The 140,745-nt window shown below is 42.9% G+C and overlaps 5 protein-coding genes and 1 pseudogene across 8 annotated transcripts; 2 read left to right on the forward strand and 4 right to left on the reverse strand.

Annotated features, from left to right (window-relative positions):
* The first annotated feature begins 956 nt into the window (after nucleotides 1-956).
* Nucleotides 957-29,389, forward strand: LOC109569947 (olfactory receptor 9Q2-like). Of its 4 annotated transcripts, none has more exons than XM_070804313.1 (3): nucleotides 10,168-10,245; nucleotides 25,785-25,947; nucleotides 27,474-29,389. In XM_070804313.1, exon 3 carries the CDS (start codon nucleotides 27,857-27,859, stop codon nucleotides 28,799-28,801), a length of 945 nt encoding a protein of 314 aa, XP_070660414.1. In that variant the 5' UTR covers nucleotides 10,168-10,245; nucleotides 25,785-25,947; nucleotides 27,474-27,856; the 3' UTR covers nucleotides 28,802-29,389. The 4 variants fall into 4 exon arrangements, with proteins under 4 accessions (XP_070660415.1, XP_070660414.1, XP_019831313.2 ...); XM_019975754.2 differs by having other exon boundaries at nucleotides 27,713-29,389; XM_070804314.1 differs by lacking the exon at nucleotides 10,168-10,245 and adding an exon at nucleotides 957-1,046 and having other exon boundaries at nucleotides 25,785-29,389.
* LOC139187400 (olfactory receptor 9Q1-like) lies at nucleotides 10,240-24,262 on the forward strand (annotated as a pseudogene).
* A 10,331-nt stretch (nucleotides 29,390-39,720) lies between the features above and the next one.
* Nucleotides 39,721-41,115, reverse strand: LOC109569151 (olfactory receptor 1S1-like). The gene has a single exon (XM_070804311.1). The coding sequence runs from the start codon at nucleotides 40,940-40,942 to the stop codon at nucleotides 39,995-39,997; it is 948 nt and encodes a 315-aa protein (XP_070660412.1). The 5' UTR covers nucleotides 40,943-41,115; the 3' UTR covers nucleotides 39,721-39,994.
* Nucleotides 41,116-53,170: 12,055 nt separating this feature from the next.
* Nucleotides 53,171-77,558, reverse strand: LOC109569152 (olfactory receptor 10Q1-like). Its single transcript, XM_019974455.2, has 2 exons — nucleotides 77,081-77,558; nucleotides 53,171-53,792 (listed from the first exon to the last, which is right to left on the reverse strand). The coding sequence occupies exons 1-2, from the start codon at nucleotides 77,431-77,433 to the stop codon at nucleotides 53,171-53,173; spliced, it is 975 nt and encodes a 324-aa protein (XP_019830014.2). The 5' UTR covers nucleotides 77,434-77,558.
* A 23,209-nt stretch (nucleotides 77,559-100,767) lies between these two features.
* OR10W1 (olfactory receptor family 10 subfamily W member 1) lies at nucleotides 100,768-101,712 on the reverse strand. Its single transcript, XM_019974847.2, has one exon. It carries the CDS (start codon nucleotides 101,710-101,712, stop codon nucleotides 100,768-100,770), a length of 945 nt encoding a protein of 314 aa, XP_019830406.2.
* A 25,100-nt stretch (nucleotides 101,713-126,812) lies between these two features.
* On the reverse strand, nucleotides 126,813-127,781 carry LOC109569153 (olfactory receptor 5B12-like). Its single transcript, XM_019974456.2, has one exon. The coding sequence runs from the start codon at nucleotides 127,779-127,781 to the stop codon at nucleotides 126,813-126,815; it is 969 nt and encodes a 322-aa protein (XP_019830015.2).
* Between the last annotated feature and the right edge of the window lie 12,964 nt (nucleotides 127,782-140,745).

Consider the following 140,745-nt stretch of genomic DNA (forward strand, 5'->3'; position numbering starts at 1 on the left):
ATCTTGGTAGACATTTTTCTTTCCTTTGACTTTTGGTATTGTTTAGAGTAAATGCAAAATCTGATGGCAGTCTACTTCTTGGTCACATATAGATCACTTGTATTTTTCTTTTATTATCTTCCGTTAATGTGTGATGTATTCATTCTACCCCTGTGTTTAGAAGCTTGTCTAGTTTTCAGTGTTGTTAGCAAGATCTTGGCGAGATGTTTGGATCTGAAAGCTTAAGATACTTTTTCAAGCCCAAAGAAATGTCCTTCTGTTGTTTAGAAGATTTTATCATTCTCTTGTTTATTCGTCTTGAGCTTTTATTAAAACGGGTATTTATTTCTTGTGTCTCTTAACTTTGGTTCATGATTCTCGTCCCTGCTGCTGGCATTTCTAATAATTTTATAATTTACAGTCTCAACACCAGTGTGAAACAAAAATAACTTCTTAATATTTCATTACAATTGAACTCAATATTTTTTCCACTGAAGGCAAAAAAAAAAAAAAAAAAGAATTCTTTCCAATCTAAGGTAACTAAGTCACTTTCAGTTGTAAACATGGCCCATTCAGGATTTAAACAACTCACGTCAGTTCAAAATTCTCTCTCCTTTTTATTCCCTTCTTCCCCCTGGGCAGGGGTCCAAGCTCCCAGGACGTTTCTGTATTGTCCTGGCATAGCAGGTAGGACATTTAGTGCGATGGATTATGAAGTCTAGGACACTCAGTACAGTGAGCTCCTCTGTTCTCACTCGCTCTGTGTGGAGGGAGCTGGTGCGTCCTGGTTCCTATTGTCACGTGCTTGTAACCGCTGCTGTCAGTAGCCAAGCCTTGGCTTCTCTGTTAAGAAGTGTATACTCTGGGTTCTATTTGTGTAGCTCTGAGGCGCCTTCAGCTCTCTAATATTTGTTTCATAATTGACCAGTAGCCTATCAGTGTTTTCTACTGGGGTGTCAGGATTCTGTGAGGTCACTCTTGACCCTCTGTCGTCACCATCCTCTGCTGCCATGTTGGATGCAGAAAATCCCTGGAAGTCTTGACGTGACCCTAGGAAGTGAGCACAGGTATCTTCTCTTTCAGATGCCTCTACAAAATGAGGCAGGGTCTTTTTAGCACCTATACTGACCTTCTCTGGGACTCATCTGGGGTTGGGGGGTACTGGGGTACTGGGGCACTGGGTCCTTCTTAAGATCCAGACAGCATCTATAATCTAATCTGGTAGATGCAGTTTATCCTCCCTTGCCTACTGATCGCGTCTTTGTTTTTTGCTGGTCTCAGCCTATTGATAGTAATGCTATCCCTAGCAATGCCTAGGGGCCTAGTGACCTTCTGACATCTCCTCTTTGCAAACTAATGTAACTAGACTAACTCATGTGGTTCTTATTATTATGGTAAGATACCCTCTAGCAATAACCATTAGGGAACTTTGAAGACAGAAAGAGTTTATTACTTACAAGCCCCCGAGTGTATAAGGCACGCCAGGGGGCATACAAGGAAGCCTCTGGTAGAGACACACGGAGAGCGCTTGGCCACAGGCCTGGGAATCTGCTTTGATTGAGGTTGAGGGTGGGGGTCTAGGGTTTCCCTGGATTGCTCTTTACTAGTGAATTAGAAACATAAGAGTGGGAATTTAAAGCAAGGGAAGAGAGAAAGAAAGAAAGAAAAAAGTACCCCAATGGCCACATAAACCAGTGTCTCTAAAACAAAGGAACCTCATGGGGTAGGGAGCAAAGCAGAGACTCGAGATGGCCTTCCTGGATGCGAAGCAGAGGCATCTTTGAAGTGGGTGCCTCGGCAACCAAAGCTTAAAGTCAGACACTCGAATTACAAAAAGGAAAGGCAACTGTCAGGGCTCACATTGCAATCTCTTTTTCCTTTTAGGTAAGAAGATGACTCTTTATTCATAGTGCGAATTTTAGCCTCTCCATATAAACTCTTTGCTTCCTGTCTTCCAGAATTGCTGTTTATAGTAAAAGATCCATGTTGGGGAATTCCAAGGAAAACTCTTTGTTTTTAACACAGCCTTTCTTGCAATTAAAAGCTTAACGTCAACACTATTTTTCTTTAGGGCATTAGACAAATCTATTTAGACATTTAATTGGTTTCTTTAGTTCAGGATGTATCAGGCCCACTCCTGAAGGGAAAAATTTTGACAAATTATCACTGCTTTCTGAATCATGGGGATAAAACAGGGCTATAAGGAACACAAGGTATTGAATTGTGGTGCTGATCTGAAACATAGACTGCCAGCTATTTCTCCAGCAAAGGTGGATTTATTTGGGACTAGCAGAGAATTGCAATTCAGGGTCTCCAACCACGGTGAGTGTGTGCAAATTCCCACATGACAAGGAGGATATTTTTATAGAGGGGAAGAGGGAGTTGGGAAGGTTACAGTAAGCAGAGTCCATGACTTTTCATTGGCTGAATCCTTGCCAGGGAAGAAAGTGAAAGTCACTCAGTCATGTCCGACTCTTTGCAACCCCATGGACTATACAGTCCATGTAATTTTCCAGGCCAGAATACTGGAGAGGGTAGCCATTCCCTTCTCCAGGGGATCTTCCCAATTCAGGGATCGAACCCAAGTCTTCCACACTGCAAGTGCTTCTTTACCAGCTGAACCACCAGGGAAGCCCAAGAATATTGGAGTGGGTAGCCTATCTCTTCTCCAGCAGATCTTCCTGACCCAGGAATGGAACTGGGGTCTCTGGCACTGCAGGTGGATTCTTTACCAGCTGAGCTGCCAGGAACGCCCTGCCAGGGAAAAGAGGAGCTTTAATTCTTCCTGTTGGGCTCTGCTATTGTTGCAGGATGTGAGAGCTCCCCCTTCTTGTCTCCCAACTTTATTTAAGTTTCTGTTCATTATTATTATTATTATTTTTTGCCATTCCCCCTTTTGATCAAGGTCTTTCTCTGAAAAAATTACTCATCAAGAATCAGGTTTTCTAGTTTCATAGGCTTTTCCCTCCCAATTCCAGGAAAGATCTTTTCTGGGTGTAGTGTCTCATGTTGGGGGGAAAATGCACAGATGGGAAATCTATTCAAGTCAATAGGGAGGGGTTCAGTTCAGTTCAGTTCAGTCACTCAGTCGTGTCCAACTCTTTGCGACCCCATGGACTGCAGCACGCCAGGCTTCCCTGTCCATCACCACATCCTGGAGTTTGCTCAAACTCATGTCCAGCGAGTGGGTGATGCCATCCAACCATCTCATCCTCTGTGAGGGGTAGGAAGGAGAACTCTAGGGTACTTTTTACCTTTTAAGTTTATATGTTATCAAGATTATAGACATGAGAGATCATCTGAAATGTTATTTCATCCTCAAAAGTTTGGGAAGGAACTTCCTGCAGGCCTGGTCTGGATATCATGGGAAAGCTGTCTCATCAGATGTCTGCTTCAATTCCAGAAAATCTTTACTTTTAGATCACCAGATGATATGTGGGTCCAGTCAGTGTCTGGTACTTTCTGGAGGGATGTCACATGAATCTATGAATCTATTCCTTGGCATTTGGCGACACAAGAATTGGTTAGCACCATCTAATGCTACTGATCTTTCCAATCAGGTTGAAGAGAATTCTCCTGCAGTCGTCTTTTCCGGTAGACAAAATCTCTAGGTTGCAAGGTGTGATGCTTAAAGGTCCTTTTCTCCCAAGGTCACCCTGTAAAAAATTGCTCTACCAAAACATGGCAGTCTTCAATAGAAGCAACTAGGGCTTTGCAGTGTTAGAGTGTCTCTCCTTCTATTAGTTTTGGGTCAAAAGAATTAGGAGCCCAGTACATTGGGCATCCTGTGACTGTCTCCAAGGTGGGAGTTAATGGGTTACTAAAGAGGGAGCCCAGTACATTGGGCATCCTGTGACTATCCCAAAGGTGGGAGTTTATGGGTTACTAAAGAGGTTATATTAGATTTCTAAAGATATATGGAGATATATATATATTTCTAAAGAGAGATAAGATTTACAAGGACTAACCCAATGCTTTTGGCCAGGAATTTTGAGGACCTCTACGAACTTTGCCGACTGAGTCTTAATCACGCCGTTGGGGTGTTCAGCTAAACCAGAGAATTGAGAGTGGTGACATGAAATGTTGTAAAACTGGCCAAACAGCACGGACTGGCTTGGGCACCTGGCACTGCAGTGGGTTCCTTGATCACTATCAAGTTCAAGGGGAGTTCACCAGGTAGAGATGGTCTTTTCCAAAAGAACTTTAGCCATCAAGGAAGTATAATAGCTTGTCTGCAATAGAAGGCTTCTGTCCAGTGTGAAAACATACAGGCCACGTCTAAAACATATTTATTATTCAGAGGAAGTTGTGTGAAGTCCACTTGCCAGACCCTAAATGGTCTGTTAGGCAGGTGAAACTCCAGGAGCAGTGTGATCAGGCTCCTGGGCTGTACTTTGGACAGGTGGGGCAAGTAAGGTAGGCACTTGGGGCTTATTAACACTTCCCACCAGTATCGACTCATGAAGACTATGTTTGTCCGTTGACCATTTGTTTAATGTATGTGCAGTGTTGAGGACTGGGGACTTTATAGAGTGTCCTGTAGGACTTTGATGCCATTTGATCTAAGCAACAGCTGTCTCTTTTCATCAAACCAACAATTGTTCAATTTCCAATTTTGCTTTTACCTTTTTGAGGCCAATTATTGAGCCAGTTTTTCTAAATTATGATTTAGGAGACTATCCGTTTGCTCCGTGATGGAGGTTTGGCTACTGTAGGTCTCTTTAAGGGAAATAGCAGAAGGCGCAGAAATAGCCGCAAGGTGATTTCCCCTCATTTCCAGAAAGTTGAGTTTAGAATGCCCCAGATCTTAATAGAAGTAGTAAGTAAAGTAATACTTTTACTTAATGCAGATCAAAGTATTACATTCAGTAATCCTTGAACATAGGGGCCGATTTTAATTTCATTTCCTCTGGAAGTAAGGAAGCCATATTGCTTCTAAAACATTCCAGAACCATGAGCTACTCTAAAAATATATTTCCTGTCACTATAAATATTGGCTGTTTGTCCTTGGCTAACGCACAGGTCTGCGTAAGAGCACATAGTTTAGTCTGTTGGACCCAAGTAGCCACAGATAAAGACGCTGCTCAACAACATCGAAAAGAGTTCTAATAGCATCTCCAGCACAGTACTTGCTACTGTCACCTTTTCAGTAAGAACCGTTAGTGAACCAGGAGAAGTCAGAGTCCTGATTACCCAGTGGAATATCCTGTAGTTCACCATCAGGCGTCAGGAGGTGGTCTGTCAGCACTGAGCAATCATAGCTAGTCTGTGCTGGAGAGGAGAAGAGCAGCCAGGTTAAGGGCATTAAAATGTCAAAGAATTATGTGAGGTGCAGTTAACGGAAGGACTTCATAGGCAGTGAGACGGTTGGCTGGAAAATGTAGACGTGATGAAAATTCAGGAGAGATCCTTCTGCATGAGGAGCAAAAACGATACAGGAGAGCCCACAATAGTTTTCTCAGTGGCCTTACCTGGAAGGGCCGTGGCCTCAGTGGCCCTCAGGCAAGGCTCACACCCTTGCGCCCCTGGGCCCAGCTGCTGACAGTTCTGCACTATGGGTCAATGGTGTCTCTGTTTTTCTGGATGAGCACCCCAAGGGCCCTTCCTCCCTTTTCATATTAAAAAAAAGGGGGGAAAGGGAATCTGATCATTGGGATGCTCAAGGGCAGGTGGGTTCATCACACTTTGCTTTAAGGCCTTGAAGGTGATATCATTCAGTTCTTCCCACAACATTGAGTCAAGGTTGTTTTTATTGAATAAAACACCTGGAGGAGAGGTTTGGCCTTGAAAGAGAAGTTGGAATCCAGTTTTGGCAATAACGGATCAGCTGAGAAAGCCTCGTTAGTGCTTAGTTTTGGGTTTTGGGAAACTTGTGGTCCATGAAGTCTATTCGGCTCTAGGTGTAGTTCTTGTTCTGGTATCAGATGCCCTAAACATGGAAGTTGGATTGGGCAAACTGCAATTTTTCATTTCTCCCCGCCCCCGCCCAGTTTACTTAATGTTTTTTAAAATTTTTTGATTAAAAAATATTGAGGGATAACTTACATACTGTACATTCATTCACTGTAAATGTACACTTTGATAATTTCTAGTAAATTTGCAGAATTGTATAACCATCAGCACACACCAGTTTGAGAACATTTCCATCCTTCCAAAATGTTTCTTCATGTCCATTTGCAGCCAGTCTCTACTCCCATTGTTAACCTCAGACAACCATGAATCTGCATTCTGTCACCACAAAATTACCTTTTCCAGATATTTTGTCTTTTAAAATTTCAATTGCCACCACATCTATTTATCCAGTCACAGCTGTTGGACACAACAGGAACAGACTGTGAATAACCCAAGTGTCCAACAACTGTGACTGGATAAATAAAATGTGGTTGCAATTAAAATTTTAAAAGATAAAATATCTGGAAAACGCAATTTTTCTTCGGTGACCTTCTGTCCCTTTAAAATAAGGGGCATGCTGTCTTCCTGTGAGGAGGCTATCATGGTCTGTGTGCAGCTTGGGAAAGAATTTCCAAACATGAGGCAGAATGAGAAAAGCATGAAGTTTATCAGAGTGGGGAAAGCTGTCAGAAATGTGAGCAGGCTCAAGGGAGAGCCACCCCTTTCACAGGCTGCATTGATGAGCTCAGTGGTATCCGACCCTTTTGTGACCCCGTGGACAGTAGTCCATCAGGTTCCTCTGTCTGTGGGATTTTCTAGGCGAGAGTACTGGAGTGGGTTCCCGTTTCCTTCTCCAAGGAATCTTCCTGACCCAGGAATCAAATCCATGTCTCCTGTGTCTCTGGCACTGCAGGTGGGTTCTTTACTGGCTAAGCGGATGGGGAAGCCCAGGCCAGCAGCTGATTTTTACAGCCTGCAGATGGAGAAAATTCCTACTGGAAGGGTGGCATAGGTGATGGTTAGGTGCTATAGGGTGGATAATAGGGTGGGTGGTTACCTAATATCGGAGAAGGCAACGGCACCCCACTCCGTACTCGTGCCTGGAAAATCCCAGGGACAGAGGAGCCTGGTGGGCTGCAGTCCATGGGGTCGCTGGGAGTCGGACACGACTGAGAGACTTCACTTTCACTTTTCACTTTCATGCATTGGAGAAGGAAATGGCAACCCACTCCAGTGTTCTTGCCTGGAGAATCCCAGGGACGGGGGAGCCTGGTGGGCTGCCGTCTATGGGGTCGCACAGAGTCGGACACGACTGAAGCGACTTAGCAGCAGCATTTACCTAATATGCGGTCAGGGAATGGTCAGATTTAGATCCAGAGGCTCATGGCAACAGTGGCTATGGGGCTCAGTCCAGTTCTAGATATTTTTTTCCTGTGACCTTGGTATAGAGCTCCACACCTGTGACTTTAGTATAGGGCTCCACAGAGGCCTGACAAGGAGAGCAGAAAAGCAATTCATCCACATACTGCAACAAAGTAGAACCTCTAGGGAACTTTATATTATCCAGATCAGCCTTCAGGATTAGAACAAATAAGAAGGACTCTCAGTACAACCCTGAGGCATGACTGTCCAGGTGAACTGTTTCTCTCCTTAACTGAATGGAAAAAGATATTTTCTAGCTTCATGAACTGGAATACTAAAGAAGGCATTGCAGAAATCAATTATAGTAAAAAATTATTTTCAGTGGGAATGAATGTTAATAATGTATGTAGATAAGAAAAGCAGGGTGTCCAGGGATAATAGTGTTGTTTGTTGCTTGAAGGTCCTGGACAAGACTCCAGACTCAGTCCTCAGGCTTTCTCACCTAAAATGGGAATGTTACAAACTAGTACAAGGGCTGAGAGAGGCCTTGGCACTTGGAATCTTCTGTTACGGGATTTACGCCTTGAAAGGCCTCTTGTCGCTGTTGTTCAGCTGCTGAGACACGTCCAACTCTTTGTGACCCCTTGGGCTGCAGCACACCAGCTCCTCTGTCCTCCGCTATCTCCTGGACTTTGCTCAAATTCATGTCCATTGAGTTGGTGATGCTAACTATCTCATCCTCTTTAACTGATTAAGTCTGGAGATATTGAGGGGTCTATTTGAATTCTGATGGGAGATGTCCTGTGAATTTTGCCAACAGCAGTTGGAAATTTTGCCCATAAGAAAAGTGGTCACTGACTTAACAGGAATAAATGCTCAGTGTTTAGAGCAAAGGAAGTGCTAATATTGTCAGAAACAGAAAAAATGAGATGTCAAAGTATCATTTAATTCATCTGGTTGGTTACTTTGATGATAACTGTCAAATTCTAGATTTATTTCCTCACTTCGGGAGAAAGAAATCCTGGCATGATACTTCTCTAAAACGTCTTGGGCTAATAAGTGGATAGAAGTAGTGGAACTAAGGGGAGAATGGTAGGTATCTCTCCAAGGGCTTAAACAAAAAAGGGAAAAATTCAGAGACAGGAACCTCCTGAGGTTCATTAGAGATCCCCACTGTCTGAGGCAGGGACTGCTTTACAATAGCAGGCTGGAGCACCAAGAGTGTGGTCCTGGCGTCATTTAGGATTGGAAGAGGTTCGTCCCCAACCTGGAGAAGTGTTATCCAAGGCAAACGTGAAGAATTTTGGAATTTTGTCATTGAGAACTGGGAGAACATTGGAAAGGCTGGCTGCTTAGGGGGCTGAAGGTGCCTAAACACTTAAATTTGTGACATCCCCCCACCCCCGTCCTGATTTGGCAATAGCAGAAACTAGTTTTGGTTTCATTTAGGAGCCTTCATACACTGGAGTCGAAGATTAAGAATGTTAACAGTGTTCTCTTGAGATGACTCATCTGGAGTGCAAGCGGGCTCCTCTGCCAGACTAAGTAAGTATGGAGTGGACCAGTTTCTTGGTCCATCCTGGTCCTTTTTACTGGAAGAGAAAGATCTTGGTTCAGCCCATTTATAAACACCGAGTTAAAAGCTGCTCGGGTGGAATTAACATCTGAAGGGAGATCAGAATTTTTAAGTCAACTGTAATAACCATGAATAAATTCATCAGAGCTTTTGTGCGTGCAAGCCTGAATTTTGTTCCAATTAACAGCATTTGGAAAATCCCAGAAACTGCTTGGTGAAGTCCCCTAGCAATTGCCTACACCTGTTCATATAATAGAGCTTCTCTGGTGGCTCAGATGATAAAGAATCTGCCTGCAGTGCGGGAGACCCAGGTTTGATCCCTGGGTATAAAAAGTTAGTACTGGTCTCCCGGCTGTAATTCTAGAAACTTTTCAGGACTTTCCCTATTAGCAGGTTTCATCCAGTGTTGAGCCTGGCCTTCCCGACAAGCCTATGAACTAGCTGATATGAGTCAGAGAAAGGAGGTTGATGAGTTTGAATGGCAGTATTAAATTCCAGGAGAGAGGAGGCTTCCTTCTTCCTGCTGGCCTCTGCTCTCAGCACTGGGCATAAGAGCGCCCCCTGCTGGTCTCCCAGCTCTAACTGAGGTTTCTGTTCGTTTTTACAGTGGGAATGGCCGGTGGTGGTGAAAATTCAGTGCTTAAAATCCCAAAGTATTTCTCGACTGAAATTAGGGCCTCATCTTTGGAAATACTAGTTATATTGTCAGACGTGTTTGTGATTATTTTGTGGCCAATGTTGGCCCCTGCTTTATGCCCCCATCAGGACTCCCAAGAGGTCTGGCAGAAGTTGGTGACAGCACATTTGAGAGGGCTTGACAGGTACAATTCTGTCTAAGCACTTCACCTTCTTTCTCTCCCTCCATGGCCCTTATAAAGTGATTTTATTTTCGGTGACTTCCCATTGTTATTGGCAGAGTCCTGAGAGATGGCTTCCCCTTGCAGCTGCTGCTGCGTATATAATTTCTCTCTGTATAATCTGTTACCTATATGAATCGCTCTCTGTATGATTCTGACCAGACTAACTGTGACGCTGTTTACTGACCTGTTCATCAGCAAGCCCGCCAACACGTCTGCACATCAGGTCGCCGGGCAAAGACCTGCTCTGCCTTTGCCTCCCGTGTAACTAAATAGGGTTGGTTTTTGTGACTTGAGCTTTAATCTGTGTATACAATGATATCTGGAAGGGGAAAGGGCTGTGACCATGTTCTACACAACCACGAGCCCCAGGCTGCATTTTCTGATTCTACAGCCTGAGGAACAAGGAAGTGAAGGAGGCCCCGAGGAAAGCTCTTCATAAAGCCAAGTTGTACTAATTATCTCCACAGCTCTGCAAAATGCTCATCAAAACCCGCCTCTGTTGTACTAACCATCTGGGCTCCGGTTGTCACTTGCCAGCGGTTGCCCCACATGAGACATGGAATCAGCCCCCCAGAGGTAGGGTGTCTTCCGGTAAGGAGTTCCCCACGAAGCCTGCCTCCAGGGAAAGCAATGCAAGACAGAGGCAGAATACCAACAAAGAAATTCCCTATTTTAATGGGGGAGAAATACCAATAAAGACTTGAAATTAAATTGAGTAATGGCAACAACAGGGAAGCTTGACATCAGCAGTAACATTAATATTGAGCTAGAGAAGAGTAAAATGGAATAGGGGGATGATGAGATGACAATTGCACAATGGATTTATGAGAACTACTAACCAAAGATGGCTTTATCATCTGTGAGGGTATTTCCTTATGTGATTAGGAACGTTGCATTTTGTCTGAGCCATTTGTAATTTTATTTTTAAGTGAGAAGTTCCACGTAAAGTGCTTGGCCTGGTGCCTGGTACTTCGTGGCCCCTCAGGGATGTTGGCTGTTTCTGTGGCATCAGTTATTATTTGTGGGTTCTACATTCTTTAAAAAAAAAGTGTTAGTGGTTCAGTCATGTCTGACTCTTTGCCACCCCATGGACTGTAGCCTACCAGGCTCCTCTGTCCATGGGATTCTCCAGACAAGAATACTGGAGTGAAATGTCATTTCCTCCTCCAGGGGATCTTCCCACCCCGGGGATGGAAGCCATGCCTCTTGCGTTGGCAGATGGATTCTTTACCACTGCAGCACCTGGGAAGCCCATGAGGATGAGACCAAGTGCTTATCCCCGCATGTCACTGATGTCACTGAATCTGTGCGCAGCTCAGTACACATTCTATTGTCAAATACTTTAGAGAATTGCTGCACAAAACACGCTTCATTTTGGAGACTTATAAAGCATATTATCACACCAAAGCGTCCGAGAAAGTATTTAGTAAAGACAGTTTATGTCATTTAACCCAGTTTCCAAGGCATCTTTGAGCATTAAGTCCTATTTTGGTGTGTTAAAAGTAAAAAAAAAAAAAATTAAATGCTAACTGGAGTTTGACCTAATTTTTTTCTATTTAGGAGAGACATTTCCCTTTGTTGAGGAAAACATCTGAAAGGGCATCTGGATTATGGAGTTTAAGAACCTAATGTATGGTCTAAGTGGAAGGTATTTGGGTATTAATGGTTTAGATTATCATGCATAACAATATACAAAGCATTTTGAGTCTTCTCTCAGTGGATTGGATTGGATGGGGATTTGGAAGATGGGGGAACTGGGAGAAGACAGATAAATAAAAGATGATCTCGGGAGAGAAAGTATGGGTCAGATGGTAGCAGGCAGGTTTCAGGTGGGGGTGGGGAGCAGCCGGTGACAAATTTCTTGTGATGGGCACGACTGGGGAATTTGTAGCACAATGACAACAATTATGCAATTCTAATTTTCTCCTTTTTCTGTGTAGTACTATGAACCTAGTTTCTTGCAATAAATTTTATTAAAAACCCGTCACTCAAACAAACACACCATGTTGATTTTGTTTAAGAGAGTGAAGGATGAAGAAAACAGGCCATGCTGTACCCTGGCGTGATGTGATACGGAGGAGGGTGAGAAGTAATGGAAAGTGGGTGAGAGTGTAACACTTGAGCGGAAGCAAGAGAACAGAGCCTCACGGATACAACTGTGAGCCCTTGCTCGTCCTTGGGAATTCTGGGGGGAGCTCTGGACCTTACACGAAGGGTGAGGGGCGTGGCAGAGATTTTAGGCCAATCAATTGTTGGCACAAATACCGTGTGCTTCTCTACATTTTCTAGATTGTGTAAGCATAACACCGAAGCCACGTGACCGGATTCTGGTCACTGGGATGTGCGTGGGAGGGAGGCAGACCAGACCCGGTCCTCTGTGACACCCTCGGTCATCTTTCCCTGACTTCTCTGCACTAGCGGTACTGACGTCTACCTGTTCTAAATAGCTTAGCTGCAAGGCCGATGAGAATGACTCAACCCACACTGGTCTTTTCAAGGGTAAATATAAATTCATTGTGTTAAGTCACTGTGATTTTAAGGTAATTTATTAATACAGCATGACCCAGAGGACTCACCTCTTCACCCAGTGAGCTCTGGCATGGATGTGTCTTGTGTGTGGTCGTAAAAACATTGTTTTGGGCAGAAGGGACTGTGGCTTAGGCAGAATCCGTTAGCAGCTGGTGAGCCCAGGGCAGACTCACTTTCTGGTCCACTCCCTGGGTAGCTTTAAGACCGTGGGCTTCTCTTTGCCACGTTTCCTCATCAGTGCCAATGGGCAGTTTGTTCTCTCTCTCAGTCCCACAGGGATCTTGTGATGATGAAGGGAACGCGTTGAAACGGTTAAAGCTACTCTGCAAGCATTAGATCTGATTGACTTTCCTACGTTTTCTTTTCCTAAGGGGAGGGCAGAGAGGAAAGATAATGGAACATCCTTAGCGGAGTGAATGGCCCTTGTTAAGCCTGTGCCCTGAATCCGGTGGCCTCGCCCTCCCTTTTCAAGCAGACATCCTAGCACCAGCGCTATGTTGAACTCTATTTGAGACTGAGAAAGAGGAGAGTTAGTAATACCGGCTCTCTTTATTTAAAATCTTGATATTTTATTCATTATAGATTTTTGCAATGGGATTTATTGTTTAGCTCTATCTTATGACTGTTTATCCTGTTTACTAAAGCTTTGGGTGCCCCTTAACTTTGGCATCCGAGCTGAGTGCCTCACTCCTCACCCTAGTCCCGGACTCGCCTAATACCATCCTGTGCCACTGCCACAGTGCCTCACTGGTCCCGGGTGAGGTCCCTGGGCTTTCTGGACCCTGTGAAGTTGTCCCCCTTCCTGAAGAGTCTTGCCCGTCATTCTCCTGCCAACACTTGCATCCTAACCGCCTGCCGACGTCCACCTCCACGGGAAGCCATCCCTGATCTACCCCAACTGCAGGCACCCTTGCCTTACCGACTCCCCTCGGCACCTTCGTTACACCTCTCTAGGAGCTTAGTGCTTGTTTCCCATAGGATGCATAGTTATGTAACCTACTAGGTTGCCTAGTCCTTGTAGACAGCCGTTGTGTTTTCTGTTTTAGAAGGATTTGTTTCATTAAGTATCTCCTGCTCTTCATTTAGAATGCTTAGCACAGTGATGAATCACGATAGAGGTGGTATCATTTTCTCTTGGTTCTCATAATTGTCCAAGAGGACAATTATTCTGTAATTATTCCCGTCTTCCTTAGTTCCTTTTCTGAACTAAGACATCTTGAAATTCAGTGACTAAATCAAGAAACCTCTGAATTTGGAGCTAAAGAAATACTGCAGTGTTAAAGACGCAGAGAGTTGGCAAAGTCCATGCCAACAAAAAGGATGTGCCAATTTCTCCTCTGGGCAATATGCCAGGCTTTTGTTTTCCCTGTGATTTCATTTGTTTTTAAAGGAAACAAAGGGAGCAAGGGTGGGGGGAAGACAGTGAAAGCCCTGACTTCCAGACAGGGCCAAGTTAGAAGACGTGATGTATCTTGGTGAGGTCGCTGTGTTGAGTCCCCATGGTGTCCTTCCGAATAATGTGATCAAAGCCTCGTGTTTACAAAACACCCTATTCCTTCTAGGATGTGGCCACACCGATGAGGGCACAGTTTCTGACATTGTTTTGACTAGAGAAGGTAAAGCCAGAGACACCTCACTTCTCCAGGGACCGCGTAGAACTGGGATTCAGGCTTTTCAGACTCAACTGAGTTGGTGTGTTGCAGGGCTTTGGGAGCTGGGACTGGGACCAGGAGCCTTGCTGTGAATCCATGTGAGAAATAACTGAACTGCCTTTCCTTAGAGACCACACCAGCTGTTGACTGGGGACTTCAGACTTCCAGAGACTATCAGTGTCTTAATCAAAAGAGATTTAATTGCACTGGAGTTGGGAGTCCAAACAAAGAGGCTTTTCTCCAGTCTCTGCTCTCCTAGCCTGGAACTGAACAAAAACTGGAATGAGGCATATATAATGAACCAGGTTTAGGAAATCACGGAAACAGAAAGATTAAGGGGAGAGAGAGAAGTAAGTGCTTGACAGACCAGAACTGGCAAGGAACTTGAGGGTGATACATGCAGGGACCAATCTTCAGGCAGCTATGACATTACTGTCCCCAAGTTCATTCACTAATATGTGTGTGTGTGTGTGTAGAGTGTAGGAGGAGGGGGAAGGACACTGAGGCCTGGAGAGATAAGGTAATTTGCTCAGGGTCATCACTAAGCAGGTTTGGGAGGATAAGATCTACCCAGACCCCCTGCTCCCCAGCACAGTGGTCTCTCCCCAGACCCTTAAGATTCTCAAGCAGTGGAAGAGAAATGACTTTTTAGAGACAAAGGAAAAAATTAGTGAAAAAGAGAGACGAGGACTGCAGGGTAAAGATGAAGTGGAATTCAGGTGAGGAAACTGTTCTGGTCCCCTTGGCTCATGCTCAGTTCAGACCACCAGATCCAATTCCTTGGATTCATCATTCTCTCCAATACGTCAGTGCAACGCTGGCCTAGCTGCCAAAGTTTAATGCTTTAAAGATGATCAAATACCTTCTCTACTCCCCTGCACTGCACCTCTGCCAAAGGAATTTCTGTCCATTAGCACAAGAGTCTCCATCAGCCTCAGATACGGAGAGACTGCAGAGCTGGTTTTCATGCTTGTCTGCGTAAAGGCAGACATTTCCCCAGTCCTCCTGGGCTGTTGGAATCGACTCGTGATGCATGTAAAATCCTGCCTTAAGATAAATAGGGCTTCTGTGTGCAGTTTTGTTCCTAATGGCAGTTCCATTTTAGCTGTGCAATCTTGGAGGCAAGATGGAGTTACTTAAACTCTGTCTCAGTTGCCTCATCTGTGGAGTGGGGATAATAAAAGTTCCTGCCTCATAAAGTGAATGTGGGGATTAAGTGACTTAATATATAAATCACTTAGAATAGCGTCTATATATATGCACTCTGTTATTAAAGAAAATATCTGTCCTTTTAAAATCTATTTTTGTGCTCTACAGCAGCTCCCCGCCAGCGATCTGTTTTACACATGGTAGTGTACACATTCACTATATTCAAGCAGAGACATTACTTTGCCAACAAAGGTCCGTCTAGTCAAGGCTATGGTTTTTCCAGTGGTCATATATGGATGTGAGAGTTGGACTGTGAAGAAAGCTGAGCGCCGAAGAATTGATGCTTTTGAACTGTGGTGTTGGAGAAGACTCTTGAGAGTCCCTTGGACTGCAAGGAGATCCAACCAGTCCATTCTGAAGGAGATCAGCCCTGGGATTTCTTTGGAAGGAATGATGCTAAAGCTGAAACTCCAGTACTTTGGCCACCTCATGCGAAGAGTTGACTCACTGGAAAAGACTCTGATGCTGGGAGGGATTGGGAGCAGGAGGAGAAGGGGACGACAGAGGATGAGACGGCTGGATGGCATCACTGACTTGATGAACGTGAGTCTGAGTGAACTCCGGGAGTTGGTGATGGACAGGGAGGCCTGGAGTGCTGCAATTCATGGGGTCGCAAAGAGTCGGACACGACTGAGCGACTGAACTGAACTGAAGTGTATACATGCCAATGCCACTCTCCCCATTCATGCCACTTTCTCCTCTCAGATGACCCAGAGGAGATGGAGGGGGTAGGAGGCTCACAAGGGAGAGGATTTATGTATACATATAGCTGATTCATGTTATTGTACAGCAGAAACTAATACATTGTAAAGCAATCATATTCCAGTTAAAAAATAGTGAAAAAAATATATTTTTGGTCAGCTAAGAGAATCTAGTTAAGACAACAGCTTTCTGTTAAGTAACCACACTTAGCTTGTTGAGATTGGTAGGCTAAGTCCAAGGATGGCTTGTGATCTCTACGAATATTCATCAATTTTATTGGGTTCTTAAGAGTTTAGCTTTTATTTTTAAATGTTTTCATAAAAATAAATACAATCACTTGAAGGTCTGCACAATGCCTTTCTCTCTGCAGTGTGCTTTATATCTCTTGATAACTTTGTCTGTTGCACAAAAGCATGTTGAGGTTTACTGTGTGCTGAGCTCCAGGGCACATATGCTGACCAGGGAAGACAGTCTCAAGGAGACTTCCTGTGGGAAGTAGGCTCTGAGCTGGGGTCTGAAGGTGGAGTGAGGCTTGGGCAGGACACTGAGGAAGGGAAAGTTAAGATGTTTCAGCAGTAGTAATGGCCTGCGGAAAGCACAGAGGTGAGGCGGACACGACTGAGCGATTTCACTTTTACTTTTCACTTTCATGCCCTGGAGAAGGAAATGGCAACCCACTCTGGTGTTCTTGCCTGGAGAATCCCAGGGACGGGGGAGCCTGGTGGGCTGCCATCTCTGGGGTCGCACAGAGTTGGACACGACTGAAGTGACTTAGCAGTAGCAGTAGCAGTGAGTGAAGGTGGGGGATTAGAGGAGACGCAAATAATTCAGGTGGCTGGAGAAAAGGGTGAGGGTGGGCTGTGGCTGTGGGTTCAAAGAGTGAGAAGCGAGAAAGAGGCACAAGGGATTAAGTAGGGGAGACCTCATGGAGGGCTTCCCCTGACACACCCAGGAGTCTAAGAACATCCTGTCCGTGATGGGGTGCCATGCCTGGAGTTTTTAAATTCATTATTGGCTGCATTGAGTCTTTGTTGCTGCGCACGGGTGAGCTGGGCAGACTCTCTAGGTGTGGTGATAGGGCCTCTCACTGCGGTGGCTCCTCTTGTTAGAGTTCAGGCTCAGTAGTTGTGGTGCATGGGCTGTGTTGCTCTGTGGCAGGTGGAATCTTCCCAGACCAGGGATCGAACTCATGTCTCCTGCGTTGGCAAGTGGATTCTTAACCACTGAACCACCAGAGAAGTGCTATGTCTGGATTTTTTAACAGGGGAATGAAGAGGGATTCTATTAAAGTCTTAGAAGTATCACTCTGGCTACACTGAGGAAGAATTGGCAAGAAGCCGGCCTGAGGACAGGGGAGGCTGTTAGTTACAAGGCTCTTGTTTTGATCCAGGCAAGAAATGAAGAGGGTGTGAAATCAGGGAGGAGCTATGGTCATAGAGGAAAACAAAGGAAGGAGTCCTGAGATAGATATTTCGGTGGGAGGCAGGAGCCCAGGTATCAACCCCTGTTGGAGAGATAGGGAAATCCTGGTTGAGTGGTTATCTGATGTGCAGGGGTTTACACAGCTAGTAGGGAATAAAGCACTGCTTTTCTGAAAATGTTCACCAGTACTGGTTTTCTTGACATACCAAGATGACTCCATGTCACAGAACTGCCTCGGATGTAAGAGTTCAGACCAGTTCTCTCTGAAGCCCCCGCGTAGCACCTGGATTTTGTCCACAAGACATGCTCGACATGGTAAACCAGAAAGAGATTGAAATCCCATGTACGGCTGCATAACTTGCTACTCATCCTCACCTTCTCAGGTACCCCTGGCTTCATGGCAGAGAAGACCTCACTTTTGTGACGGAACTCCTCCTCGCCGCCCTCACCGACTGCCTGCACGGGCCCTGCCCCTCTTCCTCCTGTGCCTGTTTGTCTGTCTGGTCACCCTGTCGGGGACTGTGGGCCTGACCATCCCGACCCGCCTGGCTCCCCGGCTCCAGTCTTCCGAGTCACCTCTCGCTCCCGGACGTCTGCTGCTCGTCGGTCACTGCGCTGCAGACGATGGCCGCTCCCCAGCGCGCCGCGCCGCCCAGCTCTTCCTCTTGAGCTTCCTGGGCTCCGCGGACCGCTGCCGCCCGGCCCTCACGGCCTGCGAGCGCCGCGTGGCCGTGCGCCGCCCCCGCTCGCCGTCGCCGCCGTGACGCGGGAGGCCCGCGTGGGTTTCGTGAGGGGAGCCCACGCGGCGGGCGCCCTCAGCGCCTGGGTGAGGACCGCGTCGGCCTTCGCGCTCTGCTTTTGTGGACCCAACGAGATCGCCTTCGTTTTCTGTGAGCGCCCACCTCTCTTAGAGATGACCCGTGGGGACAGCTCTACCCAGGAAGGGGTAATGACTGTGTTTGCCGTGTTCGTCATCCCTGCCTGCATGGCGGCGATCCTGGTTCCTGCCTGCTTCCCATCATGGCCGTGAGGATTCCCTCTGCAGGAGGCCGCGCCAAGACCTTCTCCACGTGCACCTCCCACCTCACTGTGCTGTCGCTCTTCTTTGGGACCCTCATCTTCATGTATCTGGGAGATCACTCTGGCCGGATCACAGCGGTGATCCCCATGTTGAACCCTCTTCCCTACAGCCTGAGGAACAAGGAAGTGCTGGAGGCTCTAAGGAAAATTCTCAACAGAGCCAGGGTGTCCTAACCATCCAAATTGGAAATTCCTGAGCATCGTTTTCTTTGCAGTGCCAACATTCTGGGAACTCGTTATTTATAGCATGCTCGATATTTAGATGAGTGTGTCATGGTGTAAGGCATAAAAAAGAACCAGAACTTGTAGTTCCAGGGAAAGAAAAGAAGGAAAGGAAGCGGCAGCTTAGGAAGAGATTGGAGTAAGAGCTCTAACTCCCACGACCGTGACAAAAAAATATCTGAAATTAAATCCTGTGTAATCTGTTCATTTATCCATCCATCAGTCCATCCATCCATCCATCAGTCCATCCATTAATCCACCTTATTCTTTTGATGCATTTCAAAGTGAGTGAGAGACATCAGTATTAATGCTCTTCTATCCTATATAGGCAAGAATGATGTCATCAATTAGGATTCAATATTTAGATTATGTTTATTTAAAAATGTTTTAAAATTGAACTATAGTTGGTTTAAAATATTGTGTTAGCATCAGTTGTACAGCATAGTGATTCAGTATTTTTGTAGATTTTACTCCAATACAGTTTATTACAAGATATGGCTATAATTCCCTGTACTCTACAGTACAGCCTCACTGCTTCTGTTTTACACCTAGTAGTTTGAATCTGCTCACCCCATACTCCTGATTTGTCCCTCCCGCTCCGCCCTCCCCTTTGGTAGCCATAGTTGGTTCTGTTTTACCTATACATTCATTTGTATTACTGTGTAGATTCCACATATAAGTGGTATCACATAGTATTCGTCTTTCTCTGTCTGACTTACTAAGCATAATAGTTCCATTTATGTTGCTGCAAATGCATTATTTCTTTTTTCATGGCTGAGTAAAATTCATACATATCCATAGAGAGCACATCCTTTTTTTTTGGATGTGCTGTGCAGCTGGTGGGCTCCTAGTTCCCCAAGCAGGGATTGAACCCAGGCGCCCTGCAGTGGAAGCACAGAGTCCTAACCACTGTCCAGGACCTTCCCATAGAACGTGTTCTCAATTCAGTCGTCTGTTGACGGGCACTTGTGTTGCTTCCCTGTCTTGGCTATTATAAACGGTGCTGCTGTGAACACTGGGGTGCCTGTGTCTTTCTGGATTAGAATTTTCAGTTTTTCTGGATATATACCCAGGAATGGAATTCCTGGATCATATGGTAGTTCCATTTTTAGTTTTAAGGAGACTATATAATAGTGTTCTCCGTAATGGCTACACCAAGTTACATTCCAATCAGTAGTGTACGTCCTACCCAGTGTTTGTTATTTGTAGACTTTTTTAGGATAGCCATTCTAACAGATGTGAGGTGATAGCCCATTGTTGAAATAAACTCAAAATGGTTTAAAGACTAAATATAAGAATGGAACCATAAAACTCCAAGAAGAGAACATAGGCAGAACACTGACATAAAGCATAGCAGTATTTTCTTGGCTCAGTCTCCTAAAGCAAAAGAAATAAAAGCAAAAATAAACAAAGGGGACCAACTAAACTTAACAAGGTTGGCACAGCAAAGTATACCATTGACAGAAATGAAAAGATAACCTAAGGAATGGGGAAAATAACTGCAATAACATGATGGATAAGGGATTAATATCCAAAATATACAAACAGCTCAAATAACTCCATATCAGAAAAACAAACAACCCAATGAAAAAGGGCAGAACTGAATAGGCATTTTTTCAAAGAAGATATACAAATGAGTATGCGAAAAGATGCACAATTTCGCTAATTATTCAAGAAATGCAGATTATGTTCTTTGTTTTGTTTTTGTATCTTGGCTTTTTTTGTTTTTGGCTGCATTGTGCAGCATGCTGGATCTTAGTTCCCCAATCAGGGATCAAACCCACACACCCTGTAGAGGAAGCATGGAATCTCAACCACTGGACCACCAAGGAAGTCCCAGATTATGTTTATTCTTAATAATTAAATTCAGGTAGTGACCTGATAGTCCAGTTCATAGAGCTGACCCTGCTCTTAGTACTCTTCAGACTCCTGTCGTCGTCTCCCAGATGCTCACCTCAGTCTGTGCTCCCAATAACATGTTGGTCAATTACTGTCACCACTGGAACTATGACTTGTTCTTTCTTCTTCTCCCCCTGTTACAGCTCCCATTCCTCACATCACTTGCCTGAGAATCCACTTGGTGATTTCTTCCATTTCCACTGCCCGTAATGGTATCTTCAGAATCTGTATCATAGATGTTGACGCTCTATGTTCTCAAAGCTTTTGACCTCGGGGAGGCAGAGCATTGCTGTGTCCCATGACACACAAGGAAATCCTTGTCTGCACTGGCCCCTGAGCTCTGCAAAAGCTCCACCTGTATACAACACTTTGCAGAGTCTGTTGGGTCTTGCTCTTCACTTGTCTGACTATAGGTACCTTAGTCAATTCCAATGCACTAGGAAGGAACAGGCCTCACTTACTTATTAGTCTACATTTTTCCTTTGATCCCCATTCTTGGAATTCAAACTCCTTTTTATCCTGTTCTTGGCTTCCAGACCCTGATAAGTTGGCTGTTCTGAGATATTAGTTTGACATCTTAGTCTGCCGGCTTTCTGAATAAAGTCGTATTTCTTGCCTCAACACCTCATCTGTAGACTTACTGGCATATCATGAGGTGAACTGAGAGAGTCTGGACTTGGCAATAGGACTCCTCCCATCACCCTTCTCAGTTGTCTCCTGACAAATGATTTCCTCCAAGGAGACTTCATATTACAAGCCAGGTCCTTCGAGAACCATCAAAGAAGGGACTTGGTATTATGGTCTCTCTAGTGACTTGAGGAGACGATCCCACCATCCTTTGCCCCAGACCTGAAAGAGAAGTCCTGGGGACCACACTGTTTAGTAGAAGAGATTGGAGAAGAAAAGCCACCGCTCTTCTGGGGACAGTACAAGATAGCAGGTACTACCTACATTGGTTGCAGGAGAGCTGAGCAATATGGCATGATTTTCAAGGTGCCAAGATGTGGTTGGATTCACTCTTAAATCCCCTGTCTTAGCTTCTGATTCCTTTGCTTGAAATTAGCCTGCTTAGCTGTGAGAAATGGACTGTTTCTTGCCACCTCAGTAAACAAATGATGTCACAGTCTCCCAGTGATTGCAGCCTTCCAGTGTGAGCCCGTGAGCCCTGAGGAAAGGAAGCCCTGAGGAAGGAAAAGAATACCTTCCACTAGCAGCTGTCAGACTGCTGTCACTCCCTATGGTGAGCCCCGAGGAAGCTCAGCATGTGGAAATACAGGATACTGGCCCCAGATAGCTGAGGTGCACATCAAAGGAATGATTTCTTTGAGCCCAGACTCTTGCATCTTTCCATACATAGAGAAGTGCTAAAGTCCTTAGCTTGGGCTATCTGGTTTTCTTTAATTTATGATAATCTTTTGATGTTCTGGCTACCTACCCTTTGTTGCAAAACTTCTATGTAACCTGGTTCCCCACCTTGCCTCCTAGGAGCAGTTCTTTCAGGCTTATATGAGTTGCTGTCTCCTGGGCCTGAAGTCTTAAAATTCCCACTGAATAAAACATAACTCATCTTTCAGATTGTGAATATTTTTTTAAGTTGACAAACTTTTCTGGAGATTGTAGGATATGATAGAAGGAAAGCTGGATGGTGACTGCTGCTAATCAGCTGTGTGTTCTTCCATAAGAGAGTTCCCAGTCTATACTTCGATTTCTCCTTCTGCAAAATTGGGGAGAGGTTGGAATAAGAGCATTTTGAGTCCCTTTGTCATATGGCATTCTATATATCCAGGCTTTAATTCTGTTAAAGTGTAAATGATTTTTACACTTTAGAGAACCCACATTATGCATTGTCAGCCACTTTCTTCAGAAGAGGACCATCTCAGAGATGTCTCTGAGCATGAATTAGGATGGGAAGTGAGTGCCTGAGAACCAGGTAACTGAGAGATATGGAAATGGGTGCCAAGGCTAAGGAAGATGCAATAGCCTGAGACAAACTTTCTGTGCTTTACATTGGCATCTTATAGGGAAGAATAAAAATTCTGGAGTTCTAGAATATGTAAAGTGAGGGCAGAGATACCATGATAAGCTGTTACAGCAAGATGAGTTTTTCCACAGCAAACTTATGGGCGCTAGGCTATCTTCAGTCTTCCTGGTTGGCTTAGTGGTAAAAGATTCTGCCTACCAATGCGGGAGAGGTGAGACGGGGGTTCAATCCCTGGGTCAGGAAGATCCCCTAGAGGAGGACATGGCAACCCACTCCAATATTCATGCCTGGAAAATCTCATGGACACAGGAGCCTGGTGGGCTACAGACCACGGGGTCACAAAGAGGCAGACACGACTAAGCACACATACATGTAGGCTATCCTCAGCCTCGCTCTAGTGTGAGACCCACCCAAGTATGGATGGGGAAAATAGTAGAGACGGATCCCAGGGGAAGAGCTTGAAACACGGAGGAGTCAAAATTCACTCTTCTGGGCTAGATCTGTTTCTTTGGCCACTTTTGTTATCATAATCACATATAATGGCCTGGCTCAGAGAATCCCATCCCTCTGCCTGACCATTAAGCTAAAGTGCCTTTGTTCAGAACCCTGTCCACCTGGAGATGGTAGGAAGGAAGAAATTAACACATTCCCCTTCCTGAGGCTTGCCATTTTAGGAGATACATGCAAGATTAAATGACCTTTTTCACTTTGTTTTCTCACCTCTCCCTATCTCTGATCCATAAAAGAACCTGGCATCTGGACCCCCAAAAGATGGTTATTTTGAGACATTAGCCTGCCATCTTCACAATCAGCCAGTTTTCTGAATAAGGTTGGATTCTTTGCCTCAACACCTTATCCCTGCGATTCACTGGCCTCTTGTGCAGTGAGCACAGTGGGCTTGGACATGGTAACAAGCTGACGATATGCCCTGCTTTCACCAAAACCGCGGAGGCTCAGCCACTGGACACCTAATAACTGAAGGAAAAGTCTTTCTTAAAGGGCAATGGTTTCCTCTTCCATCGCTCTTGAGACATCCATCTAGAAGGATGCGGCTCTCCTTCTGTTCCCCTCCAAATTCCTTTCCCAGCAGGACTGATTGCTTGAGGGGCAGCCAGTCTGACTGAGACTTAAAGCAGCCAGATCCTGAGCTGAGTCATCAAGAGATGCCTTTTTTGGAATGATTACTGCTCTGCTGATGGCATTTGGTAAACTGCTGAGCTTTTCTAGAGCTGCCCTGCCTAAGGATATCCTTTCCCTAGGAACTCTAGTTCTGCAGGGTGTTAATCTGCTTTCAGTGAAAAAGGTCTGTGGTCAAATACTTTTGGGAAATGGTGGGTTAAAGAATGTTGACAAGGTTTCTTAGTAATTGGACCTTATAGATCCATTAACATGCTGATATGCCATAAGATTTTCCGCTAGGAGAATGAGGTATGCAGTGATTTCCAAACTTATGAGAATGGTAAGCCTATTTTCTTTCCTGGCATGTCTACTAAGACACCTGGATAAACATAAGCCTTTATAAAGTAGGAGAACCCTTTGGCAGTGGTTCTCAAACTTCGCTGCCCAATGTAATTAACTGGGGATTTAAAACATATGGATATCTGGCTCATACACTCAAATATTCTGGATTAATTGTGTAGGGATACAATTGGGGCCTCAGGTTTTAAAGAGTTCCCAGGTGATTGTGTTAGGCAGAGAAGTTGAGAATCATTACCCTAGATCCTCTTGTCTTATGCCATCTTCCAAACAGGCTTAGTCAGTAGAGCACTGACTTGGCTCACATCATTGTTTTGCCACCAAGTAGCTGCATAGCCCTCTCTGTAGCTATGTTTTTAAATTTATATGACAAAAAAAAAAAAAAACACACCAAAAAACAAAAAACAAAAAAACATAAAACCCACCCTGATGATCTTAGATCTCCTATAAGGAAGGGAAGTACTGATGGGGCTTCAGAAAAACCATGCTCTTCAAGAATATGCCTTTGCTATTTTACTTTATGGTACACAGCACGGGCTTCCCAGTTGGCTCAAGTGGTAAAAAATCTGCCCGTCAATGCAGGAGATTCAGGAGACATGGGTTTGATCCCTGGGGTGGGAAGATCCTTGGAGGAGGAAATGTCAACCCACTCCAGTATTCTTGCCTGGAAAATGGACAGAGGAGCCTGGTGGGTTATAGTCTTTAGGGTTGAAAAGAGTCTGACATGACTGATCATGCCCACGTACACACACAGAACACAGCGGATCTAGCAGGACTAGAGCTCCTGAGAATGCTTCCCAAGGCGCCATCTGTAGATCTAATTTTTGAAGATTAATTTATCAGAACCCCCTGCAGTGTCTGTTAGCAATGTAGATGCCTGCATTGTAGACACTGCATCAGAATTTATGGATGTGGAACAATAGTATTCATGTGTTAAATCAATTCCCTGCATAATTCTTATGCCCGCTGAGTTTGAGAAGCAGTGCCCTGAAGCAGAGGCAGGGCACCATTAAGAGTGTGCTTAGTTTGCCTGGGGGAAGTCTGCTCAGGACCCGCTCACATCTGCCTTTGCAATTATCATCTTGACCCTTCCACTCTGAAGATTCTTTCTGTCAAATGGTGAACTATCAGAGTCACCAATTACAGCACATCTTGGCCATGGGGGTGGGGGGGAAGCATGTGCTTACAAAACAGCCTCCTTTGGGGATCAGGTCCTCAGGTGGGTAAGAATCCGCCTGCAATGCAGGAGACCTGGGTTCAATCCCTGGGTCGGGAAGACCCCCTGGAGAAGGGAAAGGCAACCCACTCCAGTCTTCTGGCCTGGAGAATCCCATGGATGACAGGAACCTGGAGGGCTACCATCCATGGGGTCGCAAAGAGCCAGACATGACTGAGCGACTGAGCACAAGCACGTATTTGGCTAGGGTGTCACTGTGCAGAATGCCCCAGTTGAAGTTCTCAACTGAGATACAGAAAACCTTCAAAGAAATATATTTTTTTTGGTGCAAGGTAGAAATGAGACAAGGCATCAGCTCCATCAGACCCTGGTGGCAAGATGTAGGATGGGGCTTTGGGAGTTTGAAATTAAAGAGAAAACTTCAAATTATTAGTCATTTTGGTGGGAAGATAAATTGTCTTTCCCTGGAGACTTACCCCGGGGACCAATTATGGCATGATGCTAGGGCGGCAAGTACAAAAAGCACCGCCAGAAAGGTCTAGTGCGGGATCAGAAGCTCAGGGAGAGAGGACAATCCCCAGGCCCCGATATCCTGGGCCAAGTCTGAAAAAAATCCTGGTGACTCTAACATCAGGGATGCATTGTTTTGTCAAGGGTGAGAGGAATTCCATGAAGTTAGAATAAGACATAGTGGTTCTGGAAGCAACCCCCCATGAACCAAGTTGCTGGGACTATGGACTCACGCTGCATTTTTGTCTATTTAAAGAGGACAAAGACAAAATAATTGAAGTCTAGAGAAGAAAAGTGACTTGCCCTGGGTCATACATCTAATGTGAGTGAGCTAGAACCCAGGTCTCCTCTAGATCAGCCGGTCATTGACAGAGGAAACACTAAACAAAGAAAGAAGACGCTAGTGAAGTGGAAATCAGGTAAGGATGGTTCATGCCTCTGCTCGTGCTTCAAAATCTAATTTCCAGTCCTTGTTATTATGTCTAATGGGTCAGCTTAGTTTTGACTTGGCTGCTGGTACATCAGGTAAGCAAACATGACTGAAATCCTCCTTTACAGCCCTATTCTAGAACTCTATTAAGAGCCCTCAAATCCATTAATCCAGATTCCTCTGGCAGTGCTTGGGCAACATCAGGCTGCAGAAATAGTTCTTCTTTCAAATTTGGATGCTGTTTATTATTATCAAGGGCTTCCCTGGTGGCTCAGCTGGTAAAGAATCCGCCTGCAACGTGGGAGACCTGGGTTTGACCCCTGGGTTGGGAAGATACCCTGTAGAAGCGAAAGGCTACCCACTCCAGTATTCCGGCCTGGAGAATTCCGTGGACTGCATAGTCCATGGGGTTGCAAGGAGTCAGAGACGCCTGAGCGACTTTCACTCACTTGTTATCACTGCTGCTTTTATTAGGGACTGTGAGAACAACCAACGGTGCTTATGGAGCTTTGCGAGGTGCTAAAAGGAGCTTATGTCTGCTCTTTGGAGTCAAAGGTTAATGCAAGTACTTGCAAAAATCAAAGAAAACAAACAGAAAACCCTGGATAAGCCAGCGAACTCTAACTAGGATAACAGCTATTTGTTAAAGATGCATGTTGTCAGGCTGAAAATAGAAATATTCCTATAAGCACAGCTCACTGCTGATTGCTAATGGATTTTTTGTTGTTATTTATGCTTTTTTTTTGTTCATAGAATATAAATTGCCCTTCCTTAAAATGTTCATTTAAAATTTTAAATAGCCACCATATATATGTACAGCACTTCTGCATCTATTTTAATCTTTGCATTAGTATTATCTCATAAGCAGGGCGGATATAATGATCCCCTTTTGGCAGAAGAGGAAATTGAGGTTCAGAGAGGTTAAGTGCCTTGTGGAAGATCAAACAGATAATTGGGGACAGAGTTGCACATACAAAAGCTGACTTGTAGGGGTGGGGAAGGAGAGGAAGGGATGAATTGAGAGAGTAGCACTGAAACATGTACATTATCATATATAATAAAGTAGATAGCTAGTGGGAAGTCGCTGTGTAACACAGAGAGCTTAATCAGGTGCTCTGTGACAACCTAGAGGGGTGGATGGGGTGAGGGGTGGAAGGGAGGTTCTAGAGGGAGGGAACAAATGCTTACTTAAGGCTGATTCACCTTGCTGTATGGCAGAAACCAACACAAGGTTGTAAAGCAATTATCCTCCAATTAAAAATAAATAAAAGCTGACTTGTAGAGGGGATATTTGTATACATACAGCTGATTCATTTTGCTGTACAGCAGAAACTAACAACATTGTAAAGCGACTATACTCCAATCAAAATTAATTAAAAAAAAGAGCGGACGTAAGTTAGAGAATCACTTGGTCTTCATTCTTAGTATAAGGGAAGCAGCCATTACTTTTTAAAATTTAAGTTAAAAAATTGTTTTTTACAATGTTGTGTTGATTTCTCCTCCTTAAAAATCTAGGAACAGATCTACCATGTGACCCAGCAACCCCACTCCTGGGCATATTCCCTGAGAAAACAAAACAGAAATATGCTGCCAGTATTCATGGCAGCACTTTACAAGAGCTAGGCATGCGAACAACCTAGATGTCCATGGACCGATGAAAGGACAGAGAGTTGTGGTACATATTACAGTGGAAGCATTCATGACTTTTTATCCTATATGGTTGCGAGCTCTGTATTTGTTCATTTCCACATTAGGCTGCCAAGTTTGCTGATGTCCAGAGCTTTACCTATCAGACACTCAGCTTAAATCTCTTCCTTGAAAATGGCTTGAACGTCTCTTCAGGGATCCCCTTATGGGGCGCTGGGGTCTCCGCCTTCACAGGCAAACCGCTGAGTTGGATGCCTGGCAGGAATTCCACGGTAGTGACGGAATTCCTCTTGACGGTGTTCGCTGACCACCCCCACTGGGGGCTTCCGCTCTTCGCGGTCTTTCTGGGTTTCTACCTGCTCACTCTGCTGGGGAACTGTGGAATGATCCTCCTGATCCGCCAGGATCGCCGGCTGCACACCCCCATGTACTTCTTCCTCGGCCACCTCGCCCTCGTGGACATCTGCTACTCGTCCACCGTCGTCCCCCAGGTGCTGGGGGTCCTGCTGGAACGCGGCGTCGTCCTCTCCAGGGCGCGCTGCGCCACCCAGTTCTTCCTCTTCACCTTCTTCGCGTCCATGGACTGCTACCTCCTGGCGATCATGGCCTACGACCGCTGCGTGGCCGTGTGCCGCCCCCTGCTCTACGTCGCCATCGTGACCGAGAAGGCCCGCTGGGTTTTGGTCGTGGGGGCGTACGTGGCAGGCTTCTCCAGCGCCTTGATTCGAACAGTCACCGCCTTCACGCTCTCCTTTTGCGGGAACAACCAGATCGACTTTATTTTCTGTGACCTCCCCCCTCTGTTAAAGCTCTCCTGTGGGGACAGCTACACCCAGGAGGTGGTGATCATTGTGTTTGCCGTTTTGGTTATGCCCGCTTGTATCCTGATCATCTTGGTTTCCTACGCGTTCATCGTCCTGGCCATTGTGCAGATGCGCTCTTCCGGGGGCCGCGCCAAGACCTTCTCCACCTGCGCCTCCCACCTCGCTGCTGTGGCTCTCTTCTTTGGGACCCTCATCTTCATGTACCTGCGGGACAACTCGGGCCAGTCCTCGGAGGCGGACAGGGTGGTGTCGGTGCTCTACACGGTGGTGAGCCCGATGCTGAACCCTCTCATTTACAGCCTGAGGAACAAGGAGGTCAAGGAGGCGGTCCTGAAATCCCTGAGCCGACCGAAGGTTTCTGGAAGGTCCTAGATGGACCTTCATCAGATATGTCACTCCTTAGTTGCTCCACCTTTTCTGTCTTTCCTCAAGTGTCACCTATTTGGGAAGATTTTCCCAGATAACCGTATTAAAATTGCACCTAACATTCCATCTCCATTTTCTGATTTACTGTGTCATGTAATACTCGTCAGGGCTTTCCGGGTGGGTCAGTGGTAAAAAATGTCTGCCTGTGATGTTGTAAGAGGTGCAGGAGATGCTGGCTCAGTCCCGCGGTCAGGAAGATCCCCTGGAGGAGGGCAGGGTGTTGTCCCACTCCAGTATGTGTGCCTGGAGAGCCCCATGGACAGAGGGGCCTGGTGGGCTACAGTCCATAGCTCCAAAAGAGTCGAGAAGAATAGGACACGACTGAAGTGGCCAAGTACACACGCACAGAATACTTGTCAGGATCTGATGCTCTGTGTTATGCATATTTGATATTGTCTGGTCCTCACGACTAGAAAGGAAGCCACGTGAGAGGAAGCACTTCTATCTGTGAGATTCATTTCTGTATGCCCCCGGGGCTTAGCAAAGCACCTACCACGCAAAAGGCTCTCAATAAATATTTGTTGAACGTATGAATTAATCCCAGGTTCCAGTGTCGACCTTTAAGTTCCAACTTCTTCTGTTCTGAGTGTTTTTATCTGCCAAGTGGGTTTACCTAACGTAAAGGACCATAATTTTGAGGATTCAATGCACGAATGGGTAAGAACCATGCCGATCTTATTCCCTAGCATCCGTTGACTGTAATGCATTGCCCGGCACAGCTGATGAATGAAACGAATTAAACCCTATCTACCGACACAGCTATGTTTTGATCCAAAGGGATTTCCAAACCCCATCATTTATGTTTTCACTGTTTCCCCTCTTATTGTTTCTGTGGGTTTTGAATGATAATAATATGAATATTAGTGATGATAATGATGGATAGATAGCAACAATCAAGATTTACTAGGCTTTATCACCTTCCAGGAATTGTGATGTTTGCTCCAGGAATTATTTGATTTAATTCTTTCCACAACACTGTGAAGCATATTTTGTTATTATTCCTGCTTACTGGTGTGGGAGGCACCTGGGAACTTAGAGTTGAGTAATTGTGCCAAAGTCAGCAAGCAAAGGCTAGAGTGAGGTTCCCTCGCACCCCACCCAAAACCTGAGCTCTTCACAGTCTCCTACTATGATCTACTTCCCACCCTATATAATTACTCAGTCTGGAATTTATTGTTATTGCAATTTTCTTTTTCCTTTTACCTGGTGAAGAAAAGATAAAAGGCCAGTCAGTAGAGGTACAAGGCAGTCAGCAACGTTTATTTTATAGCCCTGATGTGTTGGTACTGTGTAATGTGGAAGTGTGTGTCAGTGTGGTGTGTGTGTGTGTGTGTGTGTGTATGCATGCAGTTGTGTATGAGAAAATGAAGTGCACAGATTAAACAGATGGTGACTTCTGAACTCTAGGACCTTTCATTTTAAGGACATACAACAAAAATTTTAGAAAAGAGTTGAGTGGATATGTTTAAGAAAAGATACTGGGAGAAAATTACAGCTGTGGCCAGGAGATTTGGATTCACACAGCAGCCTTTGCTGGTGTTTTTGTGCAAATCACTTCACTTGGGGTGAAGCAACTCCATGGAGGGCATCTTGGTCATTTTTCAAATATTAGCTGCCATGTGATGTTCCTGACCCATAAACTTCTGTCATAGGTGCTAAGAGGCATTTTGTATTGTAGAAAGAGCTCAGAATTTGGTACCAAAGTGTCTAGTCTGTCACTTCTTAGTCCTTATGGCTTCAGGTCCGTTAAGGCCTATCAGCCTGCTTTCTCAGCTGTGAAATAAGGCTTACTGAGCATTTACTGTAGGCAAGGTTTTATGTGATGGCACCCCACTCCAGTACTCTTGCCTGGACAATCCCGTGGATGGAGGAGCCTGGTGGGCTGCAGTCCATGGGGGCCCGAAGAGTCGGACACGACCGAGGGACTTCACTTTCACTTTCCACTTTCATGCATTGGAGAAGGAAATGGCACTCCACTCCAGTGTTCTTGCCTGGAGAATTCCAGGGATGGGGGAGCCTGGTGGGATGCTGTCTGTGGGGTTGCACAGAGTCGGACACAACTGAAGCGACTTAGCAGCAGCAGTAGCAGGTTTTATGTGCAGCTCATTTGTCCTCACAACTTGGTGCATGTAGAGGATGGGAAGGTGCTGGCTGGCATTCATAAGCATAAACATTAATTCATAAACAGCGTTTTCATGGTGATTGTCCCAGACCCCACAGTCCACATGTACTGATGGGTGGAGGGACCCACAGCTGATCAGTGGACATCTTCATTTCAGAACCGTCTGAAACTATATTTCCTGGGCCAGGATTAGCTTTGGATCCAGACACCTTCTGAGGTAAAGAGTTCACTAGTAATTTTTAAACTAGCCCTCAAACTGGCATACACTTAAATGCACACTTAAGCTAACAGTAGACTCTAGGCTAAAAGCTTTACATGAATCATTTATTTTAGCCCTCCCAACAAATTTAATGGAAAGTAATTATTACTGACTTCATGTCCAAAAGAAAGAAATTAAGACCCAAAGAGGTTGTGTAACTTGCCCAAGTATCAAGAAACTGACAGACCAGGGAAGGTGATCTCAGGTGTCCAAAGTATGTCCTCTTAAATGATACCCAGCCTTCTGTATTTTTCCCTCTTTTTCTTCCAGGCCCCAGTACTCAGTTGCAATTTGCTTCAGAGGTGTCTGAATTTCAGTTGCTTTCTTGGTCTCAATGTTTGGTAGGTCTGGGCTGGTGTGGATGCGTCTAATGGACTGACATAGATATGAAGTTCATGGAACTCATGTTTGCCCTCTTGTAGGGTGGTGATGTGAATTGGGGAATTTGCATCTCCCTCAGAAAGAGCAGGATTGGCTCAGATGAACTGTTGACTTCGGAAGGCCTTCTAGAGCACCTTTGGAATCAAAGCTTCCTCCAGTAAGTAGTTCATTAGCGTGGGATCTCTGAACTATCTTCCTGATGGCTCAGTCACTGAAGAATCTGCCTGCAATTCAGGAGACCTGGGTTCGACCCCTGGGTAGGGAAGATCCCCCAGAGAGGGGAATGATGACACACTTCAGTGTTCTTGCCTGGAGAATTGCATAGACAGAGGAGCCTGGGGGGTACAGCGGGTGGGGTCACAAAGAGTCAGATACGCCTGAACGACTAACACTTTCACTTTCATGAGGGCTCCAAACAGTCGCCAAACTTGTCTCCATGTCTTCTTTTCCAATCCTTAGTGATTGTCTAAGAATTCAAGATTCCTTTCCAAACACGGATCATTGCTGTTTCCTACCACTTAATAGCATTAAAAAATGTAATCTATTATTTTCTTGTATTTATCATCTATCTATCTCCATCATCATCTTCTATTCATTATCTATTTATCATCTATCTTTTATATCTGTCTCTCTATATCTATTTTCTATATCTATCTACCTATTCATCTATCATTTCATCAGATATGACTCAAAGGATGTACCTGAAATCCCTTCTGATTTACAAGATCTTTTTAAAGACAGCTTCACTGAGGCAGAATTGACAAGCAATAAATTGCATAGTAAGTGTACAATTTGGTAAGTTTTGACGTGTGAATACACCTGGGGAAGTGTCACCAGAATGAAGATAATGGACACATAATCACTCCTCAAAGTTTCTTTTGTCCATTCTACTCTCTTGAATGTGCCCCTTCCCACCACCCACCCCTTCATAAACCCAGGAAACCACTCATCTGCTTTTTTCAGTCTCCATTAGCTAGAATGTCTTAGCATTTACGTAAGTTTTATATAAGTGGAATGTCTGACTTTTCCCACTGGCACGCTTATTTTCAGGTGCATTAGTGTTGTGAGTGTCAGTAGTCCATCCCTTATGATCGCTCTTGCACTGCATGAATACGCCATGGTTAGTTTGTTCCTTCACCTATTCGTCAGCATTTTGCTTGTTCCTGGTTTTTAGCTTTTTTAAAAAAAAGCTGCTGTGAACATTCCTGAAAAGTCCTTTTATGGATGCACACTTTCGTTTCTCTCGGGTAACGATCTAGGGCAAGCATCGTCGGATCACATGGGAGACACATGACCAGCATTTCAAGAAACTGCCAAACTGTTTTCTCCAGTGGCTTCATCACTTCCCATTTCCACATCTTCCACATCCTCATCAGCACTTGCTGTGGCCATCCTTTTTAATGTTAGCCTTCCAGTGGGTTTATATGGTACTTCACTGTGATTTTAGTTTGCATTTCTCTGCATCTCAATTACATTGATGTTGAATTTTTAAATGTGGTCACTTGTCTTTAGGAAGTCTTTGGTGAAGAGTCTGTTCAAATCTTTTGCTATTTTAAGTGGGCTTTCTGTTTTCTTATAATTAATATGTGAGAGCTCTTTATACTTCTAGATACAAGTCCTTTATCAGATATATGATTTGCAAATGTCTTCTCCCATTTTCTACATTTTGCTTGTGTTATTCTTAACAGTGTCCTTCAGACAGTAAATGCTTTTCATTTTGATGAAGTCCCACTTATCAATTTTGTCATTTATAGATTGTGCTTTTGGTATCATATTTAAGAAATATTTGCCTGTCTCCATGGTCACAAGATTTCCTCCTTTGTCTTCTAGAATTTACAGTTTAGGTTTTACGCTTCTGTGTAGGACCCATTTTGAGTTGAGTTTTGTATATGAAACAAGGTTTACTTTGAAATGGACACTTCTACATATAGACGCTCAGATGTTCCAGCATCATTTGTTGAAAAGACTGTCTTTTCTCCACTGAATTCCCTCTGCGCCTTTGTCAAGAATCAGTTGTCCATGACTGTGGGCCTGTTTTTGGACTCTTCTGTCCCAGTGATGTATGTGTATGCTTTTACTCCAACACCACACTGTCCTGAATACTAGGGTCAGAAATGAGGCAGTGCTCGTCCTTCAACTTCATCCATTTTCATAATCATTTTAAGTATTTTAGGCCTTCTGAATTTCCATATAATTTTTGAAATCCAATTTTTCAATTTATGCAAAGATGTCTATTGCAATTTGAGATTTCATTAAATCTGATTGATCAGTGTGGGGACAATTGATATAATACCAGTACTGATTCTTCTGACCCATGAGACTGATGCATCTCCTTTTATTTTAGCCTTCCTTAATTTCTGTGTTTTGTACTTTACAGTGTATAGGGTTTTCAATTCATCTGTCAGATTTATCCTTAAGTATTCTATTATTTTTGATGCAGTTGTAATGGTATTGATTTTTAAATTTCAGTTTCAACTGTTCCATGCTTGTGGAAATACTATTGATTTTTTTATATTGCTCTGGCAACACTGCTAAACTTACTTATTAAATCTAGAAATTTTTTTTTGCAGATTCCAATGAATTTTCTACTTAGAAAATCATATAAATAATAGTTTTTCCCTTTCTAATTTAATGACTTTCTTTCTCTTGCCTGGCTGTGTTGGCTGGAGCCTTTGATATGATGTTTCTCTGTTTTTTTTATTCCAAATTTGGTACCATAAGTTCTCCTTTGCACTGTTTTCTGAGCGTGTGGCATATTATTTTATTTTATATATTTTTGTTATGTTTATTTCTTTAATTTCTCTAGTTTTATTGAGATCTAACTGACATATGGTATATGTTTAAAGTGTACACAATAATGATTTGATTATATATATATATATTATATATATATATATATATATCGAAATGATTACTACAATTAGTTTACATCCATCACCTCAGTTCAGTTCATTTCAGTCGCTCAGAGTCGTGTCTGACTCTGCGACCCCATGGACTGCAGCACGCCAGGCCTCCCTGTCCATCGCCAACTCCCAGAGTTTACCCAAACTTATGTGCATTGAGTCAGTGATGCCATCCAACCATCTCATCCTCTATCGTCCCCTTCTCCTCCCGCCTTCAATCTTTCCCAGCATCAGGGTCTTTTCCAATGGGGCAGCTCTTCCCATCAGGTGGCCAAAGTATTGGAGTTTCAGCTTCAACATCAGTCCTTCCAATGAACACTCAGGACTGATTTCATTTAGGGTGGACTGGTTGGATCTCCTTGTTGTCCAAGGGACTCTCAGGAGTCTTCTGCAACACCACAGTTCAAAAGCATCAATTCTTCAGTGCTCAGCTCTCTTTATAGCCCAACTCTCACATCCATACTGGAGAAGGCAATGGCACCCCACTCCAGTACTCTTGCCTGGAAAATCCCATGGACGGAGGAGCCTGGCAGGCTGCAGTCCACGGGGTCGCAAAGAGACGGACACGACTGAGCGACTTCACTTTCACTTTTAGTCTCTCACCTTGTATTATGCAGATTTCCACAAATGACTTTTACCAGCTTAAGGGAGTTCCCTTTGATTCCTAGTTTGTTGAGAGATTCCCCCCACCCCAAAATCAAGGATGAATAATGGATTTTGCCCACAATCAATTTCTGCATCCATTAGCATCATCACACAGTTTTATTTTTTGTTTATTAATATGGTGAGCTACGTTGATTGCTTTTGAAATGTTAAACAATTCTTGTGTTTCTAAGGGAAACTGTACTTGATCACAGTGAGAAATCCTTTGATTATCAAAGAAAGTAGAAGATGTTCCTGAATATTCTTGGCTCATTAAAAAGGTCACCAAGGGTATTGTCTAAAGTCATAGGCCAGTTTTAAAAGGGATTTGGAGTTCTGAGTCGTCTAAATTCCTCTATTAAAAAGAGACTACAGAGAGAAACATAAGCCATGGAAGGAAGACAGAGGCAAATGAGAAATCTGAGATGTTTCCATCTTCTGAGAAATATGTTCTGAAGGGGGCATTCCCAATCTGAATTCAACCCTGAGGATGTAGATGTGGTGGGGAGATGGCTAAGGATGAGAGCAGCATGGACTGAAGAGGGCAGATGAGGATGTGTGGTTTCAGGAGTGATGGTGGCCCCTGTGGTATTTGAAACAGTTGATCCCCCCTTTCTTTGGAAGAGCTCTCACTTCCTTCCTCCATCTTCCAGACTCTGTTCTGTCTCCTGCCTCCGGGGCTGCCGTCCTCAGCCTCCTTTGCTGGCTCCTTATTTCTGAATATCAGAGTCATCCAGGACTTAGCCATAGGTCTTCCTCTCCCTCTGAGGCCACTCCTTGGGTAATTTCATCCCATCTCATGGCTTTAAGTGCTTGAGGTATTTAAATAAAATGCAGATTCTTTGCTATGATCTTCATGATTCAACCAGGTTAGGTACGTAACTACCCCCAGGACTATATCTGTGTACCCTCCCTTTCCCTCTAGTCCAATGCACTTACTATTCCTTCAGGATGTCAGACATGTCCTTATATCAGGATCTTTATTTATTTATTAAAGGATCTGCTCTTCTTTTTTCTTGGAATATTATTCCCCAGATTGACTCACAGCTTACTCCTTAAGTTTATTCAGGTCTCAGCTCAAACACCTAAGACAAGCCTTCCTCCACCCCTGAACTTCCCTCCCTAAAACAGCTATTCCAACTTGTGACACAGTCTGTCACCTGACCCCACTTCACTTCTTATCAGAGGCTTGCTTGCTCCCTCATAGCATAGCCAGCATTTATTTATATGTTCATTTCTGTCTCATGCATTATAAACTGAGAACTGGGAAAGCAATGGTGCTGTCTTATTTTGACTCTCACTAAATACTAAAATTATTTGTTAAGTGAATAAATGTATGAACATTTACTGACACTTTATACAGTAGGTTTTACAAATTATTCTTACTCAATATATGGATTTTTTCCTACACATTTCTGAGGCATTTATGTTACCTACATTTAGATGGCAGAGGTTTTTATTAATTTATTCATAGAACCACAAGTCAGCTTTTCTCAAGTAAGACTAACACAAAAGAAAAATTGTGGCATAAAAGTCAGTTTATCTGTGCTTTGAACAAAATCTGTATACTTTCCAAATCTAATGACATGAATTATTGCTTAAATATTGTCTTTGTTTATCAAATCTTAAAAATCATTTAAATTTTTTGTCAGTTTCTCTCTTTAGTTTGTGAGTGTATTAAGGGTATAGGCTGTGAATTATTCATTCTTTTAGTCCCAGGGCCAGACTCAGAGCCTGGTGAAGAGAAGGTTTATAATAGATGTTTGTTGAAAATGACAAATAGAGGAATGATTCAGGGAAATACAAGAATTTAGGTACAGATTTATGCCTTTCTTCTGAAAACCTGTCAAGGTTTTCATAAAAGTTTGTGATTCCTTATTTCCTTAATCAACTGTCTTTTGTGTCCCAAACTCAATCTTCATTTAATCTCTCAGGCAAGCTTCCAACCTGCATTCAAGTTTATTTCTAGCCAACTCAGCTTCCCCATTACTCACTGCAGATGAGTGATATCTTAGAAGGGATATAGCCTCCTCTGGGCCTATAAGACAGAAGTAATAGAGGTCCAGGGCAGGCCCATGGGGATGAGGCCCAATTCAAACCAAATGATGGAGGTCTGACCATCATGGTACTTATTCCATCAAACATGGGCTCAGTGAAACCAGAATAAAGAGACAAAGTTATAGCTCTGCCTAGTTGATGTTTATGCAGCCGAGAAGATTCTGGTACCATGGTATCCATGATGACTTAATAGGCAAGACAGCTTATCTTCCTTAATATAAAAAAAGCACTTTTTGTTCCTAAAATGATGGCTACAGTAAAATGTTAAAGTGAAATAGTGTGTGTGTGTGTGTGTGTGTGTGTGTGTGTGTGGCGGGGCTGTGATGTGTGTGTACCCAGTCACGTCCAACTCTTTGTGGCCCCACACTGTCTTGCCAGGTTCTCTGTCCACGGGATTTTCCAGGCAAGAATAGTGGAGTAGGTCTCCATTTCCTACTCCAGGGGATCTTCCTGATCCTGAGATTGAACCCACGTCTCTTACGTCTCCTGAAAGGGCAGGCGAGTTCTTTACCACCAATGCCACCGGGGAAACCCCAAAACGATGTAGGGTGTGATATTAATCACTCTATCCCATGAAACGAAACCATCATTTTGGTTACATGCTGCTGTATAACAACCCTCAAAAGTAAGGGACTTAAAATAATAATAGTAATTTTCTTGTTATCCCTCAGAGTTCTCAGAGTTGACGACGCAGCCAGGCAGTTTTCCCTCAGGTACCTGCCGCCAGAGCTGAGGCTGGGATCAGCTGGAGTCTCACTCCGTCACGTGGCGGGTGCCTGGCAGGAGACTCAGAGGCTTGTTGGCTGGAACACCCGGGACACCGTGTGCATCTCTCTCTGACTCTCTGTGGTCTCTCCAGCAGGGCGACCTCAGAGTAGAGGGACTTCTTCCATGCTAATTCAGGCCCCGGAGTGCATTCTTGAGACAGTGCTACAGGAAAGTGTACAGGGTTTTCTAAGAGCCTCGGGGATCATGCAGCACCACTCTGGGATCCTCTGTTGGTCAAAGCCACCCCCACAGTCCTCCAGGTTCAGGGGAGGGGCCTCAGACTCCACCTCTTGATGAGGAAGTGGCAAGTCCTTCAAGAGCATGTGGGACGGAAATGTTGTTGCGTCCATTCTTGGAAAACATAACCTGCCACGGCCGCTGTTAATGTTTTGCTGACTCTCCTCCTTGGCTACAGGGTGTTTTTAAGATGGATGAATGAAGGACATATCCGTTAGGCAGTAGGCATCTAAATTCACAAAATCCTGGACCTGGAGTGCAACTTAGGCATTTTTGGAATACAAGGGAACTGAGGTTCCTTCACTGGAGTCTGGGTTAATAGATCCCTCTGGGTTCGGAGGGAAAGCCATCGAAGATGGTTTGCAGCCTCTTCTCAGCCTTGGAGAAGTCTGAGCTTTGACACGCCATCAAATCCCTCTTGCAACTAACTCAAGAATTGTAAAGGTGTGTATTGGATCCAAGACACACGAAAGCCCTGCTGAAATGGCTTTGAGGTGACAAGGGCACGTACATCTATTTAAATTGGTCAGGGGGGAATCTGTGATCCATGAGTAACCTTATTTGATGAGATGCAGCCGTGTGCTAGAAAATGGGTCCTAGTTGCACACCCCGAGGGTATTTATGTGATAAACAACTAAATAAAGTTTCCTTGACTTCCAGCTCTTTCTCACGATGGTGCATACCCACTGCCTTCTCTCTCATGATCGTCATTCCAAGTGTGGAGTGACTGAGATCTTTAGAAGGCAGGTCTGGGCACCACGAGATCTCTGCCTGGCTGTCACTGAGTGTGGTTTGGCTGTCCTGTGTCCTTCTTGATGTTTGCGTAAAGCTTAACTCTTTGTGCATCCTGTGAGTTTGATTGGCAACCTGAATCCAAGACCGCTGCAGGTGATCAAGCAGAGAAGGCATTGCCGCGTCTGACAACGTGAATTTTGGAAGATCCCTCCAGGCACCCTCAGTTGGAAGCAACTGCTATCAGTGGCCTCAGTTTGAAGATGAGAAACTGAGTTTGAGAAGGCGAGCTGACCTGCCTAAAGTCTCACAGCTGCTTGTGGACAGAGTCAAGACTAGAACTCAAGTCTTCTGTGCACACGCTCTCTGGTTTTGCATTGGCGTGCACTCCCCAAAACGTGTTTTGCACAGTGCTGGCCCCATGTATTGCTCTGTGATGAACCGTGTTCTGTATGACTGAGTTTAGTTTGGAGAAATGCTGCGTACCTAGCCCCCTGGAGATTTATACTATGCTAAAGGCTCTGAGAAAACATCTAGTTCAGAAATCTTGCTCCATTTAGCTCAAAGATGCCCCAAATTATTTGAACATGGGACTCTTCATTTTTACAACTATTAAACATCTGTATGAATAGCAAATTTGGTGAAACAAGCTATGAGGAAAGCTGGCACTGAGAAAGCTACACTGAATAAAGGGATTAATGACAACTGTCCTCAAAGATGCAACAACCAGATTGTAGGTACTCCATGTGCTTGTTATTAAAAAATCACAAATTGGTTTTAAAATTTATAAATAGTTTGTACCAAAGTTAGTAGTAATGCAGACTATAATCAAGATATGTAGAGCTCTTGTGAGTTACCACGGGGGTTAGGGGTCTTGTTTAGAAAAATCAGTGCTGTGTGGAAAAGTCCCAAGCCCTCAGAGTTTGGAATAGGAGACAGATTTCTGAAAGCTCATCAAAAGTTAAACCATCACATCTATGCCACAGATACTGAGCAGAATCAGCCATTCTGCAATGGGGACAAAGGAATTCAGATGCTCAGGGCATCACAGGGAGAGCCCTTCTCCCATGGAGGAGTCTCCTCAGGGCCCCTTTCATGTCCTTGTTCCTCAGGCTGTAGATGAAGGGGTTCATCATGGGGGTCACCACAGTGAACAGCACCGCCCCAATCTTGTCTCTGTTGTCAGGGTCAGAGGATGAAGGGAAGAAGTAGACCCCTGCGATGGTCCCGTAGAAGAGGAACACGACTGTCAGGTGAGAGCCACAGGTGGAGAAGGCTTTCCACCGCCCCTCTGTGGGTGAGAGTCTCAGGACAGCCCTGACGACGCAGACATAGGAGATGAGGGTGAGGGCGAAGGGCAGGGTGATGACCCACGAGCCCACGACAAAGAGCACGAGCTCATTGGCCGTCGTGTCTGAGCAGGACAGCCTGAGCAGCGGGGCCAGGTCACAGAAGAAGTGCGGGAGAGCATTGCCATCACAGAAGACCAGTCGAAGGAGCAGAAGGGTGTGTGTCAGGGCGACAGCATTACTGAGGACCCAGGGGATGGCGGTCAGCCAAAGGCAGAGCCTGGGTCCCATGATGGCCGTGTAGTTGAGAGGGTGGCAGATAGCCACAAAGCGGTCACAGGCCATGACCCCCAAGAGGAAGTTGTCAATGACAACAAAGACAATAGAAAAATACATCTGTGTGACGCAGCTCTCATAGGAGATGGATGGACTCTTGGTCTGAATATTCATCAGCATTTTGGGGACTGAGGTGGAAATGGAGGAAATATCAGCAAAGGCTAGGTTGGCGAGAAAGAGGTACATGGGGGTGTGAAGGTAAGAGTCCAAGCCGATGGCCAGAATGATGAGCCCGTTCCCCACCACAGTGGCCAGGTACATAGCCAGGAAAAGCGCAAAGAGGAGCTCCTGCTGCTCAGGTTGGGTGGAGAGTCCCAGGAGGAGGAATTCGGAGACGCTCGTTTGGTTTCCTAGATGCATATTTCTGCTGATCTGGAGAAAGGACCGCAAAGTCTTCACCCCCACAAGGAAACCCAATGTGGTACTATTCAACTGGGGTCATGGCAGGGAGGTGGGCACTCCCTCTAGGCTGAAGGGGAATGAAGGGTGGAAAAAGGTTACTTAATAAGGGAACTATTTCAGCAGTGCAGAGACTCAGGAAATGCCTTAGAAAGAAAAGACAGGAACATGATAGATACTTCTCGATGAATATGTTTTAAGCTCTAACATGGTTCTGAATGTGATTTTTACAGTTGGCTCCAAATTAGTGACAAGCCACAAAGAAAACCAGACTGGGTCTAATCTCCCTTCCCTGACCCCCGGGTAATATCTTGGGAGGTCTCTATGCCTTTCTGGTTGCTTCTAGTTTTTAAAAATAAGTTTTACCTTGGTACTAAAAGCCTACTTCACCAGGGATTCAAAAGCCCGGCCCAGTTATGAACAGAAACTTCAGTTTCACGTCCTTCGCAGCCTGCATCCTCCCTTCTGAGCTGAGTTTGCTCTGCAGTGTGGGGGTGTGTCGCAGGGAGCCACAAGGAGAAGGCTGGCGGTGGAAAGGGGGATGTCTTCTGTCTGCTGCCATGGAATACTAAGGGGCTGTGAGTTGTGGGTGGCAGGCCTGCTCCATCGTGAGAACACTTGGGATTCTTCAGAGGCCTTTTAGGGACTGGTCCATGAAGCATTTCCTTGACAAGGGTGATGAGTTTCCTCCCTGATCTCTCTATGACTGCTGTTTCATCAGAGAGCCCCTCCCTGATCCCTTATTCTATAACCTCCTCTACCACAAAAGGCTTCTTCCTGGTTGGAGTCCCAACAAGGAGGCTTGAGCTCAATGACCTCCTGAAGCCACCACTTGGCCTGTGGGCAACTCGCGCTGTGTCCCCTGTGAGGATGCAGGACGGTCCTGCCGTATCAGTAGTGAGCTGATGCCCTGTGCCTCCCATCTTCCGACAGAGAGGAAAACACAAGACTTTAGGCTCTTACGTGTCCCCTAAACTTTCTCCATTCACTGATACTGGGCTGGGCTTTTGAATCCCTGGTGAAGTAAGCTTTTAGTACCAAGGTAAAACTTATTTTTAAAAACTAGAAGCAACCAGAAAGGCATAGAGACCTCCCAAGATATTACCCGGGGGTCAGGGAAGGGAGATTAGACCCAGTCTGGTTTTCTTTGTGGCTTGTTGGGAATACTATTGTCTGGAGAGCCAAGCGGTGCTGGTCTGGTCTTTCCTGATTTCTCCTCATTTTTTGCTCTCCTCTACTTATTCCCAAAATTCTCATCCTTAAACAATGAGAGAGAGCCAAGTCCCCAGGTAGCTTTTCTTTCCATGAAGAGGCCAGGAAAGAAAGAAAGAAACCTCCACCCCAGGGTCCTGGAAGACCGAAAGGGATCAGAGACTGGAGCAGGGTCCCCGAGGTCTCTCCGACCCTGAGAAGCTTGACTTACAGATGAAAGACGGATGGGGGTGGAGGGAGAGAGAGAGACCGAGGCTTGGATGTAGGAGAGAGGCGCCAGGGCCAAACTAAAGTGAGATAAAGGACCAGCAGGCATGTCCCTCTAACCCCAGGGCCAGACACGGAGCAGCCTTCGAGGGTCCTGCGAGGGTTGAGCCCTGGACTGGTTTGGGATCGACTAGCATGAGCAAGTGTGTATTTTGAGTGACAGTCTCACCTTCCTGCCCTCCCTGTCCTGCCACCAGAAGTCCTGCAAAACTTGCCCAAGTCCCTGGGGCCCCTGCCTAACTAGCTGAGAGCCGCGGTGCTACAGTCTAAACGGGCTCACCTCTGAAAGACGCTAGGACCTCAGGAAGTCACTGGACTGAAGACCCCGCAGCGTAGCTTGTTGATGACAAGGCTGCAGGGGGAGACAGAGAGCAGGTCCCGTGTACTTCCCAGAAGCAGGCTCTTTCCCCAAGCACAGAGCTGATAAAGGCACGGGCAGGCTCACATGGGACAGTCAGTTCCTCCTAGGCCCCTGGGGACAGTGTCCCTGAAGGCTTTCCTCAGGACAGATGGGTGTTTTCACACCCCAGGCACCACGAGGTGCGCGGGGAACAGACGGGCTGCTCTGTTTTCTTGTTTGTCTTCCGGGCCTCTTCCCACCTGTGATTTCCTATTTGAAACTTAGGTGCTTAATGCTCTTTGTAGCAACTGAATTGTTTGCTGCGTGTCTTATGTCCCCAGTGAACTGGCAAGCATTTTGAGATCGCCTTCTCTGTTTCCTCTCTAGTGCCTAATCGAGGGGAAACAGTAAACACCCTGAGAACTGAGGGTAATTCCTGCACTAGGGATTATGACTCCAAAGAGACGCCGTCTCTCATGGAAGTGGGTAGACTACAGTCTCCGTCCCACTTGAGTGAAGGTCAGGGTTGGAAGGGAATCTGGGGACCGAGGGATTCAGCACTCGGGGCTCACAGTTGCAAACTAAATAAACTCTGGGTTTTTACGAGTGGAAGAAACAGATTGAGATGATACTGGCTGGTTCACAGATACACTGGGGAGGCTGCAAATACGGACCCTGAGGTAGACAGGAGAAAGGGATGGTATGTAACCAGAGACATAAGCAAAATTCATGGACTCCTACATCTCATGATTGCATCTGCTTCATAATATAATTCAGTGATTTCTCACCCTAAACAAGAACACTCACTCCCCCTTAACAGGAAATGACTTAACCTATAGGCTGATTGAGTTCATGAGTAACGTCCAAAATAACTGGGTGATGGAGAGGAAAGCAAAGGCAAGCTGTTTTATCTACCTATCATCCTCTGTCTGGTCACGACCAGAAAAGAAATGTGTGTGGAACCAGAATCCTTTTTTCTACAACTTGTCCATGAGGGATACTTTTGAGTTCCTTCTCCTACTACTGTTATGATCTGAAAGTTTGTGTCCTCTTAAAATTCACGTGTTGAAACATGACCCCAGGTGATGGCGTTAGGAGGTAGGCTCTTGGAAGCTGATTAGGTCATGGGGACAGAGCCCTCAGGAATGGGATTAGCATCCTTATAAATGAGGTCTGAAAAAGCTCCCGTGCCCCTTCCACTTCGTGACGAAGCAATGAGAAGATGGCAGTCCGTGAACCAGGAGGCAGGCTCTCAGACACTGAATTGCTACAGCCTTGCTCTTGGACTTCTAGCCTCCAGGACTGTAAGCAATAAATTTCTGCTGTTTATACGCCACCTGGTTGTATTTTGTTATAGTAGCCCGAAGGGACTATGATAACTACTATCTCAGCATGGGTCTTCTCATTTCTAGAGCTTGAAGGAAGAATCCAAGTCTTGAAATTTTATTGGGAAGATGAAATCCCACGATGTAAGGAAGAGGACAAGACAAGGAACAGAGGCTGGGCTAGATGCAGTATAATGCAGTGGAGTGAATTACTGCAAGGGTGAGTGTTCACGAGATGCAAGAGCTGGGGAAAACTACTCATCAGGTAAGTTTTATTATGTTAGACTCCTCTGCAAGGAGAAATCATAGCTGGGATCAGTCCAGGGAGAGAAGAAAGGGACACCTGTGTACCCCATTTCTTTTCTTCTCTTGCTTCCCATCCACCAAGGCTCACCCCGTGGGGACCTGACTCTCTTGAACTTGCATGCTGCATCATCTGGCCCCTCGGTGGCCACACAGAAGGTCGGGAACCACATTCCTCAGTACGACTGTTGATCTGAGTCCAGAGGCTGAGGGGAATTTGCGTGGTCACGTGTGGCCCAGCTTCAGTGTGGGGGAGAGCTTGGAAAGAGGCAGCAGCATTTGGAAGGAGAACTATGTCTTTAGAAAGAAGAGAGTAATATAAAGCTTGTGTCCAACACGATCCACCTCTTGTGCTACTCATATCTATTCGTGCCCCTCCTTATCTCTAGTTTCATTTTTTTTTTTTTGCAAAACAATGAAAATACTGAGAAGGGAAGTGCAAGTCCAGTCTGTCTAGAGGTCCTCATCCTTTGTTCATCACTTGCCAGCGATCCCTTTAAGGAGGCTTTAAGGGAATGACATGGTTGGATGAGATGGTTGGATGGCATCACCGACTCAATAGACATGAGTTTGGGTGAACTCTGGGAGTTGGTGATGGACAGGGAGGCGTGGTGTGCTGTGGTTCATGGGGTTGCAAAGAGTCAGACATGACTGAGCCACTGAACTGAACTGAATTGATAGATCTTTTATTCTCAATTCTCTCTGCTCCCATGTAATAAATACTGTGAAATAAGATTTTTGTCAGACTGGGCTGAGCTTTTTGTTGTTCACTCACCCAGTTGTGTCCGACTCTGCGACCCTGTGGACTGCAGCATGCCAGGCCTCCCTCTCCATCAGCAACTCCCGGAGTTCACTCAAACTCATGTCCATCAGGTGGGTGATGCCATCCAACCGTCTCATCCTCTGTCGTCCCCTTCTCCTCCTGCCTTCAATCTTCCCCAGCATCAGGTATTTCCCAATGCGTCAGCTTTGAGCTTTGGAGAGGCACAAACAGTTAAAAGGCGTGTTTTCCTTTTTCACCCCTGAAGTACTAACTTTTGACCACTTGGGGGCAGTATCACCCTGGTTGAGACCGCCCCCGCTTCAGGGTGGTGGACAGAGTCACCTCCGGGAAAACTAGGGAGAGAGTGTCAGCACAGTCCTCCAGTCTGTAGCTGATGCTGAGACTCTGATTGATATTCTTCCTTTCCCTCCGCCATCACTAAATCCTAAATGAAGGACGTGTGTGCTGGCATAAAATGGGGTTTCTCAAGTTGCTTCATAAGCATCACCCAAGCGTGTGGTCTATCCTCTGAAGACTGTGCTGCATCTCTGCTGAATAGCCTCCTTTTCCCAATGCCGCGACTGCCGTCCTTTTCCTTCTCAAGAGGACTGGATTGAAATCAAAAAAAGGAAACCAAGGCAATTCACAAATCGGATCCAGTGGACAGAGAGAAGCCCAAGCGATGATCACCATCGCATATAAAATACCTACTGGTTTCCACTGTTGTTGTTGTCTGCTCACTAAGTCGTGTCTGACTCTGCGACCCCATGGACTGCAGCACGCCAGGCTTCCTTGTCCTTCACTGTCCCCTGGAGTTCGCTCAGATTCATGTCCATTGAGTGATGTTATCCAACCATCTCATCCTCTGCCGCCCTCTTCTCCTTTTGCCTTCAATCTTTCCCAGAATCAGGGTCTTTTCCAATGAGCTGGCCCTTCACATTAGGTGACCAAATTATTGGAGCTTCAGAACCAGTCATTCCAATGGATATTCAAGGTTAATTTCCTTTATGATTGACTGGTTTGATCTCCTTGCAGTCCAAGTACTCTCGAGAGTCTTCTCCAACACCACAGTTCAAAAGCATCAGTTCTTCATTGCTCAGCGTCCTTTATGGTCCAACTCTCACATCTGTACATGACTACTGGAGAAACCATAGCTTTGACTATACGGACATTTTTGGCAAAGTGCTGTCTCTGCTTTTTAATATACTGTGTAGGTTTGTCATAGTTTTCCTTCCAAGGAGCAAGTATGTTTTAATTTCATGGCTGCAGTCACCATCTGGAATCTGGACTTTGGAGCCCAAGAAAATAAAATCTGTCATTGCTTCCACTTTTTCCCCTTTTATTTGCCATGAAGTGATGGGACTGGATGCTATGATTTTAGTTTTTTGAATGTTGAGTTTCAAGCCAACTTTTCCACACTCTTCTTTCACCCTCATCAAGAGGCTCTTTAGTTCCTCTTCACTTTCTGCCATTCAGTTCAGTTCAGTTCAGTCACTCAGTCGTGTCTGACTCTTTGCGATCCCATGAATCGCAGCACACCAGGCCTCCCTGTCCATCACCAACTCCCGGAGTTCACTCAGACTCACGTCCATCGAGTCAGTGATGCCATCCAGCCATCTCATCCTCTGCCGTCCCCTTCTCCTCCTGCCCCCAATCCCTCCCAGCATCAGAGTCTTTTCCAATGAGTCAACTCTTCGCATGAGGTGGCCAAAGTACTGGAGTTTCAGCTTTAGCATCATTCCTTCCAATGAACACCCAAGACTGATCTCCTTGCTATTTAGGTTGGTCATAACTTTCCTTCCAAAGAGTAAGCGTCTTTTAATTTCATGGCTGCAATCATCATCTGCAGTGATTTTGGAGCCCCCCAAAATAAAGTCTGACACTGTTTCCACTGTTTTTCCATCTATTTCCCATGAAGTGATGGGACCAGATGCCATGATCTTCGTTTTCTGAATGTTGAGCTTTAAGCCAACTTTTTTACTCTCCACTTTCACTTTCATCAAGAGGCTTTTTAGTTCCTCTTCACTTTCTGCCATAAAGCTGGTGTCATCTGCATATCTGATGTTGTTGATATTTCTCCTGGCAATCTTGATTCTAGCTTGTGCTTCTTCCAGCCCAGTGTTTCTCATGATATACTCTGCATAGAAGTTAAATAAACAGGGTGACAATATACAGCCTTGACGTACTCCTTTTCCTATTTGGAACCAGTCTGTTGTTCCATGTCCAGTTCTAACTGTTGCTTCCTGACCTGCATACAGGTTTCTCAAGAGGCAGGTCAGGTGGTTCTGCCATTAGAGAGGTTTATTTGTATATCTGAGTTTGTTGATATTTCTCCTGGAAATCTCGGTTCCAGCTTGTGCTTCATCCAGCCCAGAATTTTGCATGATGTACTCTGCATACAGGGCTTCCTTGGTGGCTCAGATGGTAAAGAATCTGCCTGCAATGCAGGAGACCCGGGTTTGATCCCTGGGTTGGGAAGATGCCCTGGAGAAGGAAATGACAACCCACTCCAGTATTCTTTCCTGGAGAATCCTCATGGACAGAGGAGCCTGGAGGGCTACAGTCCATGGGGTCACAAAGAGTTGGACATGACTGAGTGACTAAGCACACAGAACTCTGCATATAAGTTACATAAGCAGGGTGACAATATACAGCCTTGTCTTCTTTCCCAGTTTTGAACCAATTCATTGTTCCATGTAAGATTCTAACTGTTGCTTCTTGATCCACATACAGGTTTCTCAGAAGACAGGTAAGTTGGTCTGGTAGTCCCATCTCCTTAAGTATTTTCCACAGTTTGTTGTGATCCACAGTCAAAGGCTTTAGCACAGTCAATGAAGCAGAAGTAGATGTTTTTTCTGGAATTCCCTTGGTTTCTGTATGATCCAACGGATGTTGGCAATTTGATCTCTGGTTCCCCTGCCTTTTCTAAACCCGGCTTGAACATCTGGGATGTCTCAGTTCACATACTGCTGAAGCCTAACTTGAAGGATATTGAGCATAACCTTGCTAGCATGTGAAATGAGTGCAGTTGTGAGGCAGTTTGAACTTTCTTTTGCAGAATCTGTGATTTTATGTGGTTTTCAAAGTCACTGCTGAGAGAGAGATAATCGTTATGAAAATACCTCTTGTGTTGATTTTTGACGGTGTACTGTGGCTTATTTTGAATCCACCCAGTATCCCTGAAACAAACTGCCCGAGATGTACTGTTGTACGGTAATCTCTCGCGTTCAGTGATTTCCCCACCCAGCCATCTCCCCCCTCCATGCTTTAGTTGTAATTGGACAACACCCACGTGCTTGGGCAAACACTCTCTATGTGGTTTTCTTGGTCTTCAACATGTGGGAATGGGAAATTGAAATTTCTGGGAATTTGTACGAAAAGTATAAGGTCATAAGTCATGCTTAAAATATTTTCAGCATTCTTAGTACTCTTTACTCATTAGTTCAGGTATCTAAAATTTGCTAAATAATTACAAATTTTAGGAGTTTTAGTATATACTAAGTACTGTAGACTATAGGGGATGACCTGGTGGCTCAGTCAGTAAAGAATCCACCTGTAATGCACGAGACTGCCTGCTGTGCAGGAGACCTGGGTTGGATCCCCAGGTCAAGAAGATTCCTTGGAGAAGGAAATTGCAACCCACTCCAGTTTTCTTCCTGGAAAGTCCCATGGACAGAGAAGCCTGGCAGGCTACAGTACATGGGGTAGTAAGAGACACAACTTAGCCACCAAAGCACCACCGTTGTAGACTACAGAGAACAGCCAAACACTGGAAAATGCTCCAGGGACGTGACTGCACAGTACTTGGATAAATGAGCATTCAGGTCTCCCAATACGATTAAAAGTATTAGACAGAATCATGTTAAAAGTGCCAGTTTAAGGACTTATTTTTTCTATATTATTTCCTGGAACATGTCTCATAGGATTTGTGTAAAGTATCTTATGCATATAAACACTACTTCCTTTACTTGCAAGAATAACTCACTGTTAACAGCAAACAGACACATGGGAACAGCTACCATCAAGACTGACCGATCAGATCACGACGGTTTCTCCCAGTGCTTCTAGTTCTGCTCTCAGAACTCAATTTCCTGGTTGGTCCCCACTTTCTTCCTGACGTGAGTGGATCCCTCTGAACCAGTAACCTCTCTATATTGATGGTTATGCTTTGTTTACTTTTTTAAAATTAAATTATATTTTATTTCTTTTTAAAATTAATCTGTAATTTATCTGCAGCATTATATTTGTTTTAGGCATACAACATAGTGATTCAATTATTGTTGTAGATTGTATTCCATTTAAACTTTTGGTATTTTGGCTATTTTCCCTATGCTGTACAATATATCCTCGTATCTGATTTATTTTATACATAAAAGGTACATATTTTGTAGCTCTTACTCCTCTTTCCCTGTCTTGCCTTTCCTCTCTTCCCTCTCCCTGCTGCTAACCACTAGTCTCTTCTCTGTAGAATTTTTGTAGACTTTTTGATGATAGCCATTCTGACAGCTGTAAGGTGCTATCTCATTGAAGGTTTTCATTTGCATTTCCCTGATAATTAGTGATGTTGAGTGATTATTATGCTTTAATTCCTGCAGCAGAATTATAATAACTTTCTCAATTTTCCTGATTTCGCAATTACCTTTTTTCAGACTTTGGATTTAAAAATAAATACTTTCTTCTGGGGGAGGGGGCGTGTGGGGAGAAACACCAGGAAGGGATTTCCACATAGAAGCACCACTCCTGCTGCTGTAACTCACCCTTTTTCTCATCCACCAGTAAAACTGTACGAAAAGGGTTGGAGGAATTCATTGTATCAACACACTAGTGATATTTCTGTCATGTGTTCTGGCCACAATGTGCTTATCGATTCACAGTGGAATCACATGGTTACTTGATTATATTGCGTGATAAACTGCGTTTTAATAAAGTTCTAATGAGTCAGGCATAGTTAGAGAATGCCAGCAGAAGGGCAGTGTACCTCCTGGGCATACTTCTCTGTAAGTCATTTGATACCAAGAACAGACTCACAAACCCAAATGGCTGCACATGAAAAGGATGAGCAGGGCTTTGAAAGAAGTAGAAAATTTGAAAGTAGCAGTGAAGATGCAGGAGAGGAAAAGTGGAGGAAACCTAAAATAATTTTGCAAGTTCTGACTTCCACTTATGCTACCATGAGTCTACCTTGTTACCAGGGGCTGGGGGGTGGGGGCGGGGTATGTGGGGGAGGGGTAACCATCATTTTCTCAAAGAAACATCATTGATTGACAGGTCAGTCCCATGATATGACTCATGATGCACTGATATTCCACTCAGTGTTCTAATTTCCTCACACAAAGACTCTTATTTTAAGCGAATAATTTATTAATAAGAAGGAGGAGCTCATTACATTCAGCTAAAATATATTCAGGAAGGTAACTGGGGGAACTCCGTAATTCAATGGAAAGGACTGATCAGCACTTCAGAGCCTTCTTCCCAACAGGGTAACATTTCAACACTCTTCCTTTTGCGTGGTGCTCAGTCATGTCTGACTCTTTTACAACCCCATGGACAGTAGCCCACCAGGCTCCTCTGTCCATGGGATTTTCCAGGCAAGGATACTGGAGCGGGTTGCCATTTCTTCCTCCAGAGGATCTTCCTGATTCAGAGACCGAACCTGTGTCTCTTGTGTCCCCTGCATTAACATGTGGATTCTTTACCACTGAGCCACCAGGGAAGCCCCTTCCTTTGGAATTCCAAGTTAGTTTTCTCTATGATTTGTGACAATGAGTACAAATGAAAGGAGGCAAGAAAATGCAGTTGCAAACTTTTGTTCGCATTCTCAACAATGCCAAGTTCACTATATACATTTAATTGATTCATTATGTTCTGATGTGACTTGACCTGGGTTTGTTCTTAAGCAACCTGCCCACCAGAGAACTTTCTTTCTCTTCTTCAATGTTTAGTTGAAAGCAAAGGCATTTTTAATATTGTTAAATCTATAGCTGTTCCTGGAATAAGTAACACATGTTTAGTTCTCCCTATCATGTGAAATTATATAAAACATTTTAAAGCACTAAATCTAGTTTTGAAGAGAGGAAGTAACCAAAGCAAAAAGTGTTAATCTAGGGAAAACATTAAAAATTTAGGAAAAACACAAAAACATCATCACTGTGATGATGGAAAGTTTACTTGTCAAATAAATTTATATGAGCTTCAGATTCCTCTTATAAGTGACTATTTTCCCAATTATAAAAGTAACAGATTCTTATATTTAAAATCATGAAAAATGCCTAAATGGGTATAGAAGAAAAACATTATCCATAATTCTACAAATCACATATAACAACTGTTCACTTTTTGGTATATTTCTATTCATTATTATGCATATGTATTTTTACAAAATTGGGTTCCTATTGTAAATAAAGATTTGTACCTTGCTTTTTATCACTCACAAGTGCCTTTATTATGAAATATTAAATGTAATTCAAAGTACACTCTATTTTTGTATCCAATATTTGAAATTATATGTTAATAGCTTTTTAAAATAAATTAAGAAACAGCCTTGTATTTTCATTTTTGTTTGACTCAGTTATTTGAGGTTACACTTTTAGAATAAGAATTATTGAATCAAAGAAGAGAAAGTTTTCTAGGCCTTTGGTGTACTTAGTCACAGCATTCAGAAGGTGTAGCTGACTACAGAGTTAAAAATTCAATAACTAACCTTCTCTTTTAACTCTTGCATTAAATCAAATAATGTACACATGCTGTTTTTTCTGCTAACTACGCTGATAAGTTCTTTCCTGTTTTGCTAGTTGTTCTTATCTTGAGTCACAGGTGCTTAGGACCTGTGGTCGGCAGAAAAACTGTCGGAACATCTTGACCAAAGGCAGACAACCACAATGGCCACGAATCGTGGGAAAGTCAAGAACAGTGGCACCTGCTCAGCAAAGCCTTGGTCACATGGTCCCGCCACGCAGACCCTCATAATTCTCCTTAAATTGACCTACCCTCTTTCAGAGAGCAGAAGGGCAGTTTTCAACATGCTAGTCTGCTACCCTCCTCGTTTGCCAGCAAATTAATAAATTTCTCTTTCTTTGTCCTCACAACCTTGATCTCATTACTCTTTCTTTCTTTGTTATTTTTTAAATTATGAAAGTATTGATAGCATATTTACAGGAGACTTGGAAAATACAGAACAAAGTTACATTTAGTTCCACTATATATTACAATTATCTTTTTAAGAAGATAAATTAAGATTTTTAGTTGGAGTTTCAATATCAAACAATCAAAAATTAATAGAATGGGTACACAGAAAAGTAGAAGGGTATTGTTGATGTGTAGTTGCTCAGTTGTGTCTGACTCTTTGCGACCCCATGGACTGTAGCCTGCCAGGCCTCTCTGTCCAAGGAATTCTCCAGGGAAGTGTACTGGAGTGTGTTGCCATTTCAGTAGAAGGATATAGTAGATATGAAAAGCACTGTGAACCAATTCAACCTAATAAAGATTCATATGATGTTCACACACAGTAGGATACAAATTCTATTCAAGTTTCCATAGACCATAAACTAGGAGACACTGGAACATATCCAGGTTGTCTTCATTACTCTTACTCAGCACTGGGGGCAGGGGCTGAATTGTCAGTTACAAAAGGTTATACCAATTTATTTTTTTTATTAATTTTTAATTGGAGGGTGATGCTGCATGTGCAATCTCATTATCAGACCCACTCCCCGCCCTCCCCCTCCCCCCGCCACTGCCACTTCTGAAGAGCCAGGAGCAAGCATTGCAGCAGTGCAAGCAAGGGGCCCAGGTCCCAGCACATCTCATTATCAGGCGGGAAGAGGAAGTCTTTCCTCTTGGACTGCTATGATGAGTACAGGTTGTGGACCTGGGCCAAACAGGGCAAAAAGTCAAATCAACGGCAAAGGGTGGGAAAGCATGAAAGTGCTATCTTTGTCATGATGGCAAGTGACAGACACCCACCTCAGCCCCCTAAGCCTTCAAGTGTTGTCTGAGGCTGCTTTACTGACCAAGGCATTCTTCAGAGCGCCTCTGACATCCTTGTTGCGCAGAGTGTAAATCAGGGGGTTGAGTAAGGGGGTGACGAAGGTGTAGATCAGGGCGATTTGGCGGTCCTCGTCCTCCGAGGTGCTGGATCGGGGGCGCAGGTAGACCAGGCTGCAGCAGCCGTACTGCAGCAGGACCACGGCGAGGTGGGAGGAGCAGGTGGAGAAGGCCCGGCGGCGGCCCTCCGCAGAGCGGATGTGCACGATGGCCGAGCCGATGAGCACGTACGAGACGGAAATGAGGAGGAAGGGCACGGTCAGCACGAGGCTGCCCACGGCATAGAGCACGGCCTGGTGCACGCGGATGTCTGCGCAGGCCAGCCGCAGGACCGGGGGCACGTCGCACAGGAAGTGGTTGATTTCTGGGCGGTGCCCACAGAAGGGCAGGGTGAAGATTAGGACGGTGAGCTGCAGGGAGAGGAGGGAGGCCAGGCCTCCGGCACAGCCCACCATCCGGACGCAGAGCTTCTGGGTCACGATGAGCATGTAATGCAGCGGGTGGCGGATGGCCACATAGCGGTCATAGGCCATGACCGCCAAGAGGAAGCAGTCAGTGCTGCCCAAGGTGACGAAGAAGAACATTTGGGCCCCACAGCCAGCCAGTGGGATGGGCTTCTGGGCCCCCAAAATGTTGGAAAGCATCAAGGGTACCACCACGGTGGTGTAGCAGATTTCCAAGAAGGACAGATTGCACAGGAAGAAGTACATGGGGGTGTGGAGTGGGCTGTGTGTGCACACCACCCAGATGATGGCCGTGTTGCCGCAAAGGATCGTCAAGTAGAGGACGAGGAAGAGGGCGAAGAGGAGGACCTGGAGTTCTGGGACGGTGGTGAAGACCCGAAACACAAACTCCGTGGGGCCAGACTGGTTGAGGACAGGGCTCCTCGCACACATGTCTCCTGCGGAAGAAGACCAGAAGATGCTGAGACTGCCTTTCCTGAATTACTCAATTGTGTGAGTAGAATCAAGGACTTAAAATTTTGCTTTTGATTTGGAATTGCCTATTTAGTATCCAGTTTCCAATCTCAGTGTTTGGAAATGAATTCACAATAGAGGGCATGGTACATTCCCCCTGGGAAATCTTCAGGAATGGGATAGATTCTAATCTACAGAAGTTTCTGCTGACAGAGATGTCTTTTTTGTTTTTAAACTCTGCTATTTAAAATCCAATTGACAAGGGCTAATTCTTTGCTTGTATTTAGTTAAAGAGTTGCGTACAGTTGTACTTTGTTATCTGTGGGAGATTGATACCAAAGTCCAGGAAGGCTTAAGTTCCTTTCATAAAACAGGATAGTATTTGCCTATAACCTACACACATCCTCCCATATACTTTTTATCCTCTCTAGATTACTTATAATACCTAATACAATGCAAATGCTTTGTAAATAGTTGCTGCTACTGCTAAGTCACTTCAGTCATGTCTGACTCTGTGTGACCCCATAGACGGCAGCCCACCAGGCTCCCCCGTCCCTGGGATTCTCCAGGCAAGAACACTGGAGTGGGTTGCCGTTTCCTTCTCCAATGCATCCAAGTGAAAAGTGAAAGTGAAGTCGCTCAGTTGTGTCCGACCCTTAGTGACCCCATGGACTGCAGCCTACCAGGCTCCTCCATCCATGGGATTTGCCAGGCAAGAGTACTGGAGTGGGGTTCCATCGCCTTCTCCGAAATAGTTGCTGGTGCCCTGCAAATTCAAGTTTTGCTTTGGGGAATTTTCTGGAAATTAAAAAAGTTCTCTATTGCTGACTGATCAAACCCATGGGTGCAGATCCAACATCCATTGGATCACTGTAAAAGCAACAGAGTTCCACAAAAACATCTACTTCTGCTTCATTGAGTATGCCAAAGCCTTCAACTGTGTGGATAGCAACAAACTGTGGACAATTCTTAAAGAGATGGGAATACCAGACCACCTGACCTGCATCCTGAAAAATTTGTTTGCAGGTAAAGAAGCAACAGTTAGAACTGGACATGAAACAACAGACGGATTCCAAATCAGGAAAGAAGTATGTTGAGGCTGTATACTGTCACCCTGCTTATTTAACTTATATGCAGAGTACATCATGAGAAACGCTGGGCTGGATGAAGCACAAACTGGAAGCAAGATTGATGGGAGAAATATCAATAACCTCAGATATGCAGATGACACAATCTTTATGGCAGAAAGCAAAGGAACTAAAGAGCCTCTTGATGAAAGTGAAAGTGGAGAGTGAAAAAAGTTGGCTTAAAACTCAACATTCAGAAAACTAAGATCGTGGCATCTGGTCCCATCACTTCATGGCAAATAGATGGGGAAACAATGGAAACTGTGACAGACTTTATTATTTTGGGCTCCAAAATCACTGCAGATGGTGACTGCAGCCATGAAATTAAAAGACGCTTACTCCTCGGAAGGAAAGTTATGACCAACCTAGACAGCATATTAAAAAGCAGAGACATCACTTTGCCAACAAATATCTGTCTGGTCAAGTCTATGGTTTTTCCAGTAGTCATGTATGGATGTGAGAATTGGACTGTGAAGAAAGCTGAGCGCCGAAGAATTGATGCTTTTGAACTGTGGTGTTGGAGAAGAGTCTTGAGAGTCCCTTGGACTGCAAGGAGATCCAAACAGTCCATCCTAAAGGAGATAAGTCCTGAATATTTATTGAAAGGACTGATGCTGAAGCTGAAACTCCAATACTTTGTCCACCTGATGAGAAGAACTGACTCATTTGAAAAGACCCTGTTGCTGGGAAAAATTGAAAGTGGGAGGAGAAGGGAATGACAGAGGATGAGAGGGTTGGATGGCATCACTGACTTGACGGACATCGAGTAGGCCCTGAGAGTGAGTTGGTGATGAACAGGGAAGCCTGGTGTGCTGCAGTCCATGGGATCACAAAGAGCCAGACATGACTGAGTGACTGAACTGAATTAAACTGATGGGTACAGAACATGTGGATAGGGAGGACTGACTCTATTAATAATTGTAGATATTTCCAAAATTAGGTAAATCGATGTATTGTTTACATTTTTGGTAAACATTCTTCTTGAAATATAGCATACACAGAAAGAATGTCACACATTCTAAATGTACTGTTTGATCTGTTTTTTACACAGTTAATGTACCAGCATAAACTCTATCAAGATTAAGAAATAGAAAAATTCTAGTAACCTGCAAACATTCTTTATGTCTTCTCTCAGTCTTTATGCTTCACAAAGATAACCACTCTTTTGGCCTTATCACTGAAGATTAGTTAAACTGTGTTTCAATCTATATATGTAATAGTAAAGTGTGTGTTTTATCGTACCTGGCTTCAACATTATGTCTGCAAAGTTCGTCTTGCTGTTTTGTATAGCGGGTCTTTGTTCTTCCCACTGTGTTATAGTATCCCATTTTTTTATGGCTACACTATAATTTATTCATGAGTTTTTCCCTTTTCATCCAGTTTTGACTCCATATGAAACTAGGCAAACATCTTTTATTACAACCCTTTCTGATATATACTCTGTGTATTTCCTCTCATTTGAATATTTTTAAAAATTTTTCAACCATGAACCTAAACTTTTAAGACTTGGACAAATTCAGATGAAAGGAACATGTAAAGGGAATCAGGTAATAATGAAGCAGAGCTGCCTGAGGTAAGAAAAGAAAATAAGAAAACTAAAGATGCAATAGCAGAATTCAAATAGGCATTAAAACCATCAGATGCATAAGTTTTATGAGGATAGGGAAAAGTACCTGTCAACTAAGCGCTTTTACATTAGACTGGGCTGCACTTTTATTTTTGATACAAAACCCCAAGAGACAATAGAGCAATGTCTACAGAGTTTAAAGAAAAGCAAAGTTTTTTTTGTGAAAGAATGCTATACTCAGGCTTTAGAGCTTTATGTTCAAAAACAACAGAAAGACTTTCTCAAATTTACCAGGGCTTAGGAAACATGGGCATACCTTGGAGATACTGTGAGTTCAGTTCAAGACCATAGAAATAAAGCAATTATCATGATAAAGCAAGTCACAATTTTTTTTTGTTTGTTTCCCAGTGCGTTTAAAAGTTATGTTTACACAGTACTATAGTCTATTAAATGTGCAATAACAGCATTATGTTTAAAAATATGAAAGTGAAAGTGAAAGTCTTAGTCACTCAGTCGTGTCCGACTCTTGGTGACCCCATTGACTATAAAAATATAGATACCTTAATCAAAAGTGGTTTATTGCTAGAAAGTGCTAATGATCATTTGAGCTTCTGCCAGTCATAATCTTTTTGCAAGAGTAATACAAAGATCACAGGAAACAGATCACCATAAAAAACAGAACAATCATGAAAATGTTTGAAATATTACAAGAAATTACCAAAATGTGACACAGAAACAAGTGAGCAAATCTATTGGAAAATGGCATCAACAGAACGGCTTGATGCAGGGCAAACCTTCAACTCGTCAGACGAGGAAATATCTGTGAAGCACAGTAAGTGAAGTCGCTCAGTTGTGTCCGACTCTTTGCGACCCCACGGACTGTAGCCTACCAGGCTTCTCCCTCCCTCCATGGGATTTTCCAGGCAAGAGTACTGGAGTGGGTTGCCATTGCCTTCTCCAGGGGATCTTCCCGATCCAGGGATCAAACCCTGGTCTCATGCATTCCAGGCAGATGCTTTAACCTCTGAGCCACCAGGGAACACAGTAAAGTGAAGAGCAATAAAATCAGGTAAGCTTGTGAGAAGTGGAAAATTTCCTGTGATATCAGTAAATAAGGATGTCACAGTCATCAGCGTTTCCAGCCCTCCGGTGTGAGCTGGTGAGCCCTGAGGGACGCAGGAAGGAGACTGTCTGCCTTCTAGCAGCCAGCAGACCTACGGTCACTCCCTAAGGTAAGCCCCGAGGAAAGGAAGCTCAGGATGTGAAAACACAGGAAACTGGCCCCAGATAGATGAGGTGCATGTCAAAGGAATGATTTCAGTGAACCCAGACTCTTGCATTTTCCCCTACATAGACAGGAGCTAAATTCCTTAGCTTGGGTTACCTGGTTTTCTTTAATTAATAATAACCTTTAACTTTTGACATTCAGACTACCTGCCCTTTGCTATAAAACTTGTATGTAACCTGGCTCCTCCCCTCGCCTCCTTGGAGTAGTTCTCAGGGTCACTTGAGGTGCTGTCTTGAAGTCCTAAAAATTCCCACCAAATAAAACATACTTTTATGTTGTGAATATTTTTTAAGTTGACACTTGCATGCCATTCAATTTAAATACAATTAAAATAATTTCTCAACAAAAAAATCTGGGTTGTTGGGTGATTAATATTACTCCAAGATGGTGGAGTAGAAGGATGTGCGCTCATTATCTCCTGCCAGAACTCCAAAATTAGAACTCACTGCTGAACAACCATAGACAGGAGAATGTTGGATCCTGCCAAAAAAAGATAATCCACATTCAAAGGAGAAGCTCCAGCAGGACGGTAGGAGGGGTGAAAGCGCATTTAGAACCAAACCGCATACTGGCCAGAGACAAACCTTGTGCTCGCCAGGACCCAGAGATGCCACAGAGACTGAGCCCGAACTGTGTTTGAGTGTCTCCTGCGGAGGTCCGGGTCAGCAGTGGACTGCCCCAGGGGCAGGGGCTCCGAGTGCAGCACACCTGGGGATAGCATAAGCCCTCTTGGAGGAGGTCACCATTAACCCTACCATAGAGCTGCCAGAACTTACAGACTGCCAAAAATGGACTCTTGAAGGGCACAAACAGAACCTTGTGTGCACCAGGACCCAGGACAAAGGAGAAGTAACCCCACAAGAGACTGACCCAGACTTGCCTGTGAGTGTCCAGGAATAACTGGTGGAGGCATGGGTCAGTGGTGGCTTGCTGCAGGATTGGGGGCATTGAGTGTAGCAGTGCATGCATGGGTCCTTTTGAAGGAGGTCATCATTATCTTCATTACCTCCACCATAGTTTGGCTGCAGGTCAAATAATAGGGAGGGAACACAACCCTGCCCATCAACAGAAAATTGGATTAAAGATTTACTGAGCATGGCCCCACCCATCAGAACAAGACCAGTTTCTCCCTCAGTCAGTCTCTCCCATCAGGAAGCTTTCATCAGCTTCTTATCCTTCTCCATCAGAGGGAAGACAGAATGGAAACCACAATCACAGAAAACTAACCAAACTGATCACATGGACCACAGCCTTGTCTAACTTAATGAAACTATGAGCCATGCCATGTGGGGCCACCCAAAACAGGCGGGGCATGGTGGAGAGTTCTGACAAAATGTGGTCTGCTGGAGAAGGGAATGGCAAACCATTTCAGTATTCTTGCCTTGAGAACCCAATGAACTGTATGAAAAGACAAAAAGATAAGACACTGAAAGATAAACTCCCCAGGTTGGTAGGTGCCCAATATGCTATGGAGATCAGTGGAGAAATACCTCCAGAAAGAATGAAGGGATGGAGCCAAAGCAAAAACAACACCCAGTTGTGGATGTGAGTGGTGATGGAAGTAAAATTTGATGCTGTAAAGAGCAATATTGCATAGGAACCTGGAATGTTAGGTCCATGAATCAAGGCAAATTGGAAGTGGTCAGGGCAGAGGAACCAGAGATTAAATTGCTAACATCCATTGGATCATCGAAAAAGCAAGAGAGTGCCAGAAAAACATCTATTTCTGCTTTATTGACTACACCAAAGCCTTTGACTATGTGGATCACAATAAACTGTGGAAAATTCTTCAAGAGATGGGAATACCAGACCACCTGACCTGCCTCCTGAGAAACTTGTATGCAGGTCAGGAACCAACAGTTAGAACTGGACATGAAACAACAGACTGGTTCCAAATAGGAAAAGGAGTACGTCAAGGCTGTATATTGTCACCCTGCTTATTGAACTTATATGCAGAGTACATCATGAGAAACGCTGGGCTGGAAGAAGCTGGAATCAAGATTGCCAGAAGAAATATCAATAACCTGAGATATGCAGATGACACCACCCTTATGGAAGAAAGTGAAGAAGAACTAAAGAGCCTCTTGAAAGTGAAAGAGGAGAGTGAAAAAGAGGAGAGTGAAAAGGAGAGCTTAAATCTCAACATTCAGAAAACTAAGATCATGGCATCTGGTCCCATCACTTCATGGAAAAATAGGTGGGGAAACAGTGGAAACAGTGATAGCCTTTATTTTCTTGGGCTCCAAAATCACTGCAGATGGTGACTGCAGTCATGAAATTAAAAGACGGTTGCTCCTTGGAAGGAAAGTTATGACCAACCTAGACAGTACATCAAAAAGTAGAGACATTACTTTGTCAACAAAGGTCCATCTAGTTAAGGCTATGGTTTTTCCAGTAGTCATGTATGGATGTGAGAGTTGGACTGTGAAGGCTGAGCAACAAAGAATTGATGCTTTTGAACTGTGTTGTTGGAGAAGACTCTTGAGAGTCCCATGAACTGCAAGGAGATCCAACCAGTCCATCCTAAAGGAGATCAGTCCTGGGTGTTCATTGGAAGGACTGATGCTGAAGCTGAAACTCCATTACTTTGGCCACTTGATGCAAAGAGCTGACTCATTGCAAAGGACCCTGATGCTGGGAAAGATTGGAGGAGGAGGGGATGAAAGATAGGAGGAGAAGGGGATGACAGAGGATGAGATGGTTGGATGGCATCACCGACTCAGTGGACATGAGTTTGGGTAACTCCAGGAGTTGGTGATGGACAGGGAGGCCTGATGTGCTGCGATTTATGGGGTTGCAAAGAGTCGGACACGACTGAATGACTGAACTGAACTGAAACAGGAGATGGCAAGAGTGAATGTCAACATTTTAGGAATCAGTGAACTAAAATGGACTGGAATGGGTGAATTTAACTCAGATGACCATTGTATCTACTTCTCTGGGCAAGAATCCCTTAAAAGAAATGAAGTACCCATCACAGTCAGCAAAAGAGCCTGAAACGTAGTACTTGGATGCAATCTCAAAAACGACAGAATGATCTCTGTTCATTTCCAAGGCAAACCATTCAATATTACAGTAATCCAAGTCTATGCCCCAACCAGTAACACTGAAGAATCTGAAGTTGAATGGTTCTATGAAGACCTACAAGACCTTCTAGAACTAACACCCCCAAAAGATATCCTTTTCATTATAGGGGACTGGAATGCAAAAGTAGGAAGTCAAGAGATCCCTGGAGTAACAGGCAGATTTGGCATTGGAGTACAAAATGAAGCAGGTCAAAGGCTAACAGAGTTTTTCCAAGAGAACGCACTGGTCATAGCAAACCCCCTCTTCCAACAACACAAGGGAAGACTCTACACATGAACATCACCAGATGGTCAACACCAAAATCAGATTGATTATATTCTTTGCAGTTAAAGATGGAGAAACTCTATACAGTCAGCAAAAACAAGACAGGAAGCTGACTGTGGCTCAGATCATGAACTCCAAATTCAGAGTTAAATTGAAGAAAGTAGTCCAAGCAAGTCCATGGGGTTGCAAAGAGTCCGACATGAATGAGCGACTGAACTGACTGAACTGGGTGATTAACCAAATTCAAGATTGAGGGAGTTGCAATGTAAAAACTTGGTTTGAAAAATCAAAGAATAAGATATGTATTTAACACTAAGTGGTTAATGCAAATACTGTTAAAAGCAAAAAAAAAAAAAAAAAATTCTAAAGATAATTATTGAAAGAATGCATAGTATAAAATGCAAAAAGTTAGAATAGCTCTGCATATTTAAAACCACAAAGTGCACAATTGGGAAATTGGTAGTGAAGCATGGGAGAAATGTAAGTATACTAATTTTTTCAATCAATGGAAGCAAGAATTCAAGAGCTATTTCATGTAGATATGACTAATTAGAGGACTACCTATTCAAACATAAAATTCTGAGTAATAATCATCAGTAGAATAAACACACAGCATATCCACTCCAAACAATCTGATTTTAAAAAGTAAAAATATAGTGCAGAGAGCCAAAGGAAACAAAGGAAAGTGTGAGCACGCATATAAGATAAAAATAGCTTAATGTAAGCTGAGAAAAGTATTTTGCCTCTGGAAATAAGTTTAAGAGAGGTTTGTTGCTGCTGCTGCTGCTAAGTCGCTTCAGTTGTGTCCAACTCTGTGCGACCCCATAGATGGCAGCCCACCAGGCTTCTCCGTCCCTGGGATTCTCCAGGCAAGGACACTGGAGTGAGGTTTATGTTTTATTAAAGAGTATCTCACACTTACATGAGAAAAAAATTCAACCAAGTTTATGTATAGTGACATTAAAAGGCTAGCATCACTTTTATCTAGCACTGTGTCTTAGGATGTAGCCTGTGAAAGAAGACAGAAAAAGGATGCAGAATATTTGATTGTTTGATTTAAGACGCAACAGAACAAACTGAAAGACTGAGATGAGTAGGACGTTCGTCGCGGTGGCTGGTTCCAAATGAATGTGATAGGGAATCTCCTAACTGAGCTTAGCTGATGTGTCAGATTAACCAGTGCTCCTCCTTCCCCCTGTGCAAGGTGCTGTATGAAGCCCATGATATACGAAGCACAAGAGACCTGCGGCTTATTCTCTGACATGTTTGAGCATTCCTACAACCACACTGAACTGTACGCTTAAAATTCAGTTGGGTTTCACCCAAACTTACTTCGACAATTTGGATTCATTTTTGTAATGATGTGATTTTATTAAATTAAGATTCAAATTTTTAAAAAGTGGAAGAAAGCTAGAAGATAGTGTAGATAAATATTTTTCAGATCTCAGAGTACAACCAAATGACTTACAACCAAATAAGCAGAGTACATAAAAATATTGACACTTGGACAGAATAAACATTTAAAAGTTCTGTGTGTCAAAAATACAATAAGCAAACTGAATAGAAAATGAAAATTTACCCCCCAGCAAAATAGTTTATAATCAGAAGAACAAGCAATTCAAAAAAGAAAACTTCAAAGACATATAAACATTCAATTTCATTATTATTCAAATAAATATAAACTTAAATAAAATTTTCTGCTTAGAAACTGTTTTGGAAAAATAATATCTAGTGTTGTGAAAGTTGCAAAGAGGGATATAATCCCAAATATTGCTGAAAGTCCCTTAGTTATGTCTGACTCTTTGCGACCCCATGGACTATACAGTTCATGGAATTCTCCAGGCCAGAATACTGGAGTGGGTAGCCTTTCCCTTCTCCAGGGGCTCTTTCCAACCCAGGGACTGAACCTGGGGCTCCTGCACTGCAGGCAGATTCTTTACCATCTGAGCTATTTGGGAAGCTCTAGTTACTGGAAGTATAACAGTGCTATAAAGATGTGTGGAGTGCAATCTGGTAGTATGTCATAAAAGACTTGAAATGCATTCACTTTGATTCAGCAATAATGTATTGTGGAATTTATTCTTATAAATTAATCATGTATGTGCACAAAATTGTTGACAGGAATATTCATTACAGTTTCTGATATAACAGTGAAAATTGTACCAACCAAATATCATTAATGAGAAAATGCTTAAATTTATTGGGGTCTAGCCATGTGATGGGAAAATGCAATCATTTGAAAATGATGTGGAAAAATGCTTTATGAGATCAGGAAACCCATGAAAAAACAGATCATAAAAAACTGTTAAATCATGATTCCATTTAACAGATAATGATTTCTATTCATAAAAAAGAATATATCTTAAAATATTAACAATGAGCATTACCAGGTTGGTGGGATTTTAGTTTATGGCTTATGCTTTTCTATATTTACACATTTGACAATAAGTGTACCCAATTTTGTAAAAATTTAATAAATTTAAAAATTTCCTTTATCTTTTGGTATTTTAACATAGTGTTGAGAAGAATGATAGAGTGTTGATCGCATGAATTTTTGTAGTCAGATCTGAGTACAGAGACTTGTCTGGGGGTCCAGTAGCTAGGACTCCAAGCTCCCAATGCAAGGGACTTGAGTTCAATCCCTGGTCAAGGAACTAGGTCCCACATGCTGCAACTAAGACCCAGCACAGCCAAACAAATAAACATTAAAAAATTAGATCTGAGTGTGAAAACTGCCCTGATTTACTAATTTAATTTTTACACTAGTTACATTACTTGATGAGCCTTGATTCTCTAATGTGTGATTGGAGATGTGAATGTGGGAAATTTATGAAGATTGAGTGTTTCAAATGTATAATGTGCCTGGGGCGTGCTAAGTGTCGAGCGAACATCACTGACGTCCCTTCTCTTTTCTCATGATGGTGAGTGTCCCTTGGCTAGTTACCCTTCAGTTCTTATCTTTTCCCCAGTGGGCAGTGAGGTTCCTCTAGAGCTGTATTCTCCCAGGTCTTGAGTTGCTCTACTAAGCATTGAAAATAAAAAGAAGAGTAAGAGAAAAGGAAGAAGAATAAAATGGAAGAGATATTTCAGTAAAATAATGTGATTCAGATCAGATCAGATCAGATCAGTCGCTCAGTCGTGTCCGACTCTTTGCGACCCCATGAATCGCAGCACGCCAGGCCTCCCTGTCCATCACCAACTCCCGGAGTTATTGCCAAAAGCAAATAAGATAGATCTTAACTCAGGAAAACATTTAAAAACGAATCTATCTTATTAAGACGTGTGTGTGTGTGTGTGTGTGTGTGTGTGTTCAGTTGCTCAGTAGTATTCAACTCTTTGCAACCCCATGGACTGTGGCTCAGCAGGCTCCTCTGTCCAGGGAATTTTCCACGGTAAGAATAGTGATGTGGGTTGCCATTTCCTACTCCAGGGGATCTTCCCAAACCAGGGATCAAACCTGTGTCTTTTGTGCCTCTTGCATTGGCAGGTGGGTTCTTTACCCTAGCACCACCTGAAAGTGAGAGTTGCTCAGTCGTGTCTGACTCTTTGGGACCCCATGGACTGTATATTCTCCAGGCCAGAATACTGGAGTGGGTAGCCCTTCCCTTCTGCAGGGGGTCTTCCCAACCCAGGGATCAAATCCAGGTCTCCTGCGCTGGAGGCAGATTCTTTACCAGCTGAGCCACCAGGGAAGCCCAAGAATACTGGAGTGGGTCGCCTATCCCTTCTCCAGCGGATCTTCCCAACCCAGGGGATTGAACCTAGGTCTCCCACATTACAGGTGGCTTCTTTACCAGCTGAAGCACCGGGGAAGCCCCTATTAAGACATGAAAATCAAATAAGCAGCTTTTGCTTGGATGGGAACTGTCAAGATTTGCAAAACACTTTATGGATAAAGCAAGACATATAGTGTTGGAGCTTGATGTCTGCTAGGACAAGTTATGTCAGGGTAATTTCAAGGAAAAAACTACCACATATATTCAAAGTGAGTCTATAAAACATAAAAAAAACCCCCAAACTTTGTACTTATGAATTAAGCATTTTCCCTTTCAATGGCCACTTTCAAGGGTTTTGCACTTACTCTAATGATGTTTCTTTCAAACCATTTTTGGAGTGCTGCTGAGGGTTATTTTAAAAGAATGCACATTTTCTCTTATCTCATCAGTTGCGACATACGTTCACACTTGGAGGATACATTTGCTTATTTTCTTTATAGCGAAGCATTTGAGGTTCAGCAAAATAAAATAGAGTAATAAGCTAGGTGACCCCATTTTGTACCATAGAGTTTGAGCAAAATAAGAGTTGGTGAAGCTGATGTTGTTGTTTAGTAGAAACATACATTTTTCTTCATTTATTTAAGAAATGTAAGAATAAATATTATCATTGCTGTTAAGTGTACCATTTGAGATGTGTGGCACGATCTTTGTGAACATTTTCCTCATGTTTTCAATTCAAGTTTTCAACTATGAGTAATGGATTTTGTCATTCAAATTCATCTCTTTAGGCCACTGACCAAATGAAAGATCTGGCCATGTCAACATTTTCATCTGGCTAATGTATGAGAGCCGGTGCTAATGTCAAAGAACCTGCTTGCCAATGCAGGAGGTGTAAGAGACATGGGTTCAGTCCTGGGGTCAGGATGATCCCCTGGAGGAGGGCACTGCAGTCCACTCCAGTATCTTGCCTGGAGAATCCCACGGACAGAGGAGCCTGGCAGATTAGAGTCCATAGCATCACAAAGAGTTGGACATGACTGAAGCGATTTAGCACGCATGCACACAATGTATGAGAGGCTGATTGTATCTAAAAAAGTTCTTAATAACATTATCCCTGTGCCAGCTCTTTATTTTTTCATGTCCAAAAGAGTACTGGGCAAATATCAACACATTTCTGTGTTCCAAGTCTTTATCATCCTATTGTATTTCAAGAGGTGTTCAAAACTTCATCTCTTGATTACATTACAGTCCATGCAAATCCGTAAAGCTGCATTTATTATTCTGTCTTCTACTACTCTTTCAAAAACTATTCTCAGAGTATCTCCCAGACCTGTTATCATTGCTACTCGCAGAATTTACTCTTTTTCTGGGTGCCCACATTCCTTCCTTGGGGAACACTCCACTCCTGGCAATGCCATTTTGGTAAACATTTCAATCAGGGCTATCTTTAAGCTCCACAAACACAAGAATGTCTGTCTTGTTCATCAGAGTTTCTCATTACAATAAATTTGGTTTGAACTAGATTGAATTATTTTGTGTTGTAAAATAGTTTATAGTTAAATTATAGTTAAATCTCATGTCCTTTAAACTTCTTTCAGAGCCAATATCCAGTGGCACCTCTATAGCCCACTTAGGCTGCAGTTAGTTTAGCCCCACATAGACTGGGGCTTTCCTAGTCCAAAGGTGATTCTGTTTATATGTGTCTGCTGCATGCAAAGAGGAAGGTTTGGATGGGATGGATTCACTTGATTAATGGCTAGTGGGAAGCACAGCAATTAAGCTATTGATGTGCTTATTGAATAAGTTTGATAATGTTGTGAAGCTCGTCTAGTTAGCAGTTATTCCTTAATGACTGATGAAGCAGTATTTCACGGTGTAATATATGCTTCCTGCTAATCCGTAAACACTGTGCATATAAAACCTAAACACTTGTGGAAATATCAGTGAGCCAGGAAACCATAGCAAAGCCCATAGGTCAAATGTGTGCTTATTTATAAAGTGTATGTAAAGTTGGATCTCTGTGTCTGGTAACTATAAGGGAACTTAAGAGGTACCTGGTCCCACATATATCCTTTGTGCAAAACTCAAGGTCTGCTGAGATTAAGCCTTGTTCAGAGGCATAACGCTAGTGATGAGCATACATGGGGCCTGAATCTATTTTCTATGTGATTAGTTACCAGAGTGTAAAGTGTACATACAGGCCTTGAGTATATTTCATGTTTTATGTACAACAAAATGATATAAAAGCTAAGAGAGTGCAAATACCCAAATGGGACGGGCCTGGCAGAGCTGCTGGGAAACGTGCCCACACTCGGTCTGCTCCTGTGAACACAGCTAAACGGAGCAACGTCTTTCGTAGAGCAATCTGAAAACTCTTTAAAACTTCTGTTGCACACAGTTTCCCCTAATGATGACCACTAAGCCGTTCTCAAGTTAATTATACCTTTTTTCAATCTCTCCCACCACCAGTTTTATTGAGGAAAAACTGACAAATGTAATTGTATATATGATGATTTGATATATATATAAATGATTACCAAGACCAAGATAATTAAGAGACATTTGATCTCTCAACAAGAGTGTGGGTTCTGGATCTGCCGTTTCATAGTTTCAGAATCTGGGACAAAGTTACTGAATCTCCACGAATCTCAGACTTTTAGCTACACAGGATATATATAGTTACCCTATAGAGTGGTCGTCAGAATTAGCGCTCACAGTGAGTTAACAGAATCAGCAGTAAGGGGAACTACCAGTGAGTGAATCAAGTGCTCTGCCTGACTTTGTTGTTGTTCTTCAGTCGCTCAGTCTTGTCTGACTGTGACCCCAGGGACTGTGGCCTGCCAGGCTCCTCCGTCCATGGGATCCCAGGCAGGAATACTGGAGTGGGTTGCCGTTTCCTTCTCTGGGGGAGATCCTGGCCTGGGGACTGAACACGGGTCTCCGGCTTGGCAGGCGGATTGTATCCCACTGTGTCACCTGGAAAGACCTTGTGCTTTCTGCCCCAGCTCTACTGAACCGTCTTCAGTTCCTTCCCACGGCTCCACTTGCTCTGGGGGTTTGGCATTATCTGCTCCTTCCACCTCGGACACTCCTCTTCCACTCCCTAGCTGCACCTTCTCCTTCAGAGCTCAGTTCAGGCACCATTTCTCCTGTAAAGCTTTCCTTCACTCTCTTCTTTCCCCAACTGTAATGACAGGTACTTCTCTGAGCTTCCCCCAAAGCCTTCTCGTCACCTCAGCTCTGAGGCCACTGTAACTTATCAGTATACAAATCAAGCAGACCAGCATGTGTGGAGTACGTAAAGAACTCAAGTCCTGGGCTCAGCTATGTGCAGATGTGTAAGAAAATTATAAGACATAATCACTGCTGCTTCAGTCATGTCCGACTCTGTGCGACCGCATAGATGGCAGCCCACCAGGCTCCCCCGTCCCTGGGATTCTCCAGGCAAGAACACTGGAGTGGGTTGCCATTTCCTTCTCCAGTGCATGAAAGTGAAAAGTGAAGGTGAAGTCGCTTAGTCGTGTCCAACTCTTAGCGACCCCATGGTCTGCAGCCTACCAGGCTCCTCCATCCATGGGATTTTCCAGGCAAGAGTTCTGGAGTGGGGTGCCAATTGCTAGCTTCAGCCATATAACAGAACATGATGTGTAAAAGAATTTAAACATCCTCTGAGGAAGTAATTCCTAAATTGTGTTCCTTAGAATAGACTTCTTCTTGACACCTCAGAAATGAAAAAGTTCATGGTCAACTTGGGAAGCATTTTTCTCAAGAGTTACAGTGAATATTAGCACAGTGAAGTTATGGGAGGCCCTGTGTAAAGCAAACAGTTTCATTTTACCTCAAACATTTTCCAAATCTGTTTCACCACAGAATATATATATATATATATATATTTTTTTTTTTTCACATAGCACCAATAAGGATTTATGATTTAATTCTACTTGAAAAAAACTGAGGTCCATGCCATACCATTGAAAAAAGTCCTATGGACAGTATATTAAAAGAAGAGACAAAAGACCCAAGTTTTATCTTAGCTTCACACTTTTTAGGTATAGGATGTGAGGTAATTCAACCCTTTTTGCATCTGTAAAAGTGCATAGTAGTACCTACTCTGGGAACTTGTTTGTTCTGCGCAATTTTATGTATATGGATATTCTTCTCCAATGGCAAAGCACTATAGATGCTTGTGTTTTATTACTATTTTTAGAAATAAAGTCAAAATCAAATAAAAGAAATTGTCTCTTGAGATGCTGCCTTACCGCTTTGAAATTTGCTTCAATCCATCAGGTTAACTTTTCTTGCTGAGATGTTAAAAGTTCTTGGCATGGAGGATAGAGGAGCTCTTCCAGGAAAATCATTGACCCTATTTTTCCTCTTCTCAAAGCATGACTTGGAATGAGGATCCATGACCCTCATGCTGTGCAGCGTCTCTTGGGGAGAACAGGTGGACGTTGGGTGACACCTCCGTAATGTCTAGGTGAGAATGGAGAACAGCATCCTTTGCATGCTGATACTCATAAGAAGAGACAGCTCTCAGAGATTTGTGGCAAGGACGGAGCAGGATAAGAGGAACATCCTTTGGGAGGATTATCCTATGGAATCATCCCAATCCTGAGTGGGAAGACCTACAGCTCCTCCTTAATGCAGGGTCCAGTCTCGCCGGATTCAGTCAGGTTACTTGTCCTCTATGACACCTCTTTAAAGTTAATGAGTCCCCACAGAGGAGGAATTTCCCCCGTGGTTCCCCTCAACTAAAGCCAGCCAGAGAAAATATTTGAGAAAAACTTCCTGAGTTGATCAACTAAACAAGACTAGCCGGCAGCTCCTTTCCGTGGTCACCATCAACAGCCGTTATCCGGGAATTCCAGACGGGTGTTCTCATTCCTTTTCTATACCCAGCAGGGAACTTACTCATATTATATTCCAGACAATATCCTGGTGAGCCTTGCTGAAGAGACACACATTCCTTTCAGCTTGAGCTCACGGAACATGTATAATGCACTAATTCAGCCCTAGCCTGGGCATCTGGAGACCTGGAATCTAATTATGCATCTGCCATATAGCCACTGACCTCAGGCAAACAGTGGAGCTCTTAAGTGGGCAGGTTTCCATACCTGTCCTGTGAGGTGTTGGCTTAAACGGACTCCAAGGAGTTTTCCAGCTCTAAAATTCTATGAACTGTGTTTTTTTTTCTTGATAAGCAGGATTATGAAGCATTTTCCTATAATGATTCCTTTTGATCGTTGGTTTCATTTTTTCTTGCTGCTAAGTCGCTTCAGTCATGTCCGACTCTGTGCGACCCCATAGACGGTAGCCCACCAGGCTCCCCCATCCCTGGGATTCTCCAGGCAAGAATACTGGAGTGGGTTGCCATTTCCTTCTCCAAGGAAACTTTTTCTTACCCTACTTATTTCTATTTCTTGATCACGTTTTCCCTGTGCTGAGGCTGTTCTAGTCTTTCAAGATATTTATATACCTGTCTAATTTTTTGGTAATTATAGCTATATTCCCACCTCTTTTTAAATTGGAGTATAGTTGCTTTATAATGTGTCAGTTTCTGCTGTACAGCAAAGTGAATCAGCCACATGTATATACATATCCCCTCTTCCTTGGATTTCCTTCCCATTTAGCTCACTCCAGAGCGTGGAGTAGAGTTCCCTGTATAGTCCCACCTCTTAACCTACTCATTTAAATATTTGTTTCTCCTTTTCCACCTCCCTCCAACCTCGTGGAATTAAAACCATATACTTTATCCTCACCGTTGCCTTTAATTCTTAGTCAAGTTCCACATCCCTGTCTTATGTGAAAAGTAGTTGCTCAGTCATATCCAAGTCTTTGACACTGTAGCCATGGACAGTAGCCTGCCACGCTCCTCTGTCCATGAAATTCTCCAGGCAAGAATCCTGGAGTGGGTAGCTATTCCCTTTTCCAGAGGATCTTCCTGACTCAGGGATCAAACCTGGGTCTCCTGCATTGCAAGTGGATTCTTTACTGTCTGAGCCACCAGGGAATTTGAACCTCCAGGGAAGCCCTCTCTGTCATATGCCCATTATTAATAATGTATCTTTATTTAATATGAAACACATATATATTGAATTCTTACTATGAGCCAGATTCTATGTCCAACGTTTGGGATATATCAGTGTGCAAAAGAGATGAGAATTTTACCTTCATAGAGGCTGTGTTCTTGAAGAGGGGAAGAAAGGCAATGAGCAGAAAGTAAGGATAAGAACATGTGATAGAATCTAAAAAGATGGTATTGATGATCCTATATGCAGGACCGCAGTGGGGACGCGGACATAGAGAACAGACCGGTGGGCACAGTGGGGAAGGAGAGGGCGGGACGCGGACATAGAGAACAGACCGGTGGGCACAGTGGGGAAGGAGAGGGCGGGACGAGCTGAGAAGTGGCCCTGAAACATACACATTACCGTGTGTGAAGCAGCTAGCCAGTGGGAATTTGGTGTATGTGGCAGGGACATACAGACATCATACATCATATGCGGGTACTCTGCGACAAACCAGAGCGCTGAGATGGGGTGGGAGGTGGGAGGGAGGCTCAAGCAGGAAGGGACACATGTATACCCAGAGCTGATTCATGCTGATGTATGGCAGAAGCCAACCCAATATTGTAAAACAAATTATCCTCTAATTAAAAATAAATAAAATTTAAAAAAGAACATGCGATAATGTGTCAGAAGGGGTGAGTGCTACAGACAAAAAGCAAAGCAGGGCGAGGATGCTGGGGATTAAGCCTGAGAGTGATGTGATGTGCGAGAGGTGCAGAGGCTACTTGAGTTCTGGGAGGGGCGCTCTTAGGCTCTAGGCAGGTGGTGGTCTGAGAAGACAAGCCTGCCGGGAAAAGAGAAGGGAAAGAGTCTTAGGGCAGAAGCCACAGCAGGCGATATGGCCTTTTCTGAAGCCCAGATAAGCATATCAAACTTGTCCATAAAGTCCAAAATATCTACAAATCCATGTGAAGAAAGACAGCTTGCTTTTATATTCATGGCAATCGTGAATTAAATAGCTCTGTGCTGGTTCTTAACATTGGAGGGTAGTTACATGCATACAGAGATTATACTCAGACTTATTTTCCATTTTTTTCTCACCAGATATGTTTATTTGTTCAGATGACCTCATTCCTGCAAACATATTTTACACTCTTGCAATGACAGCATATAGTACTTCCATCAAAAAGTAGGCTGTGTTTTCAAATACCGTGTTCACGGTCATGTTTTTTGTGACAACTTAATATGAGTAGTATTGATGTCCCACAATTTATTAAATGAATCCCTAATATTGAACAGTTAGGATTTTTTTTATTTTCTTATGACTTAGATGAACATACAGTAATATAGGTGATTTGATTCACTTAGTCATCCAACATCGTGTTTTTGAAAATGTGCACTTTCTTATTGCTCTTTGTTAAGTTACTTGGATATTTATGTATGATTTAGAAGGTAATTAGTATGTATTGTTTACTTAAAATTTGTTAAGAGGATAGATCTTGTGTTAACTGTTCTTACCACAATAAAGTTTTAAAAAGTGCAACAAGAGCATTTTTAAAACATAAAGAAAAATTCGAAAGAAATCAACTTTAAAAAGTTTAAATTATATACTTGCCAACTATAGTATCTAATTAAGTCAGCTGTATATACAATATAAATGATCTTTACATATTTATTTTTTATGGGGCCTCCTTGATAAGATATCCATAATCCCATGTTTGTTACAAGATTATTCACAATAGCCTAGATATGGAAATGACCTAAGTGTCCATTGGGGAATGAGTGGATACAGAAAACGTGCTATATACATATAATGGAATATCGATCAATCTTAAAAAAATGAAATCTTATTATATGTGACAAGGTGGATGAACTTTGGGGATGCTATGCTAAGTAAAAAAAGCAAGCTACAGAAGAGCAAATACTGCTTGATTTCACTTATCTGAAGTATCTGAAATAGTCAGATTCATAGCAACAGACAGTGGAATCATGGTTTCTAGGGGGCTGGGTACAGGGAGAAATGGGAATTGCCTTTCAATCGGTATAGATTTCCTATGCAGGAAGAATGAGTTCTAAAGAGCTGGTTTACATTATGGCTGTAGTTAACAAAACTGTGTTGTGTACTTAAAGATTTGTTGAAAGGGTATACCTCATGTTGTGGTCTTACCACAATTAAAAAAGAGGAAAATGAGAGGAGAAAAGCAATATGCAAGTCATCAGCTTTGCTGGCAAGGATCATAGTTTAGGGGCAAGGTTTTATAGCCAGCATCTTCTGGGTTTTGTGGATTTCTGATTCTGGCAGCAGCAGTGAAATGCTGGGACCAGAAATTGTTCCCAGGGGCGTCACATAACGTACCTTTCTATCCATACCAGCAATTTTGGAAATCACAGAACATATAATAATAGTTAGCACTTTTTGCTTAAACCAAAAAAACTAACCAGCCAGTCAAATAGAATCATTAAATGTAGCTTAAAAGGAAAGAAAAGAAAGAAAAGGAGATTATATTCCCCAAGTTCGGCAAGTACGTAATAGTCTGAGAAAACTGCAGATGTGCTGTGTGGGCGCTCAGTCATGTCTGACTTGTGACCACATGGACTGCAGCCACCAGGCTCCTCTGTCCACGGGGTTTTCCAGGCAAGAATACTGGAGTGGGCTGTCATTTCCTCCTCCAGGGGGTCTTCCCCACCCAGGGACGGAACCCATGTCTCCTCCATTTTAAGGCCTATTCTCTGCCGCTGAGCCACCTGGGAAACATGTGCTACCCTTCAAGAGAAGGGAAAGGTGGCTCTGGGGAAGCAGTGAGGCCAGGGAGTGTGCCGTGGGCCACAGGGAGTGACTCGGTGGGCCCGGAGCTGGGAGTTGTGAGCCACAGAGGATTATTCCCGGGCCGGGAAAGAGAATGGAATCTGCCTTGTTTGATTTCAGAATTGGTTGGAACCAAGAAATCCACTTTTTCCTTCCAGTTTCTCTCATTTTGAATGGAAATGTCTGGAACTGCTCTGTTATGCCTGCCCCATGGTGTGTGTTGGGAACAGACGCCTTGTTCTCTGGTTCTCGGTCTGCAGAAGGGGAGGATCTTACCCTAGCATGTCTGTACCCCAAGTCTCATCTACACCTTTATTTAGGTAGTTTGGATGATGAGATTTGAGACTTTTGAACTAATGATATTTGGATAAGATTTTTGGACCTGAGTTGTGCTATAATGAGATGAGGTTTTGGGGGGTTTGGAAGAGGGTGGATTTATTTTGCATTTTAGATGTGTTTTAAATACAGTTGTCAAAAGAAAATTTAGAGAACTTTACTTCATATGGATATTATATTGAGCAAGAAACTCTAAGCAGAAAGGGAGACTTCAAACTGAAAGTGATTTGAAGCTCAGAGGCATGGTGTTATTAATACAAGATGGCTTATAAAGTGAGAATGGAGAAGTTGTTTAACTTATACAATGATTGCTTATTACAATGGGAATTTCCAGGTGAAAGAGGACTTGGGTAAAAGGTGCTATACCACTTTAGGAAGATGACTTCAATTTTGTTTATGATTATCAGGGACAGAAGGAAATATCTAAGTAGAGTTTCACTTATATTCATGAAATAAGCTAGATTACATTTTGCTTACATGGCCTAACGGGTTTTGTCTGCTCAGGGGATTTTCAAGTGTAGTCTCCATTTTATCTTATTTTAACATGATGAATTCCTTACTCCCCGCCCCCCCTCCCCGCCAGTCCTAACCAAACCTTAGATTCATTGTATTTATGTGGCTGGGAATCAAAGATAAAGAGAAAAAAATGTACCTTTAGGTGGTAACCCCTGCCCTCCTCCACAAAACCACAATGATTTTTCATCAGAAAAATGGGAACCAAAGGGCAATGGGATGACATCTTTAAAGAGATGGAAGAAAAACGGTCATTTCTAGAATTCTATATTCAGTGAAAATATTCTTAAAATTAAGATAAAAATGTAGGAGACTACTTTTAGAATACCTTTAAAAATGTTGACTATTTAAAACAAAAATGAAAATGTATGATGGAATTCATAAGTAAGATGTTACAATAAGAGCACAAATATGGGGGCAGAAAGTGGAATTAAACTGTTCAAAGTTTCTTACACATTTACTTCAAAAGTATTATAACAGTTCTTGGTACGCCATGATAAGAATGCAACTACAAAATATGAAAAAAAATATCTGAAAAGCTGTTAGAAACAAATGTTTACAAATCCAAAAAGAGGCTGATAAGGAGAAACTAAGAAACAGAGAAGAGATGAGTAAAATACACATGGAAATATGGTACTCTAAATTGTCCAATCAGGATTGAGAAGAAAAAGTATAAACTATATGCTCTTGATAAGAGCCATACCTTGTAGATGAGGAAATGCAGGTAGAAGTCAAAAGGAAGAGCAATACGTACCATGAAAACGTTAATCATAAAAAAGACAATGTGGACAAATTAAGATTAGATGTAGATTTCTGGACCAGGGATATTACCAGCAATAAAAATGAACATTGCTTAATGATAAGACGGTTAATCCATCAACAGGATATAATCATGCTAAATGTATATACGTCTAATAACAGAGCTTCAGAAAAAAGGGAAATAAAAGACCTAGAACAAAACAAAAATTGCAGAAGTAAAGGGAGAGATTGACAATTGACAATCATAGTTGCAAATGTTACCTACCTCTGATAGGAATGGATAACACGAGTAGACAAAGATAATGATAGAGATTAGATCCATACCATTAGCTAGCTTAATTCAACTGACTGCACTCAGCAGCTACAGGATACACATCCTTTTCAAGGGTACTTGAGACATCATAACAAAATACGTGTCATAAGACAATCAGTTATAAAAATTATAACCCAGACTCAAAATCCTGAATCTTATAACTAGCGTCCATTCCCAATTTGGATGATAGTAGACACTTTTCCGAAGACGAGGCACCCCCTTTGCCCCCCTCCATGCCTTGCAGCTCTGCAGGAATTTTATGCTGAGCAGAAGCAGCACCACTCTGACATCCGTGGTGACGACAAGTACAACATGAGGATAACAGAAGAGAACTGGCAGCTGAGCCAGTTCTGGTACAGCCCGGAGACGGCCCTCCGCCTTGCTGAGATCGCCGTGTCGTGAATTATGACTCCGGCCTAGACCGTGATCTGTCAGTGCAACTCCCAGGGCAGGAAGGACCCAAGTGGCATTTCCTCTCTGAAAAACTACCACCTCCCCAGTCCTCATTTTCAAGGTAAAGACATTATGATTTCCTTAGGATGTCCCTGGAGCTCAGGGTGCTTTTGCCGATTTGAGTCTGTGGAATTATATCTGGAAGAACTTTTAGACCCCATCTAGTGGAGAAGTCAATGGCACCCCACTCCAGTACTCTTGCCTGGAAAATCCCATGGATGGAGGAGCCTGGTAGGCTGCAGTTCATGGGGTCGCTAAGAGTCAGACACGACTGAGTGACTTCACTTTCACTTTTCACTTTCATGCATTGGAGAAGGAAATGGCAACCCACTCCAGTGTTCTTGCCTGGAGAATCCCAGGGATGCGGGAGCCTGGTGGGCTGCCGTCTATGGGGTCACACAGAGTTGGCCACGACTGAAGTGATGCAGCAGCAGCAGCAGCAGACACTTTTCATTCAAAAGGCACGGAAGAGGCACAGAGTAGTCACTGTGGTCAATCAAGTCTGACTCTTTGCAGCCCTGTGGACTGCCAGGCTCCTCTGTCTATGGAATTTTCTGGGCAAGAATACTGGAGTGGGTTGCCACTCACTACTTCAGGGGATCTTCCCAACTGAGGGGTGGAACCCGTCTCTCTTGTGTCTCCTCCATTGGCAGGCAGATTCTTTCTAGTGCTACCTGGGAGCAATCATAGACATGGAAGCCAAGAGGAAGCAGTCAGCACTGCCCAGTCCCATGAAGAAGCCCATCTGAGTGGCACAGCCCAGCAGGGTGATGGTCTTCTCTGACCGTAGGATGTTGGCCAGGAGGTGGGGCACCACCACAGCAGTGTAGCCGATTTCTACTCCCGAAAGGCTGCCCAGGAAATAGTACATGGGCGTGTGGAGGCGGGCTTCGGTCTGGATGGCCACCATGATGAGGACATTCCCAGTGATGACCCATGTATAAACCAGGCTGACCCCAAGGAAGGACAAGATGCGCGGCTCTGACTGGGAGGGATAGGCCAGGAGCACGAATTCCATCCGCAATGAGCGGTGTCCCCAGGACATTGAGTTAACAGACTTTCTCTGTTGAGAGTTATTAATACAAAGAAAGAGTCAGACTAACAACACATCAGTTCATACTCTGAGGCATGAGGCAATCTAATTAAGACTGGAGTTAGAAACTAGAAGAATTAAGACTTATTCTCTATTTCCTCCCTTTTTAACAAGTTTCTTCACATAAATAGCCACAACTTCACTTCTAACTTCACTTCTAACGATGTCACTTCCCTGGTGGCTCAGACAGTAAAGTGTCTGCCTACAATGCAGGAGATCCGGGCTCAGTCCCTGGGTTGGGAAGATTCCCCTGGAGAAGAAAATGGCAACCCACTCCAGCATTCTTGCCTGGAAAATCCCATGGATGGAGGAGTCTCGTAGGCTACAGTCCATAGGGTCACAGAGAGTCGGACACGCCTGAGCGACTTCACTTTCTCACTTCTAACTGCCAAAAGTTGGGCTACATTGTGTAAGAATCTTTTGAGGAAATGTGGCAGAGAATTTTATGGAATTCAAAGCTATTTTCAGTAGATGTGGAATGAAAATTCAATTGTTTTAGTAAATTCACAAGAAAGTGTCAAGAAATTCTTGAGAGCCAGGGCCGTTGAGAACAGGAAGTATTTATTCATTCACAGGTTTACACACAACACCTCCTGAGGCACTGGCTTGGAGATACAAGAATATAACCCTGAAAAACTAGTGATATGATGGAAAATGAAGGAAGAAAACCCAATGCCCATGGGCAAAGGGCTGACACAAGCCTAATGTTGACAGTGTCGGGCATAACCCTCCAAGGCCAAAGTGCTCCCAACTCCTGTTCTAGCCGTGTCCAATCAGAGAGTTGTATCACAGGGCTCCTCCTGGCTTGTGGTGCTATGGGAAAACATGTGATCATAAGCTGTCAGAGAACTGAGCACCCTTCCTGTGAGTTTAGGGATGAATGGGAAAGACCAAGCCTGTTTCCATTTGCCTTTCCTCTCTTCTAAGAAGCTAAAGTAAAATCTAAGACAAGCCGTCTAGCTTCCTTGAAAACCTTCTAATGAAGAGTCCTAACTCTCAAAGGGCACCCATTCCATTACTTTTCGAAGACCAACTCATTCAAGAAGGTGGAAAAGGACTTCTTTGGTGGTCCAGTGGTGAAGAGCCCACTTGCCAAGGCAGGGCACACGGGTTGATCCCGACTCTGGGAATGTCCCACATGCTGTGGGCCAGCTAAGTCTGGGCACCACAGCTACTGGATCCACACACTGCAGCCACGGAAGCCCGTGCAGCCTGGAGTCTGTGCTCCGCAACAAGAGAAGCCATCACAGTGGGCAGCCTGTGCCCCGCAACCAGAGAGGAGCCCTCACTCACCACAACTAGAGAAAAGGCCACACACGGCGACGAAGACCCAGAGCAACCAAAATAAATAAACAGATCTTAAAGAAAGATGGAAAAGAGGCAACATTCAACCTTAATTCAAATTTCCCTAGTTTAATATGTGTTATTTACTATGAGCTTTAAAGAGAAATCGTATCCAGAAGCAGCACTCTGATAAGTGCTATTCACATAAACCAGCTTAGGGTGATTAGAGATTGTCAGGAATAAATGTCAAGAGCCCCTAGGGCGTGAATGCCTCTGCTTTTCCAACAGTTAGCAAGCAGTGTCTGTTTCATTCATTCTCTTTCTCTCTTCTGAACTTCATTAATGCTGTGAATGATTGCTAATGTTACGTAGCATATCCAACGTCATATACAACAGGAGGAGGTGGAGGAGCAGTGTGTGAGTGTGAAATCAGTTTTGATTTTAAATGATGTAGTTTGAGTGATTCCATCTCTGTAATATTAGGCTATATATAATGTCTTTGAGTGCCAGTTTTTTAATTTGAAAAATGGGGATGATAATTATGCTTAGTTCTTGACATCTTCATGTAAAGCGTCTACCACCCAGATCAGTCAGTAGTAAAAACAACCTCATAATGGATAACCATGATTATTATTTGTAAGTTCCAGGGCAGCCATTCTCCCTTATTTATAGTTTTATGTCCCACATAAACCAAGCCTAATGTTGCACAAAGATTAGGCATTCAATAAACCTATGTTGTATGGTTGAACATACTATTAAAACATGTCATTTACCCTTTTCCCATTTTATCTTTTACTTTTAAGATTATTTCATGATCAAAACCTTTGTATAAGAGCCCTTTATGGAAAACAACTTGGTATCCAACATTTGAGTTGCATTCTGGAAAAGATTATGTCACTCAGAAACATAATATGTAAAAGACTTCAGCAAACATGTCTAAGGCTTGTCTACCATCTTTATTATGATACAGGGCTTTGGAATAATGATTTTACTAGAGGCAGTTACACTCATGTCATCTTAATGGTGCTCTCCAGGATCTGTAACAAAATATTTATATGATAGAGTTATCTACAGGTCATGAATTCTTAGTGCTGGAAAAGACCTCAGAATGTGTCTAGTTCAGTCGTTTGTTAGATACTTCAATCTCCTATCTGTATCTGAACATCAGGTCACCTTCAAAGTTTAGAAACTCTCATTACCTCCTGACTTGTCTGTTCCACTGTTGGATGACATTGTTCGAAAGCAAAATTTTGTCTTGTAATAGCTGAAATCAGTGCTTAGCGGCTCAGCTCAGTTCAGTTCAGTTGCTCAGTCATGTCCGACTCTTTGCGACCCAATGAACTGCAGCACGTCAGGCCTCCCTGTCCATCACCAACTTCCGAAGTTCACTCAGACTCACGTCCATTGAGTCAGTGATGCCATCCAGCCATCTCATCCTCTGTCATACCCTTCTCCTCCTGCCCCCAATCCCTCCCAGCATCAGAGTCTTTTCCAATGAGTCAACTCTTTGCATGAAGTGGCCAAAGTACTGGAGTTTCAGCTTTAGCATCATTGCTTCCAAAGAAATCCCAGGGCTGATCTCCTCCAGAATGGACTGGTTGGATCTCCTTGCAGTCCAAGGGACTCTCAAGAGTCTTCTCCAACACCACACTTCAAAAGCATCAATTCTTCGGCACTCAGGCTTCTTCACAGTCCAATTCTCACATCCATACATGACCACGGGAAAAACCATAGCCTTGACTAGATGGACCTTTGTTGGCAAAGTAATGTCTCTGCTTTTCAATATGCTATCTAGGTTGGTCATAACTTTTCTTCCAAGGAGTAAGCGTCTTTTAATTTCATGACTGCAGTCACCATCTGCAGTGATTTTGGAGCCCCCCAAAATAAAGTCTGACACTGTTGACACTGTTTCCACTGTTTCCCCGTCTATTTCCCATGAGGTGATGGGACCAGATGCCATGATCTTCATTTTCTGAATGTTGAGCTTTAAGCCAACTTTTTCCCTCTCCTCTTTTACTTTCAAGAGGCTCATTAGTTCTTCTTCACTTTCTGCCATAAGGGTGGTGCCATCTGCATATCTCAGGTTATTGATATTTCTCCCGGCTATCTTGATTCCAGCTTGTGCTTCTTCCAGCCCAGCGTTTCTCATGATGTACTCTGCATATAAGTTAAATAAACAGGGTGACAATATACAGCCTTGACATACTCCTTTTCCTATTTGGAACCAGTCTGTTGTTCCATGTCCAGTTCTAACTGTTGCTTCCTGACCTGCATATAGGTTTCTCAAGAGGCAGGTCAGGTGGTCTGGTATTCCCATCTCTTTCAGAATTTTCCACAGTTTATTGTGATCCACACAGTCAAAGGCTTTGGCATAGTCAATAAAGCAGAAATAGATGTTTTTCTGGAACTCTCTTGCTTTTTCCATGATCCAGCAGATGTTGGCAATTTGATCTCTGGTTCCTCTGCCTTTTCTAAAACCAGCTTGAACATCTGGAATTTCACGGTTCATGTATTGCTGAAGCCTGGCTTGGAGAATTTTGAGCATTACTTTACTAGCATGTGCTGCTGCTGCTAAGTTGCTTCAGTCGTGTCCGACTCTGTGCAGCCCCATAGACAACAGCCCACCAGGCTCCCCCATCCCTGGGATTCTCCAGGCAAGAACACTGGAGTGGGTTGCCATTGCCCTCTCCAATGCATGAAAGTGAAAAGTGCAAGTGAAGTCGCTCAGTCGTGTCTGACTCTTCGCGACCCCATGGACTGCAGCCTTCCAGGCTCCTCCATCCATGGGATTTTCCAGGCTAGAGTACTGAAGTGGGGTGCCATTGCCTTCTCCTACTAGCGTGTGAGCTGAGTGCAATTGTGAGGTAGTTTGAACATTGTTTGGCATTGCCTTTCTTTGCTGCTCAGTTGTGTCCAATTCTTTGTGACCCATTGGACTGTAGCCTGCCGGGCTCCTCTGTCCGTGGGATTCTCCAGGAAAGAATACTGGAGTGGGTTGCCATTTCCTTCTCCAGGGGATCTTCCCCACACATGGATCGAATCCACATCTCCTCTGTCTCCTGCACTGCAGGCCGATTCTTTACCTGCTGAGTCATCAGCAAATCCCAACTGAAGCCCCTCTGCCTCTGTGCAACTTCCACATATTCATGCTCTTCTACACAATGGGGCCATTTCTACATGAAACTCTAGGAATCAGAGCTCTTATCATGCAGTCCAGTAAATTGTCTTCCTACTTTCCTTTTTTCTGTTCCTCACATGGGCATGGTTTTGGTGAGTCTCACAATTTTAGCTCTGGAAGTGCTCTCATTTTAAACACCTTACTTAAAAGTGTACTGCGTGTGACAGATCACAGAAGTGGTCAACTATCAGAAGATCTGGGTGCCACCTATCTGCTCACTGGCGGTCTATTGCTTTACTCTAATCAAAATTAGATTAATTCCTGTGTTTGATTGTTTTCATCATATCATCAGACTTGGACTGATATGTAGCTCTCTGGACACTAAAACTCTAAACATTCCCCCCCCCCCACCCTCCCACCCCCCCCCACCCCGCCCCCGCCGGGAAGCAGAGCATCCTCCATTATTCCTTAACATTGGTCCATAGCTTTAATCTGTTGAGCTTGACATGAAAAAAAAAATTTTTTTTGATCTGTGACTCCACGTCTTAACTATCCTTCCTACAGTCCATCTCTCACATTTTAAAAAATTAATTGCCAAGCCCACATACAATAATGATCAAAATGGCACAGTGGTGTCCAAATGGTTATGTATCTTAATGAGAGATACAGGCGCTGTTAAAGAATCTGGCATATACTTGTATAAATATAGTATATATTTATATATATTATGACATACAGGCTTCCTAGGTGGCTCAGTGGTAAATGAATGTGCCTGCCAGTGCAGGAGACACAAGAGACTTGGGTCTGATCCTTGGCTTGGGAAGATCCCCTGGAGAAAGAAATGGCAACCCACTCCAGTACTCTTGCCTGGAAAATCCCATGGATGGAGAAGTCTGGTGGGCTGCAGTCCATGGGGTTGCAGAGTTGGACATGACTGAGCAACTTCACTTTCACTTTGGGATGATCCCCTGGAGAAAGGAATGGCAATCCATCCCAGTATTCTTATCTGGAAAATTCCATAGAGAGAGGAGCCTGGCGGACTCTAGTCCATGGGTCTGGCAAGAGTCAGACATGACTGAGCACACATGCACTTCGTGACGGATTTGTATATATAGGTAATTAAAACTGTGATTAAGTGTTGTAAAAAAATTAGTGTGTTAGTAAGATTGTGCAACATGAGGCTCTGGCATAGTTGTGATTAAGAGTTTCTTCAAAGTCTTCCTAGAGGATGTAATATTTAATCTTAGATCCAAGAATATAGAAGTTGAGAGAGGCAGGTAAAGCAGTGAGGTTCATATTGTAGACTGATGAGATAGTGAATTTAATGGTTCAAAGAGAGTGAAATGTGTTATGTCGACATATCATCAATTTGCTATTCCAGGTTGATACTAAATATATTGCATAAAACAGAGGCAAGATAAGACCACTTGGCATCATCCCCAGAAATCTACTGCAGACTGGCATCTGTTCATTTAATCCACACCCATCTCAGTGCCTCCAAGGCACATCCCACGTTACATTCTTGTTTCCTTCTACTTCTCCAGCAAGACCAGCCCTTGTTGGCAAAAGTATCATGAAAAACCTTGTCCCTGTGCAGTCAGGAAATACAGAAACTGCATGCTGGAGTGGCTTTCCAATTGTCTAGCATCATGCGAAAAAAGGTTGGTAGATTTAGCACAATTGCACTCATCTCACATGCTAGTAAAGTAATGCTCAAAATTCTCCAAGCCAGGCTTCAGCAATACGTGAACCGTGAAATTCCAGATGTTCAAGCTGGTTTTAGAAAAGGCAGAGGAACCAGAGATCAAATTGCCAATATCCACTGGATCATGGAAAAAGCAAGAGAGTTCCAGAAAAACATCTATTTCTGCTTTATTGACTATGCCAAAGCCTTTGACTGTGTGGATCACAATAAACTGTGGAAAATTCTGAAAGAGATGGGAATACCAGACCACCTGACCTGCCTCTTGAGAAACCTATATGCAGGTCAGGAAGCAACAGTTAGAACTGGACATGGAACAACAGACTGGTTCCAAATAGGAAAAGGAGTATGTCAAGGCTGTATATTGTCACCCTGTTTATTTAACTTATATGCAGAGTACATCATGAGAAACGCTGGGCTGGAAGAAACACAAGCTGGAATCAAGATAGCCGGGAGAAATATCAATAACCTGAGATATGCAGATGACACCACCCTTATGGCAGAAAGTGAAAAGGAAGTAAAAAGCCTCTTGATGAAAGTAAAAGAGGAGAGGGAAAAAGTTGGCTTAAAGCTCAACATTCAGAAAATGAAGATCATGGCATCTGGTTCCATCACTTCATGGGAAATAGATGGGGAAACAGTGGAAACAGTGTCAGACTTTATTTTGGGGGGCTCCAAAATCACTGCAGATGGTGACTGCAGTCATGAAATTAAAAGACGCTTACTCCTTGGAAGGAAAGTTATGACCAACCTAGATAGCATATTGAAAAGCAGAGACATTACTTTGCCAACAAAGGTCCATCTAGTCAAGGCTATGGTTTTTCCCGTGGTCATGTATGGATGTGAGAATTGGACTGTGAAGAAGCCTGAGTGCCGAAGAATTGATGCTTTTGAAGTGTGGTGTTGGAGAAGACTCTTGAGAGTCCCTTGGACTGCAAGGAGATCCAACCAGTCCATTCTAAAGGAGATCGGTCCTGGGTGTTCTTTGAAGGAATGATGCTAAAGCTGAAACTCTAATACTCTGGCCACCTCATGCGAAGAGTTGACTCATTGGAAAAGACTGATGCTGGGAGGGATTGGGGGCAAGAGGAGAAGGGGATGACAGAGGATGAGATGGCTGGATGGCATCACTGACTCGATGGATGTGAGTCTGAGTGAACTTCGGGAGTTGGTGATGGACAGGGAGGCCTGGTGTGCTGCAGTTCATGGGGTCGCAAAGAGTCGGACATGACTGAGTGTGAACTGAACTGAACTGAGATTTAGCAAAACCAGACTTGCGGTAGAATCTCAATCTATTATTGTCACCTGGGCAGATCATCTTACATTAACTTCTCTTTCCACCTATTTAAAGGATATAAATAATAATACTTACCTAATGGAGTTGTGATGAGATTATATGAGATAAAGTATTTAGAACACTTGGTTTGATGTATGAAACCTTTAAAATTGCGTAATAAATGTTAATTCTTCTCTCCTTTGAATCTTTTAAGGAAAGGATAATAATAAGTTCTTGATAGCAGAGGATTAAATGAGGTACCTTATGAGGAAAAATTTTTTTTCTAAATCCTTAAACTTTATCCAGATTTATATTAGTCATTCCCTCAATATTTCTTGGACTGAGATTAGTAATTATCATTTTAACCAGAAGAATAAGCCTTCCAAGTGAATTCAGAGAGCACCGCTAAGCCATGGGCTGAAATAGCTCTGAAATACTTGGAGAGCCATTACATGCTTTCCTAGGCAGCATCAGCCAGTGCAAAGTATGTTGCAAATCTACAAGGCGGTAGAAGAAGTTTCCTTTTACCTTTAACATGAGAAGATAGTGAGCCAGTGTTCCCAGTTACATTCATAAAAGACAGGACCTCACAGGTGATATCTCACCTATGTGATGGCTGGAGGAAGGAGGACCAAGAGCCCAGAGAGCCTGCCCAGTGGGACTGAGACTCCAGGAACCTTCCCAAATTAGAAACCACAGCAGCAGTAAATTACCTTTCTATCTAGGATCTTGTCTCATAAATTCCATCTCCCAGAAGAAAGTGGTGTAGTGATTGCCTAGCTCCTCCCCTGTTACTGGATAAACAGTCCAATTAAAAGAGTCTCTCCACTTAGGATATCTGGTCAACAGAAGATCTTGGGTATGTTTGTCATAGAAGAGACAACTGTTAAACCCTTTATCAACATTCTCAGTGCTCCAAAATAATTTTCTGAGAATTAGGAAGTTGCATCATCAAGGTCATTTGAACCTCCTGTTCCAAGGAGTGTCCTCCCACCAGATGATCACAGCTGGGTTCAGCCCAAGTGTCAAATTATTATCACCCTGGAGAATTGAGACCATATTTTGTATCTTATCTAGCTTTCACAAGACCTAGCATACTGCTGTATATTTAATAGGTCCTCAATGAATATTTGCCTCAATGAATACTTACCATGGTATCTTTCTTTAACTCACAGTGAGCAGAGACACTCCCTTAGGTCTTAGCAAAGCAGCTTATTCCTTGAAAAAATGTTGCTTGGTTGTATGTACACAAATGTTTAAATACCTGTTGTGAATGTTGATTCCCTGTGCCCCATTTACTCAAGGGCAAGTACTCTGAATGGGTCTGGAGTGATTAACGTAGTTCTTTGATGTGTGTGCACGTGTGTGTATGTGTTTGTGTGTGCTTCTGTAGGACTGCCAGATCTCAACAGCCATACAGGGCTGAGCTACCTGAGTCGCTGAGCTACTCAGAGACTTTTGAGGTATCTTTTGTGCAAGGATTGCAATAATTGCAATAGCTAAGTCTTATGTTGTACTTACTATTAATAAATTTCACACACTTTGCATGTATTAACTCATTTTATCATCACAACAATTCTAAGAAGCAGGTACTATTGGTATCCATTTACATATTATGAAATCAAAGGACTCAATTGTGTCTGACTCTTTGTGACCCCATGGACTGTAGCCCACCAGGCTCCTCTGTCTATGGAATTCTCCAGGCAAGAATACTGGAGTGGATTGCCATTTCCTCCTCCAGGGGATCTTCCCAACCCAGGGATTGAACCCAGGTCTCCCACATTGCAAGCAGACTCTTTCCCAACTGAACCACCAGGCAAGCCACTTACATATATTATTATACTATTTAATCCTTATAAGAATTCTGCTGTGTGAGTGCTATCCTTATTTAATAGGTGAGAGTTAAAGGTAAAAGACTGGCAGAATTTGAATAATTTGTGAAAGGAGATGCAGCAAGCAGCTGAGGTGAAGTTTGCTTAACCCTAAAGCATATTTTTTTTCCTTTTCATCAAGCGTCATCCAACCACATTGCTCTGTTATCTCTTAGTGAAAGTAAAACCTGGCTCTTGGGTTCAGGACGGGGGACACGTGTACACCTGTGGCTGATTCGTGTCAATGTGTGGTAAAAGCCACTACAATATTGTAAAGTAATTAGCCTCCAATTAAAATAAATTAATTAATTAAAAAAATACTGGGGTGGGTAGTCTTTCCCTTCTCCAAGGGATCTTCCCATCCCAGGGCTGGAACTCAGGTCTCCCACATTGCAAGGGGATTCTGTGCCAACTGAGGCAGAAGGGAAGCCCAAGAATACAGGAGTGGGTAGCCTATCCCTTCTCCAGCAGATCGTCCCAACCCAGGACTTGAACCCAGGTCTCCTCATTGCAGGCAGATTCTTTACCAACTGAGCTATGAGGGAAGCCCAATAAGAGAGTTACATTGTATAAACTCTAAGGACATGTGCTGTTGGTGGTCTTTGTGCTAGCTTGTCTGCCCTGAGTGATTGTTATATAATAGTCTTCCGTGCAGCTTTTTTCATGCACAGCATCTTCCCAAGTAAATTGTAGGTGCTTGCGGGGAAGGGCCAATGTATTGTGAATTGTGTGTATGCAGTGATGACGTATTGTTTGACATGGTGTTTTCTTGCTAGTTTACTTCCCACCTCTGCAAACACATTGCCTGAAATCATCCACCTGCACTATTCTTTCTCTGACTTTTGAGGAATTGTGGTCAAGTTTTCACTGTCATTTGAACTGTCATTTTGTGAAGGTAGTATATAAAATAAAATTAACCTTAAGAGTTCTGAAAAAAAAAAAACCCCCAAAACACCTGGCTCTTATGTCAAAGATGAACCATAATGTTGCTTACATGGCCGTATAATGGCTGCCCCTACTAACTTCTAGCCTCTTCCTGGTTCTTTGCTCCAGCGACTGTCTTTCTTGCAGTTCCTTCTCACCACGCCTCTTCCCAGCCACGAGACCTCTGCACATGGTGTTCACTCTCCTGGGACTCCCTCTTCTCTTTTCTCTTTAATAAATTAACTCCTCTTATCCTCTGTCCCTGGAGAAGGCAATGGCACCCCACTCCAGTACTCTTGCCTGGAAAATCCCATGGATGGAGGAGCCTGGTAGGCTGCAGACCATGGGGTCTCGAAGAGTCGGACACGACTGAACGACTTCACTTTCACTTTTCCCTTTCATGCATTGGAGAAGGAAATGGCAACCCACTCCAGTGTTCTTGCCTGGAGAATCCCAGGGACGGGGGAGCCTGGTGGGCTGCCGTCTATGGGGTCACACAGAGTCAGACACGACTGAATCGACTTAGCACATCCTCTGTCCCAGTTTCATGACAAGTTTCTCAGGGAAGGTTTCCCTGACCTTGGTAACGTCAGGGTCAAGAGCACTTTTTGGAATGTTCCTTTCTGGAATCTCAAGTATCCATCCATCACTGCAACTATCATTGCTATACAATTTATGGATTAGCTTCTGTTTCCACTGGGTGTGTGTAAGCTCAATGAGGGCCAAGGCTGAGTCTCCTTTTCTCCAACTTGTATGCATACTGTGTCTATAATGAAAGATGTTTTCAGCCTAGGTGCTGCTGACAGCTTGGGCTGGATGCTTCTGCTGTGAGGGGCTGTCTTGCTTGCTGTAGGATATTTCATGATGTCCTGGGTCCTCCTTGCTGGGTGACAGTGCAGTAGCTTCTGCTCTGTTTATGGTAACCAAACCTTTCTCCAGACATTATAAATGTTTCTCTGGGAGCCTCCGTTGCCCTCAGTTGAGACCCTTTGGGTTAGGCATATGGAAGGTGCTCACAACTATTTGTTTTTGGGGCTTCCCTGGCAGTCCCATGGTTAATACACCACGCTTCCAATGCACGGGGTGTAAGTTCCATCCCTGGTCAGGGAACTAAGATCCCACATGACACACAGAGTGGCCAAAAACCCCTCAGCTATTTGTTGAATATTTGAATAAATAGCTCAAGTCTCCCAGGATGGGGACTCTATGGGAATTAAATTTTCAATTCAAGATAACGATTGAGAGGTTAGTATATGAACCCAGAATTGTAGCTAACTGAGTCGTATGTGGAATATGTCTTTCTATCCACCTAAGATTGTCTGATGCGTTTTCCTCACCGTTGTAAAGATACTTCAGTTAAAATCGGAGCCTCTTCTTCTCCATGCATTTCTAAGGAAGCATCAGTTCTTTCTTACCAACTCTTCATTTTAAGTAACACAGATTAACTTCTGTCTGACAGGTTTCTTCAGAAGGAAGGTAGTGAACTCACAGACATAGAGAACAGATTTGAGGTTGCCGAGAGGAAGGAGAGGAAGAGAGGACTGGACTTGGGATCTGGGGCTGGTGGATGAAAACGGTTGCATTTAGAGCGGGTCAGCAACAGGGCCCTGATGTGTAGCACGGGGAACTATCTTCAGTATCCTGTGATAAACCATAATGGAAAAGAACATTAAAAAAAGAATATGTAAAAAAGAAGTAATGTGTCTATTGGAGAAGGCAATGGCACCCCACTCCAGTACTCTTACCTGGAAAATCCCACGGACAGAGGAGCCTGGTGGGCTGCAGACCATGGGGTCGTGAAGAGTCAGACATGACTGAGCGAATTCACTTTCACTTTTTACTTTGATGCATTGGAGAAAGAAATGGCAACCCACTCCAGTGTTCTTGCCTGGAGAATCCCAGGGACGGGGGAGCCTGGTGGGCTGCCGTCTATGGGGTCACACAGAGTCGGACGCGACTGAAGCGCCTTAGCAGCAGCAGCAGCAAGTTGTCTATGTGGGTCCTTATTTGGGGGGAATGAGGGAACAAGTGAATGGTTCAACAGCTAAGAATTCAAGACACATCTAGGGTAAGGGGAGGTTGGACAGGGGACTTACGACAGTGAACTCACACACACACACACACACTCATTCATTCCATATAGCTGACCACAGAAAACTAGGAAGTGCCTAGACTTTGGGATGGTCTTGACCTGGGTTTGCGTCCTGATTCAAGCCATTGGCTGCCTGTCAGAGCCTGTGTACACTGTTGGAGCCATTGCCCCCAGTCCCCAGTTCCCATTCATTAACCCTCAGGGGAAAAACACTCTGAGTAGATGAAGGAAACTCACATATTTGATTACCTAAGAATGTGTTTCCCATGCCCCATATTTTATCAAGAAACTATTAGGAAACACTGCAGATGGTGACTGCAGCCATGAAATTAAAAGACGCTTACTCCTTGGAAGGAAAGTTATGACCAACCTAGATAGCATATTCAAAAGCAGAGACATTACTTTGCCAACAAAGGTTCGTCTAGTCAAGGCTATGGTTTTTCCTGTGGTCATGTATGGATGTGAGAGTTGGACTGTGAAGAAGGCTGAGCGCTGAAGAATTGATGCTTTTGAACTGTGGTGTTGGAGAAGACTCTTGAGAGTCCCTTGGACTGCAAGGAGATCCAACCAGTCCATTCTGAAGGAGATCAGCCCTGGAATTTCTTTGGAAGGAATGATGCTAAAGCTGAAACTCCAGTACTGAAACTCCACCTCATGGGAAGAGTTGACTCATTGGAAAAGACTCTGACGCTGGGAGGGATTGGGGGCAGGAGGAGAAGGGGACAACAGAGGATGAGATGGCTGGATGGCATCACTGACTCGATGGACGTGAGTCTGAGTGAACTCCGGGAGTTGGTGATGGACAGAGAGGCCTGGCGTGCTGTGATTCATGTGGTTAGAGTTGGACATGACTGAGTGACTGAACTGAACTGAATGAAGGACCATGCACTGCATGGAATGAGAAATTTGTTGCTGCAATAGCTCTACTTCTCTTCCCTGATTTTCAGGGACTGGATTTAATTAATCCCAAAGGGAATTTGGGTGAAGAAGTAAAGCTTACTGGTATACTTTCCTTCAAGAAAACTATTTTTAAAGAGCAACTTAAAAAAAAATTAAAGAATGTGAATAGGGGATATAAATTATCAATGCAGAAAAATTTCTTGTGGAATTCCTGCACATGCCATCTTCCAGGAACCTTCATGTCCTAACTGAGACAAGCACAAAGCAAAAGTAAGGACTTTAGCAGGAGGCTTAGCAGAGAGTCACTGGGGGTGCGACCTCAACAGCTGAACCCTCAGGACTATCAACGAGGACTGAGGAACATCAGCAAGAGTGAAGATAAACAGGCTCTCAGTGTGGGTCACTATGAAAAGAAGATTGGTTTGCACATCTTTGATATGTAAACTTGAGTTTACACAGAGTCACTGGATGTTTGTTTCAAAAGGATATTCTCATTCTTTATAGACATCTGATTGGGTGGCACTGGGTAAGGGACGCTGGGAGCAGCACTTTCCCCAATTACTGCTGCTGATTCTGATGTAGGGATCCAGCTGATGGTGCCCCTAGAGATACACTGCTCTAGAGGAACTCAGGTTTGTACCAGAAACCTTCTGCTTATTTCATTATTTTGTATTAGGCATTTTTAAAGAGCTTTCTGATAGCCAAAATGCCTGTCGGTGTTCAAGAAATTCTCTGTCCAAGACGCCTGACACAATGGGGACTTTACTGGGACGAAGCAGGACACGTCCATCTTTGCATTCCAGGCTCACATGGCTCATTCCAGCTTTGGGTGAGTCTGTGCAGACTAGACTGCCTGCTACCATCACTTTACTTCTCTTTTTAAAAAGTTTTATTTTATATTGGAGAGACCTGGGTTCGATCCCTGGGTTGGGAAGATCCCCTGGAGGAGCGCATAGCAACCCAGTCTAGTGTTCTTGCCTGGAGAATCCCCATGGACAGAGGAGCCTGGTGGGCTACAGTCCTCGGGGTTTCAGAGTCGGACACGACTGAGTGACTGAGCACAGCACAGCACACAGCTGACTAACAATGCTGTGTGAGTTTCAGGGACACAGCAAAGTGATTCAGGCTTATATATGGACACACACTTATCTGTTCTTTTTCAAATTCTTTTCCCATTTGGGTTATTATAGGATCTTGAGCAGAACTCCTTGTTGTATACAGTAGGTCCTTGTTGGTTATCCATTTTAAATAAAGCAGTGTCCATATGTCAGTCCCAAACTCCCAATGTGTCCCTCACCACCACCTTTCCCCTGATGCTGGGAAAGATTGAAGGCAGGAGGAGAGGCGGCTACAGAAGATGAGATGGCTGGATGGCATCACCAACTCAATGGATGTGAGTTTGAGCAAGCTCTGGGAGTTGGGGATGGACAGGGAGGCCTGGCGTGCTGTGATTCATGGGGTCGCAAAGAGTCGGACATGACAGAGCGACTGAACTGAATATTCCATTGTGTATACGTACCGCATCTTCCTTATCCATTTCTCTGTTGATAGTCATTTAGGTTACTTTCCTGACTTGGTTATCGTTAACAGTGCTGAAATAAGCACTGGGGTGCTTGTATACTTCTGAACCATGGTTTTCTCCAGATATATGCCCAGCAGTGGGATCATCACATTACTCCTATGTGCCACGCCAGGCACTGCCAGTGTATTTTAGATACACTTTCAAAATGATTAAATTAAAAGCACTTGTTTTGAAAAAACAAACTTCAGTTTCTTGGAAAGGGCGCATGTGAATTACCAGGGGAGAAATACTTATGTCATCATTCTGATTTTTGCCTGACTTTACTGCATTTTAACATGCATCCAACATTTCTCAAGTTCATCTTGCAGGCAGGACACTGGGCAACATGAAGAATGGATGCCAACGTGATTGTGGCGTGCCCCATGGATGCCAACGTGATTGTGGCGTGCCGTCAAATGATCACCTCTTAGTGATAAATAATGCGCTTGAGGAGAGCCAAGGATGAAGACATCAGTCCTGACTCCAAGCTGGCATCTGAACACTGGGGACTGAGGGATGTCCTGCGTCTAGTACTTCTTCAAGGAGGCATTCCTTTCCGGATTTCAGTATATTCGTTTGTCTTGCTTTGGAATCATTTAAATTAATACAAAACAAAGAGGTCTGTTGATTCTAGATTCTCTAATGTCTGGAGGAGAAGAATTTGTTATTTTGGGAACTAGATGTTAGAATATGCTTTTCCTTTTGACTTGATGAATACTCTCTATAAATTGGTAAATTTTCATAATTTAAAAATTATATATGCTTTAATCTCAAACTCTAAACTGGCTTCAAAATTGCATGCAGATACATCTCCTTCCACCTCCCAACCTCCACTACTCATCCAACCGGAGATTTTAGAAAGCAGAATTATTTGTTATTCTAGGATATCCTTGATTAAATCCTCCTTTATAGACCCAAGCCTTCCCTCCCTCTCATCGACCACCACATATTCCTGGATTTTCCCCCCTTTATTTCAGGAAAATATATAGATGCACATTGTTGGTGTTTTCTTTTCTGCTTCAGTATGTCTCATCAAATGTGCATTCACTTTTGTCAAAATATTATTTGTAAGAAGTGTAATGCTTGCAGAAGTCCCATGAGAAATCTGGACAGCAAATAGCTTATTAAATGTGGCCAAAATGAGACAATAAGGTTATGATTGGGAGTTTTTTTAATCATCAATGGTATCTGATGCAGGTGTTTTTCTACATGGAGTACAAAGCTTCCCCTCTGTAAAGTAGACGTCCAGTTATTGGCAAAAATCCTCTGTGTCTCCTTCCCCCCAGAATGCATATCCAATTCTGCTTAAAAATATGAAAGGTGATTATCTCATGGATAACAGGCAGAAATTATAGTTTTATCATATTCTTCAAATAGAGAATAAAGAGTTAAGAAAACACTTTTAAAATCTGATATCTGAGTCCCTTGAAGAATGGAAATTTCTGTTTCACTGATTGGTTTTAAAGAAAGTGAAGTAGCTCAGTTGTGTCTGACTCTTTGCGACCCCATGGACTGTAGCCCACCATGCTCCTCTGTCCATGGGATTTTCCAGGCAAGAGTACTGGAGTGGGGTGCCATTTCCTTCACCAGGGGATCTTCCTGACCTAGGGATTGAACCTGGGTCTCCCGCATTGTAGGCGGACGCTTTACCATCTGAGCCACCAGGGAAGTCCTTATGAGTAGATGGTCTTATGAATAGATGAGTAGATGAGTTTTAAGGAAGCAAAAATAATTTTACCTTGGAGGAGGAGTCATTCTTGATTTAGGCAAGTGCTTAAATCACTAGCTAAAAAATTTCAGATATATAGTTTCTCTTGAGATATCAGTTGATCCAGCAATGATGGAGAGAGGTGATTTCTAGTCACAGAGTCTGAATGGGATGCTTTGACATATTTCTGCTTTCAGGCAACCTGCTTTCCTACTGGGAGCCTGCAATGTTGATAATTGTGCCTTATCATACAAGTGTAGCATGTCTGTGTGACCAGCCCCAGATAAGACAGTAGGGCTCTGAGTCTCTAGTGGGCTTCCCCGGGCAGAAGCATCGCACACATGTTGCTGCCTTTAGCCTCTGTGGAAGGAAGTGTTCTCTGTGCGACTCCATCAGGAAGAACGCCGGAAGCCCGCACTGTTACGCCCTTTCTGCTTCTATTGTGCATTCTGCTGAGTCTAATAGATGTCAGCCATGAGTACAGTTATAAGCTAAATCTTATGAGTCCTTCTAGCAAAGCATCAAACATCTTGCTGATCACTGGACCACTGACCCATGCGACCTCTAAGCAGTCAGTCGTTTTCTTTCTTGATTTCGGAGAACAGGAATGTTCTTTTCTCACATTCAAATTTAGAACTATCCAGCTTTTACCTCAGCCTTCTATCTGTATTTCCTTTCCAAGATTCTATGACACAAACATAATCATGTCTTTGCTTTATTCCTCAACGTACTTAATAGTCTCTATAACAATACAGATTTTCAACTACTTTTCTTGCTTTTAGTCCCTCCTTAATTTTTTTGAAGAACCTGAGGGTTCCAATTACTGTGTTCATCCAGATTTTCTGCAATCAAGATTTATTTTTATTGGGTTCTTTCCTTTCAAGCTGATAGGTATTAATACTTTCTCTCTTCTACTAACTTGTTTACAAATTACCTGTTTGTCTTACATTTTCCAAAAAGCATATTTATTTGCTGCCTGCCCTCATCTGTGCTCATTATCCCAAGGGCTTATGCCTATTTTGTTCTTTTAATGTCTTTCCGTATGGTTTCCGGGAGAAAGGATAGATAACCTTTTACCTGTTTACACAATGCAACACTGATCAGCAAAATAAACCAGAAGCAAAAGAGTATGTACTACATGCAACAGTCAAGATTCAGGCTGCAGACGGAAACCAGACTAATGCTGGAACACGGAAAACTTAATATAAAAGGAATTATTAGTCTAGTGACAGTGGGTTATCTAGTAAAAAGGGCAAAGGGAACTTTAATACAGGAATTGAAGGTAAAAGGAGTATCCCTGGCTTCTAGAGTCGAGGCTAAAGAATCAGGAAATGTATGCTTTTGTTATTGTTTTGTTGCTAAGTCGTGTCCGACTCTTTTGCGACCCCATGAGCTCTAGTCCATCAGGCTCCTCTGTCCACGGGATTCTCCAGGCAAGAATACTGGAGTGGGTTGCCATTTCCTTCTCCAGGGGATCTTCCTGGCCCAGGAATTGAACCTGCATCTCTTGCACTGCAGGTAGATTCTTTACCATCTGAGCCACCAGGGAAGCCCCAAGGAAGAGATACACATGTAAATATATATACATATATATGTGTGTGTGTGTGTGTGTGTGTATATATATATAAATGATGTTATATATATAGTAAAATGATGCTTACTTTGGTGCAGACTGGACAGAGGGTGACAGGGGGTCACTGTGTACATGGACATGTATTGCCTATTTACAGATGGAAAAGAGAAAAGAAATCCCTACTTGTCTGGTGAAAAGAAAGGCACGTGAAGACTTAGAAATCCCCTTGGGAGTCACCTGGCTGAGGGGCAAGTGGCTGAGGGGTCGTATAGCTGACTCACTTTGCTGTCCAGCAGAAACTAACACAACATTGTGAAGGAACTACATACACTCCAGTAAAAATAGAAAAACTCCACACATTATACACCCACCCAATTATCCACCCTTTCTGTGGATACCAAAAGGCCCGCACCACTGGAACAAAAAGAATCAAAGAGGAAACAACTTTAGGAAGGCATCCCCCTACCCCCAAGGCTGGGATTCTGACCTACCTGGAGAGTATGTGATTGTAGCCTTCTAGAAAGTTTGAGAAGTTTGCTGAAGTCACAGAAATATACTCCTTGAAATGCAGGTGAAAGTCTTTGGGAAGCTGTCCACTGAGGCACTGGTGATACTTGCTAGGAAAGCAGCTGGGATGTTGGAAAAAAACTCAGTGCAAAACCATCCTTTAGAATTCTAGCAAGAGCCACTGGAACGTGAGTGTCTGTGGGTGTCCCACACACCACTGGCAGCCTTAACTTAAGGAACAGAACAGAAATGGCCTACCAGAGGGCTTCCCTGGTGACTCAGTGGTAAAGAATCCACTTGCCGGTTCAGGAGGTGCAGCAGACACTGGTTCACTCCCTGGGTCGAGAAGATCCCCCGGAAGAGGATATGGCAACTCACTCCAACATTCTCGCTGGGAAAATCTAATGGGAGAGAAGCCTAGTGGGTTACAGTCCAGGGGGTCACTCAGAGTCGGACACGGCTGAGCATCAGCAGAGCAGAGCCTACCAGAACCAAGAAGGACGCTGCTTCCTCCCAATGTGTCCCTCTAAGGAAACTGTCTACAGAGGACACTCCATGTTCTGCCAGTTAGCAAAGCAGCCATGGAACGTCATGAAGCAGAATAGAAAAGAGTGAATTGGAAGCTGAGGGGCAAGAGATTGATAACTGTTGCATTGTTTACTCTAAATTATGAAGTTCAAGAATTGGTAAAACTATTCTATGAGAAGAATAAAATAAATAGTGGTTGGCTCTGAAGTGGAGAATTGACTAGAAACAGGTACAAAGCAACTTTCTGTGTTATCTTGGGCTGAGCTGAGTTTACACAGCTGGATATACTTATCACAGTTCATTGAGCTCTGAAATTTTAAATGTGTGAATTTTATGGCAAAGATGCTATATCCCAGTAAAGGACCATTAACCCAAAATAATAGAAATGCAAGACTTTGTCTGCAAAAGTATGTAACTTCATTGAAAGATAATGGTTAAAATCTGAGTAAATGAAAACATATGCCATGGTCATGGATCATAGTATACTATTTTTAAAGATACGACTTCTGAAATTGATTTGTAGATGCATCACAATCTGAATAAAAATTCCAGTAGGGGTGTGTGTATGTGGGTGTGTGCATGTGTGTGTGAGTGAGAGAGAGGCAGGTACTTGACAAGTTGATCTTAAAATCTTAAGGATTTCTGAAGGACCAAGAAGAGCTCATGCATTCTTGAAGAAAAACATGATGAGTTGGCTTGCTCTACTTTCTATCAGGCATTACTGTGAATCCACAGTGATTAAGAGAATGTGATTTTGATGCAGAGATAGATGAAAAGCTTATTCTTTAGTTACCTCAGGGCACTGGCTATACTTCTCATTGAGTATTCCCTTCCAGACTAATGGGATTTGGGTGATAAAACTGCTGCGATTTGAGAGTTGAAGCACAGAGGAAAGGAGTGAGAGAACCACAAATAAAGACCCACGGATAATCACTAAAGAGACAATTGAGGTAAAGCATCATCAAGCCCAAGAGTACTTCAGAAAGTCAATCCAAATAAGCTTCACATGCATGCATGCTAAATCACTTCAGTCGTGTCCCACTCTGTGAGACCCTATGGACCCTAGCCCACCAGGCTCCTCTGTCCGTGGGATTCTCCAGGCAAGAATACTGGAGTGGGCTGCCAGGCCCTCCTCTGGGGATCTCCCCGACCCAGGGATTGAACTCCTGTCTCTCACGTCTCCTGCACTGGCAGCAGGCTCTTCACCACTAGCGCCACCTGGGAAGCTCCACAAGGTACAGTAATTTAGGTGAGGGTCAGTGATACACATCCCAGAAGACGTGGGACAAGCGAAATAATAAGAAGCAGAATTTAGAGCAGGAGGCACTGATACACAGTCAGAGAGCCCGTCAGTTATGTGTTTATGGCCCCATCTCTAGACAGAGGAAGTGCTTTTCAGGCATTTATGATCATAGGTGTCTAGTTTATCCAGTCAGAGAAAAAGAATCCTAGGGCACCTATTATGATTGGCAAAATATAGGCTTTATGAGGACCTAGTTAAAAAAAATACCTCCAGGCAGACATAGGCATGTTTTCTCCCATGATTCTATTGTACTATGTACTTTTGATGGCTAATGATTCTAGGAAAGGACTCTTGTTAACTAGACACTAGACACATGAGTTTGCCAAGTGATTTTCAATAAGCAAGTAAACCTCATCCTTTATTATACGTCTGGGTGATGGGGGACTGGAAGTACTCAATAATTTGGAATCAATCCTTCAGTGACGTTTCTCCACTGGCCTTATAATTCATCCTTTCTTTCTTGACTTACCTGTTTTGAGTTGTAAGTTAATGAGAAATATGATTCATGACATCAAATGTCACATTGAAATGTAATCGAAAACCTTACCTTCTCCTTCCTTCCCTGCTTCCCTCCCCCTACCTTTTTACATTCTTCTCAATGCCCAGAAAAATGTTACAGATAAAACTGATGCATGATGTCTTGAGAGGGTAGGAGGAGAATGCTTTACACTTTACAAAATGTAAAGTCCTTCTCAGTATTTCTATGTCAAATTATATTAAAATAATTATCCTCATTTTAAGAAATCATCAAGGGTTTGAAGAGAAAAAAGGAAACACTATCAATACAGGGTTATATCAAAAGTAGAAGGGCATTCTTGTAGGAATAGAAGATTTAAGCTACATAAATGCACGAGCTTGCAACATGTGAGATCACTGTCTTGTAGATCACACGTGGTCAAATGATAGTCATTTCACATGGTTCAAGCTAATGCATAAACATCAGATTCTTTATGAAAATGCTTTTCAACAGTTATTTTTTTCTGAATTAAAAATAATAGCTTTGTAATATAGAAAGTGTGGAAAAAGATAAAGATGGAGAGTGAATATAATGAAGATCATTCATTATCCTTCAAACTGGAGACGACCATAGTTAACATCTTGGTACATTTGTGGCCACTTTTTCCTACAATGTGCACATGGTGTATTTTTCAAACATTGGGTCATGCTGTAGAAGTGGTTTTACAGCTTTCACCAGTTGTGTTAACATTGCCTCTGAAGTTGGAATCTGGGTTCAAATCCCAACTCTGCCACTCGTGAGCTGTCTGACATCCACCAGTTATTTAATCTCTTTGATTCAGTTTTATCCTCAGAAAAAACAAGGAAAGATGCTTAAATTCTACCCCAAATTAAGATGGTTCTTGAGGACACGAGTCCATCACCTCCTCCATCTGCCGACTTTTATGGATAGATAGATAGACTGAGACGGAGAGGGGTAGGGAGAGGGAGAAGGAAAGGGAGAGAAAGTGAGCCTCCTAGCACAGATTCTGGCAGACAGAAGGCACTTAACGTTAGCCATCACTAACAACTAGCAACTGACAACTAGCGTTTGAAAACATATTTCAAGCCTACGTAATATTGTCTCATAAGTAATTGTTTAACCAATCCTTTATTATGGGGAAACTGAACTGTTAATGTATCTTCATTGTTATTTCTAATATGCTAACGACCAACTTCTGTTCTGATTATTATCTTCTTGTCCCAGTTCTCAAGGACCTTCTGTGCTCCCGTCTGTCCCCAAAGTCTCACTCCTGTGGACTGAATCACTCAGCCTCTCTGCCCTCTTGCTTCCAGATGGACTCAGCCAATGGGAGAAAAGGCAAGAGACAGGAGGATGCAGGCAGAGAGTGGGTTAAGTATTTATCTCCCTGCTCTTTCCCTGCATGGCCATTATTCTATAATAGGCTTTTCCCCCTGAGGCCAGAGTTCCACCAAGAGTCTCTTTTCGATAAATCTTGCTCTTATTGGTCTCAGATAATACTCTATCATCCTTTTGCCTTTTAGGTGTAGGGTGATAATGGCTTCCTGCTGTTGCTAGTACGTAAGTGCCTTGACCACGATTATTGGTTCCCTTACTCATATGTCTCCATATAATCAGAATACCTTTTTTTCAGTTAAAATTTACTGAATGGGCCATCTGCTTCCAACTGATACCTGGATATTGCCTTATAAGTACCAGTCTATATTACTTTATGATGCTTATGTATTTCATTCATAGAAATTGCTGAGTCAGGACTTTCCTGGTGATCTAGTGGTTGGGCCTCCTTGCTCCCAATGCAGGGGCCCCAGTTCCATCACTGATCAGAGAACTAGATCACACATGAACAATTAAAAAAATGAAATTTTCTGCATGCTGCAGATAAAGATCCCGCATACCCCAACAAAGATCTAAGATCCTGTGTGCTGCAGCTAAGACCCAGCACAGCCATATAAGCTAAAAAAAAAAAAAAAAAGAAATTACCGAGTCAAATGGCAGAAACATTTTAAAGGTCTCTGGTACACTTAGCTAAATAGTGTCCAAATAACTTGTACCCTTTTAAAAGATAATTTTAATATCAACTGAGAGAAATCCTTGTTGCATGGGAATTTGCACGAGCTGGAAACTAACCCTTGTCTGAGAGGTAAGACCCTCTCCTAGTTTTTCAGTTCAGTTAGTCGCTCAGTCGTGTCTGACTTCTTGTGACCCCATGGACTGCAGCCCCAGGCCTCCCTGTCCATCACCAACTCCCGCAGTTTACTCAAACTCATGTCCATTGAGTTGGTGATGCCATCCAATCATCTCATCCTCTGTCGTCCCCTTCTCCTCTCATCTTCGATCTTTCCCAGCATCAGGGTCTTTTCCAATGAGTCAGTTCTTCGCATCTGGTGGCCAAAATATTGGAGTTCCGCTTCCGCATCAGTCCTTCCAGTGAACACTCAGGAATGATGTCCTTTAGGGTGGCCTAGCTTTCCCGGGGGAGGCAACTCCTGGCAAGAACTTTTGCTATGGCCTCTTTCATCTCACTGTTCCTCAGGGTGTAGACAAACGGGTTCAGCAACGGGGTCCCCAGTGTGTACACCAGGGAGACAAACTGATCCTGTTCGGGGTGGTAGCTGGAGCTGGGCCGCAGGTACATGAAGGCGCAGCAGCCGTACTGCAGCAGGACCACGGCGAGGTGGGAGGAGCAGGTGGAAAACGCCCAGTGGCGGCCCGAGGCCGAGTGGGCCCGGAACACCGCGGCCACGATGGAGGCGTAGGAGGCGGCGATCAGGAGGAAAGGCACCGCGACGGCCAGTGTGGCCGCCACCAGCACTGACTGTTCATGCCTGTGGCTCTGGGCACAAACGAGACACATCACTGGGGGCACATCACAGTAAAAGTGCTGAATGCCCCGAGCTGGGCAGAAGGGCAGAGAGAAGACAAAGGCCACCAGCTGGAAGGACAGGCAGAGGCCGAGGACCACGGAGGCCGCCACCAAGCGGGCGCAAAGCATCCGAGGCATGATGAGAGGGTACTGCAGCGGGTGGCAGATGGCAGCGTGGCGATCGTAGGCCATGGAAGCCAGGAGGAAGCAGTCGGCACTGCCCAGTCCGATGAAGAAGCCCATCTGAGTGGCACAGCCCAGCAGGGTGATGGTCTTCTCTGACCGTAGGATGTTGGCCAGGAGGTGGGGCACCACCACAGCAGTGTAGCCGATTTCTACTCCCGAGAGGCTGCCCAGGAAATAGTACATGGGCGTGTGGAGGCGGGCTTCGGTCTGGATGGCCACCATGATGAGGACATTCCCAGTGATGACCCATGTATAAACCAGGCTGACCCCAAGGAAGGACAAGATGCGCGGCTCTGACTGGGAGGGATAGGCCAGGAACACGAATTCCATCCACAATGAGTGGTTTCCCCAGGACATTGAGTTAACAGACTTTCTCTGTTGAGAGTTATTAATACAAAGAAAGAGTCAGACTAACAACACATCAGTTCATACTCCCATGATGTATGATGTAATCTGCATCATGATGATGTAATCTAAGATTATATTACATGAGCCCTGATGTAATCTAACTGAGTTAGAAACTACAAGAATTAAGACTTACTGTCTTTTTCTTCCCCTCTTTAACAAGCTTCTTCACTTAAATATCTACAATTATATTTCTAACTGCCAAAAGTTGGGCTAAATTGTGTAAGACTTTTTTGAGGAAAAGAGTCAGAGGAAGTTTGTGGAATTTCAAACTATTTTCAGTAGAAGTGGAATGAAGATTATTTCAGTTAACTCCTAAGAAACTGTCAACAACTTTTAAAGTTCAGAGATTATGAAGGGGAGGGCAGAAGCTGTTCATCACTTAATTCATTTGTATGTGTACTCAGTACCTCCTAAGACATTCAGTTGGAGATATATGGGTACAATATTCATAAGTTCATGATATGGTGTGAAATATATGTAACAAGATTGTAATAGAAACTAGATAGAGTCATAAGAGATGAATAAATTAGACAATTAAGTTTTATAGATAGAATGCATTTTCAATTTTGGGAGTCAGTCAAGACTTCATGGGAGAGAAAGCATGGAAGGATGACTGAGGAAAGGAAATTTATGGAAAACACAATTTAAAATTGTAGCAGTGGGAGGGTCATGAGAAACTGATTCATTCTGGATGGAGTGTAAGATGCTACAAAGGAGAACGGAAAGAGGAGATTGCCACAAGTTTTTACAAGGTTAAATACTTGGTGTAGTATGGTAGGAGGGTATGTGCCATTTGGTAAGAGTAGCAGTGATGGAATGACATCATCAGAGTGCTGCTCGAGAAAGAGCAGTGCTGTGTGCAGCAGAGAACAGCCGGCAGAGTGAAACGTCAACCGATGGGTTCAGATACAATATCTGCACACTGTATGTCTGATAAAGGCTTAATATTCAGAATATACAAAAAACTGGCCTAACTCAGTAACAAACAATGCAATTAAAAATGGGCAAAAGGCTTGAATACACAGTTCTTCAATGAAGACACATGCATGGCCAACAGGCATGTTAAAAGATGCTCAACATCACTAATCATAAGGTTTACAAAATCAAAATGAAATGTTACCTCACACCCATTAGGATGGCCACTATAAAAAAACAGAAAATAACAAGTTTTGGCAGGTATGTGGAGGAATTAGAAACCTTTTGTATTTTTGGTGGGAATGTAAATGGTGTAGCCACTATAGAAAACAATATGGAAATTCGTCAGAAAAACTAAACATAGGATTACCATATGATCCAGCAATTTCACTTCTTGGTATATTTCTAAAACAAATGAATTTCTTGAAGAAATATTTGCACACCTGTGTTCATCGCAACACTGTTCATGATAGCCAAGAGGTGGAGGCAATGTAATTGTTTACCAACAAGTAAATGGATAAAGCTACTGTGATATAAATATACAAACGAATATTATTCAACCTTAAAAAAGTGAAATCTTGTTATATGTTGCAACATGGTTAAACCTTGAGGACATTATGCTAAGTGAAACCAGCCAGTCACAAAAAGAAAATTGCAGCATGATTCCACTTATAGATAGTATCCGAAGTAGTCAAGCCCTTGGCAACTGTAAATAAAATGTGTTTACTGGGGGTAGGGGTGATGGGAAAAAGCGATGGATAGAACTATCACACTGCTGGAAGGGGCAGATCACACACATGACCATCATTAAAAAGATACGGTAAGATAGATAACTAAAGAGAACCTACTCTATAGCACAGGGAACTCTGCTCAGTGCTCTGTGGTGACCTAAAGGGAAGACAATCCAGAAGAGAGAGGATGTATGTGAACATATCGCTGATTCATTCTGCTGTACAGCAGAGACTAACATGCTATCATAAAGCAACTATACTCCAGTAAAATTAATTTAAAAATATGATAGTAGGCAGTCCACATCTTCAATCTAATAAAAATCAGGTTAATTTATAGCTTTGTGTTCGATGGTTTTGGTGGTCTGCTCACACTTTGACTGATATTAACTTCTTAGTGCTAAAATTCCTAATTATTTTTCTCATTTTCAGAGCATCAGAACATCGTCTACCATTCCTCTAACACTGGCCCATTGTTCTAGTCTGCCAATGTTGAGACTTTAAAAAATCCACTTCATGTCTTAGCTACCTTTTTGAAGTCACTCACATTTAATTTTTATGTATTAAGTGTCAAGCACCACATACAATGGTGATACAAACGGGATGATTGCTTCTCAGCTGGATAGTCTATCCTAATGAGAGGCAGACACTGTTGATAAAACAATCTGGCATATATATATAAATATATGTTTATAATTAACTGCTATCTAGAAAAAATAGGGACTTCCTTAGTGGTCCAGTGACTAAGACTCATGCTCCCAATGCAGGGGGCTTGGGATTCAATTCAGGGAACTAGGTCCCACATGCCCCTACTAAGGGTTCACATGCCATAGCTAAAGATCCTGCATGCGTGCCACGACAAAGACTGAGGATCCCAAGTGCCACAACTGAGACCTGACTCAGCCAAATAAATATAAAAAAAAAAATAGTGTGTTATAAGACTGCAACATGGGGCTCTGACAAAATTTTTGATTAAGCAATTCTGAAAAGTCTTCCTAGAGGGAATCATATTTAAGCTTAGATCTGAAGAATAGAAATTAACCAGGAGCAGAGGGACAGGCTGAGTCATGGGGTCCATATTCTGGACAGATGAAATAGGGGTAGTCATGGTTCCCAGAAGTAAAACCTATTATATCAACATGTCATCAACTTGTTCATCCAAGTTGCTTTCAGATACGTTGTATACAACCTCGGCAGGGTAAGAGCACTTTAGCACCATCTCCGGAAATCTGCCCAGAGTGATACCTGTTCATGGTTCCACCTGCATATCAGCAAGTCCAAGTCACAGCCCATGTCATACCCTCCTTCCTTCTTACTTCTCCAGCCAGCCCAGCCCCAGTTGGTAGGATGTTAGGAGAAAAATTACCCTGTCCTTCGCTATCTCCCAGAGTTTGCTCAAATTCATGGCCATCGAGTCGGTGATGCCACTCAGCCATCTCATCCTCTGCCGTCCCCTTCTCCTCCTGCTTTCAATCTTTCCCAGCATCAGGGTCTTTTCCAAAGCGTTGGCTCCTCACATCAGGTGGACAAAGTATTGGAGTTTCAGCTTCAATATCAGTCCTTCAATGAATATTCAGGATTGATTTCCTCTAGGATTCACTGGTTTGATCTCTTTGCAGTCTAATTAGCATTATTTTAAAAGAGAGTTAGAGAATGTGGCAATAAACAGATCTGTGCTAAAATCTTAGTTTCCTATTAATAGCATTATCCTCTGGGGAGATCACCTTGCATTACTTTTGGTTGCCTTGTTTAAAAGATGCAAATACTAAATCTTACCGTATCCAGAATTTGATGAGATTAAATGAGATAAAGTTTTTAGAACACTTGGCTTGACGTGTGTGTGTTTGCTCTTCATCTCTGATTCCCCTGGAAATCCTTCTCCAGGGGATCTTCCCGACCCAGGGATCGAAGTGGAGTCTCTTGAATCTCCTGCATTGGCAGGTGGATTCTTTTACCACTGAGCAATCTCGGAAGTAGGAAACTTATTAATTTGCATAAAATGCTGATTCTTCCCTTATTTCTTTGACTGTATAGAAAAGTGAATATTAACAGATAATATCTGCTTTATTTTCTGTCAAGATGAAATGATGTACCATATGAAGAGAGGGTTTTTTTTTAATAATCTTAAGCTATACCACAGTATATATTATTTATTCTCTCGCTGTTTCTTTGACTGAGATTAGCTATTGCCATTCTATTCAGATAAACTGGGCTTCCAAGCGGATTCAGAGAAAATACTGCAAGTCATGGTCTGCACTAGTTCTGAAATACTGGAGTCTTGACTTGTAAAGCCATTACTCACTTTTCTAACTCAATGTCAGTTGGCACCTGGAACTTTGTAAATCAAGAAGGAGGTTGCCAAAGACTTTGAAGCTCTTGGTTGTACCATCAGAAGAGAAAGGAGTACACTGAACCAGTCTTCTTAGTTGTATTCATGAAGGACAGGACCGAGCAAGTGATATCTGACTGCTCTGGTGGGTAAAGAAGGGAGACGCGTGAGCCTGGAGAGATTGCCCGTGAGACCGAGACTTCAGTAATCTCCCCAAACAAAAGCAGTGAAAGCAAAAAATTGGTTTGCTATTTAGGATTTTGTCTCATAAATTACATCTCCCAGAAGGTATTTTGGTGTTTGCTCATCTTCTCCCTTGTTACCGATAATTAGTCCAAAACTAAATCTGTTCTCCCCTGTATGATCGGCTGTCAATGGAAGGTTTGGCACGTGCTCGTCCAAGTAAAGGCCAGTATTAAACCTTTTATCAGCATTCTCAGTCAAAATAATCTCCCCCAAAATATAAAGTTGGAGTTAATTCTCACCAGATTTGTCATAGCCGGGTTCAGCCCAGGTCTTGCATTACTGTTGCGCAGGAGCACTGACACTGTGTCCCATGTTTTTTATGCAAAAGGGGCACTGGCGATCTTGGCCATGCTTACGGGAACAAAGTGAAGGTGAACACTAGGCGGATAGTTAACTCTTCTCTGTTACTTAAAAAAAAAAACAACTTTTATTATAGTCTTCCAGAATGTGAAGAACATAGAGATATTCACTCAATGTACCAAATAGATTTCATAGGCGTGATCATGTTCCTTTTCAACTACTATTTTGCCATATTAAAATTGCTAATGAAAATTTTTTTACCTGTCTGCTGATTATCAAGAGATAAAACCCATCAGCTCTTCAGGGTCACCAAGGAAGTGGGTGGACAATAAGTATCTATTTTTAAGAGAATATCATATGACTTTCAATAACTCGTTAGACCAAGGATTTACCCTTTTTTCTGACAATTAAAACTAATTAGTGTACAAACTTGTTTGAAATTAAATATATTTCTAAGATGACTCAGTGGTAAAAGAATCCACCTGCCAGTGCAGGAGATGCAAGTTCGATCCCTGATATTTGACAAAATAGACTGATATTTGACAAAATATTTGGATACTGTGGCCAGCCAAGTTAACACATAAAACTGACCATCACAACCCAGGAAATAAGAAAAGATCTGATATAAAAGATCAATCCCTGGGTTGAGATGATCCCCTGGAGGAGGGCAAGGCAAGCACTCCAGTATTCTTGCCTGAAAAATCCCATGAACAGAGGAGCCAGATGGCTACAGTCCATAGGGTTGCAGAGTCGGACATGGCTGAGCATGCATGTACTTATTTCTAAGGCTCAGAAGATGACTATGTGTTTTGAAGTAATGCTTGTATGATGAGTATCTGACAGAATAAAATATTGTTAAAAGCATTTCATCACAGTTTTCTGAGATAGAAACATAACACAATTGGGATTTAAAGTTATATCAGATATTTTCTTATTTCCTGGGTTGTGATGGTCAGTTTTATGTGTTAACTTGGCTGGCCACAGTACCCAAATATTTTGTCGAATATCAGTCTACATGTTACTGTGAAAATATTTTTAACAAATGAGATTTACAATTACAAAAAAATTAGACTTTGAGTAAAGCAAATTACACTCAGTGATGTGGGTGGGCCCTATCTAATCAGTTGAAAACTTTAAGGAGAAAAAGAAAGACTGAGGTTTCCTGAAGAGGAAGAAATTCTGCCTCCAGCTTGCTTTTGCACTCAAGCTGCAGAATCAGTTCTTCTCTGAGTCTCCAGCCTGCTGGCCTACCCTGCACATTTTGAACTTGCCAGATTCTTCAACTAAGAAAGGAAAATCTTTAACATCAAATGTTCTTTCTTTTTTTTTCTCTAAATAAATCCTGTTGGTTCTGTTTCCTGGAGAACCCTGACTAATACAGCTTTTGACAGCAACACACGAGTGCATGCCAAGTCACTTCAGTCATGTCTGACTCCTGGTGACCCTGTGGACCCATCAGGCTCCTCTGTCCATTGGATTCTCCAGGCAAGAATACCAGAGTGGGTTGCCATTTCCTGTTCCAGAGGGCCTTCCCAACTCGGGGACCAAATCCTTGTCTCTTGCGTCTCCTGCTTTGGCAGGTGAGTTCTTCACCACTAGACCACCTGGGAAGCCCTTTGATGGCAATAACTGTCTCTAAAGGAAAGAAATCTTAAGAGTGAGTTGTCTGAATTGGTTTTGGGTTTTGTGGAAATGGCTCTCTCTTATGATTAAAGATACTAATGCCTCTATTTCCAGTAGCAGAGCACTGAGAGGGTATGGTAGATAATGGGAGTAGAGATATACAGAATGTGACATTGGGTACAATGATCAGATGCTTACAGCAGGAGAGATTTGGGGTCAGCATGCATATGATACCTGCAAATACTTTTGTCAAAGTGACAAATGTAATGAGATTGGTGGGTTGCTTCTAATTGTACAAGAGTAAGTAAGAACAGAGAAGGCAATGGCACCCCACTCCAGTACTCTTGCCTGGAATATCCCATGGACAGAGGAGCCTGGTAGGCTGCAGTCCATGGGGTCGCTAAGAGTCAGCACGACTGAACGACTTCACTTTCACTTTTCACTTTCATGCATTGGAGAAGGAAATGGCAACCCACTCCAGTGTTCTTGCCTGGAGAATCCCAGGGATGGGGGAGCCTGGTGGGCTGCCGTCTATGGGATCGCACAGAATCCGACACAACTGAAGCGACTTAGCAGCAGTAGCAGCAGCAGCAAGTAAGAAAGAAAAGGATAAGCTGGAGGATTCACGTTCTCAGCTCAACTACTGAGTAAATGATCTGGAGACTGTTATGTCTGTCCTGAAAGACACTAGTACATAGTAAGCCCTTCATATGCATTGGCTTCACATCTGCAGATACAATAAGCCACTTATCAAAATTATTGAAAAAATATTCCAAAAAGTTTCAAAAGACAAAACTTGAATTTGTTACATGATGGCAACAATTTGCATAGCATTTATATGTACTAAGTATTATAAGTAGCCTAGAGATGAAATAATATATAAAATATATATTAAAAAGCAGAGACATTACTTTGCCAACAAAGGTCCGTCTAGTCAAGGCTATGGTTTTTCTAGTGGTCATGTATGGATGTGAGAGTTGGACTATAAAGAAAGCTGAGTACAGAAGAATTGATGCTTTTGAAGTGTGGTGTTGGAGAAGACTCTTGAGAGTCCCTTGGACTGCAAGGAGATACAACCAGTCCATCCTAAAGGAGATCAGTCCTGAATACTCATTGGAAGGACTGATGTTGAAGCTGAAACTCCAATACTTTGGCCACCTGATGTGGAGAGCTGATTCATTTGAAAAGACCCTAATGCTGGGAGGGATTGGGGGTGGGAGGAGAAGGGGGCAACAGAGGATGAGATGGTTGGATGGCATCACAGACTCAATGGACATGAATTTTGGTGAACTCTGGGAGTTGGTGATGGACAGGGAGGCCTGGTGAGCTGCAGTCCATGGGGTCCCAAAGAGTCGGACATGACTGAGAGACTGAACTGAAATGAACTGATAGAATATGTATAATATATTATAATATATATGAAGTTTTATATATATAAAGATTATGGGAGAATGTGCACATGCTATATGCAAATACCATGCCATTAGAGAAGGCTGATGCTGGGAGGGATTGGGGGCAGGAGGAGAAGGGGACGACAGGGGATGAGATGGCTGGATGGCATCACAGACTCGATGGACATGAGTTTGAGTGAACTCCGGGAGTTGGTGATGGATAGGAAGGCCTGGCATGCTGTGATCCATGGGGTCGCAGAGTTGGATAGGACTGAGTGACTAAACTGAACCAATGCCATTTCTTTTAAGGGATTCGAGCACCACTAATTTTGCTATCTGAAGGGAGTCTTGGACCCAATCCCCTGCAAATACTAAGGGATGACTTAACCATCCTATAGTCGCAGAGCTGAAAACCCAACCCAGAGTTTCATTCTTTGAGTGGCTGATTTACAATGCAAATTCAATTCCTAACCTCACAGGGCTTCTACTGTTAACTAAGGGCATTAATTGTAAAAGAATGGGATCCTGAAAATTGCAAGGGGCACAAATGAGATAATCTGAAAACTGGGATGAGTCTTCTTTGCTAGAAGCAGCAGCTGCTTCACTCCCATCTGAGATCATCCTTGATGTTGTTGAGTCACTAAATTATGTCCAACCCTTTGTGACCCCATAAACTATAACCCGCCAAGCTCTGCTGTCCTCCACTCTCTCTAGGAGTTTGCTCAGATTCATGTCTGTTGAGTCGGTGATGCCGTCTAACCATCGTATCCTCTGGTGCTCTCTTCTCCTTTTGCCCTCAATCTTTCCCAGCATCAGGGTCTTTTCCAGTGAGTCAGCTCTTCACATCAGGTGGCCAAAGTACTGGACCTTCAGCTTCGGCGTCAGTCCTTCCAATGAATATTCAGGGCTGATTTCCTTTGGGATGGACAGGTTTGATTTCCTTGCTGTCCAAGGGACTCAATTTTTTCCAGTACCACCATTCAAAACCATTACAGGAAGCAGTGACCAAAACCATCCCGAATAAAAAGAAATGCAAGAAGGCAAAGTGGTGCCCGAGGAGACTTTACAAATAGGTGAGGAATAGAAGGGGAAAAGGGAAAGACAAACCCAGCTGAATGTAGAGTTCCAGAGAATTGCAAGGAGAGATAAGAAGGCCTTTTAAAAATGAACAATGCAAATAAATAGAGGAAAACAATAGAATGGGAAAGACTAGAGAGCTCTTCAAGAAAACTGGAAACATCAAGGGAACATAGCAAGAGAGATCAATCCTACTTTGCTTATAATAGCCTTTGTTGTGGCATTTGCCTTACAAAACCCTGGTAATTCTCCATGGAACCCACACCCATTACCCTTTTTACTTCTGGACCTAAAACTAGACTCCACTCCCCACAGGCCCTAAAAGGTGAAATACAAAGTTTGACTGAGGAGGAGTTACACAAAACTACAACAGAATCACAATTCCCCCCACCCCCACCATTTTACACAAACGAAAGTGAGGGATATGTGTGGAAATGCATATTAAATATGTGGATTAATGATGAAAGAAACACAAAGCTGAATTGGGCTGAATTTATTGAGATGAGCCCACTAAGAATCAAATCATGATACTGCTCTGCTTAATTTATTTGTTTTCTGTCATTTTTGGAATAAAGGCTAGTCTTACAAGCATGGCACATGTATCTTTGTAATAACCTATTCAAGCCTAAGTTTCTGAGCTTATTTTGAACACTGTTTACTCCCATGATCAATATATTCCAGTCATGCCAGTTGCTCAGTTGTGTCTGACTCTTTTCGACCCCATGGACTATAGCCCAGGCTCCTCTGTCCGTGGAATTTTTCAGGCAAAAATACTGGAGTGTATTGCCATTTACTACTCCAGGGGATCTTCCTGACCCAGGGATAGAACCCACATCTCTTGTGTCTCCTGCACTGGCAGCCAGATTCTGTACCACCAAGCTACCTGAGAAGTCCTGGTGCGCTGCAGCCCATGAGGTCTCAAAGAGTCAGACACGACTTAGCAACTGGACAACAGCACTAGGCGTAGATTTTGAAATTAATGTGGCAGCTTGGGGTGCTATAAAGGACTTTAACCGTTTGCTTTGTTGGCTGAAACATGGACCACAGGGTGGCTTACACCAGAGAAAGTAGAAATACCAGAGTGCCTTGGTATCACATTGAGAGAGCAATTCACACACTTTAGAACTTAGAAAGTTAGAGGATTTATCATTTAAGACCTGCTCACCCACCCCAGGAGGGTCCAGAGGACACACTTTTCACTATGACCGTGAGGAACAAATTCACAAGCGGAATTCCAGAGTCTCTGAAGAGTTCTGTGATTGCTCTTCTCAGAAATTACAGTGGGATCTTCTGCCACTGACTTGAGAAGCTTAAATGTAATGGGGATAATTGGATTCTTGGTGGCAAGGTCCAAGTGTGGTATTTGATTGCCAAAGGTAAGGTGATAGGGTTGTCCTAATGCACACGAAGTCAAAGCAGCAGTCAGGGTATTATGACTCAGACTTCTGTGAATGACCTTGGCTAGTTGATCATAGTGTTCTGGAAGTAAAACAGATGGGAAGTCTATTAAGTGGAAGAGCTTTAGGTCAAGTGATTAAAAGTCTCAACTTTAATCATAAAACAGAGAATCAATTCTCAGACTTCAGCTAGTTTATAGACTCAGAACTCCTTGTATTAAGGGCAGGCTGGGTCCTCATAAAGAAGGAAATGAAAATGAAAGTTGTTCAATCATGTCTGACTCTTTGCAACCCCATGGACTGCAGTCCATGGAGTTCTCCAGGCCAGAATACTGGAGTCGGTAGCCTTTCCCTTCTCCAGGGGATCTTCCCAATGCAAAGAGATTGAACCCAAGTTTCCCACATTGCAGTGGATTCTTTACCAGCTGAGCCACCAGGGAAGTCCAAGAATACTGGAGTGGGTAGCCTATCCCTTCTCCAGTGGATCTTCCAAACTCAGGAATGGAACCAGGGTCTCCTACATTGCAGGCAGATTCTTTACCAACTGAGCTATCAGGGAAGCCCCCGATACTGCCAATCTCCCTCCTCCAAAACTGCCAAATATTGTGGTGCTTTCTGAGGACAAAGGGAATATGGAATGGGTATTGGAAGAAGTGCTTTATAAATATCAATTTTGAGTACATGGCCAGTTACAGAAATGAGGGGTGTAATTATTATGCATATTTCTTCTTTATTTTTTAATCCATATGTTGGTGTGTGTGTCCTTCCATCTATTAAACCTTTGCCATATAACAAAATGTACTGACTTTGCACCATAGTGTTTAGTATCGCTAACTTTACAGCATAGTATTTAATACACAGACTATCAAGGAGAAGGATGACCATCACGCAAAGACTTTGCATTCCCCTCATGTGGAAACAGTTTGTGTGTTTTTGCTTATATGCAATATCATTGTATGAGATTAGGCAGAAATACGCTTTTTACTATCTTTACTTGGAGATCAGGTATGGTTTCAGGAGATGAGTAGGTGTGCTGAGCTGACAAGGGATGGATTGTGACGGTCATTTTACACGTGAGCTTGACCAGGCCATGGTGCCCAGCAGTTTGGTCAAACGCCAATGGAGTTGCTGCACTAAGGTTTTTTTATGTATGTGTTTTTGTTTTAAGATATAATTCACATTTAAATTAGTAGGCCATCAGAGAGGCTGACATCAGCCGTCTATGGCAGAAGGGACGCAGCCCCTGGAGCAGGGCTGTCCGCGGCAGGGCAAATGATACAACCACCCTGGGAAAAGGTCTGACAGCTTCTTCTGGAGTGAAACATACACCCACTCTATGACCAGCAGCTCCTCACAGAGATGTCTACCCAGTATGAACAAAAATACGTTCACAAAAAAGACTCAAGGTGTTTACAATGGCTTTACTCATATAGCCAATAACTAGAAAGAGCCATAGAGTCTGTCAAGAGAAAAACAGATAAATACATGATGGTGAACCATGAATCCAGCAATGCAAAAGGACAAATGACTGATACGTGAAAGACCATGGGTAGATCTCACAAATATTATGCAGGCTGAAAGAAGTGTTGCACAAAAGAGTATATATTATGTAATTTCACTGACATGATGCCAAAATATATAAAACTAATCTACTGTGCAAAAAAATTAGAACAGGGGTTACCACTGGGGCTTGGAGGAGGGATTCACTAGAAAGGGGAGTGAGGGAACTACCTGTATTCTGTATCTGGTAGCCTATATTTGTATATGTTTGTCAAAATGCAGTGAATGTACTTGTAAGATGGTGCATTTCATTGCAAATTTTACATCAAAAGAAAAATGTCAGCAAATATTAAACTCTAATATTGATGATATGCCTTGGAAGGATTTGGGGGAAGTGTACTGATGTCTTTGATTTACTTTGAAGCACATCACAAACAATAAGATATGTTAATGAATTTTTAGTTATGTAATAAGCTGAGTATAATCAAATGTTAGTAGCAGAATCTGGGTGCTGGGAATGTGGGTGTCCACCATAAAATTCTAACAATGTGGCTACTTGTTTGAAAATTTTCATGACAAAATGTTAGAAAACATGAAAAAAAATGAAGTACAATAAAACGAAATCAGTAGACTGTATGTAAAGCAACTTACTCTTCTTAATGTGGGTGGGCCTCATCCAATTGACTAAAGATACTTAGAGAAAAGAAGGGGAATCTTGAGAAAGTAGCATTGCATATACACATTACCACTAAAATTCATAGCTAGTGGGGAGTTGCTGTGCAACACAGGGAGCCCAGCCTGCGGCTCTGTGATGATCTAGAGGGGTGGGATGCGGGTGCTCAAGAGGGCGGGGGTATGTATATATATAATTATGACTGTTCCATGTGGTTGTGTGGCAGAAACCAACACAACATTGAAAAATTAAAATTAAACAATTAAAAAGAAATTAAAAAATTAAAAATTAAAAAATAAGAAAGGGATTCTGCTTTCAAAATGCTTTCAGATTTTTGTTGTTCAGTCACTCAGTCGTGTTCAACCCTTTTGAGATCCCATGGACTGTAGCCTGTTAGGTTCCTCTGTACATGGGATTTTTCAGGCAAGAATACTGGAGTAGGTTGCCATTTCCTCCTCTAGGGGATCTTCCTGATTTAGGGATCGAACCCACGTCTCGTGCGTATCCTGCATTGGCAGGCAGATTCTTTACCACTGACTCTTCCAGGAAGCCTTCATTATTCTTGGATATAAGATCAAAAAATTTTTTTCTCAGATTTGCAAATGCTGTGGATTTATATTGTTTACATCTATGTTGGAAACAGTAACTCAGTAACTCAAAAAAATCTAGTTTGGTAAATAATTAAAAATTAATTGTGGGGAATTTAAAAAAATGTAAGTCAAGAGAATTAAGACAGTAAAACACACTTGTATCTAAATAATTGTATTTAGTATTCTATAAAAAATTCATTATGAAAACAATTTTAATAGCAATCTAGATCTAAAATTTCAAGTGATAAAAAAATGCAAAAAATGGGTAAAAGAAAAGAGAGACAGGCAAAAGTATATTAATTTCCTCAAACTGTATAAAGACTGATTCAGTAAAAATCATGTTATTATTTAGATGTGTATAATTGGATGAAAGTTCATTCTTTTCATATTCTTCAGTTCAGTTCAGTTCAGTTCAGTCACTCAGTCGTGTCTGACTCTTTTGTGACCCCATGAACCACAGCACGCCAGGCCTCCCTGTCCATCACCAACTCCCAGAGTCCACCCAAACTCATGTGCATTGAGTCGGTGATGCCATGCAACCCTCTCATCCTCTGTCATGCCCTTCTCCTCCTGCCTTCAATCTTCCCCAGCATCAGGGTCTTTTCCAATGAGTCAACTCTTTGCATGAGGTGGCCAAAGTACTGGAGTTTCAGCTTCAGCATCAGTCCTTCCAAAGAACATCCAGGACTGATTTCCTTTAGGATGGACTGGTTGGATCTCCTTGCAGTCCAAGGGACTCTCAAGAGTCTTCTCCAACACCACAGTTCAAAGGCATCCATTCTTCAGTGCTCAGCTTTCTTTATAGTCCAACTCTGACATCCATACATGACTACTGGAAAAACCATAGCTTTTTTTCTCATATCCTTAATAGCACTTAATATTAATATAAGTAAAATGTATTTTTCCAATTGTATGAAAAATATTTTCCCAAAAATTAAAGAAAAATCAACCACTAAAGCTTTTATTGGGGGGGGGGATGGGAAAACTCTATACTTTAAAATATCTATCTTCAAAGTAATGTGTACAGTTGGAGTGAATCTGATAAAATCCCAGGAGAAGTAGAATGTATTTGTGTGTGTGTTTGTGTGTGGGCATGTACATGCGCTTCATAATGTGATTTTAAAATTTATTTGGAAGAATAACCAAGTGAAAATAAATAGACGTCCAAAGAAAGAACAAGAGTGAGGCTTACATTAAATACTAAATTGTAGTATATTATTATCATGTTAGAAATATGTAATATTTTAAATTATATCAACTCAAAAATAAGTGCGGGATAGGGAGATATTTCAATAAAACAGAAAATACCCATGAACATACGAGTCTTCAAAACATGATAAAGGCAAGGCAGCATAGCAGAGGGGTGAAGAGACTGCTTTCTGCTGTTAGACTTCTTGGATCCAAAGTAATACTGGACACAGATAAAATCTCTACAGCTCGATCTCCTCATTTATGTTGTAAATGGATGTGATCACAAGTGTGCTTGCCCTATAGGGTTTCTGTGATGATAAAGTAAAAAATAAATGAAAGGCATTTAATATAGTGCCAGTCCCTATAAGCATTCAGTAAATGTTTACTCAGGTATGTTTCAAATAACCACGGTATGGAATAATGGAATAATACTCATTTTGCCATGAACTCCCTAAGTTACCGTATACTGAAATTTATTTCAGACCTCCCCAAATTTTCATTCTTAGGAAGTGAAATCACAAAGGAATTAGAAGACCACTTACATGCATGCTCACTCATGTCTGATTCTGCGCTACCCCATGGACTGTAGCCCGCCAGGCTCCTTTGTCCTCGGGATTCTCCAGGCAAGAATACTGGAGTGGGTTGCCATGCCCTCCTGCAGGGGACTCTTCCCCACCCAGGGACTGAGCCTGCATCTCTTGTGTCTCCTGCATTGGCAGGCGGGTTCTTTACCAGTGGTGCCACCTGGGAAGCCCAGAAGATGACAGAGTTAAATGCAAAATAGGACCTCAGTCCAACAAGATTGGTTCTTAGAAGACAGAGTCTGCTCAGACTCTCTGGTTCTTTAATTCTATTTCTTATTCTTTACCAATTGCTTTGCAACTTATTCAAGACAGACCTACACAGAAAAGACAGATTAACTGGTCTGAGATTAAACAGCTAGCCCACAGTGGAATCAAGATTCAAGTCTATGCATTTTGGGTCCAGAAAAGACAGACCTGAGTCTGAACCTTGGTTTCACTACTTGTGGTTATATGGGGTTGGACAAGTCACAATGTAAGCCTTGTTTTCCGCATCTGAGAAGTATGGATATTTATCCAATCCATCATGTAATTCGACTGCTTCAGCTCTTCTTGAGTGCACTCGAAAATTATCTTCACTCTCTAAAGTAGATTGGCAGACTTTTACGTAAAGGGCCAGATGCAGATAGTCTAGGCACCGCAAGTCACAGTAGGCTTTTCTTTTTTAAATTCTTTTAAAATTCGTTTCTTCCTCCCTCTGTTCACTCCTCACTTCCTTCCTCTCACTCTCTATTTTGATCTCTATCTCTCTCATCTCCTTCATTTCTTTTTTACATTCTTTTCTCTTTAAGGATAATACACATGCTTAGCTCAAGGGCCATACCAAAAAAAAAAAAAAAAAAAAGACTAAATGTGATCTGTACATCTAGTTTGTCTGCCCTTGGTCTAAATTATTATACACAGTAAATTAAGATCAATTAGGAAAAAGGATAGCTAATTAGTCTTTAAAAGTTTCTGAACGTGTTCCCTTACCTTTTTGAAATTCACTTCATTCTATCAGCCATCAAAATATTCATACAAACAAACTTTTTTTTTTCCTGAAATGCTAAGAGTTTCTGCCATAGATGATTAAGAGAGCTCTCTTGGAATGCTTTCTGACCCTATGTATCCTGTCTTTAATGATGAAGTAAAATAGGAATACGCAGGCTCCAGATGTATGCAAGTCCCTAGAAATGGAAAGTGGCCTATAGGTGATGGCCTATAGGTAATATTTAGGTATGGATGGGAAGAAGGCAATGGCACCCCACTCCAGTACTCTCGCCTGGAAAATCCCATGGACGGAGGAGCCTGGTGGGCTGCAGTCCTTGGGGTCACACAGAGTCGGACACGACCGAGCAACTTCACTTTCACTTTTCCTTTCATGCATTGGAGAAGGCAATGGCAACCCACTCCAGTGTTCTTGCCTGGAGAATCCCAGGGACTGGGGAGCCTGGTGGGCTGCTGTCTATGGGGTCACACAGAGTCGGACACGACTGAAGTGACTTAGCAGCAGCAGCAGGGGTACTAAGGGGTTATCCGAAGCCAGTCCTGCACAGGAAGACCAATCTGCTGCATTCTCATCTTTAGTAAGATGCCATTCTTACCTGATTTAACCAGAGAACTTAGTGCCCTAATGGATGTAGGAAAATCATGGGTCCCAAAGAGGAGAAATTTCCCCAGTGGCCTTTCATACAACAAATCCAACTAAATAATATTTGGGAACGTTTTCTTGGGTTGATCAACTGTGACAAAGGGAGTGGGCAGCTTTTCGCCTGATAGTCACAGATGACTGTTGTCTGGGGCCCACAGGATGGGGTCCCCCTTCCTGCCCATACCCGTCAGGGACCTATGGGGTGTGCTTTGGTAAATCCACACAGTGGGAAATGTTCATGTCAGGCACAGAGAGCATTAAAATGACACTTGCAGAGAATATTGGATGTGTGGATTTTAGGAATGGCTTTGCCACTCAGATGCTGAATTATCTCAGGCAAACTGTGAAACTGTAAAATTTGAGTTTCCTCATCTATGTTATAAATGGTTGGACTAGATGACATTCACGGTCCTTTTGATTTCTAGAAAATATATTTATTTTTTTGGCTATGGATGGAGGAGCCTGATAGGCTGCAGTCCATGGGGTCGCACAGAGTCGGATACGACTGAGCGACTTCACTTTCATTTTTCACTTTCATGCATTGGAGAAGGCAATGGCAACCCACTCCAGTGTTCTTGCCTGGAGAATCCCAGGGACTGGGGAGCCTGGTGGGCTGCTGTCTATGGGGTCACACAGAGTCGGACACGACTGAAGTGACTTAGCAGCAGCAGCAGCAGCTGTTTGTTATGATGGTCAGTCAAGAGAGTCTTCCTTTGAGGAATAACATGGATGACTCATACATGAATCAAGGGCTTAGAGAGGTTAAATTAAAAACTCTTTCTTCTTATCACTCATAAAATCACACTTTTTTCAATATGCTAGATATATTACAGGGAGAAGGCAATGGCACCCCACTCCAGTACTCTTGCCTGGAGAATCCCATGGATGGAGGAGCCTGGTGGGCTGAAGTCCATGGGGTCGCTAAGAGTCGGACACGACTGAGCGACCTCACTTTCACTTTTCACTTTCATGCATTGGAGAAGGAAATGGCAACCCACTCCAGTGTTCTTGCCTGGAAAATCCCAGGGACGGGGGAGCCTCGTACGCTGCAGTCCATGGGGTCGCTGAGGGTCGGACACGACTGAGCGACTTCACTTTCACTTTTCACTTTCATGCATTGGAGAAGGAAATGGCAACCCACTCCAGTGTTCTTGCCTGGAGAATCCCAGGGACGGGGGAGCCTGGTGGGCTGCCGTCTATGGGGTCGTACAGAGTCGGACACGACTGAAGTGACTTAGCAGCAGCAGCAGATATATTACAATATCCATAATACTTTAAAAACAACTTAGTTATGTTCTTAAAAATTAATTATGTCCTTTAAAAACAATTAGTTATGTTCAAATTGACTATTATAAGGTTCAAATTGTCTTGTTTGGTACTGTGGAACCTGTCTGTCGTCAGCGATTCATATAAAGATTGCGCAGAATGTGTAGTATTTACGAGTCAGACATTCACTGTAAGGCCTCTGGATACATTGTGAGTCATGAACCTGGCTGAAATCTAGGTGACAGAGCAGAGGAAAGAGGTCCAAACATTAAGCCGTGGGCCCCACCGACATTAAGGTTCAGGAAGATATTGAGGGTGAAGCAAGCAGAGTGAGAAGGAGCCAGCACCCTTCAGGTAGGATGAAAAGCAAGACAGTGTTGATGTGAACGCTAGTACGTGCTAACAATTCACAGAATTGTGGCTTTGTCTCAAACCTGCCTCGTGAACTTTGGAAAATGCATATGTTGTCTCTTCTTCTCTACGTCAAACTTTAACTTGGCGTATCTAAGTTGCTGCTGCTGCTGCTGCTGCTGCTAAGTCGCTTCAGTCGTGTCCGACTCTGTTCGACCCCATAGACGGCAGCCCACCAGGCTCCCCATCCCTGGGATTCTCCAGGCAAGAACACTGGAGTGGGTTGCCATTTCCTTCTCCAATGCATGAAAGTGAAAAGTGAAAGTGAAGTCACTCAGTCGTGTCCGGCTCTTAGCGACTCCATGGCAGCCTACCAGGCTCCTCTGTCCATGGGATTTTCCAGGCAAGAGTACTGGAGTGGGGTGCCATTGTCTTCTCCGGTATCTAAGTTAGCCCCTGATTTTTCTCACTAACCTGCTCCTCTTCCAATTCTACCTTTGTGAGGGAAACGACAATTTTTTGTAAGAGTCATTTCTTTCTTTTCCACCTGCACATCCAACCTGCTCCAGGTTTTAGCTCCAGACTCCCAATGATTCAAAATGTGACTGCTTCTCCTGCATCATCTCTGCAGGTCTGCTCCAATGCATCATCATCTATTGCTTGAATTTCTGCATCTTTTTTCATAGTTGGTCTCCTGGCTTCCACCCTTTGATCTTAGAGTATTTTTTTCCTTCTTTTAAAAAATGCACATAATTAAAAATTAAATTGAGATATAATTAATTTGAAAAAATGTACATATTTTATTATTTATAAGGGTAAACTCACTTGATTCATTTATATTGTGGTAGAGTACACATACCATAATACTATCTCACCATTCTAAGTGTTCGGCTCTGCAGTGTTAATTAAGTACATGCATATTGTGTAACCTTACCACCACCCATCTTCAGAACTCTTTCTATTTTGCAAAACCAAAACTGTGTATCCATTAAACAATAAGCTTTCCCTGGTCCCCTCCCCCTACCTATTAGCAACCCCAATTCTACATTCTTTCTTCTTTTAAAAAATTGTTTCTTTCCTCCCACATCTCAGTCTCTGGTAATCAACACTGTTATCTGGAGTTTCTATTTTTAAAAAATGCTTCCCATACAAGTGTGATCATATGATATTTGTCTTTGTATGGGTTATTTTACTTAGCATAATATCCTCCTGGATTATCTATGTTGTCACAGATGAAAGGATTTCCTTCTTTTTTAAAAGACTGAATAATAAACTATTGTGTGTACATCAACAGACACTTTGATCATTCCCATTTTTGGCTGTTGAGACTAATGCAACAATAAACATTGGAGTGCAGACATCTTGTCAATATACTGACTTCATTTCCTTTGGATTTATACCCAGAAATCAGATTGCTGGATCACATGGCAGTTCTAATTTTAATTTTTTTGAGGAAACCTCCATCCTGTTCTCGATAATAGTTGCATCAATTTTACATTCCCACCAACACTGTACAGTCAGTTCAGTTCAGTTCAGTTGTGTCCGACTCTGCGACACCATGGACTGCAGCGTGCCAGGCCTCCCTGTCCATCACCAATTTCTGGAGCCTACTCAAACTCATGTCCATTGAGTCACTGATGCCATCCAACCATCTCATCTTCTGTTGCCCCCTTCTCCTCCTGCCCTCAATCTTTCCCAGCATCAGGGTCTTTTCAAATGAGTCAGCTCTTCGCATCAGGTGGCCAAAGTATTGGAGTTTCAGCTTCAACATCAGTCCTTGCAATGAATATTCAGGGCTGATCTCCTTTAGGATGGACTGGTTGTATCTCCTTGCAGTCCAAGGGACTCTCAAGAGTCTTCTCCAACACCACAGTTCAAAAGCATCAATTCTTCAGCACTCAGCTTTCTTTATGGTCCAACTTTCACATCCATACATGACCACTGGAGAACCATAGCTTTAACTAGATGGATCTTTGTTGGCAAAGTAATGTCTCTGCTTTTTAATATGCTGTCTAGGTTGGTCATAACTTCTCTTCCAAGGACTGTGAGGATTCCAGCAGTGTACAAGTGTTCTCCTATCCCCACATCTCTGCCAGCACTTGTCTTACCTTTTTGATGCTAGCCATTTTGAGTACTGCCAGTTAATATCGTATTGTGGTTTTGATTTGCATTTCCCTGATGATTAGTGGTGTTGCACATCTTTTCATGTACCTGTTGGCCATTTGTATGACAAGCCTATGCTATCTTCATATTCAGTGGTGGAAATGTTTTCCTTTAAGATCAGGAACAAGACAAGGATGCTTATTCTCACCACTACAGTTTTACATAGTAATGGGAGTCCTAGACAGAACAATTAGGAAAGCAAAAGAAATAAAAAGCAATTCATATCGGAAAGGAATAAAGTTGTATCTGCAGATTACATGATCTTATATAGTACTCTCATGGGAAAGCTGCTGATAAAATGCATATACACTATTGCAGGGCACATCTGACTCTCTCTCACTAGGACATTGGAGAGAGCTAAGTTTGTGAAGTAACTCACAAAGAGCCTTGAGAGTATGCATATGTTTTGAGTACATGTGACACAAGAATATCACTAATCTCATCATTATTTTAAAACATTTGAATGCTAGTACTGCTGATGAGAAGGCACTAACTTCTTCCATTCTCAATGCATTTCCTGGACACAAAAGAGAGAGAAGAATTATACAATTCTGTGGCTAAGCTCACAATATTAAACATATCTTGACTGTTTGGGTTAAAAAAAGTCAGACCGAGAAATTGGTCTTTGTTATGTTTTCCCCATAGGTCCTGGGGCTCAGGAAGATGTCCTCAGATGGAGATAGTATAAGAACATAGATTTGGTTCATAAAATCCAAGAACATGAAAGAGAGAACAAATAAAATTAGGTGGTCCTGAAATTGGAGAAAGGCAGAGAGATATAGTTCTGATTCTCTCTCTTCTATTTTTGCTAAAGATAAAATAAAAAATATTTAATCCTTCTTCTTTGTAATACACCGAGTACCATGCTAAGTATATAAAATGTACTATCCCATTAGACCATTGCTGTTGCTCAGTTGCTAAGCTGTGTTTGACTGTGACCCCACTAACTCCAGCACACCAGACTGCTCTGTCCTCACTATCTCCTGCATTCCAGGTGGATTCTTTACCAACCGAGCTCTCAGGGAAGCCCACTGTCTCATGGAATTTGCTAAAATTCATGTCCATCCAGTCGGTGATGCCATCCAACCATCTCACCCACTGCCACCTCCTTCTCCTCCTGCCCTCAGTCTTCCCCAGCATCAGGGTCTTTTCCAGTGAGTTGGCTCTTCGCATCAGGTGGCCAAAGTATTAGAGCTTCACCTTCAACATCAGTCCTTCCAATGAATATTCAGGACTGATCTCCTTTAGGATGGACTGATTTGATCTCCTTTCTGGCCAAGGGATTCTCAAGAGTCTTTTCCAACACCACAGTGCAAAAGTATCAGTTCTTCAGTGCTCATTATGGTCCAACTCTCACATCCATACATGACTACTGGAGACCATAGCTTTGACTATATGAATCTTTGTCACCAAAGTGATTAAACCATATCCCAACTCCAACTGGGTTTAGTTAGTGAAAAGGAGCATGGTTTGTACTTCTATGGGATGATGGAAGAGACAACTCTATGGGATGATCTGAAACATGTCCTCATTTTGGGCACAGAAAGAGCAGATCTGGAATCCTGTAATTGGCCATTAGGTACCCAGCTTGGTGCTGACTCATTTATTCAACCTCAGTTCACTCACTTGTTTGTTTACTAACTAATGCTATCATACAGGCACACATATCCTCATCCATCCATTTATTATTTTTCATTGAACGAACATTTGATTACCCATGAGAACCCCAGGCTGGTAGAGAATAAGAGGGCCGATTTATGAGCCCATCCCAGTCTCAGGACTGTAAAATTCCCATTAGATGCCAGTTTCAGAGAGAATTTTTTAACTAGAATAAATTCCATTTTAGCTTGATTGACCTCCTCTGAATGAAGAATAAGGAAATTATTTAATTCCTCTGCAGTCTGCCTAAAATTCTTTCCCCTCTTTGATTATCCCGAGTTCAATGTCTTATTAGAATCAAAATCATCATAATTTGGGGCAGGTTTGATCTCGTTCTGCTGCTGCTAAGCCTTCCGTCTTGGTGTGTCCATGCTTCAGAATACCACAGACCGGGTGGCTTATTAACAATAAAGACGTATTTCTCACAGTTCTGGAGGCTAGGAAGTCCAGCATCAAGGCGCTGGTTTATAGACTGCCGTCTCTTTGCTGTATCCCCACGTGGTGCAAGGGACAAAAGAGCTCTCTGGGTCTCTTTCAGGGGAACACTAAGCCCACTCATGGAGGCTCCCCCAGACACTGGATCTGCCTCCCCTCAAAGACCCCACCTCCTACTACTCTGGGCATTAGGATTTAACATAGGAATTTTGGTGACACACAGATATTCAGTCTACAGCAACATCTATTCTCAGAAATAATCCAGACAGAAACTTTCAGTTGTATTAATATATGTTCATTACTCATATTTAAAAAGTTACAGTGGCATATTTGACTGGAGATGGATGAACTGTTAGAGTGTTCCATTGTTGCCCAACACTGAAGGTCCAGCGTGGTTAGACCACTGTCTGAACCTGTCGGCTGTGTGTGCTGCACCAGTGTGACTAATGCCACACCCCGACGCATTAAGACTGCAAAGGTCAGGGCGTGGGGGCATTCCGGGCGTGCATTTGTCTTTTACTGCTCTTTCCTACGTCTTCTCAGTGAGGCAAGGGTAACTTTGGGAATTGGCGCAGGTGAGCACATCATATTATGAGGCCTGTGGTCTGCAGTCCTCCTAAACGTGGATGTCCACTGGAGTGTGCACGTTTCTAGCTTAACTTTTTATCCAAGTGAAGCTTCGAATTTTGCAGTTCAAAACGTCTAGAAAACAGGGACGGCAAGTCTTCTCAGTTAACAAGGGCTTCGCTGCAAGAACATAGCAACACGTGGACAGAGCACAAGAGTTTCAGTCCCCTTTATATACCTCTGATGACCTCAAAAACCGTGTTGTTTAATGTGCTCCTACTTAGACCTGTGATCAAGTGATGGGGATTCGGGCAGTCTTCAGAATATCCACAAGGAAGGAGATTTAAACAGATTCAAGAAAGATGCTAAATTAATAATATTCTGACTTTCTCTCTTTCAGTCCTTCTAATGTCTTAGTTATAAAGATAATTATGCTATCTAAATCACTTTGCTGTACAGAAGAAATTGTCACAGTATTGCAAATCAACTATACTTCAATAAAAAATGATAGTTTTGTTATATAGTGTTCTTTGATAAAAAGATGTTTTTGTCTTAATATACTTTATGTGTCCTACAGTCTGCCCTGGTGTCAAACAACTGTTAGCTGAACCAAGCTGGAAAGATTTGCTTCAGGATTCCGCAGACTTAAAATTCTCACTTTGCCACCATCTACCCACATCCTCCAGGTGGCTCAGTGGTGAAGAATCTGCCTCCAATGCAGGAGATGCCAGAGATGCCAGTTCAATCTCTGAGTCAGGAAGATCCTTTGGAGGAGGAAATGGCAACCTACTCCAGTATTCTTGCCTGGAGAATCCAATGGACAGAGGAGCCTGGTGGGCTACAGTCCATGGCATTGCAGAGTCAGACATGACTGAGCAACTGAGAACGCATTACCCACACACCCGTATCTGAGACTCCATTCCTCCTCTCTACCTGGTTGACTCTCTCAGAGTTAGTGTGAGACCTTAATGAGATAGCATATGCAATACTTGGAAAGGTACTAGATTCTAAATGAATAGTACCTCTTTTTTGGTCCTAATCTTTTCTATATATCAGGCTCCAGGGAAGTGACTGCATCTTACAGTCTCCTGGTGTGCAGGTCTTATCCCAGATCAAATTTTCCTGAATTTCAAAATTTCCTGAATCAGTATTATATCATACTCTCTGGAAGTGGGATCTGGCCAGTAATATTTTAAAAATCTCCCCCAGGTGATTGTAATGTGCAGCTGAGTTTGAGAACCACTGCTGCTGCTGCTGCTAAGTCGCTTCAGTCGTGTCCGACTCTGTGCGACCCCAGAGACGGCAGCCCACCAGGCTCCCCCGTCCCTGGGATTCTCCAGGCAAGAACACTGGAGTGGGTTGCCATTTCCTTCTCCAATGCATGAAAGTGAAAAGTGAAAAGTGAAAGTGAAGTCGCTCAGTTGTGTCTGACTCTTAGCGACCCCATGCAGCCGTAGGCTAAATGTTTCTTGGTTGCTTGAATGCATTGGTTTTCAAACCTGAGTCTGCTTCAGAATCACCAGGAGGGCTTGTTAAAAAACACAGATAGCTGGGTTGTACTCCTGGAGTTTCAATTCTGTGGGTCTGGGATGAGGGTTCCTGTAATTGGCATTTCTAAAAAATTCCAGGTCATGCTGATGCTGCTGGCTTGGTAATGATGCTTTTGAACCACTGTTCCAGGGAAACAGTTTTCAAAGTGTAATCTGCACCCCGACCGCATCTGAAATACAGGGGAAGCTTGTTAATAATGCAGGTAGTTCTCCCTAGCCAGACTCTTATATGAATTTTGTCTATTAGAACTCAGGTAAGGAATAGGTATGGATATATTTCAGCCTTTTGAAGCATGTTTTTCTCTCTGAGATTCAAGAATAAAATAGATCTAGCTTGTATACGATCCCTCATTATCCAGATTTACAACTGGCATTCTCACTAAGCTCAGGATCCATGTATATGTGGATAACGGGGCATAATTCTAAAGATTTCTGAGCTCTACCAGAAGTATGCTAAGTTATATTATCTGGATTAGATCCCTAAATTCTATTTCTTCATCAGTCTTTCAAGGTAACTCTTAGGAGTATAAATGTCTAAGAAACATGGCCCTGTGCTGTGTAGAAGATTCTTCGGGTTCTCTTAATTCTAGAAAATGAAAATGGGACTCTAGTGTCAAACACCTATGAGATTTACCTGCAAAGCACCTTAAACCAACAAACTGATGTAATGTGGGATCCTATGGTATCAAGGATTATAATCTTTATCTTAAGATAGAAGCAATGTTATATTTCTGGAAAGGGACATCCGGAATTTCTTCTACCCAGTTACAGTCGTGAAGAGTGAATACAATCAGTTTTGTCTGGGAAGGAACTGCTCAAAGAAATAAAAGACAAGAAAGAATTAACCTTCAAACAGCATTCTTGGCCACAGAAGTCCAATAGAAGATTCACATGGTTTGCATGCGATTTCTAATTAGTAAGCTAAGCCTAGAGAAGACTGCTTTTCCAACCACCCTTTTAAAGGCACTCTTGACCTCCTTGTTCCTCAGGCTGTAGACCAGTGGATTCAGCATGGGGATGACCATGGCATAGAACACGGACGCCATTTTGTCTGTGCCCATGGAGTGGCTGGAGCTGGGCTGTAAGTACATGAAGATGATTGCCCCATAGAAGATGGAGACAGTGGTGAGGTGGGAAGCACAGGTGGAGAAGGCCTTCTGGCGTCCTTCAGATGAGCGCATCCTCAGGATAGCAGTAAAGATGAAGAGGTACGAGCCCAAGATAACCAAAAGAGCGAACAAGGTGTTGAACGCTGCCAGTGTGAAGAGCACAATCTCGTTTGTGTAGATATCAGAGCAAGAGAGAGCCAGCAGTGGGGGAATGTCACAGAAAAAGTGATTAACCACGTTGGAATGGCAGAAGGAGAGGTGGAAAGTGAGGGCAACATGGACGGAAGATTGTAAGAGTCCACAAACATAGGAGCTGGTGGCCAGCAAGGCGCACATAGCTCTCGTCACGGTGGTGGTGTAATGCAGGGGTTTGCACACGGCCGCCTGGCGGTCAAAGGCCATTGAGGCCAGGAGGAAACTTTCAACAGTGGCAAAGGCTGCAAAGAAGAACATCTGGGTAGCACATGCATCATAGGATATAATCTTGTCTCCTGTGAGAATCCCTGCCATTACTTTAGGAGTAACAGAGGAGGCATACACACAGTCCACTAGGGAGAGGTTACCGAGGAAAAAGTACATGGGCGTGTGAAGTCGAGAGTCCAACAGAATCAACACGATCATCCTAAGGTTCCCAACCAGAGTAGTGAGGTAGATGAGAGCGAAGATTGTAAACAGAGGGACCTGCATCTCTAGAGCATCTGTTAACCCCACGAGAAGGAATTCAGTCACCTCTGAAAGGTTCTCCATCAATTGGGGAGTCAACGTGAGCAGCACCTATGACAAGCTCAGCAAGTACAAGATGATGCTATCCGATCGTCTTCATGGGAAGTACACTGTAAATGGAGTCTTTAGTCATGTTGTCAGCTTCTTATGGAGGGAAGGAGCTCGTGAGTGAGAAGCTGAGCCAGATGGGTAGTGCTGGGTTGACTGAGGTTGTTCATCTAGAAGTGGTATGTGGCTGCCAAGAGCGGACCATATGATGACTCTGGGTCACATTTCAGCTTGCTTGCTTGCTGTATGTTATATCTCTTATATTAAACCATGTAGGACTCTTCTTATTTCATCTCTTACAAGCACACTTATCTAAGGTATACATCGAAGGCTTAAATCAACAGAAAGTAAGATACAGGAAACCTTTTGTCAGTCATTGGTGTGTAACGCTGACAAGCCCTCCTCAATTGCCTCCTCCATCTCTGAGGGATCCTCGTTCACTTCACTGGCGATCTACAGTGATTCCAACCTTCTTTTTCTCTCTAATTCACGGGGCCCTCAGCTGAGTGGCCCTCAGTGTCTGTCTTCCACTGTCACCTACACCTTTGCCTTATTTGTGGGTGAAGAGAATAGGGGAGATGGAAGGATTAGTTTTGTCCTCACCTAGAGACTCTGTACCATCAGCCAGACCACAGACCTCCTGCCATAGCACGTAGTATATCTGGTTGCTCTCACCTCCAGTGGTAACTCAGCAGATAGCTTATTGTAGCTTCTGTAGTTACAGTATGAGAGACTGTCTTGACCCAAGAGACACTTCTGACTCTGGCGTATTAGGTCCCATTCATTCCTCCTGGATTAACTATTATGAAATATTCAGGGGAGGATGTGATGTAGCCCTTGTCTTTAAGGATTCCTTAGTGGGAGAGACCTGCATCCAAAAGATACATTAGTCAAAATGTATTTCTGAAGTGGAGGGACACCCGTGGCCTTTGGAATTAGAAAGCACGTTTGGTTTGCCCAACACAAGAACTCAGGAAGGATTTCTGGAGATCAGGACTCCTCAGTTGTGGCTTGGAAACTAAAGAAATAATAGTAACAATATATTAGTTATTATAACAGCAAACACATAACATTTACTTTGGGTCAGGAAACTGTTCTAAGCTGGTCACATGTATTAACTCATTTACTTCAGTTAGCAATTCTGTTGCTGCTGCTGCTGCTGCTAAGTCGTTTCAGTCGTGTCCGACTCTGTGCGACCCCATAGATGACAGCTCACCAGGCTCCCCCGTCCCTGGGATTCTCCAGGCAAGAACACTGGAGTGGGTTGCCATTTCCTTCTCCAATGCATGAAAGTGAAAAGTGAAAGTGAAGTTGCTCAGTCATGTCCGACCCTCAGCGACCCCAAGGACTGCAGCCCACCAGGCTCCTCCATCCATGGGATTTTCCAGGCAAGAGTACTGGAGTGGGGTGCCATTGCCTTCTCCAGAGCAATTCTGTTAGGCAGGTACTATTATCACCCCCATTTTGCTTCAAATGGAACCAAAATTTAAAGAGGTAAATTACTTGCTCAAGTAGCATATTTGATGGTAGAACTGGGATTGGAATCCAGGCAGCATGATCTAAAATCTGCAATATTAAGCATGCTTCTTGAAACAGTAGGTCAAGTTCATTAATCTTCCTATATTTCAGTTTCTTCATCTTCCAAGTGGGAAATTCAGTTTTCAACTTTTAAGGTAGATGAGTAGGATAACTTAGATCATGTAGAACATTGAAAACAATGTTAATTGCATAGCAAGTACTCAAAAAGTTTAAGATGTCACTACTACCATTACTGCTACTACTACTATACCAGGCAGAAGAAACATCATGGATAAAGGTAGGAACTGGCAAACACCACTGTATAAATAGACAGTTATAAGTATATAAGTATTACTAAATCAAATCTCAATTGAGAGTGATGTACAAAAGTAATTGGTAGACATGAAACTAGGATTGAGACCTAAAAGAGAAAAAATGTATCAGATTATAGATATAATACAACTGTTTAGCAGAGTCTAAAGTGACTATTTAGATCAAATATAACAAGAATATATTTTTTCCTGGAATCCCTCCTTCAGTGTTGGTGGGGCTGTAAGTTGGTGGGCCACTATGGAGGTTCCTTAAAAAACTAAAAATAGAGTTACCATATGAGCCAGCAATCCCACTCCTGGGTATATAGCCAAAGGAAGAAAATCCACTAATTTGAAAGGATACATGCACCTCAGTGTTCACAGCAGCACTACGTGAAATGGCCCCAACGTCCATGGACTGATCAGTGATTAAAGAGCATGTAGCACATATATACAGTAGAATATTACTCAGCCATAAACAAGAATGAAATCATACCATTTGCAGCAACATGGGTGGGATTAGAGATTATCATTACTAAGTGAAGTAAGTCAGACAGAGAAAGATAAATATGATATGATATCATTATATGTGGAATCTCATAAAAAATGACAGAAACGAACTTGTTTACAAAACAGGAACAGACTCACAGATATAGAAGATGAACTTATGGTTACCAGAAGGGAAAGCGGTGATAAATTAAGAGCTAGGGATTAACAGATACATACTTCTATATATAGAACAGATAAACATCAGGGACCTACTGTATAGCACAGGGAAATATATTCCATATCTTATAATAACTTATAATGTGAAAGAATCTGAAAAAGAATATACGCCTGTATTATATGAAAAACTTAATCACTTTGCTGTGCACCTTAAACTAACACAACCCTGAAAATCAACTGTGTTTCAACAAAAGAGCAAGCACAGTCACAACTCCAAAAAATGTTTACTTTTGACAATAAGTGCCACTAATTATGGATAAGGCGATGGCACCCCACTCCAGAACTCTTGCCTGGAAAATCCCACGGATGGAGGAGCCTGGTGGGCTGCAGTCCATGGGATCTAGAAGAGTCGGACACGACTGAGCGACTTCACTTTCACTTTTCACTTTCATGCATTGGAGAAGGAAATGGCAACCCACTCCAGTGTTCTTGCCTGGAGGATCCCAGGGATGGGGGAGCCTGGTGGGCTGCTGTCTATGGGGTCACACAGAGTCGGACACGACTGAAGCGACTTAGCAGCAGCAGGAGCCAGTAATTAGTAACTTGGATAGGATGTGGCTACGGGAAATTTACTTACACTCTGTGAATCTCAGTCTGATTGTCTGTGGAATACTCGATTCTTGTAATACCCAAAGTACTTATTTTAGCGATCTGAGAAGTTGAGGTTGAGTGGCATATGGAGCCCTGCTAATGCAATGCCAGTGTGTGGACTGTGTTCAGTGCCAATTCTCTCTCTGTCTCCTTCTCTTCCCAGTTGGCTTTGCACATAAACCAGCTCTGTGCCAGGAGCAAGGGTCACGAGATGAAGAACACGACTCCTGACTTTTAAAGGAGGTAGAGACAACCAGATCCACAAATTACCTCCCCAATGTGATAAGTGATATAATAAAAGTGTGTATAAATCTAGTGAAATGATCAGTGAAGTAACGGAGTATGCCAGAATACCCTACTCACCATGAATTACTTTCTCCTGAGGATTATTCATCAGTTCTTATGTCTGTGCTTGCTAGAGTTGCCAGATTTGCCCCAAATGCCTAAACATGTAAATCTGATTAAATCTATTTTTGAAAAAAAATAAAGTTAATTTTTGTATTCCACTAATGGGTATTCATTGGAAGGACTGATGCTAAGGCTGAAACTCCAATACTTTGGCCACCTCATGCGAAGAGTTGACTCATTGGAAAAGACCCTGATGCTGGGAGGGATTGGGGGCAGGAGGAGAAGGGGACGACGGAGGATGAGATGGCTGGATGGCATCACCAACTCGATGCACATGAGTTTGGGTGAATTCCAGGAGTTGGTGATGGACAGGGAGGCCTGGCATGCTGCGATTCATGGGGTCGCAAAGAGTCGGACATGACTGAGCGACTGAACTGAACTGAATGTGATAAGAATGTCCAAATACATTTGTATTGACCAAATACATTATTTATACTACTTACAGGTACAAACGGACACAAAATATCTCCTTTTGATCCAGAAATTCAGAGGTGTGGGAGTGTGGGTAGGATTGAAGCACAAACACAAGACCGATTCTAATCCTAGTTCTATCAACAACCAGCTGGGTGTAGGCCTGCCACGGCCAGGTCTCCTTATTTCACAAGATGAAAAACATTCTTTATCTCTCTTGTAAGCTGTTATCCTGCTCTGATGTGACAATAGATATAAAAACTCTTTAGAAACCCTAAAGGTACTAACATTTTAAAATCAGACAGTTTGAGACAAGTTGCTTTCTGTAGTCTATCACACCTTTTCTTGGTTACTGCAGGGTATTCAGTCAATAATAATGAATGTCTAAACTTTGATGTTTCTAAGGAAAATGGCTTTATATTTGAGATCACAAACAGATGTTGAAAGTTTCCTCCAAGCCCTGATATTCAGAAAGGAAGCTAAGATGTTTCTACCTAGTCCTGTAGTACATTCTAAACAAACAAACAAACAAACAAATAAAAATTAGGGGACGCAATCTCCCTTTTTGAGTCTAACCATCACTCCACCATTTATATAAGACAGCTGATTATAATGATCATGGAAATATGGATGCTGGAGGCTGGCACAGCAGAGTGGAAAGAGTGGTGAACTGGGAGTGAGGTGATGCCTAGCTCTAACTTTAAACTCTCTGGGCCTTTCCCATCCTCATTTGCAAGAATTAAAACAGTTGAAACTTCTAGAGGTCCTTCCCGTTCTAATCAGCTGTGATGGTGTGATTTCTTGATACTTACTTTTGTCCTAGGCTCGACCGATGAAGGTACAAGGCAGACAGTAAGGACAACCTTCTTGCTCAGGCTATTGACTAGAAGTCCCCATCCAGGAAGGCTTCATGCTGGAGAAGCTCCCTCCCCACCCTCGGAGCTCTGTATGGTGGAACATAACTTGGGTTTGTGCTCTTGCAAATATCAAGGCAGAGAAAATGACCTTGTCACACAATCAATCTCAGGGGAAACATTTAGTATCAAGTGAGTGGATATCTCATGAGGCTCCGGGTCCCAGATTGGTCCTCCTAACCTGAACCTGACTGGGAGATGCAGAGGATAATGTTTGTATGCATTTTAGCTGAGGGTGTTTATGAAGGCAAGGGAGGATGGAAACTTAGAAGGAGGAGCAACTAGCCAGCAAGTCAGCAGCACCCCAGCCCAGTTGCGTGCGTGCATGCTAAATCACTTCCGACATGTCCGACTCTTTGTGATCCCGTGGGCTGTAGTCCACTGGGCTCCTCTGCCCTTGGGATTCTCCAGGTAGGAATACTGGAGTGCATTGGCCACGCCTTCTCCAGGGGATCTGCTCCACCCAGGTTTCAAACCAGAGTCTTCTGCGGCTCCTGCATGGCAGAAAGATTATTTACTGCTGAGCCATCAGGGAAGCCTCACAGACAAGTTAGGCAATGCAGGTTAAAACTTCCTTAAAATCTCTGGCCTGTGTGGTGTCAGAACCTTATGCAAGCTTTCTCTATCTCTTTCATAAAAGCCTGGAAATCTGTCTTCTCCTCAATTCTTTTAAACAAAATACCCATTTGTTTTACCACTACAGGGCCGGACTGGGCATATTTTGGGAAACCTTTATTCTTATTTTTTAGAACTAAGAAGAAGGATTCATTCTTTCCTCTGCATAGTCCTCTCTGTCCCTAAACACCCAGGCGGAATTACCTCTGTTTTATCAGTGCTTTCAGGTACAGTTTTTATCAATTTGGGCTCTGTGGTAGTACGGTCTCCCTTCCAATCCTAGTTCTGTTATCTGTTGCAGGGAGACCTTGGCCAAGTTCTTCAGTCTCTCCAAAAATCAATATATCACCTATAAAAAGAGGAGCAATAATATTGAATATCCCTCATATGAGAGTAGGGGCTTCCCAGGTGGCGCAAGTGATAAAGAACCGATCTACCAATGCAGGAGACATAAGAGATGCAGGTTCAATCCCTGGGTCGGGAAGATCCCCTGGAGGAGGGCATGGCAACCCACTCCAGTATTCCTGCCTGGAGAATCAGGCAGAGGAGCCTGGTGGGCTACAGTCCACAAAGAACTGGACACAACACATGATTTAGCAGAACGCATATGAGAGTGCTAAAGATTACATTAGATGTTGGTGTTCAGTAGCTAGGTCCTGCCCATGAACTGCAGCACGCCAGGCTGCCCTGTCCTTCACGATCTCCCAGAGTTTGCTCAAAATCTTGTCTATTGAGTCAGTGATGCCATCCAACCATCTCATCCTCTGTTGTCCCCCTCTTCTCCTGCCCTCAATCTTTCCCAGCATCAGGGTCTTTTCAAATGAGTCAGCTCTTCGCATCAGGTGACCACAGTATAGGAGCTTCAGCTTCAACATCAGTCCTTCCAATGAATATTCAGGACTCATTTCCTTTAGGATTGACTGGTTTGATGTCCTTGCTGTCCAAGGGACTCAGGAGTCTTCTCTAGCACCACAATTCAAAGACATCAATTCTTTGGCACTCAGCCTTCTTTATGGTCCAAGTCTCACTTATGTACCTGACTACTGGAAAAACCATAGCTTTGATTATATGCATCTTTGTCAGCAAAGTGATGTCTCTGCTTTTTAAGTTGCTATCTTGGTTTGTCATAGCTTTTCTTCCAGAGGGCAAACATTTTTTCATTTCATGGCTGCAGTCACCATCTGCAGTGATTTTGGAGTCCAAAAAAATGAAATCTATCACTGTTTCCATTTTTCACCCCATCTATTTGCCATTAAGTGATGAGACTGGATGCCATGATCTTAGTTTTCTGACTGTTGAGTTTTAAACTTGCGTTTTCACTCTTCTATGAATAACATAGAATTCGTCATTTTAAAGTGTACAATCAATTTTTTTGTATTTACAATGTTATGCAATCATCACAAGAATCTTATTCCTGAATATTTCCATCGCCACAAAAATAAACCCCATATATGTTAGTAAGTCCCATTCTTCCTATTCCTAAATCCCCTGTCACTGAGTAATCAAAACTTTGTTTTTATTTGTATTCCTGGCCTAGATATTTTATAAAGTGGGCACATGTGATTTCTGTCATTTTATGTCATTTTCTTTCACCTAGCATAGTGCTTTTGAAGATCTTCCATGTGGTAACATTTCTTATTCTTCATTTCATTTTATAGTTGAATAATATTCCATTGTATAGATTTACCACCACAGTGGGTTCATTATCTGATGACTATTTGGGGTCTTTTAACCTTTGGGCAACTGTTAATAATGTTTCTATGAATATTCATATATAAGTTTTTGCTGAACATACATCTTCAGTTCTCTTGGGTATATTTTCAGAAGTGAAATTGCTGGGTTATATGGTGACTCTGTGTTTGACTTTCTGAGACTCACCAAATGGTTTTCAACAGCAGCTACATCATTTTTCATTCTTACCAGCAAGGTATTAGAGCTATTCTTCCACAACTATTGCTTTGACATTTCTGGATTGTTTTGCAATTCCATATAAATTTTAGGATTGGCATTTCAGCTTTTGCAAAAAAAAAAAAAGCTACTGGGATTTTGAAAGAAATTATACTGGTCCTCTCAAACAAAGTTAGTGGAGGTGATGGAATTCCAGTTGAACTATTTCATGTTCTAAAAGATAATACTGTTAAAGTGCTGCACTCAATATGCCAGCAAATTTGGGAAACTCAGGAGTGGCCACAGGACTGGAAAAGGCCAGTTTTCATTCCAATCCCAAAGAAAAGCAATGCCAAAAATGTTTAAACTACAGCACAATTACACTCATCTCACATGCTAGCAAAGTAATGCTCAAAATTCTCCAAGAAGGCTTCAACAGTATGTTAACTGAGAACTTCCAGATGTTCAAGATGGATTTAGAAAAGGCAGAAGAACCAGAGATCAAATTGGTAACATCTAGTGGATCATTAAAAAAGCAAGAGAGTTCCATAAAAACATCTACTTTTGTTTTGTTGACTATGCCAAAGCCTTTGAGTGTGTGGATCACAACAAACTATGGAAAATTCTGAAAGAGATGGGAATACCAGACCACCTTACCTGCCTCCTGAGAAATCTGTATGCAGGTCAAGAAGCAACAGTGAAAACCAGATATGGAACAACGGACTGGTTCCAAACTGGGAAAGGAGGATGTCAAGGCTGTGTATTGTCACCCTGCTTATTTAACTTATATGCACAGTACATCAGGTGAAATGCTGGATTGGATGAAGCACAAACTGGAATCAAGACTGCTGAAAGAAATATCAATAACCTCAGATATGCAGATGACACCACTGTTATGGCAGAAAGCAAAGAGGAGCTAAAGAGTCTCTTGATGAAAGTGAAAGAAGAGAGTGAAAAAGTTGGCTTAAAGCTCAGCATTCAGACAACAAAGATCATGGCATCTGGTCCCATCACTTCTTGGCAAATAGATGGGGAAACAATGGAAACAGTGACAGACTTTATTTTCTTGGGCTCCAAAACCACTGCTGATGGTGACTGCAGCCATGAAATTAAAAGATGCTAGCTCCTCGGAGGAAAAGCTATGATCAACCTAGACAGCATATTAAAAAGCAGAGACATTGCCAACAAAGGTCCCTCTAGTCAAAGCTATGGCTTTTCCAGTAGTCCTATATGGATATGAGAGTTGGACCATAAAAGCTGAGTGCTAAAGAATTGATGCTTTTGAACTGTGGTGTTGGAGAAGACTCTTAAGAGTTCCTTGGGCTGTAAGGAGATCCAACCAGTCCATCCTAAAGGAAATCAGTCCTTAATATTCATGGGAAGGACTGATGCTGAAGCTGAAGCTCCAATACTTTGGCCACCTGATGTGAAGAGCTGACTGATTGGAAAAGATACTGGGAAGGATGCTGGCAAGAAAAGGGGATGACAGAGGATGAGATGTTTGAATGGCATTACTGACTTGATGGACATGAGTTTGAGCAGGCTGTAGGAGTTGACAGTGGACAAGGAAGCCTGGTGTGCTGCAGTCCCTGGAGTCACAAATAGTTGAACTCTACTGAGTGGCTGAACTGAACTGAACTGAGATCACTTTGGGTAGTATTAGCATCTTAATAATATTGTTTTCCTTCCCACGAACATCAGATGCCTTTCAACTTATTCAGGTCTTTAATTTCTTTCCACTTTATGTTTATCATAATCGTACAGCCACTCCATAAGTGCCCACACGCAGGACACTGGAGCCAACGTTGCAGAAGGAATGCCCATGCATTGGACCCCAGAGCAGTATTTGCTCCCTGCCTGGTCTTTCTCCAGACACTAGCTCTGTGACTGCTCAGCAAGCACCCATATCTAGAGCACCAGTGCCCACGCCTCACACCCTGGAGCGGCTGTGGCTTGGCCAGTGCCCCCACTTCATCAGTGCCCAAGCTCAGGCCATGTAGTTAGGCAACTTCAAGCCAAGGATCTCCACAGTTTGCCATAAAACCACTAGAGACTAAGAAGAACAAGGACACGTTTCCCTACTGGTTTCATAAAGAATGTAGTCTTCCTGACATCTTGATTTCAGACATGTAGACCTGCGTGATAGTTGAAATTTCTGTTGTTTTAAACTATAGAGTTTGTGGTACTTTGTACAGCAGCCCTAGATAACTGATACAATGGCTTTGAGTTTGGTAGTTGGTTCTTACATACAACAGCAGAAACTTAGGTAATAAAAGAAAAAGTAAATCGGACTTTATCGACAGTAAAAACATTTGTGTCTAAAATTATACCATCACTAAAGTGAGTATATAACCCATGGATGCGAGAATATATTTGCAAATCATGTATCTGATAAGAAATATTATAACTGTATAGTAAGAAGACAAGTATGTGTGTATATATGTATAGATATATTTTTTCATGGATTGGACGACTTTAATACATCAGCTTCTTCATATTTATCTACAGAGTCAATCTGATCTCAACAAAAATTCAAGCAAGAATTTTGGAAACAATCTTTCAAGTTAAAAGATTCATATGAAGAGGTAGAGCTACCAGAATACTTAAAGTAATTCTTAAAAAGAAGAACAAAGTTAAAATATGCTCCTTAACTGATTTCATGACTTACTCTAAAGTTACACTAATCAAGAAAGTGTATATTGGTGAAAGAATAGACACATAAATCATTTGAACAGAATAGAAATTTCATCAATAGAAACATACAATATAGCAAACCAGTTTTTGCCACAGCAATTAAATGGAAAAGTGATATTCTTTTTCATGCAGCAACACGATGTCTATATACAAAAGCAAGTGAACCTCAAAGTATACCTTCTACCTAAAACAATAATTAATTCAAGATGGATACCACTGAAATGTGGAACATAAAATTATAAAACTTTTAAACGAAAATATAGAAGAAAACCAGAAATGTCTGAATTTGGCATTGAATTTGTTGGTGCTGTGCTGTGTGCTTAGTCGCTCAGTTGTGTCCACTCTTTGCTACCCCATGGGCCCCAGGCTGCTCTGTCCATGGGGATTCTCCAGGCAAGAACACTGGAGTGGGTTGCCATGGCTTCCTCCAGGGGATCTTTCCAACCAAGAGATCGAACCCAAGTCTCCTGCATGGCAGGGGGATTCTTTATCGTCTAAAGGATGGTCTAGGAAAGAACAAAGTGACAAATTTTACTTATCAAAATTAGAATTTTTGTTCTATAAAAGAAAGCATAGGCTAGGAGAAAATATTTGCAAATCATGTCTTTGCATATCATATTTTCAATTTACATATAAATGGTTCTTTACATTTTTTCTAGCTTTATTGAGGATGAAAGATAAAAATTCAGTATATTTTAGGGGTACTATGTAATGTTTATGTATGTGTAAAATTGTGAAATTATTACCATAATAAGATAATTAGCATATCCATCACCTCACATAGTTACCACTGATTTCTTTGCATGAGATCACTTGAGGTCTACTCGCTCAGGGTTGTGCCCAGAGCTCTATATGAGTGGGGACATTCCCGTTGCAGTGAGGTTTCTAGGCGTCTTTGATGTGGGCACTCCCTAAGTGACTGTGCACTTGGGGTCTAGGGTGCAGGGGTGTGCAGAGCTCACAGTCCTGAAGTCCTGGGTACAGGTTAGTCAGCACTGACAGTGGTCCTGGTGACTGAATGTGGGTGTGTGCAGAGCAGCTATGCAGCCAGAATCTTGAGTGCAGACACAAGGAGAATTGCCCCAGAACCAGTGTTCCAAGTAAGGTTGGCTCCAAGGTCCACGGCAAATGGAGGGTTGGAGTGGGGAGTGAGCCCAGGGCCCAGAGAAGTCCAGCCATGGCTCTTTCCCTGGGTGAGGGGTCTGGGGGTGGGGTCAGCGTCTTCCTCTCCAGAGTCTGCAGCTGCAGGGGCTGCTGGTTACCTCAGGGGCTTAAGTGGTAGGAGTCTTCAGTGGAATCTACATTAATGAACACTGTGGGGTTCACCGGGCTCCCCCATTGCAAAAGCTGTGGGGAGTGGTAGCATCACTGCTGAGACCCTCAGTGGCAGAGGTTGTGTGGGGTCCTCACAGGGGGCACTGCAGCCCAGTGGCCCTCAGCCTGTGCCTGACCCTGACATCAACACTCCCTTTGTTCCCAGCCAGACGCTTCATCTCGCCAGTTTCCCCCATGACCTTTTCTCTGTAGTTATTCTCTATTTTTTTCCTCCACTGTGTTACTGCAGATTCTTAATTGGACTCCTGAGCCCTCCCAGAGCTATTTCTGTCTGCAGTTATTCATCTAATTGTTGTTTTACTTGGGAGGATAAAGATACTCTCTTATCTTGTTGTCACTGTATAAAGGATTTGTTTTATAGAATATATACAGTGTCCTTTAAAGGCAAAAAAAAAAAAATCAACTCAATTAAAAATGCACAAAGGATCTGAACCTTTATAAGAGAGGATATACAGATGAGAAGTACACACAATTGTGCTCCATAGAATTTTTCATTAAGAAAATAAATATTGAAAGCACAAAGATAAATTACTCTGCATTTGTTAAAATGGCAAAAAATCCTTATAGTGTTAAATACTAGTAAAGATTTGAATCTCAGTCATTGATTTGTTGTGGTAATGCAAAAAAGTACAATCACTTCTGATGACAGTTTGGAGATTTTGTATAACATCATGTATGGATTTCTCGTATGATCCAGTGTTTGCTCTCTTAAGTATTTCCCATAGTGAACTGAAAACATATGTTTCACAAAATCTTGTTTGTCGATGTTTATCGCAGTTTTACCAAGATTCACTCAAACTAGAAGCAAACAGATATACTCCTAAAGGTGAATGGCTAAACAAACTGTGGTATTAATAGACATAAATGGAATACTATCAAATAATAAAAAAGAGGTGAGCTATTGATTTCTACGAAACATAAATGAATTTAAGGTGTATTTTTTGTGGCTAAGCTGGTAAAGAATTTGCCTGCAACGCGGGAGACCTAGGTTTGATCCCTGGGTTGGGAAGACCCTCTGGAGAAGGGAAAGGCTACCCACTCCAGTATTTGGTTCTAGAGAATTCCATGGACTGTATAGTCCATGGGGTTGGAAAGAGTCGGACATGACCGAGCGACTTTCACTTTCACTTTTGATAAGAAAAAGAGATGAAAACAGTACACATCATTGGATTCTATTCATATGACATTTTGAAAAAGGAAAAACTGTAGAGACGGAAAATAATTCAGTGGTAATCAGGGGCTAGGGGAACAGGGAGCTATTGTCTATAAAAGGGACACTATGGGAATTTTTTGAGTGATGAAATTATTCTGTATGTTTTTGAGGTGGCAGATACATGAATGTATGCATTCATCAAGGCCCATAGAACTGCTTGTCATGAAAAGTGACTTATTAACGTTCGCAGACAAACAAATGGAATCAATTTGGAAGTTGGACAACCCCAGGATAGAATGAAGACTATTACAAAAGAATCTAAGTCACTGAAAGGGGAGGAGCAAAAAAAGCTGATTTAACTAATGTCAAAAAATATA

The sequence above is a fragment of the Bos indicus genome, chromosome 15, assembly GCF_029378745.1.
Source record: "Bos indicus isolate NIAB-ARS_2022 breed Sahiwal x Tharparkar chromosome 15, NIAB-ARS_B.indTharparkar_mat_pri_1.0, whole genome shotgun sequence".
NCBI classification, from domain to species: Eukaryota; Metazoa; Chordata; class Mammalia; order Artiodactyla; family Bovidae; genus Bos; species Bos indicus.

What these genes read in the sequence shown, in the direction of transcription:
- LOC109569947 (XM_070804314.1), top strand. Translation starts at nt 27,857, where the DNA reads ATGCCTGGCAGGAATTCCACGGTAGTGACGGAATTCCTCTTGACGGTG.
- LOC109569151 (XM_070804311.1), bottom strand. Translation starts at nt 40,942, where the DNA reads ATGCATCTAGGAAACCAAACGAGCGTCTCCGAATTCCTCCTCCTGGGA.
- LOC109569152 (XM_019974455.2), bottom strand. Translation starts at nt 77,433, where the DNA reads ATGTCCTGGGGACACCGCTCATTGCGGATGGAATTCGTGCTCCTGGCC. An exon ending in TGCTTCCTCTTGGCTTCCAT is followed by an intron (nt 53,793 to 77,080) that starts GTCTATGATTGC and finishes CACCTTGGGCAG; the next exon opens with CACTGACTGCTTCCTCTTGG.
- OR10W1 (XM_019974847.2), bottom strand. Translation starts at nt 101,712, where the DNA reads ATGTCCTGGGGAAACCACTCATTGTGGATGGAATTCGTGTTCCTGGCC.
- LOC109569153 (XM_019974456.2), bottom strand. Translation starts at nt 127,781, where the DNA reads ATGGAGAACCTTTCAGAGGTGACTGAATTCCTTCTCGTGGGGTTAACA.